The sequence below is a fragment of the Protomyctophum bolini genome (assembly GCF_963924005.1).
Source record: "Protomyctophum bolini genome assembly, chromosome: 23".
Taxonomy (NCBI): Eukaryota; Metazoa; Chordata; class Actinopteri; order Myctophiformes; family Myctophidae; genus Protomyctophum; species Protomyctophum bolini.
This window is the reverse complement of record NC_137884.1, coordinates 15,826,851-15,971,029: the sequence shown is the minus strand read 5'-3', so window position 1 is coordinate 15,971,029 and position 144,179 is coordinate 15,826,851. Positions and strand designations below refer to the sequence as shown.

At 43.6% G+C, this 144,179-nt stretch overlaps 8 protein-coding genes across 16 annotated transcripts in view; 2 read left to right on the top strand and 6 right to left on the bottom strand.

The window, feature by feature from the left end:
* Positions 1-1,441: 1,441 nt before the first annotated feature.
* On the bottom strand, positions 1,442-31,902 carry il17rel (interleukin 17 receptor E-like). Of its 2 annotated transcripts, XR_013963584.1 has the most exons (19): positions 31,542-31,902; positions 29,337-29,364; positions 26,966-27,118; positions 23,916-24,022; positions 23,048-23,162; positions 17,968-18,012; positions 17,297-17,436; positions 15,575-15,646; positions 12,363-12,417; positions 11,386-11,555; positions 10,226-10,270; positions 9,460-9,517; positions 9,041-9,189; positions 7,596-7,661; positions 6,372-6,429; positions 4,679-4,834; positions 3,600-3,659; positions 2,305-2,758; positions 1,442-1,645 (listed from the first exon to the last, which is right to left on the bottom strand). XR_013963584.1 is itself a non-coding variant. In XM_080757610.1 (18 exons), the coding sequence occupies exons 1-18, from the start codon at positions 31,671-31,673 to the stop codon at positions 2,550-2,552; spliced, it is 1,818 nt and encodes a 605-aa protein (XP_080613736.1). In that variant the 5' UTR covers positions 31,674-31,902; the 3' UTR covers positions 1,719-2,549. The 2 variants fall into 2 exon arrangements, 1 of the variants encoding a protein (XP_080613736.1); XM_080757610.1 differs by lacking the exon at positions 1,442-1,645 and having other exon boundaries at positions 1,719-2,758.
* An 8,818-nt stretch (positions 31,903-40,720) lies between these two features.
* LOC308310713 (protein phosphatase 1H-like) lies at positions 40,721-58,966 on the top strand. 2 transcript variants are annotated; one of them, XR_013963527.1, is made up of 11 exons: positions 40,721-41,416; positions 46,807-47,002; positions 49,358-49,780; positions 50,965-51,077; positions 51,305-51,389; positions 51,645-51,763; positions 52,076-52,139; positions 52,312-52,419; positions 53,221-53,372; positions 53,908-56,829; positions 56,860-58,966. XR_013963527.1 is itself a non-coding variant. In XM_080757098.1 (10 exons), exons 1-10 carry the CDS (start codon positions 41,166-41,168, stop codon positions 54,059-54,061), a joined length of 1,665 nt encoding a protein of 554 aa, XP_080613224.1. In that variant the 5' UTR covers positions 40,721-41,165; the 3' UTR covers positions 54,062-58,966. The 2 variants fall into 2 exon arrangements, 1 of the variants encoding a protein (XP_080613224.1); XM_080757098.1 differs by having other exon boundaries at positions 53,908-58,966.
* Positions 58,967-62,591: 3,625 nt separating this feature from the next.
* usp15 (ubiquitin specific peptidase 15) lies at positions 62,592-118,110 on the bottom strand. Of its 7 annotated transcripts, none has more exons than XM_080757212.1 (22): positions 117,989-118,110; positions 116,054-116,181; positions 115,048-115,178; positions 107,697-107,823; positions 104,461-104,606; positions 99,982-100,043; positions 97,477-97,578; positions 86,029-86,179; positions 83,908-84,081; positions 81,852-82,010; positions 80,770-80,994; positions 80,563-80,646; positions 77,715-77,809; positions 75,713-75,901; positions 74,530-74,651; positions 73,422-73,784; positions 72,788-72,876; positions 72,179-72,294; positions 71,732-71,881; positions 70,987-71,090; positions 65,685-65,773; positions 62,592-64,629 (listed from the first exon to the last, which is right to left on the bottom strand). In XM_080757212.1, exons 1-22 carry the CDS (start codon positions 118,075-118,077, stop codon positions 64,201-64,203), a joined length of 3,324 nt encoding a protein of 1,107 aa, XP_080613338.1. In that variant the 5' UTR covers positions 118,078-118,110; the 3' UTR covers positions 62,592-64,200. The 7 variants fall into 7 exon arrangements, with proteins under 7 accessions (XP_080613338.1, XP_080613339.1, XP_080613340.1 ...); XM_080757213.1 differs by having other exon boundaries at positions 72,788-72,858; XM_080757214.1 differs by lacking the exon at positions 97,477-97,578.
* Positions 118,111-120,043: 1,933 nt separating this feature from the next.
* LOC308310763 (gamma-glutamyl hydrolase-like) lies at positions 120,044-128,336 on the bottom strand. The gene is made up of 10 exons (XM_080757174.1): positions 128,238-128,336; positions 126,261-126,386; positions 125,450-125,564; positions 124,192-124,242; positions 123,559-123,643; positions 122,851-122,989; positions 122,030-122,136; positions 121,325-121,415; positions 120,652-120,789; positions 120,044-120,223 (listed from the first exon to the last, which is right to left on the bottom strand). Exons 1-10 carry the CDS (start codon positions 128,245-128,247, stop codon positions 120,102-120,104), a joined length of 984 nt encoding a protein of 327 aa, XP_080613300.1. The 5' UTR covers positions 128,248-128,336; the 3' UTR covers positions 120,044-120,101.
* A 1,118-nt stretch (positions 128,337-129,454) lies between these two features.
* Positions 129,455-130,510, bottom strand: LOC308310671 (oxidative stress-responsive serine-rich protein 1-like; the record flags this gene model as incomplete). Its single annotated transcript, XM_080757051.1, has 1 exon — positions 129,455-130,510. One exon carries the CDS (start codon positions 130,508-130,510, stop codon positions 129,455-129,457), a length of 1,056 nt encoding a protein of 351 aa, XP_080613177.1.
* A 1,724-nt stretch (positions 130,511-132,234) lies between these two features.
* Positions 132,235-132,807, bottom strand: LOC308310670 (small COPII coat GTPase SAR1B-like; the record flags this gene model as incomplete). Its single annotated transcript, XM_080757050.1, has 1 exon — positions 132,235-132,807. One exon carries the CDS (start codon positions 132,805-132,807, stop codon positions 132,235-132,237), a length of 573 nt encoding a protein of 190 aa, XP_080613176.1.
* Positions 132,808-133,995: 1,188 nt separating this feature from the next.
* LOC308310903 (pre-mRNA-splicing factor SLU7-like) lies at positions 133,996-135,955 on the bottom strand. The gene has a single exon (XM_080757364.1). It carries the CDS (start codon positions 135,897-135,899, stop codon positions 134,193-134,195), a length of 1,707 nt encoding a protein of 568 aa, XP_080613490.1. The 5' UTR covers positions 135,900-135,955; the 3' UTR covers positions 133,996-134,192.
* A 3,132-nt stretch (positions 135,956-139,087) lies between these two features.
* Positions 139,088-144,179, top strand: part of LOC308311182 (ras-related protein Rab-19) — an 8,916-nt gene continuing 3,824 nt past the window's right edge. The window contains exons 1-2 of the mRNA XM_080757775.1: positions 139,088-139,404; positions 139,981-140,274. Coding sequence (XP_080613901.1) covers positions 140,080-140,274 — 195 coding nt within the window. The 5' untranslated portion in view covers positions 139,088-139,404; positions 139,981-140,079. The remainder of the gene's footprint in view (positions 139,405-139,980; positions 140,275-144,179) is intronic.

Genomic DNA, 144,179 nt, shown 5'->3' with positions numbered 1-144,179 from the left:
ACACACAGGGCACCACAGCACGGTACACAGTACGCTACAGTACAGTACAGCACAGTACAGTATGGAACAGTACAGTAGCATACAGTACAGTATTGTACAGTACCGTATAGTACAGTATGGCACAGTTCAGTATGATACAGTACGGTCCAATATGCTACAATACGGTACATTATGCTACCGAACCATACAGTACAGAAGAGAGCAGAACAGAGGAGTACAGTACAGTGGAGTACAGTACAGTAAAGTGGAGTACAGTACAGTGGAGCACAGTACAGTACAGTAGAGTGGAGTACAGTGGAGTACAGTACAGACTACAGAACAGTACAGTATAGTACAGTACAGCACAGTGGAGTACAGTACAGTGGAGTACAGTACAGCACAGCGCAGGACAGTGGACTACAATACAGTACAGTACAGTACAGAGGACTACAGTATACTATTCCCGCTAGGTTGCCACATTTACGACATCCAAGCAACTTGGTATATAGAAACATTGCCACTTGCCATGCTTGCTTTTAGACGGAAATAAAAAACAAGCAAAATAAACAATAGGGCCACACAGCCAGGTTCGCACTTTCCAAGCAACTGGATATATGAAAACATCTTGGGTTGCCATGTTTGCTTTTCCAAGTAAAAAAAACAAACAAAAAACAGTATAGAGTATCGCCCTCCCGCTATTGCCTTCTTCCCATTTGCGACGCGTGGTGCTAGGATGAGAGGGCCGAAGGCCCATGAAATTCTAGTTTGTAGAATTGGCCTCAGGTCATAATGGGTTAAGTGGTTGCACTCATGAGTAGGCATTATACAACCCACACGAGGAAATGAGGGTTGTTGTTTTTTTCCCTGCAAATGTCCTGATCGTACAGTCTTCACAGTTCCTGGTGCATCGTGCACACGTATACTTGTGTGCAGCGAGTCAGCGACACCAGGTCTGCTTATTGGCCTAATGGTGAGGATATTTTCTACTACTACGGTCCCTCTCTGGCACAAAATGTTTACATATGGGGTGGTGGTGGGGGTCCGTGGCTAAATACATAAATACAAAAAAAAAACATGGGACAACAGTTTGACCAGGGTACCAGGGTTTCGTTCGCAAACTCCGGCAACTGATGGTCTTCAGATTTGTGTCACACTTGTTGTGCATGTCTTCAGACTGTGTGTGTGTGTGTGTGTGTGTGTGTGTGTGTGAGAGTAAGTGAGTGAGTGAGTGTGTACACGCACGCTCTTTTCCTGGTAATAGGCTCAGACCAGTTCATTTGCATATACAAAGAAAATGTGAAATTCTCAGCACGGAAATTCTCAACACACTTCCTGTTCAGGAACAGATAAACATACAGCCAAGTCGGCGTCTGTGAATGAATACAGCATGCATTGTGAACAAAATCCTGTCCAACGACAACAAAATATTCTAGGTTTTGGGTCCGAAAGGTTAAATCTCATGAAATGGTGGTCTGTGGCTCAAATGCCGAATAAATAATGGACCTTCATGTGAAAAAGGTTGAAAACCACTGCTTTACTGCACTGTGCGGCCAAGATAAAGTGGATGTTCTGCGTGCACTTTGAAGCAAAGGTTTACCTTGGTTTATTGTTGACGTCTGTGCACTTCACGGAGGCAAGGTCAGAGGTCATCGTGCAAGGCCTAGACCTGGGGGTCAGATGATTAGCTAATGTGCAACATTGTTTTCTCACTCAACAGTAAACAAACCAACATAGGGTATATCTGCACATTTCCACAGCGACAATTTAAGGACTTTTAAGATCGTTTTAATACAACATTTTTGCACATTGTAATAATTCTGGAATATATTACAATTTATTTTTGATAACTCATAATCTCAATTATTTTTCATCTTCAATATTAAACAATATACCGGTACTATGGATATAATCTGACAGACAGCTACACAGGTTGATTAGGTTCTTGGTGTACCTCTGATCTGTCTGCTAAATGTCTACATTGTAAATTGTACATGTTGTTCATGCCACATCTTAGTTCACGTCTATGACATCACAACATAATATGGCAGTCAAAGCAGGAATGCAAATGTCCTTCTGAGAACTGGCTTTGTGCAACGCAGGTGTACAGGAAAGGCCGGCAGCATTCATTCTCCAAACGAGGCCAAACTTGTTTTCTCCCTTGGCTTCAGCGGGGATTCATGAACTAAACAACATTTTTAGAGGACAAAACTATTTTGTAATAAGTTCTGAGTTTTAAATGCTGGACACTTTGCTCGAGTGTCAAGGGCCTTGAGCGTATTGGCTGCCACATGATGTCACCAGGAGGGGTATGAATATAAAAAATACCATAGACTAGGCTGCCTGCCACAGGAAGTCACAGGGGGCACACACAAAGCTGTTGGAGGCCCGGGGCAGAAGTCTTGTTTAAAAACAATAAATAAAAGAAAATGCCTATGATGACTGGTAGGCGGTTTCTGAAGTGTCTACAGCTCTCCTATGAGACACAGACCGAGCAGATAATTATTATTATGATTATTTTACCACATCATAATGAGCAGTAGTGAGGACTGAGGACCAATTATATTAGAACATCACAGGTATACTGTGTAACCTCTTTGTCCATTAACGTCTTGATCTATTGGGATCTGGGTAACGTTTGTTAGTTTGCTAGTTTCAGAGAGTAAGTTGGTCTTCTCAAAGTTGCCATGGCAAAATGTGTCAGACACGTGTGTGTGAGGAGGAGGAGCGGTGTGGGTTTGGACTTCAGGGATCATACAGTCTGTGGGCTTCACATGGACTTCTGTGAAAACAAACAAAACAAACAAATCAAACACTTTCAACCAGCACGCATCCCCACAGTGTTATTGGGCATTTCATTATACAGTAGAAGAACGTTCAAAACGGTTTAATTCACTAATGATGCGAAGCCCGCAGAGCTATATACCAGTAGTTCAGGCAGACAACTGTAGGGGGTGCCAGTACAGTCAAATTCTGGGGGTCTGCAACTCTGCATAACCTGTATGATCTATTTGGCAATAGAGGCTATGTGCGTGACATCATAATCATACCTGGAAGTTATGCGGGAACATCCAATTCCAAACAGAAAAGTCCCATATGATTGCATTAAACGATGTTAAACGACATTAAACTCACTTTGCCACTAGATTTGCCACACACTTTATGCATGCGCATACTCTTTATTATGGCAAATAATGTATTTTATTACACGGCTTGGTTGAATGCTTGATTGGGATTGGTCAATCACTGAATTCAGCTGTGTGTTATTTCTTGATAATGACCGATCAGCTCTATAACAGACCACTATCTAATCAAAGACTCAAGAGCACCTGCTGTCATGCCGTAGCCTGTCCAACATGACAGCCATGTAAACAAACACACTACAGTATATCATTTACAACTAAACATTGCTCTCAAGAATGTTTTTGAAAATATTTGAAGGTAGAAATAGACAATGCAGTATGCAGTAGCAAGTATCTGACAATTTATAAAGTTACCATACAAACTTTGATGAGGCAGTATTGTGTGTTTTTTAAACATGTTTTTCTTAATTTCCTGAAAAGTTCCTATTTTGGACATGGTTGGTTTATGCCCGACAACAGAGATATATTAGTGTGTATTACCTTTGTGTTTTTCAGATGTGTGCTTGCCACCCATCTCTTTAGGGTTCTCCCTCTGATAAACTGAGAAGAGGAAGAGGAAATACTGTAGGTGGTGACATTCCATCTCCAAGTACTGTACCTTGTAAAGTTTCAAGGTACAGTTAAAATAGTAGATCACAAGGACAAGCATGAGCTTATGTAGATCTGCTGTTTAAGGCGCGTGAATTTCCATCAAACACTGGGCTTTGCATGTAAGGTCGCCTTCACACCAGGATGTTATAGTTTGTTATACTGCGATTAAAACAAATCCTTTGTCGGAAAGTGCGCTTTGTTTGGCATGTGTGAAGGCTCATTTGAATTCTGGTGAGCATCAAACAATCGCTTTCTAGTTTGCCAAAAAACAGGGGTTTCGCTTTGCTTCCAAGCTCACCTGACTTCAATTCACTGCAGGTATGAATGCAATCTGCATCAAATGAAGGAAATGAAGCAAACAATGCGGCGGATGAATGAGGAGTAAACACAGTTGGAGCTCAAAGATGTCCCGTCCCGTTACTGTGTATAGACGTGTTCGAATGAGGAGTCCGAAATATGGTCAGACGAGCACATTAATCAATTGCTTAAGGAAACACATAAAACACTGCAGTGTGCAGAATATTCTCTCTCTCTCTCTCTCTCTCTCTGTGCGTAAAGATGGAGCGCTGTCACTGTGTGTGTGGTGATCCGAGTGGGGACTTTCTTAATCTTGTTAAAATATAAATAGTTCAAAATGAAACACATGTTTAGCTCAGCATGATCTATAAACTGTATAGCCTCAGCATGTGCCCAAATCTCACACACACAATCTCACACACACACACACACACACACACACACACACACACACACACACACACACTGAATCTAACACTGCTATACTTCAAAAATAAATATTGCACTTTTGACTCCACTACGTAGGAAGGGACTCTGGGGACCAAAACGTAAAAATATATATTAATGAAAGAACCACTCAAGCCCAATTTCAAATATAGCAGAAATAGCACATCTACAAGCTTATAGCTTTCACACATTGAGAGCGAGAGAAGATTTCTGAACATGCTCACCTGTTAACATGAGGTAGAGCCCCAGAGCCACTATGGTGAGGACGGCCAGAGAGAGCCCAGCCAGAACTATGACCCAGGACAGCTGAGCTGGTGGGGACCCCCACCTGCCCCACTCACTGCCCACTGGGACACTCTCTACACTGCCGTTGTGGTCAGCTGGGGGAGGGGGGGGAGAAAAAGGAGATATTTACGTGCGACTCATAAAATGTGTTCCGCGACCCAAAGATGGGTCCCAACCGCGAACACACTGTTTTATTTGGGAAACAGTGGCTTTGTAAAGGCAGGTTCAGTGACTTGTTCTAGACTAAGTCACCTCAATATACATCACATTACATGATACTCTCCCAGTGGTGGAAAGATTAGAGTATTCTTTTTTTTTGTTTTTTACTTTCTTCAGTATTTACAATTTTCAGTACTTTTACTTCTACTCCACAACATCTCAGAGGCAACATTTACTCCACTACAATTATGTGAAATGTTTTGTCAATAGTTATAGATTTTGATTATCATTACAAAACACACTAACCACTTCAGCCGTATATATTTTGGCCATTTGGAAATAGCAGATCTACAAGCTCACAATGCCTCACAATGTGATGCATTGTGAGCTTGTAGATCGGCTATTTCCAAAAGATATTTTAAACATTTTGAACGTGTGCTTTTACTTTTGGTACTTTAACCCAATTTAGAGCTGAGGCCGATTAAAAAAAACGGCTTCTAAATCCTAAAATGTTTTTACGTCAGTCAAAACAATTTCCTATCAAGGACCCTGAAAATGATATGTAATTGGCCACTGACCCCCATCTGAAAATATGTTGTTCCAGGGACCCCCCCAGAAGCAAAGATTTTAGTTAAAAGCGTTGACTCTACCCGGACGGTTAGCTCAACCGTCTGGGCACCAAGGCTGGCATGCCAGCCAGCCGGCATGCCACGGGTTCGACTCCCAAGTCTGACGGCATTTGCCGCGTGTCACTCCCCCTTTCCTGTCTGACTACTGTTCACTATCAATAAAAAGGCATAAAAAGCCCCAAAACAAACACATTTTCAAGATTTTTTTAAAATAGCAGATCTACAAGCTTGTAGATCTGCTATTTTTAAAAAATCTTGAAAATGTGTTTTTTCAATAGCTAAAAAAATAACATAATGCTTAAAACACCAAAAGGGGTTCCCGTCCTGAATCGGTTAAGAATATTTTGTATACCAATACTTTCGTAGTTTTATATTTTTGTAAAACATGCGAATACTTCTCCCATGACTGCACTCTCCACCCAGGCTTTAAAAGCTTTTTGATGAACTCGTCATGGGAACTGGGAACTGTTGACTCGAAGACACAAGGGAGTTTTCCTTGGTTACGGAAAGTGCTTTCAAGTCCAGGAAGTAAATACAATGTTGCTGTAACTGCCAGCATGAAAGCTATCGGTACCTCTATTCACACACGGTTAACGTTGGCAACAACATCACTACTTCACAAAGGTACAACCACATCAGTTAAGGCCAATTATCCTCCTATTTCGCTGAACACAAGCCCACAAGCGACTTACAGGAAACTTGGAGGAACCTGTCCAGGCATGGGGAGGAGAGGAGAGGAGAGGAGAGGATAGGAGAGGAGAGGAGAGGAGAGGAGAGGAGAGGAGAGGGGAATGGAGTAGACAGGAGGAGAGGATAGGGGAATGGAGTAGAGGAGAGGACTCACCACATTGCAGGTCACAGTGAAGGAGGGTAACGGCATACTTGACATCAAGCCTTTTCACCTGTCCACATAAAATGTCAACCATGTCAGTATCAAGTCTAATTTATGCTAGAGAATAGCAGACCTATACGAGCTCTCAATGTGTTGTGCACGTGACGCGTTGTTGAGAGCTTGTCGGGCTGCTATTCTCACCGCACGACACAGTCACAGTCACAGTCACACAGAGATTGATTTATTCATTGTTATGTTAACAGCACGTGGTACAGTCAGGCATTTAGGTTTTAGGCTATAAGGACATAGGCAGATCTAGAAATGATGGGCCCCTGGGCCACCGTCATACTGTCTGCACACGTGTACACATAACAATTATTACATATAGGCCTGCGATATTCAGGATTTACAGCAAGGGATTTCTTAAAAATAATAAACAGCCAAAAACTAAGCCAAATAAATGCAAACTGAGGGTTTAAACAGTTGCAGGATAAGTCCTTCCATTGTGGTCCTATGTATTCAATGAATCAACACAGCATAAAACGATTAACACAAAAATGCAAGTAATCAACAAATACAAACACTATAATACTGTAACATACAGTAATACATAATACTATACAAAGGAGAAAAAGGGTCCGCAGTGAATGACACCTCCTTACAATGGGAATTTATATTAGCAAAGTATGAATCAGACTTATATTGCTGTCCGTCTGTCTCCTCTACAAACATGTAGAAGCACGGCTATAATTTAGCGGCTAAGTGGATGTGGGACATGGAGACAAGTCAACATGTTGCTAGTCAGGAAGCATAGAGGTCAGGCTATGAGACAGACAGCAGGTTATAATCCGTCAGTTCACTCAAACAAAAACAGCATGTGGAGACAAGTAGATGTACGTGCATTTGATACACTTCTTAACCCATTCTGGCGGGAACCCCTTTTGGTGTTTTAAGCATTATGTTATACTTTAGCTGTTGAAAAACATGAATATGAATATGAATATATATTCTTTCAGATCGAACTTTTTTAACTAAAATCTTTGCTTCTGGGGTGTCCCTGGAACAACATATTTTCAGATGGGGGTCGGCGGCCAATTACATATATTTTTGGGGGTCCCGACATGAACATATTTGAGAACGACTGTCATAGAAACATGAGTTTTTCAGAAAACTGTCATAATTTAGAAGACATTTGTAGAATCGTCCTCAGGTCTAAATGAAAGGGGATTCACCAACCTGGACACATGCGTTTGGTTTGCAGAAGTCTTCTGAAAGCAAAACACTTAAAGGCTCACGTTGTTCCTGAAAAACGAACGGGTTAAAATAACAGGTTAAAATCATTGTAGTTGACAGCTTCGTTTTAATTTTTTTGTTCATCGATCGGCAACAATTTCAAGAATCAAGAATCAATCTTTATTGCCACACCACATTACAAGTAAGATGGGTGAAATTCTCTGTTGTGCAGGCTCATCATTGCAGTTAAAAGATAGAGAGAAAAATGTTGTTCCAGCTCCAATTGCGTCTGCTCATTTTTTTGTGGCATCACTTCCAATTTCACTTGTTTATCCTTATCCTATGAGAGTTCTCTCTCATCTGAATTTGAATACAATTGGTTTGCTGACCTAAAAATAACATTTGTTTACTTTTAGAGCTGGAGGGACATAAAGACTCTCCAGCTCTCCAGAATGCTTCCGTCATACAGTCTGGATCAACGGAAGCTCTGAAAATGATCAGAGGATAAACCGGATGCTTCCGTCATACAGTCTGGATCAACGGAAGCTCTGAAAATGATCAGAGGATAAACCGGATGCTTCCGTCATACAGTCTGGATCAACGGAAGCTCTGAAAATGATCAGAGGATAAACCGGATGCTTCCGTCATACAGTCTGGATCAACGGAAGCTCTGAAAATGATCAGAGGATAAACCGGATGCTTCCGTCATACAGTCTGGATCAACGGAAGCTCTGAAAATGATCAGAGGATAAACCGGATGCTTCCGTCATACAGTCTGGATCAACGGAAGCTCTGAAAATGATCAGAGGATAAACCGGATGCTTCCGTCATACAGTCTGGATCAACGGAAGCTCTGAAAATGATCAGAGGTAAACCGGATGCAACGCCGCTTCCTCCTCCCTGCTTCCGCTTCTTCTTTACAGTTGGGCAAATTTGTCCAAATATAAATAATCAACGCATATAGCTTGTTGCTTATGATAAATGGAAATTCTATTTTTAAATATATTTTCGTGAACGGAAATGACGAACAGATGACTGCTTCCGTTCTGGGATTTCGGGAGGTGTAGTTCCAGTAGAATCCTTGGATTGTGGAATAGTTGTCTGGCTACGCAAGGCTACTGAACACTCTAAATCTATTTCAATGAGTACTATCAGAATATAGAGCTATTTAACACAAGTTTTGACACAAACGTATAATTGTGAGCTTACCTGTAGATTGTCTATTACAAAAAATACTAAACTATTTTTAGAAGGAGATCCACGGCCCAATTGATATTCATTTTTTGTAGAAAACTAAAAAAAACATTAAAAAAAGATAACATAAAAAAATTACTTAAATCAAAGGAAACTTTTTTTTTAAAGTACGTAATTTATTCCAATTGTTATTGAAATGTACGAGCTGCGTTCGCTTGCGCGTCTTACTTGTGGTCATTTGGTTTAGGACTCACCACATGTACGGTGCGAACGTCATCAGGCTGGCACACGGAGGGGGACGCTCGGAGTCTGGTGCACACCCCCACCGAGAAGTTAGCGGTGACCTGTGACAGGAGGCTCAGGTGGTCGTGACCTTCTCGCTCCCTCACGCCCGCCTCCCATGCTGGAGAGATCATTGTACAAACGTTAGAAGATGACACACTTCATTATTTACGCAATATTTCTGCAGTGTTGTAGATTGTGACACAGAATCTTAATAATAACCCAAAGTCACTGTTGACACTGTTACCTTGCACATCGTCATGGTGATATGCGTTTGATTGTGACACAGAATCTTAATAATAACCCAAAGTCACTGTTGACACTGTCACCATGCGCATCGTCATGGTGATATGCGTTTGTTGACACTGTGATTGACGGTAGTGGTACCAACCTTGGAATCTCCCCTCAGCAAAAGGACATCTGGTCCAGTTTTGTGAACCTACTGTGAACTGAAGAACAATGAACAGAGCCTCCATTAGTATCATTGGTAACACCTGTAAAGGAAGTAAGGAAGAGGCCTAAATTCTATTCAATATGGCTGCTTTGGTAAATGGTGTGGTTGGGAAGGGGGACCGCATGTAAATCCGACGGAGCATTAGTCCGACATGCGGACGCATCTCAGACTAGCGCCTGCTCCCGTGCTTGCGGTTATTGTTAGGTTAGGGTTTGAGGTGGGTTGTCGTTTTTCGGACCAATGACTAGTCGAACTAAAGTACTGCACCCGTTGGGAAGTGCCAGAAGACTCAGGGGTGTCCTCACCAGATGTAGAATGACTCAGACCATGTCCCGTTGATCAGTTTAGAAATATAAGTATTTATTACAAGCAAAGTGCATACACGCAAAGCAGGGTCAAGCAGCACTCTGACAGAGTATCCACCCGATCTCGTAGGAGAGCCCCGCATATCCCAAAATCTAGCCTATTTATATCCTTTTTCTAAGTGTCATCTTGACATTTTGGCAAATTATTTTTTAGCTGTTCTGCTGATTATATAGTTGCGCAAAGATGTTCTCTCCAATGTTCTTTCCTTTCGCTCCAAAATGAACATCTGGCCTGACATGGAAAATTCAAATATACATTCAATATATACAGATACATGGATTCTGTTATACTTGTGAAGTGCAAGTGACTGCCTGTGCGACAAGTCCAATGAACATACCTTCATACACAGCTGAGGATGTGGGTCCACTGTGGTGAATGTTATCTGCAAAACAAACATTGACGCCACACCATACCTCATTAAACATTTCCTCATTAAAAGGACCACTTCAACACTTTTCAACCTACCTTCATATAATTGGTCCTCACTAATGTTCATGATAAAATGATTTCACCCGCGTGCATCTGTTTAAAACAAAATCTGCCTAACGATTATGTCACTGGTGGACGGGTTTCTGAACTGCTCACAGCCTCATGAGACACAAAGTTTGTTGGTATTTTATCATAAACATTAGTGAGGACCAATTATATGAAGATAAGTGGTAAAGTGGTACTTTGATCAGAAGTTTATCTTAATACTCAATGCAAGTGGCAGTATAAACTTCCTGAGCAGTAAGCTCCTACAGTACACTGATCTCTAAGCTAGCATATGGACCACCAGTACATGTGTGGTTCTCAAACCTTTTCATGTGGAGGACCCCAAAATAGATATTAGCCTGCAGACCCCCGTTTGCAAAGATACGTCAGAGAGACCCCCACAAGAGAAGATGTTTACAGCTTTACATTAGCAGTGATTTTCAAACATTTCAATTTCAAGGACCCCCGTTTGATTACCATTTTGATCTCTGGGACCCAGACACCAATCTTAGGACCCTTAAATCAATGCACTTGTTCGTCATGCACACGCTCGACCCATTCATCCATGCACATCTACTCTACACGCACCATAGGATTGCATACAGGCAACGGCTCATTGACAAACATCAGTCTCAGCGTTGAATTCGGACATGCAATGCATTCGTTCTGATTGATTCGGTGAGCATGTTTACATGAACAGAACATGATAAACTTCTATATGCAACCACTGAAAACAACTTATTATTATTGTTGTAATTAGATAATAATAAGATATTTGTCTGAACTATTAGTTTTTCTTGTATTTGATCTATCTATCTATAAAACAGGAAAATCCATAAGTCACCCTATACCCAATCTGCACTGAAGTATCATCAGTGTTAACTCTGAGAGTGTACAAATGGTCCACTCTCAGCCTTACAGACCCAAGGGTCCATTCCTAATTATCAATCATTTGGCTGGGGACCCCCTTGAACCTCCTCAAGGACCCCCCAGAGAACCCGATGGGAGGGGCTTAACATGTACCTTTTTCCTGCCAGTGGTCTTGGTGGGGTGGGGGTGTGGCAGATCCTCACATGACTCCTCCCCTCCGCTCTGACACAACCGTACCGACGCAGACACCGGGCACGCCGGTTCCCATGACAACGTCTCCTCCACAGGGTCAAAGGTGATGCCGTACCACAGCTCCTCCAGACCTGTATAAGAATTTTTAATTTTAAATAAAAAGGAGAAACTTCAAAAACCGTGACAGGAGTCAGGAGTCATAACAAAGGTCCATGCATACTTTGGGGGTTGTTGGCGTGCAATTAATTTCCCCCAAGAAATATAAACTTTGTACGTTTTTTTATTTTAAATTTTATTTTTTGTAGATCCACAAATATACGCTGGGATAAATCTTGAATTTTCACTGTGTATAATAAAGGCATCAACTCAAATGAGGCATCATTTGAATAGTTTGATTCAAAATACTGATTAATAAAAATAATAAACTTGTGTTGCTCCTTAACTTTTTATAAATTAATTAAATAAATGTAATTGTGTCCAATCTGTATGATAGAGAATATATGTAGTTGTATTTCTATTTCGTCTCCCTGCACTTCTTTACTGTAGATGGTGTCAAAGGTCATGTCTCACCTCACCAATAGACACAGGATGTGACACGGTTTTTTGACCTGATGGTCAAGCTTCAATTTATCACCCTAACCATCAGAATTAAACCATTACATTCAAACTGGAAATGCATTTGTGTCATTTTAGATTTTAACCACTTTTATTTTTGATACATTGGTGATTAAAAAATAGCAGCTATTAGCTTTGAAAAATGAAAAATCAGTCATTTTCAAGTCCTTGCTTCTGGCGGTCCCGGGAAACAAAATATTTTGAGATGGGGGTCCACGCGGCCAAATACATTACATTTTTGGTGTCCTTGACATGAAGGAGTTTCATGTCTTAATGGGTTAAAACATTACTAGAAGTCGTCAAGTCTGGTCACAATAACTCACGGTCTTTGAAGGGACACATCTGAACCCTGGGCGCATCCATCACTGCTGACCAGCCCTGCAAAGCAGCCACATTTAGATGGAGAGAGTAGTGTGGTCAAAGCAGTCACATTTTAAACAGAGACATAGTGATAGTGGTCAAATCAGTCACATTTTAGACAGAGACATAGTGATAGTGGTCAAATCAGTCACATTTTAGACAGAGACATAGTGATAGTGGTCAAAGCAGTCACATTTTAAACAGAGACATAGTGATAGTGGTCAAAGCAGTCACATTTTAGACAGAGACATAGTGATAGTGGTCAAAGCAGTCACATTTTAAACAGAGACATAGTGATAGTGGTCAAAGCAGTCACATTTTAAACAGAGACATAGTGATAGTGGTCAAAGCAGTCACATTTTAAACAGAGACATAGTGATAGTGCCTCCTACAAAGTGAAGCTTGAAAACAAACTGCAAGCAAATGACATCAAAGGTGTATGGCAGGGTTTGCAGGACATCACTGACTATAAAACCAAGCACCATGTTCCAGATCTGGACCCCTCCCTTCCTGGGAGGCTTAATGATTTTTATTGTCGGTTCGTGAATGGTGAAGACCATCAGTCCCCCTCTTTTCCAAGAGAGCAGGGTGACTCTCCACCCAACATACATGAACATGATGTCAGACTGTTGCTCCGTCAGCAAAACCCCAGAAAGGCGGCAGGGCCTGATGGCGTGTCATCTGCCACACTAAAGCACTGTGCCGACCAACTTGCACCTGTCCTCACTTCCATTTTCAACTGGTCACTTGAACTCTGTACTGTGCCTGCTTGCTTTAAATCTGCGGTTATCATTCCTGTCCCAAAGAAAAATAATATCACCTGTCTTAATGACTATAGGCCTGTTGCCCTAACATCTGTCATTATGAAAGTCTTTGAGCGACTGGTATGTAAACACCTGTCCAGCATAGCACTAGATCCCCACCAATTTGCCTACAGAGCAAATAGGAGTGTAGATGATGCAGTGTCCCTCTGTCTGCACAATATTACTCAACATCTAGAATCCAGATCCACCTATGCTCGTGTACTTTTTGTTGATTTTAGCTCCGCATTTAACACAATAGTGCCTGGGAAGCTGATTTCAACCCTACAGGAGCTAGGCGTCAGTACACCTCTATGTAAATGGATCTTTAATTTTCTATGTGACAGGAAACAGGTGGTCAAAATAGGTGATCTCGTCTCGCTGTCGAGGCTCCTAAACACTGGGGCCCCCCAGGGGTGCGTCCTTTCTCCACTTCTGTACTCTTTATACACACATTTCTGTCAATCTCACTTTAGTACAGTTATGATGTATAAGTTTGCTGATGACACATCCTTAGTAGGTCTTATTACCAACGAGGTGGAAACTGACTACCGCAGAGCAGTAGAGGAGCTGGTGAGATGGTGTGAGAGTTACAACTTAATCCTAAACATCTCTAAAACCAAAGAGATGTTCATAGATTTCAGGAAAAAGAAATCGTGTCCCCTCCCCCCCCTCTTCATCAATGGGGAAGAGGTAGATAGAGTTTCCTCCTTCCGGTTCCTAGGGACCACCATCCATGAATCCTTATCATGGGATCTTAACACCAGTCTCATAATAAGCAAATCACACCAGTGTCTCTATTTCCTGCGGCAGCTTAAGAAGTTCAAAGTCAGCCAAGCAGCCATGACTCACTTCTATAGGGCCACTATTGAAAGTGTTCTCACCTTCTCCATGCTTGTCTGGTTTGGTCACACAACCTCTCAAGACAAATCAAAGCTGGAAAGAGTAGTACGTCGCGCATCAAAAAACATAGGATGCAGCCTCCCTACACTTTCCTCACTCTATTCCACCAGAATAATTAGGAAGGCAAATAAAATCATTGCAGACAACTCCCATCCTGCACATCACCTCTTCAATCTCCTCCCATCAGGCAGGAGATATAGAAGTATCCAGAGCTCCACATGTCGCTTCAGGGATAGCACTTACCCAGTAGCCATTAGACATCTGAACTCCTAGTACAGTATATGCATATAGCACTTTAAAAAAACTGAATGTAATTTCATATGCTGCTGGTTTTTGTATTGTACTGTCCTTCTTGTTTGTGTATATGTTGAGTATGAACCAAGACAAATTCCTATCAACTTGTTGACATGGCAAATAAATTATTGAATCTTGAATCTTGAATCTAGTGGTCAAAGCAGTCACATTTTAAACAGAGACATAGTGATAGTGGTCAAAGCAGTCCCATTTTAGACAGAGACATAGTGATAGTGGTCAAAGCAGTCACATTTTAAACAGAGACATAGTGATAGTGGTCAAAGCAGTCCCATTTTAGACAGAGACATAGTGATAGTGGTCAAATCAGTCACATTTTAAACACACAGTAAAGTGGTATGTACAACTAGAGGTTCGGGTCGCTATGCAGACCTCACATCTCTACGTTGTTTTCTCTTCTGTTGTCGTGGTCTGCCAGCCGGTACAGTGCCATACCTTTTGGTCACAAATATCAACCCAAACTTCATATTATGGTAGTTGTTGGTCATTGTTCTAGAGCTCCTCAGCTCCAAATATGGAGCTGACTGATTTGTTTGTGCCGATGCTGTGACGACACATTGAGGTTAGACAACACACTTCATATTTGGGCGTAGCTGCATTGGAAACTCCTTATATGTTTATGGTTGAGTTATGGTGGAGTGTCATGAGTGTGATGACGTGGTCTGCCGCATGCCAATTTTAATATAGGATTAAATAAAATAAGATAAGATAAAAATTTAAAAAGTGAATGGTAAAAATAGCAGATCTACAAGCTTTGACAATTTACGCTATTTGTTGTACAAAAAATATATAGAACTTAAGTGGTTAACCATTCAGCCCCATCATGCATGTGAGTGTTAACTACTGAACTAAATAATGTAAATGCATCGATTTGTTTCTTTTATATTTTTAATTTTTTTTGTGGTGCAGCAGCAAATCGAATAATTACTGCAGAGTTCTACTTGGTCACCCCAACCCCCCTGATTCCCCTAGTTTAAAATGTGTTTAGTTTTGTATAATCTTTTTGTTTCTTTTGGTGTAATAATAATCTTATCTTATCTTAATTATCTGTTGGCATGTCCATCTTTTATTGTAACGGCTTCTAACATGGCTCAGTTTTAGAACAAATACCTAGTTTTCCTCCATAGTGGAGACGTGAGGCAGGATACACAGGTGATTACCTCAATGCACAGGCATGGCACCGGTCTGGAGTACATCAGAGTGACGCGCTTCACAACTTCCTCTTTCCGTATCTGCAAGATAAACATTACCGTTGGTGTCCGTTTATGTATGTATGACTATATCGAGTCTCTATGCATCTCTGTACACATGTGTGCCTACAGAGTGTGTGTGTGTGTGTGTGTGTGTGTGTGTGTGTGTGTGTGTGTGTGTGTGTGCGTGCGTGTGTCGATGACTGATGATTGAGTGATGAGCCACGACTGACTAGACCTGGATTCTGTTGAGCTTTTTTTACGCTTGTGTTGTCGCGCCCTTCATGAGCAGACCTGGAACAGACGTTGATCCAGACGACAACGTCTGCGTTAATCGATGCCCGTCCTCAATGCTGCGTTCACACGGGCATGTACAAATCTACAGTCTACCATTTTCATGTATTCATTTTCAATGGAAGCCAGCGACATACAGCCGACAAAGCAAAAAATGTGCTAGTTTCAAGTTCAGCGACAAAGCTACAAAAATGCTGTGTAGCTTTATCTGCCAGAGTGAACGCACTAACGCAGCATAGGAAACATAATTTAACTAGAACTGCACTCTGCCGAGTGCATACTTGCTTGTTGCACACTAGTAGGCCATAAATGGCCAACTAGTGCGCAAGCAGAGCATGCAAGTACTTTCTACCGCTGTAAACTGTCACATCTCAGTATCTCTGTGAAGGAACGTTTATGTGAACGTTTACACTGATTATACACTTATGTGTATAGTATACGTATGACTAGCTCTAAATTATGTCGTAAGACATACGTATACATATACATATACTATATAGAGTATGTAGTTGTAATTTGATTAGCGGTATACTGTGGTTACTTTGTGCCAAAACGTGACAGCCGTCAACCATTTGATGCGTATGCAAGAAAAACAGCAAATCTGTGCCTGGTTTGCTGGGACCAGATTACACAAATGACCATTTTTCTTACGTCATCATTGAGAGCTAGTCATATATATATACACACCACGTACTCTGGTCCCAGCAGATCAGGCACAATTTGCTATTTTATTTTGACTGATTATGTGTATAGTATACGTATGACTAGCTCTAAATGATGACGTAAGACATATGGTCATTTGTGTAGTCTGGTCCCAGCAAACCAGGCACAGATTTGCTGTTTTTTTTTGCATACACATCAAATGGTTGACGGCTGTCACGTTGAAGAGACCGGGCGAAATTATTACTTGCACGCTCCGTTTGCGCAAGTAATGACTGGCAGTCTGTGGTAGGAGACTCCATTGACCTGCATTGGAGTCTCCACAGGTCATCAAATGAAGCCTTGAAATCATGGAGACTTTTGTTGATTTTGTCGCATTCCTCAGACAATATTTGATGGCGGTAGGAGACTCTTTGAGCCGCCATCTGATTCTACTGGAAAAAACACCATGAATTCAAGGCTCCATGGGGTGTATAATTGATAGAAAATATATAATTAAAAATAAGAAACCTTTTGGTGTTAGCATTACGTTATGCTTTAGCTATTGAAAAATAGCAGATCTACAAGCTCATAGCAGAGCTTGTGGTCTGCCATTTTCTTTTAATCGAAGAACGACTGAACGCTTTTTCAGAAAACTGTCAGGATGTAGAAGACATTTTTAGAATCTGATCTCAGGTCAGAATGTGTTAATAACAGTACAGTCCAGAGTAGACCAGTATGACAGAATGTAGTACCTACCAGTGCGTAGGCTCCGGTGTCTGCGCAGACGTAGTCTTGATGACAGAGACGCACGTTGTAGTCCTCGTGTTCCAACATGTCTGACACGCTGACGCTCATCTGCTTCCCGTCTGGATGCAGCTGGTACTGCAGCCTCCCAGCTGAGAGACAATTAGAAACAATACGCCACTTCAACCACAGAACCAATTAACCACAAAAACTAAATCATTGGTCTTTTTTTTTAATCTTTTTGTCTGAAATGTCTGAAAACAAACAAACAAAAAAAGCATTAAGTCTATGAAGCCATCTATGATATCTATGAAAAGGTTTAATCTGCAACACAATTTTATACAATAAATAGACCGGAGCACCGGTCTACACAGGAACAATACAAGTTGGGAACAATGCATATTTTCGGAATTGGCGGTAACATTAGTGATTTCTCACCGTCGTCAGTTGATGCTTCATATCAATACGAGTCAAACAACCATGCTCATTTGTTTAATTTTGGAACACAGTTCAAATAATACGTGATATTAAACAAGTCTATGGGAATTCAGAATGGGGGAGGTGGGGGGGGGGGGGCTATATTACGTCAGACTTCAGTGCTCTATTGGTGTGATAAAAACACTTGGTAATAGCATGTTAAAGGAACATGCCTATACACAGCAGTTTAAGTGAACAAAACTTACTGATGCATTCTGGGACATGGCTTCGAAGATCTCCACTGTTGCAGTCTGGTGAAATAGAGATGATAATAAACAATATTATATAATCAATTATTAATAGGCGAAGACCCAATATTGTTTCCCTAGCTACATTTTGCAGTTTTGGCAGTTCTGTGTTGTCGTTTTCCGCGAAATTGGGCAATATGTTAGAGAGTCGTGGGAATCGCTCAAGAACTGAAGCCCACAGTCATTGGTCAAAGGACCTCTTTAGGTCTACCACCGAGTCAATTATATGATTTGCTCTTGATGATGTTAAAAAAGCGTAGCCTGGATAGTTCAGTTCAGTTCAAGCTTTATTTGTCTCTCGAGGAAGACATTTGTCTTAGACAAAGGACCGCGTGCAAGCATGGCCCTTATGTCGCCGCAGAGCAGCACCAAATGCATCTTTCTTGCAACATCGACCGCCTCCGGTGAGAGCAAGAGAAGAGAAGAGAATATATTGGTTAACCACTCCCATTAAAATCACATTTTGTGTGGAGTCTGGACCCTGTTAATGCATGTTTGGTTGCAGGAGTACAGCGTTGACAGACAACCCCTTCAGCCAATCAGCGTAACAAAATAACTGACGTCATCTCCAGGTAACATTCAGTGAACGACACAGTCGACACTAGCCCGGAATACGGAACCTGATTGGGCCCAAATCTAGACCATGGGGGTAACAATAAAAATGACATCATCTCCAGTCTCCAATGAATTGTTAATTTGGAAGAGTATGACATCACTCCTCTCTATATAACATTACTTGTACTGTATAGTCCTAATGCAGTCATTGTAGTTCAGGGGTAACCAACCAGGGGTTCGCGAGCTACCAGTCGATCGCGGGAACGTTTCCAGTCGATCGCGAAGTGTCAGACGGTCAGACCCATTGGAATAATGTCAGTGCCGCTCGTCACATGCAAATTCATTTTGAGCAGAGCGCTGTGGCTCTGAGTTTGAGAATAGACCCCATCGTCCAAGGGTGTGTGTGCGTGTGTGGTGGGGGGGTGGTATCTTAGCAACACTGAATGATCTGTCCCATTGGTCGTGTGCTCGTATCATGAGCCAATGGCTGCAGCTCTGAGCTTCCCAGACCCAGACTACACAAGCCGTAAAGAGAACTGACAGGTCAGCCACAGGGCTGCTACCATATTAGCAGCTGTGAGCGCTCTTCTCTTCTCGTGAAGAAAGCAGGACAGAGTTGTCAAATAAATCCCGCCGTCATTCATACTGTATTTATTCTCCGACCAGACATTAAAATACGGAACAACGTGCGTTCATTACGGGGCTCGTGAGTTGGGACTACTAGCCGATATAGCGCCGCTGCTCCTTCAGTTTTCGTTGTTCGTTGTTATAATATTTTTTATTATTGGGATTTGATCATTGATGCAAATTCTAAACATATGGATGCAGCTGCAGAAGTTGTGTTGCTTAAAGGAATGCATAGTTGCGTTCTCCTCAACTGCTGCGCAGCAACAACAAAAATATAAAAATGAGAAAAATATACTGAATATACCAGTCTGCAATGCAAACTAATAGGCGAGTGCACTCCAGGGCATATGCAAAGGGAAAGAATGACTTCTGTCCGTGACAATAATCAATGCTACAGTTTGAATTCTGTACACATGCACACATAGAGCAAAAAATATGATAAATATGAAATATGAAATATGAAAACTTGTTGAAGTACAACGCATGAGTCAAGTAGCTGCTTTTGTATCAAACCCTTTCCTCTTTACTGAGCCTACTGTCATTGAACTGCTGTCCGATAAAATGCAGGATGTGTTTGCATTAACTTCAGATATTTAAATGGAGATTATTGGATTAGTAAGTGACTGTCACCTGGCTGCAGGTCAGAGCTAAAGAGAAGGAATGTTGGTCTCTTGTGAGCAGAGAAGTAGCCTATCCCCTGATTGTGTCGTGTGCACTGAAGCTGCATGCCTACTTTGGTTCCACGTACTTATGTGAAATGGCCTTTTCACAAATTAAAATAATAAAATCCAAGTTTAGAACTCGTATGACTGACTCACATCTTAATGACACCCTCAGACTGGCAATCACTAAATATGAACCAGATTTCAAAACGCTTGCAGATAAAGTGCAGTCAGTCACAGCAGTCTCATTAAAGGTGGGCTGACCCTGAGAGTATGTCACCATATCTGTGCAAATATATATGGTCATGTTATGCCTATGTCATTTGAACATCTGCCAATGTGAATATTCATTGAAATGAGAAACAAAATATTTCTAATACTAATTATTTCTAATTTGTCTTAATATTATTTGACATTGATAATATAACTTACTATAAGTATTTATTCTAATTTAAGCTTTAGTCTTTGTGTGGATGTGTGCACATGCATTGAGCCTGTCAGAAATAGCAAAAAAACAAGTGTTTTTTGCTATTTACTATACTAGAATTTCGCCCGGCTTCGCCGGGCTCATCCCAGTGTCGTTGCAGCGCAATATGGGAAGAAAGAAATTGCGGGAGTTGTTATTATAATACTGTACTGCACTCCTTAGTATGGCACTGTACTGTAATGTTGTCCTCTGTACTGTACTTTACTGTACGTCTTTACTGTACTGTACTGTTGTTAGTGTTATTGTTGTTTTTCTTATAATGATTATTATTATTATTATTATTACATGCATTATTGTTCTGATGTGAGCTTGTTTGTAAATGAGTGAGTTTACAAAGATGCTTCTTGTTATGATTATGATTATTATTATTAGTATTGTTATTGTGATTATTACATGGATTATTGTTGTGATGTGAGCTTGTTTGTAAATGAGTGAGTTTACAGGTGATCACATCTTTTTGCTCACATGTTTTCACTTGTATAAATGTTGAGAAAGGGATAAAGAACTACACACATCAAATGCTGCAACTTATCAATCAATGGCACTGCCAAAATTGGCAAATCTAAAAAATATATATTTAATTATTGACATTTTTAGAAACAAATAAATAGGCTAGTTACAGTAGCTAAGCTGCCCACTTAAGCACCCTGACCACACCCAGCACAATGACATTAGCACCCCTGGCTAGTTACAGTATCTGCCCACTTAAGCACCCTGACCACTGCAACAATTACAGTAGCACCCCTCCCCACCCCAAGGATGGCCTATAGGTGAGGAATGTTGTTTTTCCAGTTCTAGATGGGAGATCATTAAGATGCTGCTGGATCCTGTATTAAGATGCATCCTTACTTCCTTCCTTTCAAGCAAGGGAATTTAATTGAATGGCTGGAAATGTACCATTGTTTTGTCAAATTGTATTGTATTGTGTAGTGTATTCTAAAAGTAGTTTAGGGTTGTATAACATTGTACAACTCAATCAATCAAACGTTTGTTTAATCAATGTATTGGCCCATTGAAAAAAAAGAAATGCCCAAACTGGTACACCCGATACTATTTAATATTTCCCTTATGTTTGATACATTTTCTTATCACATCCATGGTATGAAAACAATGCTAAGGAGTTGCTTCAATGAAATATAATTGCTTTAAGCTGAAAACGATATGTTTAATGGTGTTTTTTAGCGTTGTTACATTTATCATGCATGCCGTTACAATTATTCCGATATGCGCAGCAAATGTAACACTGAAACAGCGTCCACGTTCGGTTTAATAACTCCCGACCTGTTGTGTGTAAGTAGCGTGGTTAAAAGGCTGTGTGTTTGTGTTGTAAGCAACTCATGTTAGGTCTGCGCACACTGTATGTTGCTATGGCAATCTGTCCTGAAATGCTGCTGACGTTAGCATGTGTGCTATCAGGCAAAAGCTGAGATAGATATGCAACTACTACTGGGGAAAATGTCATAGAAAACACAACACCTAATTTCGGAATGTGATTGTGACCTATTGAGCACAAACAGACCATCATGATTTGCTTGCTGGACCTATAAATAATTTATTTGCATTAAATGTCCACTCTCCCATCGAAATGGAAAGCAAGATGGCTGCGACAGATTCTGAGCTCGACGGAGCTGGTGACGTATGAGGCAGGGCAGGCAGGTTGCCAGGTTTGCGAATTGTAAGCGAGTTGCAGTGTATGCAAGTAGCGTGGTTAAATTCCTTGTTTCTCGCGTGTTGTGGCAAGGGCGCAGCATTAGAAGGGCGCAGCAAATACGACATTGAGGGGTAGAAACCATCCCGGGCGCGTGGTTCATGTAACATGTGTGTCACTGTGAAAGACTGGCCCCATTAAGTGAACGTAGTTGGCGTAGTAGACGCCAACATGACGATTGTGGTAGACGCCAACATGACGATTGTGACGTAGGCTGTTGACGTTGAGCAATAACAGCGTGTTTCATAAAAGTAATATTTGCAGAGTAACTAAGACACTTGAAGGGCTAAAAAATAGGCTATGTCAGTTCGGGGAGCGTGGCGAATTTATTTTGCATAGAGATGTGTGGTGAAAGTGTGGTTCGGTCGGAGATAGAGCATGAAGAATGAGTATGGGTACCACTTCTCACTTGTATATATAGATACAAGATCTTGGCTTACAATTGGGAATAAAATGGGCTCTTGGGCTTGAAAAGGTTGGTTACCACTGTTGTAGTTCATTGTATCGAGTATGTATCAAGCAGAGAATGTGAGCGGGTCCTCCAGTGTGTGAAGAGCGCATTTACCAAAAGTATGAAAGTGCTGAAAACTTGGAACATTCATCAACGGAGTGTTGGGCAGGAGGAGTAAGACCGTAGGACGAAGGGTCTACGTCCCAGTAGTAAGCCTACTGTACTTAATACAAAGCCCAAAAATACGTTAAATGAGTCTTTGGCGCAATGGAATTTCATGAAAAACACTGGGTGTTAAATGAAGAAAATAAATATGTTTGCTTTCCCCGCAGGAGACCCGGGTTTGATTTTACATATGCATGCATACTATGTGTGTGTGTGTGTGTGTGTGTGTGTGTGTGTGTGTGTGTGTGTGTGTGTGTGTGTGTGTGTGTGTGAGAGCGAGAGAGAGAGAGTGTGCTGAGTCTGACCTGGCACAGTGTAGGACAGGTGCTGGTCCAGCTGTGTGTGTGTGTGTGTGTGTGTGTGTGTGTGTGTGCGTGTCTGACCTGGCACAGTGTAGGTGCTGGTCCAGCTGACTGTACAGTAGTTTGGTACGGTCTTCAGGGTGACCCATACCTGTTGACCTGGCCTGACCTCAAAGCAGTCGGCCTCCAGTTCAACCTTTTGGACCAATGAAAACATGTCACATGACTGCCCCATACTGTACACCCTTTGAGCATGTTCTGTTGTAATAAGGCAGCCTCTACATCGCTCCAATGAGTCAATAAGCTTAACACTGTCTTTGGCAGTGTCTGCTCATTCTCCTGGCTGCTATCCTCTCGCTCACCCATGGTCTTCCATCACACAGATTCTTGTTTTTAACACGTGTTAAGCACTGCATGGTGTTGCACCAGCCTAGAGACTTCTGCAGGATTGCTTCACTTCTGTGCCAAGGTACAAGTCACGGGCATTTGCGTTTGTTAAGATGTGTTTATCTTATCTTAACAAAGCAATTTACTGTTCCTCATTGCTTTATTAAATTCATCAGAACTTGTGTAACAGTTCCTGTGAACTTGGAAAATGCTATTCATGGCTCACCCAACACAGCTGCAGCACTGAGTGGAAGAAGTAGTGTGTTTTTGTACACCGTTTGTAAGGCTCCGTTACAGACACACAGTACATATTTTCACTTGAGAAAAGGTACACTCGTATTGGTATCAAAATACACTTATACTGTAGTACCAAGTAAAAGTCCTAACAATATTACAAATGTAGCTTAAAGCACATTGCATTGTGAAGTGTTGTGAGCTTGTAGATCAGCTACACTGTATGTATATATACACACACTCGTAAATGACCCAGAGGCTAAAGTACAGGTACAGTAAGTACATAATTATAGTTTGTGTGTCAATTGTTGCTCAGCATACAACATACCTGCTGTCCAGCTCGTCTCTGTCTGGACGCTCTGGAGAAGCCCAGGGCTTGACAACGTCCCAGAGTTCCAGCACTCTCCACGCAGATGGACACTCCATGGACAGGCTCTGGAAACAGGAAAGAGCAAAGCCATTCAGGGGTCTTCAACGTTTTCTAGGTCACGGACCCCTTAGCTGAGAGACAGATGAAGCAGGGACCCTAATCTCAATTATTATTCTTTTTTTTGGTAAATTAACTAACCCCCTACTTGATCATATACTAACCACAGCGTCACACGGAAGCATTAAAAGTAGCAGATGCACAATCTCAAGATTGTGAAGCGCCAAGTTTTGTGCTTGTAGAACTGCTACTTTTTATGTTTTTGAATTTGAATCCTGAAAGGTTTTGGACATAATGAGGTTTCCACAGAGACGATTCAACTGTACCCTGTGTGTACATGACTTGAATTTGACTTTTCTGATGATACCACTCTCATACACTCTCGAATCTGTCGAACAGCACCTGATAACCGCATCGCATGTAGTCTCACCATGGCTGGAAAAGTTATTGCACCAATCCATTCATCGCGATAGATGTTGGGTACTCAAAATTACACTATTCATTCTCCGAAAAAAGAGATTCGACTTTTTCATAGATAGCTTAGACTTGTGCGACAGGCTGACAGTATTGTTTTTTTGTTTGTTGACATTTAACTACTTAACCCTCAATAGTTCCCATCATCACACAAAGATCACACCCCCCTGTCACCCCCCAGACCCCCTGTTGAAGACCCACGGTATTAAACCTTGACAGACTTTGGTACATCTTGTGTCGACTGTCACTGTATGTGTGCATACCTACGTGCTTTGCAATGTTTGCATAAACTCTCTTTCAAGGAAGTGTGCATCACAATGATTTGTAAAGGAAGTAGACATGTATGGATGAGTGATACAAGCACAATAAAACCACAGGGGTTCCCCCTTCACTCCCCCACTTTTCAGAGGAAGTCAGGGAGACGTGTGAGCATGCACATATCCATGCACGTATCCATGCGTGTGTGTGTGTGTCTGTCTGTCTGTCTGTCTGTGTGTGTGTGTGTGTGTGCATGTGCGTGCATGTGCGCACGCGCGTGTGTGTGTGTGTGCAGAACTATATATGCAGCTCTGGGTTTGCTGCAGCAACAGTGTGAGGTTTCATGAACAAACATGGCTGATCTGTTCAAACCACATGCATTTGTGCTGTATTGATGCCAATGTCTGCATGTGGCAACTAATGTGCATGTTAAAGGCCAGTCCACACACCAATGCAACTCCTTGCAATATGCAACTGCTTGCAGCCAAAAACTTGTGTGGAGTCTGTGGACTGGCCCTTAAAATTACAAAACCACCAAAATAGCCGATCAACGATCTCACAATGCACTAATGCAGCGCATCACAAAGCGTTGTGAGCTTGTAGATCTGCTACTGTCAGAGTGCAACACCAAACTCTGGGCCCTGGGTCCTAGTAACTCAGTCCCTCCCCATCCTTGCAACGTGCCTGACTGGATCTCTTCTCCACTAGTCCCTCCTAACATTTTTGTCAAAACATTTTTTGTTGACTTTTGTTGAATTTAGTCTCAGTTTTTGTCATCATAGCACAGGCTTTATTTGGTTTTATTTTGTTTTCATCAGTGAAAAAAGATAGTCGATGGACATTTTTCCTCATAGTTTGTCGACAAAATAAATTACACTGCTAGATACTACAGTGCCGGTGAGATGCAGCGAGCACGTGTGTCTGTCCTCATACCATACGTACAGTACCAAGTAACAAGAGATGTTAGGTTATGCGTAGTTTACTTTACATCATGCGTACCAGTGAGGTGTAACGGAATGGTTATGTGTTTACATCATGCGTACCAGTGAGGTGTAACAGAATGGTTGTGTTTACATCATGCGTACCAGTGAGGTGTAACAGAATGGTTGTGTTTACATTATGCGTACCAGTGAGGTGTAACAGAATGGTTGTTTACATTATGCGTACCAGTGAGGTGTAACAGAATAGTTGTGTTTACATCATGCGTACCAATGAGGTGTAACAGAATGGTTGTGTTTACATCATGCGTACCAGTGAGGTGTAACAGAATGGTTGTGTTTACATCATGCGTACCAGTGAGGTGTAACAGAATGGTTGTGTTTACATTATGCGTACCAGTGAGGTGTAACAGAATGGTTGTGTTTACATCATGCGTACCAGTGAGGTGTAACAGAATGGTTGTGTTTACATCATGCGTACCAGTGAGGTGTAACAGAATGGTTGTGTTTACATTATGCGTACCAGTGAGGTGTAACAGAATGGTTATGTGTTTACATTATGCGTACCAGTGAGGTGTAACAGAATGGTTGTGTTTACATTATGCGTACCAGTGAGGTGTAACAGAATGGTTGTGTTCACATTATGCGTACCAGTGAGGTGTAACAGAATGGTTGTGTTTACATTATGCGTACCAGTGAGGTGTAACAGAATGGTTGTGTTCACATTATGCGTACCAGTGAGGTGTAACAGAATGGTTGTGTTTACATTATGCGTACCAGTGAGGTGTAACAGAATGGTTGTGTTTACATTATGCGTACCAGTGAGGTGTAACAGAATGGTTGTGTTTACATTATGCGTACCAGTGAGGTGTAACAGAATGGTTGTGTTCACATTATGCGTACCAGTGAGGTGTAACAGAATGGTTGTGTTCACATTATGCGTACCAGTGAGGTGTAACAGAATGGTTGTGTTTACATTATGCGTACCAGTGAGGTGTAACAGAATGGTTGTGTTCACATTATGCGTACCAGTGAGGTGTAACAGAATGGTTGTGTTTACATTATGCGTACCAGTGAGGTGTAACAGAATGGTTGTGTTCACATTATGCGTACCAGTGAGGTGTAACAGAATGGTTGTGTTTACATTATGCGTACCAGTGAGGTGTAACAGAATGGTTGTGTTCACATTATGCGTACCAGTGAGGTGTAACAGAATGGTTGTGTTTACATTATGCGTACCAGTGAGGTGTAACAGAATGGTTGTGTTCACATTATGCGTACCAGTGAGGTGCAGCAGAACGTTGACTCGGAGGTGTAGCGAACACGCGTGTCTGTCCTTACACAACATGACGGTGGACAGATGGACGCTGTGGAACACAGCGGAGGAGTTCAAGGCTTCAGGGGAGGAGCTCTGGCACGGAGGAGGGGACAGGACTAAATACACAAACATACAGGTTAAGTTTCTACTGTCATTAAAATATTTGTCTCGCGTTGCCAGACTGTTGCCTCTCGCCATACATTTTCAAATGCTTCCAGAGATTGTGGAATAGTTGTCTGGCTACACGAGACTCAAATATATTTACAGCATAATCGGAGAAAATAATGACACTTGGGCACTTCAGGAGAGACTACCCAAATAAAATATACTGGAAAACCTAACCAGTGTTCATTGTGTTGACTAAGGGCCGTTTGCACCAAGAAGGATTAAGCCTTAATCTGGTTTAAATCAAGGTTTATCTATTAATCCAGTTGCACCAAACTTTAAACCTAGTTTTCACTAATCCGGTTTAGTTTTGGTTTTTTTCTCACAGTAAACCTGGATTAATGTTCATCCTGTTGCACCACTACTTTAAACTTTGAATAAAATATCAATAACGGATTAATTCTAAACCAGCAGGAGAGGTGGTTTAAATGTAAACATGACAGCATATAGGTTCAAGGTTCAAGGTCTATATTAATGTCTCAGAAGGGCAATTAGGTTTACAGCAAGAGTAGTGGTTTAAAACATACAATAATAAGTTAATGTAATAAGTTAATTTTTTTAATATATATTTTAGTCATGACACCATTCATAACCAAAAACATGTCATCAAAATGTGGTCTCACTTCCTTCCTGGACTACAAAGTCACACATCCATGGAGCTGAGGGAAGCATTATGGGCAGTGTAAGAATTCAGCAATCCAGTCAAACCCTAGTCAAACACAAAGACTTCCTTATTTTTCAAATTGTACTACTGTTATCTACTACAAATACTATTAACATTGAGTGACTGCAGTTTCTTCCAGCAGTGAAATTACCCTTTAGCTGTTTAAACCGAAGATTAGCCTCATAAAAGTAATATGAGCTCCAAACATACTGTAAGTATCCTCGATTTAGATCAATGAAAACATAGAAACCAATAGTAAAAAGAAAAAAGGAACCATGCAAGAGGAATATGACATGGAAGGTCATGGAAGGTAAACATCATAAAAATGTGCTGTCGGGTAAATTTTGCCATGTTACTTTTCTTCCGTACTGTAGCCTATTAATGATTAAAAGGACAATATGATCGCTACAACAGACCTCAGTGTCTTTGTTCTCATTACATCACCATTCTCCCCATCTCGCAATATGTCCGTGGTTCTCAATCTGTGGGTCAGGAGGGTCCACACAGATGACAGTAAAGTGACAATTTAAGGACTTTTAAACACCAAAAGGGGTTCCCGTCCAGAATGGGTTAAGACAGTTTTAAATTTAATACAAAGGTCATAAAAAGAAAAAGACCATTACTGCATAAAAAGTAATCAACTATAAAACTGGTCAAACAATGGTCAAAATAATTGTCAAATAATAAAAGAAAGAGGCAAGCATTGTGAAAATAGTCGCTCTACATGAGCACAACGGCTCACGACTTGAGGCGATGTGAGCTTGTAGATCGGCTTATTTATCTGTGGAGTAAAACTAAATTGAATGCCTGAACTTCAAGTGCTTGTCGGGGTGGGCATGTTATTTTGGGGGGGGGTCTGCAGTTCAAATACGGCACCCATCTCTTTTCTCCAACCCTTGATGCTGAGTGCCAAGCAGAGATGACAGTCTACTGTCTTTGGTATGACCCGGCCGGGGATCGAACCCCGACCGATTATGTTGGGGGGTACGGCCACCACTAACTTACATTTTTTTACATCCTCTAAAACAGGGGTTCTCAATTTTTGGCTGGGGACCCCCGGAAATGCTTTGGCCATGTCTCGCGACTCCTGCCCCCCCTCCCCACCCCCAATACAAACTGACTGCAAAAATAACCTTAATATTATAGATCATAAATGAATACTGAAACCAGGTATAATCATTAAGGAAAGTTTATGCATGTACTATGTGTACTACTACTGTATGTAAAGTCCATTTTCCAGCCATTCAGTTCATTCATTCAAAAGTCCAGAGTACAATACAGAGTGCAGTACAGTACACATACAGTACAGTACAGTACAGTACAGTACAGTACAGTACAGTACAGTACAGTACAGTACAGTACAGTACAGTACAGAGTACAGTACACAGCTACACTACAGTACAGTACGAGTAGTACAGGAGTTCAGTACAGTAACAATATCAATAACAGTATAGTTGCATCGCTCAGTTACCACAGGTGTGATTTTTCATCTATTATATACTCACAGTGTCGCTTGGTCTTGCATTGTAGACCCTGCAAGGAGGAGAGGGGGACAAAAACAAGCGTTCATCGCATGCGTGTATGAATTTACATGCACTGCATACAATGCCAGTTGCTTTGTGGTTTAGAGCAGGGTTCCCAAAGTTTTTTTGCTGAGGACCCCCGTAAATGCTTTGACCATGCTATTCTTGAAAAAGAAAAAAAAAAATGAATGTGAAAGTCTGTTGGGGGGGGGGGGGGATTATAAATATTGAACAAATATTGAATTGAAAAGTATTAAGAAGCTTGTGACTAAATCATAACTACAATGGATCCATTGGTTCCACAGGGTCTTGTTTTACAGATGAGGTTTCCACCCAACAGTTACACATTCAGGGATGTGCTGTGGATTTTTAACTAGTGGGGCTATGCCACGCGCACTAATTGAAATAACCACTTTAATCTATTTATTAACCTACAATATGCATAATGGGGAAACTTTAGTGTTGTCATAATTATGCATTTACCTTGCATCGCCTCTGAAATTGAATTAGTTCATGAATCCATTAGCCACTGTTATCCAACTTTTTAGACTACTCAAGTTCACGCACTTAGCAGGTCGAGACAATGGACCATCATCATCCAGCTGTGACACCAGCGAGCGTGCGAAAACTGAATAGCCGTGCGGGCTTGCGTGCAAACCGTGCATGCATCTTAAAAACTACCCTGCCCTACCGACAGCTCACCCCTGGGGCTAAACAATGAGACCTGGTACCTCCTGCCTCATCTAAGGATGACGTCTACTTCCTTGACTTATGTATCATGTTCATTGTGTCAAAGAGAGAACCCCTTGTACACGTTCACACACATATTTCATCCTCTGGGATGGAGGACCTGCCTACACTGGTATGGGTGAGGCTAAATAACCTCCGGACGTTTCCACTCATCCATCTAGCTCCATCAACCTAACTTAAAATAACATTATATTCACTAAAAACAATACTCTCCCCTTGTCCACCTCCAGGGGGGGATGTTTCTCCAAATTCCAATCAATGAGTGTAAAATTATATTGAAATAATTTAGGCCTATAACTGATACATTGCTCATGGTAACGATCCGATCGGGTAAAATGGAGAACTTTTTAATGCATTTCTCCCACTAGACTTGTTCCCTACTTGGGAACGATGCAACTTGGGAGCCTAATGATATGATTGTCATCGCACCTGATTGTCAGCCGGTGTCCCACATGGAGATTTGTGTATGTGCATGTGTGCCTGTGTGTGAAGACTGCAAACTGAAAAGTGTACTTGGCAATCAATTGGGCCCACTGGCAGAGCCTGATTGGTTGAGCCTCAATTGGCTTTGGCAAAGGCTGGAAATTGCACAGGTGAAAGGAGTTGGTCTCATTAGGCCCACTGGCAGAGCCTGGCCCAGGTGAAAGGAGTTGGTCTCATTAGGCCCACTGGCAGAGCCTGGCCCAGGTGAAAGGAGTTGGTCTCATTAGGCCCACTGGCAGAGCCTGGCCCAGGTGAAAGGAGTTGGCCTCATTAGTAGTAGGATTTCTCTTTATTTTATCCGCTCTATTTTAAATGCCTCGTGTGACTTTGAACTGTCTTTGTTGTTGAAACGAGCTACATATTTAAACACACACCGAACAGTAGGAGCTAGTTGTGGTGCATAAACATTTTAAGTCTTAAAAATTATGTTAGTCTTATGAAGTTAGTTACTAAGTTAGGTTTATTGTTATTTCAATCTTTAAAGTTAAGGATCCCCCATCTGAAAATGCCCAGAAGAGAACATTTGTGGGAGATAACAAAAATTAACCACTTAATCCATGAAAACGGTTAACACTTCAGCCCTAAATACTTTAAACAGGTATCAAACAGATCTAGAAACTCACAATGCATGATTAAAAACCCAGTTTTTAATCAAAATAGCTAAAATTCTGATATTATGAAACATTATACATTTCCCAATAGGAAATTAATTTAATTCAGTTAAAACATATTAACCTGGCATGGCCAGATTATTAACAGAGATATTTTGATTATTTGTTCTTCCTTGGTAGAAGTAGTAGTAGTGTTAACAGAAGCAGTAGGCTAGTAGAGGTGTGTAAAGTCTCAGTACAGTACCTATAATAAGTTACAAAGATTTTAGACTTCTCTTCTCTTAAGTCGAGACGGAAGGTGCGCGTGTGCGTGTGTGTGTGTGTGCGTGCATGTTACATTTACCTGAGAGCAGCGTGTGTCACACTGGTCCATCCTCTCCAGTATTCCGGTGCTGGGTCCACCACGGGTCACCACCGCCGTAACCAGAATGACCCACACCAGAGGCAGGCCTACCGCAGCAGAACATCTGGCCATCTTCTACTGACCACAAATACACACTCTGCCTCTCTCTTCCACCTACTGTCAGATGAGAAGATTTTCTTTTTGAGTGTGTGTGTGTGTGTGTGTGTGTGTGTGTGTGTGTGTGTGTGTGTGTGTGTGTGTGTGTGTGTGGCTGGCTGTCTTTTTCTGGTCCAGTTCTGGTAGCTGTGGTCTGGTCCAATAGCCAGTGGAATTGTCTGTCTGTCTGAGCCGTGCACACAGGAGCCAACATGATGACTGAATTTAAATGGAGAGAGCAGAGCCCTCTAGGGCTTGGCCAATGGGAGGGGCGGGGTTTCATAGTAGCCTACTGTACAGTACTGTACTTGCATGTGTGTGTGTGTGTGTGTGTGTGTGTGTGTGTGTGTGTGTGTGTGTGTGTGTGTGTGTGTGTGTGTGTGTGTTCTCATGAATATAATGTATGTCAAGTCAACATACCATTATGTTTTCCCTAAAAGGTCCTGAATTCCACAACTGTTGTGTAATGTGTGGTTTTTTAAAAGCCAGCATTTACCAGCATTCTGCCTGCATCATCCATCATGACACATGTTCTTTCTTACCGATTTACCGTATACTTAGCCAGAGAGCTGGAAATGCGTTAAAAAAAAAGGAAAAGCCCAGTTGAACATTTCGTGTTTCGTGTTGCTCACTGAAAATAGCTGATCGACAAACTGCCTTGATTTTTCAGTGCCTGCGCAACTAAGTTTAACTAACTACGTAAATCAGGTGTAGCACGCCATCATTCCAAAGTGATACAGAAAGTCGTCCACTGTGGGCGCTCGGGTGGTGAAGTGGTAAAGTGCCCGCCCACCTCCCCCGAGGTTGTGGGTTGTGCACGTAATCCTACGGGTTGTAGGACGAAGGCTTTATCGAGTGAACAGACTCGCCAGTCTACTGTGTAGGAGCCGAGGTGCTAGGAATCTTGGGAGGCTGGCCCCTCCAAAACAAACAAACCATAACATCCATATCACATGTATATCTGTAGGTCTATGGGAAGATTTCATATTACCGGTAACTCGCTAATTGAGCCTTACATCAACCATGCCAACACGGATGGGGTGTGACTCTGCGTACAACCGGCATCTGGCATATCCCCTTTTCTACCCTGTGGCATCTATGGTCACAAGATGCAGCACAAGATGAGTCACCTCATTGTACTTGCTTTCAACAAATGTGTCATTAATTAAAGTACAATAAATACCATTTCAAAGCGCTCGTCTTTCAGGAAGGAGGTTGTGTCCTTGAAGCAGTTATTGAAGAATCTGGAAAGACATCAAAGGATGAAACATTTTAATTCAAGATGTATGTGTGTAGTACTAGTAATCCATGTTGATTTCTCTACACTCCTGAGAACAACAACAAGCTATTCTATTAATAATGAACACATTCAAACACAAGTCCATTCTACTCACTGTACAGTTTGGAGGTATTGATAGAGAGCAGCTGGACTAATCTGTCTGTTGGAGCATCAGTGAGATTATTGTGACTCAGACTACAAGAAGGAGAAAAAGGACAAAAGGTAGAGGTTAGTATCTCATGGTCACTTTTTCAAACGTGCACACTTCTATAAAACTACTCACTCCAGGACTTGTGCTTTGTGCAGATAGGGGATCAGAGTCTCTAGTAGCTGGTCGGTGAGTTGACAGTGACTGAGGTCCAGTTCTGTCAGTCCCTCAGAGTGTTCCAAAACCAGACCTCTACAGGCCTTCCCCAGAAATGTATCCAGGGCTCCAGCCAGGGAACTTGCTTGCATATCTGTCTCGAGACATACATGGAAAGACAGACCGCACACACGCACGCACACACAATCTGTCAGAAAATAAATCACACCTGTGTGAAGTGAGTGGTGCAACTATACATTTATTGTTATAGTTACTGTACTGTACTGTGATTATTTTTGGAAAAGGTCTTGAAAGCCTTTGAAACATCCAGACCCTCATGAACGCGGCCAGGGTGCCGGCGAGCCTCCCCCAACTCCTCGTGTCCAAAACGGTGGAGAAATGACAGAGTTACCGTATGGGGGTCCTTGGCGGGGGGTCCCCAGGTGGTCCCCGGAACGAATGTGCCCAGGGCTCGTACAGTAGTGTAGTCTGTGCCAGTTTACGCTGTGCTGTACTCTACTGTACTCTACCGGCCACTTTAGGGTGTGGGGGTGTCCGTGCTGGGACACGTACGTACACGCAACTTTTGCCCTTAACTGGCTTATGGCCAGTGACGTGCCTGACGTAATGAAATCAATAATTGCTTCATTATGCTAAGCCCTCTATAGTCACATGGTCAAACTGAGTAAAATGAGCCTATATTATCGTCACTGTTGTACGCAAACCTGAAACCTTGTATCTATATATTTAAACTGTATTTTCATCAGACAGTATTTCAGGGCTGTTACTTGCCCTTAGCCCAGCCTTTTCTTACATTTTCGGCACGGGTTAACCCACCCCCCCATTGTACGTCACCAGGCCTGTGGGAGTCCAGTGTTTATTTCTTCGGTATGCCAGGGAGAGTTAAAGAGCACACATCATGCACACAGTGTACTTACTAGCAAAACAGGGAAGGGAGAAATAGAGTCATGTTTGAAGGGCATAGACTAAAAAACAAAGTCTCTCCAAGACAGGGCATCTCTCCAAAAAAGCAGAGATGCCATCAAAACGTAATGACTGCCACGTGTTGTTGTACACCGTGGAACAAAAAACAGACTTGCAGCATGAGGTAAACAAAGTGGAACCCAGTGAGGTAATCCTGGGTCATCCTACGTCAGTCTCAGTGCCAGGAATAAGGATTGGAATAAGATCCCAGAACGATAGGAACAAAAGGAAAACAGCCAAGTCATTCAGGTCAGCACAGGTAGGGCTATACAGTAGGCCTGCAGTTCACAACTCTGTTGTTTTGCCATGTGCCGACAGGACGCATGCACAGCTTAACCCATTGAGACCTGAGGCAGATTCTACAAATCAGTAGTTCTCTTTTATCGTGCCAAGGACCCCCAAAATGATATTTGGGCATGGACCCTACAAATGTTTTGTGCTAGGGACTTCCCCGAAGAGAAGACAAGATTTGTGAACCACTGTTAAACCACTGTTCTAAAGAGTTTTCTGAATTATGTATGTTGCTATAGCTAAAAGCTAAAATCTAAAATGACAGCTTGGCACGTGAATTATGAATATCACCAACGTTCTAGGATAGACCCGCCTTACCATGTGTCTGGCTCCCGGAGGCATAGTTTTACCGAGGTTAGGTTTAGGTATAGTTCTGAGGTTAGGTTTAGGTATAGTTTTACTGAGGTTAGGTTTAGGTATAGTTCTGAGGTTAGGTTTAGGTATAGTTTTACTGAGGTTAGGTTTAGGTATAGTTTTACTGTGGTTAGATTTAGGGATGTAGATTTTAGCTGAGGTTAGGTTTAGGGTGGCAGTTCTGAGAATAAACTGAGCAAAATACTGCTCTGTGGAAATGTAAACTGATGCAATTCATCTGATTTATTGAGTTTCAAAATGCCATATATTATTTTTAGTCAAGAAAGGGAACACATAGTTTTTCATTATTGTCCCATTACAACAAAGAGATTCCTTAGGCCAATAAACCAGGTAAATATTTTAAGAGGAAACCCAGTGCCGACACGCTGATTTATGGATTTTCAAAATGCCATTCATTATTTTTTATCTCTCCCATACTGGTGAGTCAAGAAAGGGAACACATGCAGTATTTCATTATTGTCCCATTACAACAAAGGTTTTCCTTAGGCCAATAAACCAGGTGAATATTTGAAAAACCCAGTGCCGACACGCTAATATTTAACCCATTAAAACCGGGAAATAAAGCTGTCATTTTAAATTTTAGCAGATCTACAAGGTGCATGTACAAGCTTGTACATATGCTATTTTTGAACATTTGACAAATCTTTTGTGTTTATATTTATTTCATTTTCCAAGAGAAATGCACACATTTACACCCTCACATTAGTTTGCATTTAAAATGGGTTTGTGTATGAAGGGGGTGTGTCTGATAAATACAATTAATATCAAATAAATATCTAAATACTGAATCAAGCAACTTAAAAACTGTCCCAGGCGCTCACAAAAGCCAGAGACTGAGTAGATGTTAAAATGAACCCAAACATGTTTGAAAGTGAAACCTCTGTCTAATGGCCTGTAAAACTAAACAGATGAATCATTCAGGTCGGCACGTCAGCACAGACCAGGGCACCAGCAGGCCTACTAAAATCAGTAGTTCTCACACTTTTCCGTGCCAATGACCCCCACAATGACATGGTATTTGGCCACACAGACCCCCATCTGAAAATGTTTTGTGCCAGGAGACACAAATAAGAGATGGTTTGTGTTAAAAAAAAGAAATTCAACATTTGAAATTCAACATTAGAAATGTGTTGACCATCTAAATCCTAATTCAAAATAATCCTTCTAAGAGTTTTCTTAGAAACATATATACAAATACATAATACTGCTTTGTGGAAATGTAAACTGATGTCATTCTGATTCATCTGATTTATGGAGGTTCAAAATTATTTGTATGTCTCTTCCATGCTGGTGAGTCAAGAATAAAGGTTTATTAATTATTATTGTCCCACTACAAAGGGATACCTCTGGATTACGCCAATTTATTTTTGGTGGTTTATTGGCCACCAATAAACCAGGGGAAACTATTTGAAGAGGAAATTGACATGCTGATATTTAATACTATACTGATTTACTGTACAATAAATAGTCTTACGTAGCCAGACACCTATATTCCACAATCTTCGAATGCTATATAGAGTCTGGAGACTGGAACCAAACCTCCCAAAATCTGAGCAAGGAAGCTGCTCATGATCAGAGCTACAGCCCCAGACTGTATGACAGCAGGAGGCAACAGTGTACACCTTAAACATTTGTTTTGTTTTTGTTCTTTGCCACATACAGCACATTTGTTCATGTGTATTTTGTTATTGTCCTACAGCATTTTCATCTAAAGGTTATTTTTTCACTTTCAAACATTTTGACATCTACTCTGGCTTTTGTGAGCACCCCAGAGTTTTGAAGTTGCTTGGATCAGTATTTAGATATTTGATGTTCATTTTATCAGACACGCCACCTTCCTATACAAACTCATTTGTAACTGGGACATTGTGCACACTGAATACTATTACTTTTGCTACATTAAGTATTATGTTGATACCAATACTACTTTTACTCAAGTACATCATTAATTTGGGACTTGTCACTACTTGTAAAAGTTGTAACAGAGTACATCATCTACATTGCAGTATTGGTACTTTTACTGGGAATACCACTCATTTTCAACAATCAAAAAGTCAAGCAACACAGAATGGGGCGGGCGGGGTTCTTTTATTATTTCCACAAAACTCTAAGGTATATTAATGACATAGTAAAATGTTGAAAATTAATGGTATTCCCTTTAAGTATAACATTCAAGTATACAGTACATAATTATTCCATCACTGTAGGCCTACACAAAATGTTTGTTTTTTTGCCATTATATAAAGGCTCCATCTACTGGAATGTATGTGAAAGACAGCTCATATGTTTTACCTCTCAGGTGCAGCTGCAGAGTCAGGGTGCATGTTGGCTCACTGGGAAGTTAAACACTACACCAGTGTGGGTCTCAAAGTGTGTGTGGTCCATGGACCCTCGTGGTCCCTGGCTTAGGGTTCCAGAATCCAAATGGCCCCTTTCGGGTCTGCATCTCTGACTCTGATCGTAGCCTACAAGTCACAAGTGGAACCACATGGAAAAGAGTTGTGATGGTCCTTGTCCTTGATAACCATGCACTGTGCTACACTCAATGGAACAGATCAGAAAGAGGCCCAATTACCGGTTATTTCCAATATGACTGCTGTGCATAGAGCACAGCCATCGCTAACGTTGTATATTCCGGTATTACGCTTAACTAACTGCACAAATTCCTCCCAAGTAACAAGGGTAGATTCAAGGACATGGTTATTTGTTTGTTTTTCCATCCATGGTGAATGGACCATTTCCAGTCACCGTGGTTTTGGTTTCGGACAAAGCAAACTAAATGGAACACATTAAGAACGGAACATAGGCTACGAACGCTTTATTGCAAACTAATTCAAACACATAGCGAACAAAACAATTGAGAATATGCTGCAGAAACAAAACTTACATTGGTCATGAACACATGGCATTGGCTGCCTGGGCTGGAGCCTAGTGAATGTTGTGGATACTGGATAGGGTCCGGGGGTACTATAGGACATACCCGTCCGGACTGTCATTGGTCAATGAGTTTATTTTTTTAAATAGAACTGTATGCCTAGATTTGTATGTCTTTAAATGTTCTTAATTCATTAAAAATAGAGGACCCTGGTGTAAACAAGTATTTTTCTGGTTTTATCCTCATAGCAGTTTTTTTATTGACGTACTTTCGTTGAAATTTACCCAGTCTACATACTACATTTTCAATCAATGGTCCAATAGCATATTATGACCAAGAGAGGGAGACATTGCCTAAGAGAAATGGGATGCATAACGCTCCACTGCAGGTTCTCAAACATGTATGTCAAGGAAACCCAAATGAGGCCATTAAACTATATTGTACCAGGGACAGCCATAAAACGTTTGTGTTGCTAAAATGTTTAAAGATTGTTACCCTTTTTAAATAGACAATATATTTTCTAATAGCTGATTTATAGGCCTAGAGTTGAAATGTTTTTGATGCACATAAACTCCTTTGGCTGGTGGGGACCTTGGTGATGGGTTCCAGGGGGTCCCCATCTAAAATATTCAATGTAGCATCACAATAATTTTAACCACTTTAACAGGTTCTAATCACAAAGTGGCAGTAAGAATGGGACAACAAGGATTTCCCCCCAAGATTATTCAATCAATAAAAGCACTTTATTGTACAAAACTATTTAAGTCATAAAAAAAGAAGTGAAGCTAAAATTGTAATCAAATACTCAACCTACAGTGAGCAAGAGGGAAGCATACAAGGAGGAAGGAGTGACCACTGGTCACTGCACCAATCCTGCAGCAGAAGAGAGAAGGAGATTACAGTTGGTTCATAGCACTTCAGTTTAAATATTAGAACCTTCTTGGGGGAAATACAATTACAAAATGTAGAAAACTAATACAAGAATGGCCACCAAATGAAGTTAATCAAAATATAAAACATCATAAAGCAGTAGCAGTCAATGTCTACAAAAGAAACCAATCAGAATTAATGCATGCACCATACAAACATTTCCATGATATAGAAAACATACTAATGACATTTACCTCTGTCTGACTATTGTACAACCCATGTGGGAGGCTCAGCATGAGGCAGGGTCACTAATGGAGCAGGGCCCAAAGTGTGACAAACAAAAGGTCTCAAACAGGGCAATTATACAACACAGCACTTTCAAGTTTCATCCATCAGCTATCTATATTCACCTACCCGGGGCGTTGCACAGCCAGCAACCTGTCACAACCTTATACTCTAAGTCTAAGGTCACAACCAGACTGAAGTAAGTAGTCCTATAAAACCCATGCTAGTTGGCTTTTAGACTGCATGGGCACACTTTAGCGGACAGCCGCGGACAGAAGAAGCTGTGTTTTACTCATTTCCGAGTTTTAAGACACCTGGTGGATGGAAAAGAAGCTCCACCTCCGCGGCTGACTGCCGCGACGGACAGATTCCCGGAAACGCTCTCCTCCGCGACAGTCAGCCGTGGGGGTGCAGCTTAATTTCCATCCACCAGCTGTCTAAAAACTCGGAAATGACGTAAAACACAGCTTCTTCTGTCTGCGGCTGTCGGCTCAAATGTGCCCATGGGGATAGTGGGCCAAACAATTTAGGGAGCAGGAAGTGGGAGGGGCTCTTGCCTGTAGCCCAGGAGGCAGGGGAGGCCATTGGAATCTGGAGGCCCGTTTCAAGACCAAATATGAGGCCCCCATATACCTATGACATAATTATTTTGTTGATACAAATAGTTGACTGTTCAATATCACACGCAGCCATTACTAGTCTCGACAATTAGCTACAACACCTCTCCTCATCCTGTCGTCCCTTCACAATTAAAGTGTCTCCCCTTTACCTCCCAATGCTGCACATTTTTCTTACCCTAACATAAAATAGGTGTAACTTAACATTGTGGGAGAGAGCAAGGCAGTGAGTGAGCGAGATAAAGAGGGCCAAGAGTGGCGGGGGTTGACTGACACCTTGGAGGCCCCCCTGAGGGTGGAGGCCTGTTTCAATTGAAACTGGTGAAACATAGCTAAGGCCTCCTATGCGGGACATTTCCAAACTGGCTACACATATATCCTATACTTTAGATTACTTAAGACCATTTTCCAAATATTTTATTTACATTTTGAACCAAACAGCCAATTTTAGATTGACACCTAGAACATCTAATTCACATCTAATGCAGCCTACTACAGTATAGAAGACGGAGCTCAAATTATCTGATGCACTGTATAACAATTAGCAAAGACTAATGTCTGTGCAGTGAGTGAGATGAGTGCTGTCTGTTATTGGGCTTAGAAGCGCACACACACACACACACTCTCTCTCTCTCTCTCTCACACACACACACACACACACACACACACACACACACACACACACACACACACACACACACCACCCGCTGGCAAAATAATAAGCCAATAATAATAAGTTGCGGGGCGGGTGGGCACCTTAAAATATATAGGCTACTCTAAGGTGGGCACCCACTGTCGTTATAGGAACCTTCTGCCCCTGACACACACACACACACACACACACACACACACACACACACTCACTGAGAGATGGAGAGGGGGGAGGTAGAGAGACTACACTACTGTACAGGTATTATTTGCTTTAGATAGCAGCGCGGTCAGTCAGTCCAGAGTCAGTCATAAGCAGCTCAGTGACGAGTGGCCCCGCCCACAAACCCAAGCCTTCATAATGAGTCACGTGACCACGCTAATCGCCACTGCCCACTAGCGACTTTCCTTCCTTCCACGTTCACGTGAGACGGAGACTGTGTTATCATCATCTTCATCGCCACCACGTCCATCCATGATCCATAGGTTTAGGTCTCGAATTTTGGGAGTTTAATACTAACTCGTGGAGAAATGACAATCAAGGAGTCCTCCAGGAGATGTGGTTGAAATCAAGGAGACAGCTGCTGCAGAATCCAGGGGGGTTGGCAGCTCTGAGTTTAGGTGGATGATCTGTCGGATCGGATGAAACGACAGTGACCAACCGGGGGGGATTGGATCCACATCCACCCGCCATACATACTCTACTTTATTTTTCCTACCTTCCTTCCTTCCCTTCTCCTCTCTCTCCTCGTCTCCGCTTCCAGTTGCATCTAAACGCGCCGCCACCAGGGCCGACGAGCTGGGGGGGAATTCGGGGAAAGGGAGCCGCGGTGGAGGAGGAGGAGGAGGAGGAGGCGGCGGCTCTGCGGCCGCAGCAGCAAACCACCCGAACCATCACCGGTCCTCCTCCTCCACGGACGCTCCTCCGCGCGGTGCCAACATGCTGACGCGGGTCAAGTCCGCCGTGGCCAGCTTCATGGGCGGGATCGCGGGCGGCAGCGGCGGACCCTCCTCCTCCTCCGGGAAAGGTGGCGTGGGCTCGGAGGGCCCGCCGCTCCGGTTCCCCTACAGCAGACCCGTGTTCCTCGGGCTGTCGCCGGACGAGGTGGAGTGCTCCGCGGACCACGCGGCGCGGCCCATCCTCATCCTCAAGGAGAGCAGGAGATTACCCTGGGCCACCGGCTACGCAGAGTAAGTATCTGTCTGCTAGTCTGCTGCCCGCGAAGCCTCCATCCTCACCGGGGTCTAGAGTCTAGACTACATGGGTTGCTTGTCTCAGCCTGTCTTGGTACCAAATTCAAAAAAATGTGTGATGCACAGGCACACAAAAGGGAAAAGGCCCACATGCCATCTTGTTGTTATACTGTGTGTGTGTGTGTGTGTGTGTGTGTGTGTGTGTGTGTGTGTGTGTGTGTGTGTGTGCGCGCGCGCGTGCGTGTGTGCAATGCATATGCTAATTTTATTCTATTTATGGTTTCCTGTTTCTCCATGCATGCCAGTATACAGTCTTACTGTATATGCTAGGGCCTTAGGGGCCTACATTGTATGTGATTCACCACCACCCTGTTATAAATTACAGTGTGTGTCAGTACAGTGACTGAATTCCTGTTCTTTTGTGTGCTCGGCTCGGTTGCCTATATAAACTAGGCTATAGACAGTGTACAGTCTGTACTAGAATATCATATAGCTCAAAATTGGACTGTAGCGTAGGCATTCTATTCTGCAGATGTTGACAAGAATAGCCTTATAATCCATCTGTCTGTTATAACTCCTCTATCTATAATTCAAAAGCCTCCTGTGTGTCTGTCTGCCTTATGGCTTTGTTCTTGTGCGGTTGTTGACGCTCCGCTCATCATGTGCATGCAGTGCAGAGCTGGCTAGCATCATCTGCCACCCAGCCAGCACTGGTGATGAGGTCATTGTTTTACGCAGCTATTGTATTTCCCCCCAAAAGCATCTCTTCCATCATATAGAGAATGATGATTTGAGAGCACTGTTCGTTGATTACTTTTGATGCAGTAATGGTCTTTTCTTTTTCCTTTTTTTGAGGGGCGTTTAGAAATAAAGTCTTAAAAGTCCTTAAATTGTCACTTCAATCACCGTCATCTGGGGACCTCCACAAAATGACCCTAACCCACAGGTTGAGAACCTCTGTCTACACTCTACATGAGACGACTGGTCCTGCACTTACAGTATGTCTATATAGTAGTTCAAACCTTCGGTTTAATCAATCTCAAATGCCAGGAGACATACAGTAGATAGGCTTATTAGGCTATTTACCTTTTGTCTATGGTGGCTAGTGGCTACGCTTCTAGTATAGGGATGAATGAATGAATGTGTTCCGCCCTGATTCGGTTCCCACCCATGGTCAATATGTTACAACCGCTCCAGTCAACTTACTACTGTAGATATCTATTGATCTCTCACGCACGCACGCACGCACACACGCACGCGCGCACGCACACACACACTTTTGATTGATTGATTGAAATCTTTATTAACAGTTTGCAGAATTACAGTACATTTCAAGCACAAACTCAATACAAAGACTGTTAACTGTGAGTGGACGACCCAATTAAGCCTTACACTTGTTTACAACAGGGTCCACATTGTTCAATTCATCAAAACATTTAGAGACAAACAAATAGACACTTCTATGTAGTTAAAGAACAGAACAGGAATTCATCATATAGGAAGCGAAAAGGGAAAAAAAGTATATATACAGTGAGGGGAACAGGGGGATAAAAGAAAAGAAAACGAAAGACAGAGTGTAGGGCGCCTGCACACAACACCATGCGTTGATGCCATGTGTGCATATGTGCAGGCACCCAACACCACGTCCATACAAAAACATAGTACAATCCATAGTACAAAGACAGAGTGTAGGGCGCCTGCACACAACACCATGCGTTGATGCCATGTGTGCATATGTGCAGGCACCCAACACCACGTCCATACAAAAACATAGTACAATCCAGATACAAATTCAGCTTTTACAGAGGCCAGTTTCGAATTGCAGCCATCCGTAGGTGCCCTTTGAGAGCAGTTTTGAAGGAGCCAAGGGATTCACATGTCTTAATGACTGTTGGTAGGGCGTTCCACATTTTGGTCGCATAGGAGCGAAAAGAATTTAGTCCCTTGTTTGTGCCGAATCTGGGTTGTACATGGTTTGTTGCACTCCCTCTGGTGTTGTGGGTGTGGACTTCGTTTACATTAAGGAAGTATTTAGACAGGTACATGGGTATCTTGGTGGTGTATCTAATCTTGTGGACCAGACCCATTGCAAGATGCTGTACTCTGTCGTCGACCCTAAGCCATCCCAGCCTGTCAAAGTGGGCAGGGGTGAGGTGGGTTCGGGGGGTGAGGCCAAGTAGGAGCCTGACCAGTTTGTTTTGGGAGGTCTGGAGCCTTGTTTTAAGGGCCTTTGAGGTGCTGTGGTACCAGGAGGTGGATGCATAGTCAAAGAAACCTTGTACAAGGGCTCCTGTTAAGGTCTTCAAGGTGTTTTTGTCGACCAGTGAGGAGATCCTGTAGAGGAATCTTGTTCTTTGATTGACTTTTTTGATTACGTTGGTGGCCATCTTATCACCGGAAAGATTGGCCTCCAGGATGGAACCTAGGTAGGTAATTTGATCCTTCCGTGTGATAATATCATCACCAACTCTAACCAAGAAGCCATCTGCCTTTTTGAGATTACTATTTGATCCGAAGAGAATGGATTCAGTTTTTCCCAGGTGTAAGGATAGTTTGTTATCAGCGAGCCAGGTGCAGATTCTACCGAGTTCAGAGCTGAGGGTCTTTTCAACCTGCAGTTTGTTCCTGTCCGAGACCAGCAGTGCTGAGTCGTCTGCGAACAGGAACAAGTTGCAGTCACAAGCTGAAGTCATGTCGTTTACATATATTAGGAACAGTAAAGGCCCTAGTATGCTTCCTTGTGGGACGCCACAGCTCACTGGGAGGGGGGGGGACAGTGTTCCGTTCACTTCCACCATCTGTTCTCTCCCCTCCAGGTAGGATTGCATCCAGCTCACTGATGTGCTATCAAAACCAATAGCTTTAAGCTTGTTAACCAGTATGGAGTGGTTCACGGTGTCAAAAGCCTTTTGGAGGTCCAGCATGACCATGCCGCAGTATTTTCCAGCATCCACCTCGTGTTTGATGTGGTCGCTCAAATAGAGAAGGCATGTGTCAGTGGAGTGGGATGTTCTGAAACCAGATTGGAACTCGTACAACAATTTATTAGTGGCAAGATACTTTTCAACCTGTTCATAGACTATTTTTTCCATCACTTTCGAGATGGAGCTTAGAATAGAAATAGGGCGGTAGTTGCCGGGTTCTAATTTGCTCCCTTTTTTGTACAGGGGGGTTACTTTGGCCAGTTTAAAATCTCTGGGGACCTGTCCTTGTTTGATGGAGAGGTTAACTATGTGGGTGATGACTGGAGCTATGGAAATGGCTGAGTCTCTGAGAAATTTGGAGGGAATATTGTCATGGCCAGTGGCCTTGTGGGGTTGGAGGGCACTCAGTTTCTTAAGTACCTCCTCAGTTGTTACCATTGTCATTTTAAAATCATCTTTACAAACACCTAGGTTTTTGTAGAAGCCTTTGATGTGCTCTACACCAAAACGCCCAGACACACACACACACACACACACACACACACACACACACACACACGCACACACACACTCTCACTCTCTCACTCTCTCTCTCTCTGAGCATGCAGCCAGCCACATGGCATCATGGGGAAAGTTTCTCACATATTTGGTAGCCTACACCTTTTCACACAGGTTTCTCACTCATGTCCACTTAGCTTCTGGTGTGTGTGTAAACACAAACTTTGTCCTAACACAAACATTAAATGCCATTGACAATGAATGAATGGACACTTTTGAGTCTTTGTGTAAACACAAACATTGAAGACGAAGGTGAGGACGCAAATTCTGATTGGCGCTAGCCCCTTCTATAAACAGCTTTTGTCCCCGCCCGTGTCAAGTTTTGCCATTGACCGTGAACGGAGAAATCATGTCAGAATTCAGCTGAATATGACGTAAATTAAACATTGACATTGAAGGGAAAATGTACGTCATATGTAAACGAGCAAATCAACTAACCAATCACAGGCAACAGGCATTCTGATTGGCCAATGGCCAGTATGAGATGATGCATGATGATGTATGATGATAAGAGCTGATAATTCCGCTAAATATGACAAAGCGTCTGGAGACAGTAGCCAATAACCTCACAGAAAAAAACATTTTTACCTGAAATTCAGCTTTTGTCCAAATTTGGTGACATCAGTGTTCTCCACTGTGTTCTCCCAGGGAGGGGAGGGGAGGAGGGGGGCGGGTGCTCAGATTGTTGAACCAATAGAATCCACCGCCTGTTTTCGACCGGCACCCGCCCCTCTAGACCAGGAACCACACAGGCTGGGCCAGGCTAGATGTTGTTAGGATATTTGTCCCTGGAAGGTGGTAAATAGAGTGAAAAGTGGAAATGGCTAATCTACAAGAAAGTCTGTGGGCTTGAAAGTGCTTTCTAAGTTCTCAGAGTTGGTTGCATCTCCTGAGCAGGGCCCACATTAGGGTTCTGAGAAGCTTCATGTGGAACCTGAATGGACACGCACGCATCCAGAAACTGAGAAATGCCATACGTGACATGACATGTTTCACTTCGTTCTGATCGTGTAAACAAGACGATAGTTAAGGAGTTACATTTAATTTCATGAGTCTGTAATTAAAGTCGCCATTAGACCAGTTAATTAGCCCTGTTCTCTGCTACGGGCTGGAGCAGCACATGGGACTCAACAAACATATTAATCTCTCAAGACAGATTCAGGAAAACAAAACAAAAAAAAACGTTTTTTTGTTTGGCAATGGGTTCCCAGATCGTAAACGTATGAACACGTTGATTGAGACCGGGATAGCATCTGTGTCATTTTAGATTCTACCTACAACATACAGTACAACATACGTACGAAACCTCTTATCTCCATATTCTAACTTTTGTTGTTGTTGTAAATTAACGCCCTACTTGATCATACCACAGTGTCACACAAAAGTGTCAAATGTAGCAGATCTACAAGTCAGATCTTCACGATTATACTCCCTCCCCCAAAATAGCTGCTGTGCAAGCTTTTCAAATTTCTAAAGTTAGTGAAAAAGTCCCACATATGTTTAAAAGCGGCGACAAACGGTAGACGAAATCAACAATAAGAGATATACCTGCACACTGCCACTTGCACATTCATGAATGTATCATCTTCTTCCTTCAACGTGTTCCAACTGTCTGTCTGCGTCCGTCCATCTGTCTGTCACACAGCCGCACGCACGCACACAAACACACACACACACACGCACACACGCACACACACACACACACACACACACACACACACACACACACACGCACACACACACACACACACACACACACACAGACAGAGATATGTGGACATAATAGACAGTGTCACACACACGTGTAGAAAAAATTAAATGTATGAAAAATGTCAAACTTTGAATAACCTCTGCTGCTCCCTCCCTCCCTCCCTCCATTTCTCTCTCTCTCCGCTCCCCGTGCAGGGTGATCAACGCGGGGAAGAGCCTGGTGAACGAGGACCAGGCGTGCTGCGAGGTGGTGGTGGCCCGTCGGAGACCCATGAGCTACTGCCCCCCGCCCTGCTCCACCCCCAGCGGGACCCCCACCGCCAAGAGACGCAACTCGCTGCCCAACGGAGACGGCGGGGGGCTCCGCATGGAGAGCAGCATGACAGGAGAGGTACCGTACAATAATGTTAGTTATGATGACCAGTGTTGGGCAGTATCACTCAAGAGAGTAATATGTGACTTATTACATATTACTCCTTAAAAGAAAAGTAATATTATATTACTTATTACTTGGATTCATTACATATTATAATATGACATATTACTTTTGCCCCTCTACCCGCAAAAAGGGATCCTACAACAACAGAATCTGTTTAGTCAGCTTATTTTTACACTGGAAGCATAGGCAGCCTTCTCCCGGGGGAGAAACTAGGCACAGCTGCTGGACATGAGACTAATTAATTAGAGTGACAGAGAGAGAGGAGTGTGAGTGTGTGTGTGTGTGTGTGTGTGTGTGTGTGTGTGTGCATGTGTCAATTTAACAAAGGTGCAGACGATCGGAAATCAGCAGAGAGTGAGCGACGTTTGCGCTACTGTATGCCGAATTGGAGTGGACTCGGCCCCAGACTTTTTCTTCTCCCTGGAAATAAAAACGTCTGGATTTCCGACATAGAGTATAAAGAAGGATAGAGACCGAACTGTAGCGTTAGCCCCCCGCTATTCATTTCAGTGGAAGTTGCTCAGTGGCGCTTTGAAGCACCTGGAAGACTTCCGGAAGTATAATTATAACTCAATGGCTCGAGCGAATGGAAGTTTAGCCTAGCCTAGCCCCGGACCTCAACACTACTCGTTACTGGGTAAAGTAATAATATTACAGTAATATATTACTAGTGACTTGTTACTGCCCAACACTGGTTATGACCACATTTCCATGCATGGATTTGTTATCATGCTGCCTATATACAGGGTGCACTGGGTACCGTCTATACAGTGTATATCGTTACATTTTGCGACATGGTTAAAACAATCTATATTTGGATATTGACTTTAAAGCCCTGGTGCATGCAGCACACTCCTGTGAGAGTGCACTGGACGTGTGTGATGAGGTGGTGTCACATACATGATTGATGGTAAACACAAACAAAACATCCTTCCTACCATATAGTAGGCCTAACGCCTAAGTTCCAGAAATTCCACAATTTGTAGAGTGTTGTTACAATTTGACATTGTGTAATTTCTGGAATTTCTTTATTCTTTAATTCTTTAATTTATGAAAAAGTAGGGTGATATTCACTCGCGATCCACAAAAATCGGCCCGCGACCCACAATTGGGTCCCGGCACGTTTGTGACCAAAAGGTTCCCGGTTCGACTTCGACCCCTTGGACCAGCAGAAAAAAATATCAGGGTGAGGGAAGTAAATGGCCCTTGAGCAAGGATTGAACTTCCAACTGCTCCAGTGAGGCTGCTCAACAGTGGTTGTTCTGGTCAGCTCCCAGGTTAGAATCTGTGTGTGAGTGTGAAGCATGGGCGTTGCTGAAAAAGAGCATTGGAGTTGTGCTCAGCTCGGCATACCTACCCTGGGTAAATAAAGACAAAAAGGGAGACTGTGCCCGACGATCCGATTAAGATCTGATTGTTTAATTTATAGGTGGTGAGCCGGCACCCATTTCTGTGCTGAATCTGTAGCCAATGAAGTCATCTGAATAGAGGTGCAATGTGCTTGACTTGTCCCTGTGAGCACTAGCTGCAGAGAGAGAGAGAGGGAGAGAGAGGGGGGGGGGGGGGGGGGGAGAGAGAGAGATCAGAGGTGAGCACATAATATCACTGCATGGGGATTGGGTTTGACCTCTGTGGTTTGACCTCTGTGGTCGGTTACATGCTACTGGACAGAGATGAGTCATGGTGTTGTGTCTCCTCAACAGTATTACAGTATAAATGCTCATGAGTCATGAGATGTGTTTTTCTATCAGTCACTACAACACAACTGGTTCTGTTTAACCCATTAAGACCCGAGACCGATTATACAAAGGCCTTCTAAATCAGTAGTTCTCAAACTTCTCAAACTTTTTCGTGTCAAGTGACCCCCTATATATTTGGCCGCGGACCGCCATCTTAAAATGTTTTGTGCCAAGGACACCCAGAAGAGTTTTATCAGCTTAATGGGTACATCTCAGTAATGGCTGCATCCAGGGCACCCCTCTGTGGATTAGTCCATTACTGCTGTGCTGTCTCCGGCGCTACATACTAATTACTACACAGGTTGTGCTTATAACCACGCCCCCGGGCAAGTTACGTTTACTGAGGTTAGGGTAAGGTTTAGGTATAGTTTTACTGAGGTTAAGGTTAGGGTTAGGTTTAGGTATAGTTTTACTGAGGTTAAGGTTAGGGTTAGGTTTAGGTATAGTTTTACTGAGGTTAAGGTTAGGGTTAGGTTTAGGCTGTCAATCACAGTGACTGGCCAATCACAGCGCCGGACGCCTGAATGTCCCCTGTGAGATCAATAAAGGTCTCTCTCTCTTTCTCCAGCTGCACTCGGAGGGTCTGACGTTCCACTACTGGGGGTTATTCGACGGACACGCGGGCTCGGGGGCGGCGGTGGTCGCCTCCCGCCTCCTGCAGCACCACATCGCCTGCCAGCTGCAGGCCGTCATCGACCTGCTCCACAACCAATCCGCGCCGCCCCCCACCATCCTGGGCGAGGAGGGGTCCCCCCAGCTCCCGGACGGGCCCGCGCCGCCCCCTTACCCGTCGTCGTCTGGCCCTCGGCTGACGCGCGCCGCCTCACTGAGAGGGGCCGCCGGGGCCCCGGGGCCCCCCGGCTCCACCCCGCCGGGCTCGACCCCTCCTCCCCAGCAGCAGCAGGCTCCTCCCCTGCGCCTCTTCATGGAGAAGAAGGTGCAGCACCAGAGTCTGGTGGTGGGAGCCATAGAGAACGCCTTCAAAGACATGGTGAGATGTCGTGAATGTTATTCATTAATAATATATGTAATGAATTAACAGTCTGGTGGTGGGAGCCATATAGAATGCATTCAAAGACATGGTGAGAGACGGTGTTGAATTTTGACATTAGATTGATATAGATTTAGTCATACTCTTCTTGAAGAGAATTCCATCAGGTTGTAGTTATATTTTAGGAGGTGGGTGAGAAAGGGAGGAAACATGAAGCCCAGTGTGTTTCATTAAAGGATCAGGACACCCCACCTGTGCAGCAGACAGAGTAAAAAAGGAACATTCCAGACACTGCTGACAATCACTTTGGATACAAGTGACGTCGTTCCCAAACTGGGGGTCAGGACCCTCCAGGGTGGGGTCCCCAAATTATTTTGAGGCTGACTGCATAGCTGAAAGAGAGATGCAGCTGGACCCCCTGTTGGAAGATTTAACAAGATAAAGAGACAAAGTCAGCGTGTAAACTGACTCCTTCCATGCCTCTGCGTCCAATGAGGATCTCTCCTGGACAGCATCCACCGACTGCATTATTCATGACCCACAAGCACCTGTTTAGCCCCCATGTGGTGGGAGGTGGCGGTGCAACCACCTTGTCCTTGGTTTCAGGAGGGACTGAGCCTCTTGTATGTCCAATTGATCTGCATTCTGTTGTATTGTATATATCATTGCTGTCGGCAGTGATGTAAATATTAAATTAAATTAATACTTCATCATACTACAGTGTCAACATCAAATGTACGTAGCAGCTACATTCCAATTTGAATCATGAAAAGTAACAGTTTTGTGTCCGTCCACCAGACGACAATGCTCTGTCGATAGATCAATCGGCAATCCGCGATTCACCTTCACGCAATGGCTTTCACAAGATTAGATAAGGGTAGATCGATAACTCGGATCGATCCCTCCTTGGCTAATCGTATCTGCTGCGTGAAAGTCATTGAGTCGAGGCGGATTGCCGCAAGTGAGTTTTGTTCTCTCACTTGTGCTGCTCACATAGCAGAGCTAGCTGGAAATTCTGACATTATTCCATGAATGTATTCCTAGAGATGTCCCCCGATACCGATTCCGATTACTTGCTGCGTATCGTATTGATACCGAGGATCAATCCGATTAACAATCCGACACTGGTGTTGGTATCGGAAGAACTCTATTTATGTGCCCTTCCGCCTCCCCTCTGCTCCCAGGACGCCCAGATAGAGAGAGAGAAGCGGATGTACAACATCACAGGAGGCTGTACCGCTCTGACTGTGGTCTACCTGCTGGGAAAACTCTATGTGGGGAACGCAGGAGACAGCAGGTGTGTGTGTGTCTGTCTGATTTAGATGTGTATTGTACGTGTGCATACTGCATACTCATATACTGTTATGTTTTAACTTACATCATTCTTAACCTTTTTTCCAAATGATGAAAAGTGTTTCCTGATGCATTGAGTGAAATATGTATAAAGCAACATTGCGTGTGTGTGTGTGTGTGTGTGTGTGTGTGTGTGTGTGTGTGTGTTTGTCTCCGTACCCTGACCTCCAGGGCTATCATCATTAGGAACAACGACATCATTCCTGTGTCTGCAGAGTTCACGCCCGAATCGGAACGACAGCGACTCCAGTTCCTGGTGAGAACCACAGATCGTTAAAACACACACACACACACACACAGAGAGTTTTCAGAGCATGTATATTTTAATGATCAATCAATCGATGTTTGTTCTGGCTTGGGTCTATGGAGCTAGTGCACTTTCAATCCCTATTTATTGGTATCACAACAAAATGACGTTTTTTGAAAAGGTTTTAAAGGTAGGGTAAGTTATCCTTTTTTGATTAAAACAAAAAGTGTTTTGTGTACGTGTGCGTGTGTGTGTGTCCTACAGGGCTACATGCAGCCCCACCTGTTGGGAAATGAGTTTACACACCTGGAGTTCCCCCGGAGGGTTCAGAGGAAGGAGGTGGGCAAGAGAATGCTGTACCGAGACTTCACCATGGACGGCTGGTCAGTCTGCATTTAACATGATTAAAACCTTTTAGAGACTGCTCAGTCTGCATTTAACATGATTAAAACCTTTTAGAGACTGCTCAGTCTGCATTTAACATGATTAAAACCTTTTAGAGACTGCTCAGTCTGCATTTAACATGATTAAAACCTTTTTTAGACTGGTCAGTCTGCATTTAACATGAATACATTTGTAGTTTTTCCTTACCTTTCAAGTAGTAACAGAATCTCCACTACTACTATTATTATTATGATTGTGTGTGTGTGTGTGTGTGTGTGTGTGTGTGTGTGTGTGTGTGTGTTCCCTCCCAGGGCTTATAAGACCATTGAAGATGACGATCTAAAGTTTCCTCTGATATACGGTGAAGGGAAGAAGGTGAGTCACTGTTTGTGTGTGTGTGTGTGTGTGTGTGTGCGCGCGCGTGCATGCAGCAGGAATAGGTGTGCGTCTGTTTTTATTTATTTTTTGCCACACACTTGGACAAACACGTCAAAGCTACACTAACACACTTTCTCCCTCACGCCTCCTTCATTCCAATTGTTTTCAGGCGCGGGTGTTGGCGACCATCGGGGTGACGCGGGGCCTCGGAGACCACGACCTCAAAGTCCACGACTCCAACATCTACATCAAGCCCTTCCTGTCCTGCTGCCCCGAGGTCAATACCAATTATTATTATTATTATATTTTATTTATACAGTACAGGTGAGACCAGCGCTGGAAGAAGTAAACGTAGCAACACAATTGTAAAAGTACTTCATAGTGTCGCCGTCATCAGAAACCTCTTATCTCTTATCTCTGTTTTTTTCGTAATTCACCGCCCTACTTGGAATACTTTTTAATGGCAGGAATCCTGTAATGTGACGAATTGCTAAACAATTCAATACCGATTATCTGCGTTGCACAACGATACGATACAAAATCAAACGATACGATATGTTGCTCTTTTACATATCAATATGCTTGGATTGGTGGAATTCAAATGGATGCAGTTACTGTACGGTTCCCCCCCCCTGGTCGCCGTGTGTCCCCCAGGTGAGGGTGTACAACCTGACAGACTATAGTTACTGTACGGTTCCCCCCCTGGTCGCCGTGTGTCCCCCAGGTGAGGGTGTACAACCTGACAGACTATAGTTACTGTACGGTTCCCCCCCTGGTCGCCGTGTGTCCCCCAGGTGAGGGTGTACAACCTGACAGACTATGAGCTATGATCATGGTCTGTACGGTTCCCCCCCTGGTCGCCGTGTGTCCCCCAGGTGAGGGTGTACAACCTGACAGACTATGAGCTATGATCAGTTACTGTACGGTTCCCCCCCTGGTCGCCGTGTGTCCCCCAGGTGAGGGTGTACAACCTGACAGACTATAGTTACTGTACGGTTCCCCCCCTGGTCGCCGTGTGTCCCCCAGGTGAGGGTATATTAACTGTACGGTTCCCCCCTGGTCGCCGTGTGTCCCCCAGGTGAGGGTATACAACCTGACAGACCATGAGCACGGAGCGGACGATGTCCTGGTGATGGGGACGGACGGCCTGTGGGACGTCCTGTCCAACCAGGAAGTGGCCGAATGTGTCACCAGCTTCCTGGCAAACTGCGACCCCGACGACCTCCACAGGTACTGTACTGCACTTACGGTACACTAGATGCTTCGTTTCACCATCGGAAAGCTATTTAAAGGGATATGTAAATTACAAACATGTTTGGGGTCATTTTAAAGAATACTCTAGCTTTTAGCTTACACCCCAGACACTTTTTATATGGGCATGCAATACACTTATGACATCAGGGACCTCATTAAAGGGACATGGACTGACAGATACAGACATCTCCATATACCGGTATGGGCACAAAAGGGACAGACAGAATCAGGTGAGTATCGTAATTCGGTACTCACTCTGGATTAAGAGCGTCTGCTAAATGCCTAAATTGCACAACGGGGACTCTGGCAAAGCCTGACACTATGACTCAGACACAATTGGTCGGATCGGCAGTGCGGCGCAGGTGTGAACTCTAGTAATAATAAAACACCTCAAACAGAGGCAGCAATAAACAGAAGCGTGTTTAGTTAGCAATGTAAAAGAACGAAGAGTGGCAGCTGACCTGGGCACTTTCTGAAAACCTTTCTCTGCGTCTCTCTCTCGTCCCTCCAGGTACACCATGGCGGCCCAGGACCTGGTGATGAGGGCGCGCGGCGTGCTGCGGGACCGAGGCTGGAGGATCACCAACGACCGGCTGGGCTCCGGAGACGACATCACTGTCTTCGTCATACCGCTGATGTACGGGGGCAACAGCCGGCAGCCCTGAGCGGGGCCAAGCAGCAGCCCCGAGGGACGGGGGGACCGCCACCGGGGCCTTTGGACCGTGAACCGCTTCACCCCCAGCACCCCATATCGTGGGGGGAGGGGGTCTTGCAGTAAAATAGCAGAACGGCAATCTTGTCAATCGGCTGTTTTCCTACGAAAGCTTTCCCCTCACAATAAGACCGAAAAGACACTAGCACAAAACCCTGAGGGACAACCGTATGGGGTTTAGGTGGTGTTGGGGGGCCTTGGGATACACGTACTGTACAGTAGGACGCTGAAACCAGTGCCACTGGAAGCCAAGCACTTATTTTTTTTTATTACTACATTTTGGAAAGATCGCCCCATTCTCCCTCTCTCTCTCATTCGGTCTGTCCTTTTAGTCCTTTGTTGGACTCATAAGGCAGTGGTTCTCAAAGTGGGGTCAAATATTTTAACTACTTTAACCCCTACTGTATACTTTGGCTATTTGAACGATCTACACGCTCGTCTTGCTTTAAAAAAAGAACACAAAAAATATATATAAATGTGACAAATTTCCAATAGTTTTGAAACATTTTTAACAACCCAAATCATGTTCCCTGCCACAACACATTTTCAGATGGGGGGGGGGGGGAAGTCTGCAGCCAAATATTATTTTGGGAGTCCTTGATATGAAAAAGTTTGAGAACCTCTCTCACTCTTTCTTTCTCTCTCTCTCTATCTCTCGCTCTCTGTCTGCCCTCTTTCTCCTTTCCAACAGTCAGCAGTCTTTGTTTTTATCTGTGTTTATGTCAATCGTCGTCGCGTCACCAGAGCGAGCTGACCAGAGTGTTGCGTCCAAATCGCCAGGCGGATCGATTGATAAATGGATCGATGAATTGATCTGAGCAGTTTAAAGCACAATGGCCATTCCCATGCCAGTGGTTGAGTTGTCGCCTTATGGATTCAGAGGGCGACCTGACGTGAGCCTGACGCCCCACACACAGACACACACGCGCACGCGCACACGCACGTGCTTCTTGTGACCTCCTGTTGGACAAGAGATATCTGAGCCAAAGCAAAGCCAGGAGGTTGTAAATAAATACCGGAGCACAAAAGGGACCAAGACTTTAGTACTGATGATGGAGAGTCACCAGCGGTTTGGCTGTTTGCTCCTTTTGGGACTGAATACGGTGTTTTATGGTCGTTTCGTTTGGTTGTCGTACAATAGTGTTTCAAGGCTTGCAGTAGGAACAATAGTTATGATTAAAAGGTAGGCGGGTCTAATGGATTTCACACACGCACACACACACACACACACACACACACACACACACACATTCAATCCAGGGTGTTAAAATCTAATTAACTTTATCTAAATTGATTTTTTTAAATGTTTATGCACCGATATTGTGTTCCTGGATGAGTTTATAATACCCCTATAGCGTGGGGGGAAAGCAGACCAAGTACAGGAGTCAAGTTCACAAAGTATTGAATCCAACATAGGGATAGAAAAGATTAGTCAACTAACAATCAAGTCTGTGAAGCTATGAAATCTCTTGTCTCAGCAAAGGGGTCCTCGGTCTGGAAAATATTGAAGACCCCTGCTGTAGAACATAATGAGGGAGTTCGGGAGTTATGAGGGACTTCTGGTACGACTTTATATTAAGGTGGCATCTATAATGCATTATAAACACAATGATAATGCATTAATAAGCATAACACTCAATATAAATGGTTATAAGTATGCATATCAACTTTTATAAGTTTATAAGTGCTATAAGTTCAGTGGAACAGCACAGTATACATAGCTACTGTACCATAACTTAAATCAGTTATGAAGTGTGTTATAAGTTGTTACCGGTATGCATAATTATACACATTTATAACAAGTGTTATGAAGCCTTTTTTTGCATGGGCTCAGCGAGTTTAGAAACCCATGACAGTTTAGAAACCCATTGGCAATGTTCTGAACGAACCCTGGAGGAAGAAAGTTTTCAGTTCACTGTTGTTACATCAATCAATCAATGTGTGCCATTCTGTTGCATAGTTGGTTTATCATGGCTGGAAATCGTAAATTATCTGAATGTCTTTAACCACTTTCCGGGCAGGCATCCCTACTTTTGGCATGTCAAACGAAAAGTAAAAATGCTCAAAGATTTTCCGTAGAATGAAAATTGCACATTGAACCAGGCCTCAAAATCACTCTTATATCATAAACGGACACAGACCAATACATCAATGAATCACAAAACTCAACACTGCATTACGAAAATCATAATTTGATATTACTAGTTGAATTAGGAAGAAGTGGATCTGGATTCAAATAGTAAATAGTAAAAAAAAGACAGATTTTGAGAGCTGTAAACTGTGCAACATAAGTCAATCAGGTAGCTGGCCAATATAATGTTGGGAGTTACAACGGTAACTACACAACCCAAACCTCTACCCAAGTACTGTGCTTTATGTGGTTAAAGGAGTAGTTCACCCAAGTAATGACTATTTCTAATTGTTATTACCTACCCGGTGATGTCAATAACTCATGGAGTGTTAGTTTGTAAAACATTCCATTATTCAAACAGCCAAACACTTCCAAAATATTTTGTCTCTGTGACACCTCTAGGGGCCGCAGTCTGCATTCAAAGATTTTCCTAGCAGGTTTGTCATTCGTCCAAACATTTTCTGCTAGCAAATGACTAACCAATCAGGAAGTGGACAGTCAAATTCATGCATTGTTCCTCATCTTTCAATGCACAGAGACAGAAATGTTGGGAGCGTTTAACCCAATGCTGGCTGTCTGAATACTTAGAGGTTTAATTTCATTTTACATTTTTCTTTTAGGTTTTATGACCTGCAATGCCATTGTTGGCAAATCCCATTGTCATATATGGGATTTTCTGGCTCTTACATCACACTCCACAGGAAAATCTGAGCACTTGTATGAGCCAGAAAACGCTACTGAAATATCATTAAAGAATAAAAACACTTCCGGGCTGAACCGGCTCACACGCGAGCGAAGAATGCACCGGGACCACTCTGTCGCCTGATAGAAAGTCATTTATTCTGTGAACTATTCCTTTAAAGTGTCTGTAATATGCATTGTGGTGGAGTTTCATATATGGTGCAAACCAGCCTAATCCCCACATAATTCATTGCATATTTATTTATTTTTATGTCTGCATTTTGTTTGCCGTCACGTATTCATTGTTCTCATTTCCAGTCCTTTTCCTTGGAATACGGCTATGTTACAGTACCCTACATGGTCTCTGTCAGGTGGATGTCCGAAGCTGTTACTTTTCAGGATTCAAATTCAAGAATAGCAAGAGTAGCAGATCTACAAGCTCGAAACGTTTCGAGCTTGTATATCTGCTACGTTTGATACTTTTGTGTGACGCTGTATAGGATCAAGTAAGGCGTTAATTTACGGAAAAAAAGGTTTGCTTCCCTGACAGCAACGATATACACTAGACTTTGTTTTTCACACAACATTTCCAAATAATGGTTGATGTCGGGCAGAAACCTACATCACCATATTATTTTTTCATTCCGTAAATGAGTGTCACACAAGTAGTGAAAATATCTCCCATCACGATACGTTGTGTGTTTTCGTAAATTAACTCCCTACTTGATCATACTACTTAGTCACACAAAAGCATCAAAAGCAGCAGATCTACATGCTCGAAAATTCGAGCTTGTAGATCTGCTACTTTTGAATTTGAATCGTGAAAAGTAAAAGTTTTGGACTCATGAGGTTTCCACCCGACAGACGATAAAGGACGCCATGCTGTAAGAAAACGGGTGAATTGGGGGCCTTAATTAATAATGTGTAGCTTCTTTTGAATGTTCATCCTTTGGAACTTCCAATGGTACGACTGACAGTCGACGTCTAAGCCTTTTTAGTTTCTTCATTGATGAATGAATGTGAAAGAATGAAGATATTATTTATTTTTTATTATGCCACCCATGTGCATGTATGTGGTCATCCAACTCAGGTGAAAGTGCGAGTGTGTTTGCGTGTGAAGCTAAAAAAAATGAAAAAAGTGCAGCGAGATGCAGTATGTATAGGCCCTATGCAGTGAACGAAATTATCTAGAAAATGTATAAAATTGTCAATGGAAGTGAGATGGCTACTTAAAGGGAAACTTTACGTTCTGCTCCTATAGGCATCATCATACTGTAGTTTCTTTTCAGGCATGGCGTTGCTGGGGTTAATGTCTGACCCCATTTACACTGTTCGGTAGACCAGTGGTTCCCAAACAGTCCCTTTATTTTAACATGATTTCCATTTTTGAGGGGCGCTAGCCCCTCCTATGTCCAGCTTTGAGGGGTTTGTAAAAACACAAACATTGTTTTGCTATCATTTTCTAGGACTCATTTTGAGACAGCACAAACATTGCGTAAACACAAACAATGATGACAAAAGTGAGGACGCAAATTGAGATTGGCCAGATGATGTATGATAAGAGCGACCCTGACTTCACACGGGTGTGATTTTTCTTTTAGGAACTTGCAGCTGCAACCCATAAAACAATAGTTCTGGAACCCTTGGTCTATCCGTCCCAGTTTCCACTGTTCTACAGGGATATGGGCTTGTGGGAAATGCAGGGGAATTAACCAATTAAACCCCAGCATCTGTATTGTGGGGAAAGCTGAAAATAGCTTGTCGGTCGGCTATTTTCACCTAAAGCTTTCCCCCCACAACATAAAATACACTAGTATAGAGCCCTGTGGGACGCCAGTCGACCATATAGGGTATACGTGGTAGACCCACCCCTTGAGCCAGAGGCGTGTGAAAAGATGTAAATACTTGATTGAATCGATGCCATTTCATTCTAGGTGTTCAAGACTTCTAATATCTTCTTTCGTTGTGAATGTGAAAATGACTTTGTAAATCAAAAACGTAACGTAAAAGATATTTTTCATGTTTTTTTGTCGTGCAGCAAAGAAATGTTTACCTTCAGTGTTTCTTTTTTTTTCTTTCTCCAGAAATGAAGAGAAATACTTGGAATGGATAAATAAAAACAATCAATGTAAATCAACAATGTTTCGGTAACTGCAATGACAATCTTTTTTCCTGCTTGTAGCTAAGAGTGCCCTTTTGAGGACTTTGAGATTGGTATGCTTAACGTCATATAGGTTCAAATCCACATGAGTTAATAATTAAAATGAGTTAATAGCACAGGCATTCTTCACATACTAGAGCATGTCTGAAATAAATTTCAAAGCTGAAATCGACATGTAAATATTAAATAAATGCTTAAACATCTAGCCAGGTGTAATGTTAAAAACCGCAGAAGTGAACCTTTCAAGCCTGTTTTCTGTATATCTCCAAAAATGGTGGGTCAAACTGAACAACCAATGTCAATTTGAAGCGTAGTTTCCCCGCTTTCATGAGACATGAAAAAATGTCATATGTATATATAGTATACAGTAAAAATAAAATCGAGAAAACGGGGGGCACCGCTTTTCCGGCAGAGGAGGCTGTGGCCGGGTTCCTTTGAGGACAGCACTTGCCCCGGCCGGCCCTTCCCGTTGGGAACGCCAACGTCCCATTAAGCATCATGACAGGACAACTCGGGGAGGCTTAAACACAACTTTATTGAAGATTGTGTATAAATACACATGCACATTGTCAAATGTAAACCCAAGTGAATTCAAGTGCAGCCAAACCTGGAAACCCCACTGTATGCCCCCCACCCCCGCCCCGCCCCCATCCATGTCATCATGCAAGGATGTCGAAAAAAATGAAAAGACCCCACCTCCAGAAAAAAAAACCCAAAACAAACAATGCATCCTTTAAAAAAAAAGAAAATAAACACCACTTTCTCCTGGAAAAACCTCGACAGGCGTCAGTCAGCATTGCAAGACTTCCAACCATAGTGTTGTTGTGTTTGTCGCCCCGCCCCCAGGGTCTTCAGCCTTTTGCGTCGAGGTCTTTAAATACGATTGATATATAGTTGTTTGTTTTTTTCAGAATTATTAAACGCTTACATATAAATAAATAAACTTTTATCAAATTGTGCACTCACAGAGTGAACTTTGTTATGTACAGTATATCGTATATAAGCCTATAATAAGTGGAGCGCCGCGTCTCGCTGGCGGAGAAGCGACGTTCCATTCCACGGGCCCTCGCACCCGCCCACTCGTACCCACCCGAGAAGCGTTTTGCAGCTGCTGTGCTGCAAGTCCCCCCCCCCCCCACCCTGTGGAAAAACATACTGACGCATTGAGTAGAGTTTCAGTTCCAGGCAAGAGGGATGGACTAATGACAGCAAACAGTTGCCTTCCAACCACGATATCAAACCTCCCAAAAACCACTTAATCCCTATATACGGTTGACCCGAGTCCCTCAGGGCTCTATACTAGGGTACTTTTTCAGGTTTCTGAAATTGCAGGGATAGCTTTCGCGGGGCCATGTATTTCCTATTACAGCTTAACGTTAAAGGCAACAGACCCTGTCGGACCCCCCCCCCCCCCCCACCCCCGAGACATTCAACCGAAGCAAAGAAACGTGAGCAAATAAAGGCAAAAAAACCCAAAACAAATCCCTTGATTTCAAGCTAAAGTGGCTACAATGTCAAGCAGGTTTACCCCCCCGCCCAAAAAATATAAAATAATGTACTGTGTGTGTATGTGTGCGCGCGCTCTTAAGTGACAGTTCTGTGCAAATGAATTTAAAAAAGGCAACCGTGCGGCAGATTAAGAGTTTAAGGCAGAGGTGATCCAACCCGAACGAAAACCACCCATGTTTCCTAATCTATAACAACAGCGCCCTCTACTGGGAACATGGCAAAGGAAAAAGATGGTGGGGTTGTTTAGGGGAGGCTCTCTTCATCTATGAAGGGTTAACCCAGAACGTACCATCAATTACCTGAAACCTTCTACAAGTTCTTTTATAGATTTGATCGTTTCTATAATAAACAGAACCAGGTACATCATTTCAAAACAAAGCTAAAAATAGCCAGCCAACATGGTTGAGCTTGTAGATCTGCTATTTTAGAGTATGAATGATTATGAATGATTATATCTGCTATTTTAGAGTATGAATGATTCGACATTAGAGACAGAAATGGAAGAAAAAAGATTTTTAAATGGACAGGAGAGGGAACAAGGTGAAGAGAGCAGCGGAGAGGGGGGGGAGAGTGTAGCGACAAAGAGGGCGAGAGACAGTGTGGTGAATGCAAAGAAGAGAGTGAGAAGGGCCATGGTAAAGCTAGCATGTTGAAAATAGCAGATATACACGCTAACAACGAGCCACACATGTGACGTTTGTGAGCTTTTCTATCTGCAATTTACTGCATGCAACACCAGCATGCAACTAAGTATAAATGAGGCTTAAAGCTGCTATAAGCAATATGTCAACATTTTAATTACTTTAAAAAATATATATTCAGACAGCCAGCAATGGGTAGAACGCTCCCAAACAAAATGTAGTCTCTGTGACACATCTAGGGGCCGCGATCTGCATTCAAAGATGTTCCTAGAAGCTTTGTCATTGGTCGAAAAAACCAATGACAAAGCTTTTAAGAAAATCGTTGAATGCAGATTGCGGCCCCTAGATGTATCACAGAGACTACGGTGTTTTTGGAGCGTTCTACCTCTACCCATTGCTGGCTGTCTGAATACCAAAAAAAGAAAAGAAAAAAAAGGTCATAAAAATGTTGACATATTATTGCTTATAACAGCTTTAAGAGGGTGGGTATAAGGACCAACCAGTTAGCAGGATCTGTCAGCTAGCAGGCCGCCATACAAACACTTTGCTTTTTGCACACTACATGCCACCGGTATGAAACACGCTTTTTCTGCATGCATTTGGATGCTTCCAATTCCAATTCGTCCACTTTGATGACGTATGCATACATACGAAGCCCTACACACTAGCCGGTTAACTTGTCCATCAGACCAGAGAATAAAAAGCCTCGTCTCACGAGTCATAAAACAAACCTCTCCCAGTGTCGGACGACAAAAACTGACAAAAGGTTTTTTAGCTGAAAATGCATAATTATTTTGTCAGCCCAAACACTGTCGCTGTTGGAAAGAACAAGCGAGACTTGATCTAATTCACCACATAGATGACATATCTAAAAGCAGCAATAGCAGCATTACAACAGCTACATTAATTTAGCCATTTTGACATTTTTCTTTCAATTCCCCCACAACTACTCAAAACAAACAGACTCCACAGCCTTCCTTAGCCTGGTTTATACTTAAGGTCCGTACACACGCAGGGAGCATTCATTTAGTACGAATAATTTACATTAATTAACTTTGTGTGATTAGTATATCCACACTGAACGCCAATATTGCACCAGCGATAAAGCGTCAATTTTGGATTAAGATATTTTTCACCGCAAATATAAAGCTTTTTTGTTCTTTCATTTTTCACGTTATAAACTGAGATAAATAATAGCCTCAGAGGGAAGATTTTTTTCTTTTTTTTGTAAAACAACTTGTGGAACAACTGGCACTAATATGAAACAAAAATAAAATAACACAAGGGGAGGGTGGCGGGTTTTGGTGATTGTGCAACAGGAACAATTTTCTTTCAGCGCAAAAAAGGAAGAAAACTCCAACATCATTCAGTGTTTTTAAAATATCTACAAGGCCTAAAATATTAATAATGGCAATAAACAACAGTAAAATTATATGCAGATTTTTTTTTGTTTTTGTTTTTGTTTAAAAATATTGTGTACATAAAAAAAAACTGAAAAGGAGGGGGGGAAATTGTGAAATCAAAATCTAAAGTTGAAGTCAACTTTAGAAACGGCACGCAGTGATGCAGACTAAGTAGTCCGCTTAAACCCCGTTAAGGTAGAGCGCAGTCGCTCAGGGCTCTATACTCGTCTGTTTTCCGTTATCGCGGGGAAAGATTTTCCTGCAAATGCCTTCCTCCACAAATAAGGATGCTGGGGGTTCAAGTGGTTAAGCTCGGTTAAAAGGAGTAGTTCAACCATTTATTTTTCTCCATCAGTTACACACCCAATCAAGCCTTGAATTCACATTCACATTCCTAAAACAATAATTTGATGACCGGCAGACTCTATTAGAGTCTCCTACCGAAGACATTAGCTCATTTTGGGCGGGAACCCCAATTTGGTGTTAGCATTATGTTATGCTTTAGCTATTGAAAAATAGCAGATCTACGAGCTTGTAGGTCTGCTATTTTTTGAAAAATCGAAGAACGACTGACATAGAAACATAGCTTTTTCAGAAAACTGTCAGGATGTATCAGACATTTTTAGAATCTGATCTCAGGTCAAAAAGGGTTATCATGACCCCCAGGTCATCAAATTATTGGCTCAGGAATGTGACACGAACAAAAAAAACGATCTCCATTTCACACCATCGGGGATTCGGGTGTGAAATTGATAGAAAATAAGTCATTTTATTATTGGGGAACTACTCCTTTAAGCCTCGATATGCAACACTCTCGCACAGAATGTCCGCGCACACACGCACACGCGCGCACACACACACACACACACACACACACACACACACACACACACACACACACACACACACACACACACAGTGATCAACCAACAGAGTAGATTGCTTGTCATTTTAGTACCCCCTGGCAAGGCATGTCCCTTGGCCCCCCCCTAACAGTCACCTTGAGGCCCCTCACTCACTGTGGGGCCACTAACCTGGGGGGTGGTTGCCTCGCCTTGTGTTCCATATGGCTTTTTTTTTTGGATGGAAAGATCCAAGTCTCTCTTTCTCTCTCTCCATTTTAGGCCATTTTAGGCTCTTTTCGACTACCAAAAGGGTTCCATCGTAACCTGAAACCTTTCAGAACCCATGATAAGTTCTGTGAGGATTTGGTTTGGTTTCCATTATGATCAGAACCACCCCTGAAGGTACGCCATAAAAAGGCAAGCTTCTATTTCCGCCTATTTTAGAAAACATGTTTTAAATGATAAATTCTGAGAGTTCTGGGGGTTCCCAGAGAACTCTAAAGTACCAACAACCTCGTGAACACGGACCCCAAACATTCAAGGTTCTGATAATCTCGATCTGAAACCTCGGCCGCAGCGTCAAAACGGAAACAAATCACAGAACCAGTGAAATATGTTCACGGAGGTTAACCACACTTCTCTTTAGTTCCCGTAGTCGAAAAGAGCCGATTTATGTTTCGCTTCGTTTTGTTCTGAAAACCGTACGTTCGTCCGTCGCTCCTCAGTTGCTTTTCATAGCAACGTCTCGACTGGGTTCTTCTTCACCTTGCTCCTCCTCCTCCTCCTCCTCCTCCTCCCCTTGGTTGGCGTTTCTCCTCCTGTTCTCATTCAGGTCCTCCTCCTTGTCACTCTGGGCGCTGGCGGAGGAGGCGGAGGCGCTCGGCGCTGCCGCACCGCAAGAGGAGGCGACGGTCGCCTCTGCCGCGCCGGCCGCAGCCGAAGAGGAGGAGGAGGAAGAGGAGGCTCCGCCCTTCTTCTTCTTCTTCTTCTCCTCCCGTCTCTCCTCTCCTCCCTCCCGCTCCTCCCCCTCCGCCTCTTCTTCCTCCTCGTCCACCTCGTCATCCTCCTCTTCTTCTCGGTCCAGATCAAAGTATCCCGTTCCCTTCACCGTGTCCTGGCGCTGGTAGAACAGCACGTAGCCTGCTTTGGACTGCACGCACGACCCCCCCACACACACACACAGTACATAAGTCATAGTTATGAATCCTTGATGTCAGGCTTTTTATGTTAAGTGTATGTTAACGCCCTACTTGATCATACTACACTGCTCTACAAAGCCAAAGTGCAGTAACTACGCGAATATTTTAACTGACAAAAGGGTTTAATAGTGTTTCAGTTGGTCAGCCAAATCTTACAGTATGCGGTACGTACTAGTAAGTGATTTTACACTAATCGGTTCCTGAGGTAATTGTTTATCCATTGTTTTTGACCATTGGGATACACCTAAGTCTCAGTCAATGTGTCCCAAAACTTAGTTACTGCATTTTGGCTTTGTCACACAAAAGTATCAAAAGTAGATGATCTACAATAAACCTATTACAGGCAGATAGGGGAAGTAAACCAGAGATAGCATGTCTTTATTATAATTTTGTGTCTTGGATAGAGCCTATACCCGAGACTTGAATTATAAATGTGAGTGTGTGTTAACAGCTCCAGCACCCCCTGTCAGGCTTCTTAACACATCCTGTACATAATACGTCTGGAAACGTCATAAGGATTGGAACCGAGAGGTGCCTTCGACGTCTATGGACGTCCTAGCGACGTCCAATCGACACGGGGCGAGATAAGAATATTCAGAATTATTCCTATTTTTTTTTTCCGCTTTTCGCTTGCCGTATGCTAACGCTCTGTGCAACTATTAGCTTGTCATTGACTCCCATGTTAGCGCGGCGGAAAGAATGACTCGTATCTCCTCATCCAGGGCGCTCTCCGTGGTGTTGAAAGGATCGACATGCTGGCGCTTCATTTCTGCTCCTCATCCGTCTCTCCCGCAAAATATGAACGCTTTTTGGAGCGTATATAAATATATTAAGATGATCGGGGATTGTGAGGTCACTTTGTCAGTCAACTTTTTTAAGAAAGTGTTTCCGGTTCATGGCTTTCAGAGTAAAAGCGATCACTACTCTGGCGACTACTCTGGCACCCCGGAGCTTCTATTTTGATGCACTTCCTGTACTAAATGTGTTAAGGAACAACACCACTCACCACGATCTGATCGTCGCTGGCCGGCGACACACTGCTGTCATCAAAGTTGTACCACTTGCCATCCTCCTTGTTCTTCGCGTATGCCGTGTCTGTGGGGCACATGGTAATATCATCAGTGCTATGGACAGATAAGTTGCTAACAGGGGGGGTGATAACTCAAAAACGACAACCTTCTTCTTTGTAATATGAAACTTTATATCCGTTGAACATAGCGTAAAACAACAACCTGGCCACTGCCATTGATTCATATAATAGACTGTCTGCTAAAGCCCGCGCATAGTGCAAAGCCCGCTGGGTAGTGGGATGTACCATAGTGACAGAACCGTAAGTACCATAATAGTAGAATGCACAAACAGAATATTTACAATCTCCCACTTTTCTTTTCTTTTTCCCTTTTTTTTTATAACAAAGAAACAAAGTCTATTATTAATGTCCATAGGCATGAAAGAACATAATGACCAAAAACAAAAATTACTGTTAAAAGAAAAAGAGTCTCTATTCCAGTTTCCATACTCCAACACTGAGTGCCTTTAGGAGCTGAAGTGCGGATGCACCTCGTTTTGTCAAGCAATCAGCTAGCTGCTCTCCTGTAGGTGCCCACAGTATCCGTTGGATTCTTTTGCTCTGAAGAAGTTCCTTGATACCACTTATTTCAATGCGGAGCCTTTTCTCTGTCACTGACTTAGTAGACTTGATGGCATCAGCAAGAGAGTGGTTATCAGTGACACACACTATTGGTAAGACATGCTGGGTAAGATGTCCAGTGGTTAGTTCTGCATGAAGGTCAGAAAGAGAAATGGCACTGTCAACAGCATCTGCGAGAGCGAGTGTTTCACCAGCAAGTGTGCTTCGGACGACTCTCCTGATCTTCTTTGACTGCCAATAAACAGGTGAGAATCTTCCTTCCTCACCCATCAGCACAATGAGATGTCCCCCTTGAGTGCCACCATCTGGAAGGTTTCCCAGTGAGGCATCACAGAACACTACTAGCTTTAGAGAGTTGTCTTTTCCTAGGTTCTGAAATTTCAGTGTCACTTTTTCTGATTTTAGCTTTCTCACCACCTTGTTTGTGTCATGTAAACTCTGTACAGTAGCATGTTTTATGTTAGCAGCAAGGACACAAGTATCAAACATAATATCAGGTCGACTTTGTCTGGCAACCCACAGAAGTTGACCTATCTTTGATCTAAGGTCATCGATTTCACTCTCAGTCAGGGGAGCATCACGGCTCATCGCTCTGGAGGTGTCCATGTGAATTGGCTGAAGATTCTGTATATAATGGTCTTGATGCATATAAGTTACTCCACTTTCAGTGACATACTCCATGCCTACATAGCGAAAACTGTCATGTTCTTCTCTGCCCACTTGGAAGGCAGTTTGCAGGTGAGGGATCACTGTTGTTGCGAAACTGTGTGAACCACCCCAGATAAAATCATCAACATGACAAGCAAGCACTCCAGACACATTACAATCATTATCCAACCAATAAAAAATGGCAGGGTCAACTTGTGACATCTTTCCTCCAGTTTGCAACATTGTTTCTTTAACTCTATTGTACCAGTACAGTGATGCATCATTTAGTCCATAAACACATTTATTCAGCTTCCACAGAGTTCCTTCACTCTTTGCTTCAGGTGGTGGACGGAGATAAATGTCTCGGGATAGCTCATTTCCTTGAAGGAATGCTGACTTAATGTCCATAGAGTGGGGTGTCCATTGGTTTTGACATATCACTGACATGAGTAGTCTAAGAGACTCTGAGGCACATGTTGGAGAGTCCTTTGGGAGGTCCTTTGTGTTTAGCTCTTCAAAACCTCTCGCCACTAGTCTTGCTTTTGGAACTATGCCGTCTGCTGTGTCTTTGAGTGTGCACACCCATCTTGTGGAAATACACTTTTGTCCCATATTTTTTACTTCATTGAACACTCCATGTTTTTCCCAGTTACTGATTTCAGTAAGTTTAGCTGATTCAAATGACACATCCTTTGTAACCAGTACATCATCGTGGTGTCTGTCAGGTGGCTGTTCCACCCTGTCCAATAGTTCAATCTGCAGTGTGTCAACCTGTGAAAGGTCAGCTGACCTGGTTGTGCCAGTGAGGCTAACTGGCTCAGTGTACTCCAGATTGTACCAGTTCTTGTTTTTTCCTGTTGCTTTTCCTGCTCGGCTGAGCACTTTTGCTGTGTGTGAAATTCCAGTGTCTCTTTCCACATACTTAATGAATTGACCTGCCTTTAGATTCTCACTGCAGTCTGTTCTTCTGATAGTAGGTTGTCGGTTGGATGGATCATTGGTCTGCTCAATGTTGTCTGTGTCATTATTAGAGTCCCCTGCAGCATTCTCTGTGTCAGGTACATCACTAGATTCAGTATCAGGTACATTTACAACATTGTTCATGTCACATTCTGCTGCATTATATTCTGTCTGACTTTCTTGGCTGTCACCTGACTTGTCAGTGTAGTGATCTTTGGCCTTGCGTAGTCTACAGTGATGCACCCGGACATAGGTGCCCCCATGTCTAACAAATATGACCACGCCGTCCCGTCCAATTACCACTCCAGGGCCTTTCCATTCATTGCAGTCCATTCTTTTGTAGTACACTTTGTCTCCAGTTTCGTAGTGTTCATCTGTGGGGCGAAGCTGTGTGCGTAGAGCTCTCCTGATTCTCTCAGAGCACTCTGCCTCAGTAAACGCTGTCCTTGCTTCATGCAATGCTGAAATGTGCTGTCCTACCCATTTACTTATTGTAGTGCCCTCCAGGGCAGGCGGTTTATCAACTAGCACAGAAGGTAGGTTTGGATTTTGCCCAAATACTAGCTGATATGGACTAAATCCATGTACATTGTGCATTGTATTCTTTGCCATGAGAGCCCAATCTAGGGCTGTTTTCCAATCACATCCACTGCTTTTCTTCACCTTTAACATTATCTCTGTAAGGGTCTGGTTATGCCTTTCACACAATCCATTACTCCATGGACTGTAGGCAGCAGTGGTTTTGGTTTCAATGTTAAAGTTCTCTGCCATGTCTCTCATTTCCTCATTGTTGAATTCTCCTCCGTTTTGCCGGGGCTCCATGAACACTCACCCAGGAATGAATAAAGTGCCTCACAATTTCACTGGATTTTTTTGTGGTCACAATACTACCAGCACTGAACCTGGTGAAATGATCAATCATGTGAAGGTACCACACATTAGGTTCTAGCTCATGCAGATCTAATGCCACAGTTTCATTGTAGGTTGAAGCCATTGGTAGACCAACTGATGGCTTTGGCTTGGGTTTGTTGTACCTGAGACATGTTTCGCAGCTGCTTACAATGTCATTCAAAATAGTAATGCTCTCATCATCATTACTTCCAGCACTAGTCAGTAATTTTTTAAGTTTATCAACTGAAGCATGTCCAAACTGCTTGTGAAGTTTCACCAAGGCTTTGTGTTTTTCATCTTTACTCATGTCATCTGTTATGGCCAGAACCTCATTAGCTTGGGGTTCATTCTCACAAGTGGCTGTGCAATCTCTGTCCACTATACTGACACAGTAGTGTCCAGAGGAGGTGATTTCAAGGGGCACAGGTTCATGAAACATTGTGGCTTTATCATTCTCAATGTCAAGCACAGCTTTTGCCCTCTTAAGTGATGCTTTGCTTAGTAGTAAAGGAATGTCCACTGGGACCACCTCAGTCTCTATATGGCACTTAGTTTGGCCTATCTTAGCTGGGACTTTCACCTTTTTTGTAGAATGAACAACTTGACCATCACCAAACTTGAAAGCTCTTCTACTCTGTGTACTTTCCATTTTATTCCTCTCACTCTTCTTCAGTGTATGAATGTAACTGTCCAACCATTTTTCACCACAGACTGTTCTGGTGCATGCAGTGTCAATTACAGCTGAACCCAAGGCCTCCACCATGAATATTTCAGCATCAGATATTGACTCTTTAGAAAACAAAGTAATGTTGCACTTTTCAATTTGATCTGCCTCTGAATTTTCTTCCGTCATTTTCACATGCTCAGCTTTGTGTGGGCAGTCCTTAGCCCAGTGGAACGTACTCTGACAAATAGCACATTTTGTTCTTTTTCCATACCTGTCCAGTGGGTTTGAGCCAGTCAATGGCGCCCTCGCATGGTTGGTTTGGGGATGGAATTTGCTCCCGTATTTACCGTCTTTCCTCTGATCAACATACAAAGCATGCTCGTCTTGTCGCACTTGAATTCCTCCACTGCTGCTCGTGGATAACACAGTCTTGTCTCCAAAAATCCTTTTTAGAGCTGACTTCATGCTTGCAAATGTAAGTGTTGAACACGCTGTAAGAGCAAGCTGCTTATCTTTAACATCCAGATCGGCTGTATCCAACAACTTAAATGCTAAAACAGTATCAGGAAGAGTCATGTCAAATTTTCGCATTTTGTTGTACCTCTGCTCGAAATGGACGATGTAATCCGCCATGGAAACGTCACGTTCTCTCCGAGTCTTGTCAAAGTCCGTGTATGCGTCGTAAGCCCGGTCTTTTTCTTCTTTTAGGAATACATTATCCAATGCCTCTACAAGTGTCTTCATCCCATCATCTTTGTTCAAATCGTCCGCAGGTATTTCCAACGCTGTATCTCTAGCTCTTCCCGTCAGTGAAAGAGCAACAGCTAAAGCCTGTTTCTTCGGATCCAGTTCAGTGACACGTTTCCACATTTCAACTTCATTTTTCCAGCTCTCATAAGACTTCTTTTCTTCAAACGCCGGTGGGACTCTGTAGTTAATGTTGTTAGCCATCCTCTGCTACCATTGATAACTCAAAAACGACAACCTTCTTCTTTGTAATATGAAACTTTATATCCGTTGAACATAGCGTAAAACAACAACCTGGCCACTGCCATTGATTCATATAATAGACTGTCTGCTAAAGCCCGCGCATAGTGCAAAGCCCGCTGGGTAGTGGGAGGTACCATAGTGACAGAACCGTAAGTACCATAATAGTAGAATGCACAAACAGAATATTTACAGGGGGTTCCATTTGTACACTCTCAGAGTTAACACACCCGTAAGGGTCCATTTGGAACGCCCTCAACGAACCCCAAGAGTCCCTGGACCCCACTTTCAGAACCACTGTCCTAGATTTATTTGAAATTACACACTGGTATCGTATCGGTACTCTGTATAGGCCGATACGCAAGTTATGGGTATCGGAACGGTATATGGCAACGGTACATCTCTAGTGTCCTGTAACCAAACATAGATCTACAAGCTCACAACGTGTCACGCTGCTGCGCTATTTTTAGCTTTAGTTTTAGGGTTAAAAATGGTGTGTCTTACAGTGGCCTCCTCCCATTCCTCCGTAGTGGTTGGACACAGCAATGAGGTCGTAGTGACAGGGCCCAGCGTTGGGGTTGATCAGGAACTCAGACATGTCCAGATCTCTGTAGAGAGAGGCGCACGCACGCGCACACACACACACACACACACACACACACACACACACACACACACACACGCACACACATACGCACGGATTAATGGTTGGAAACGAGCTGCTATTCTCTCCACTGCTTCCATAAACAATAACCACGGGCACCCAACGCAGATGTCATGTGACGCGGTTTGGTCTGTTCGGCCGATGAGAACGTCAAGATTTCATGAAACCGTATTAAACTGTAACATATTTCAAAGAACATGTAAGCAAACAAATCAGGAATCAGTCAAGTAGAGGAAAAAAATGCTCATATGAAACTCTATTCTGTGTGTGTGTGTGTGTGTGTGTGTGTGTGTGTGGAACACAACCACCCTAAAGACTAAGCATTGTGTATATTCCGGCACTATACTGGCATCGAGTAATCTTGGTACATAGAAATTGATCTATTGAAGATTCTGACTTTCAAATGTATCATTTTTGTTTTGATTGTATTGCTGTATTGTTCTTTCTGCTTTGGCAATGTAAACGTATGTTTTCTCATGCCAATAAAGCCCTTTGAATTGAAAATTGAATTGTGTGTGTGTGTGTGTGTGTGTGTGTGTGTGTGTGTGTGTGTGTGTGTGTGTGTGTGTGTGTGTGTGTGTGTACCTGAGGGGGAAGTCTACCAGGGAGTCCAGCTTGTCTCTCATGTAGCGGCTGTAGGAGAAGCGTTTCAGATGGACCACCAGCACCGGGGGCAGAGACCACAGGTCCAGTTTCTTGGAAGCCTGCTGGTGCTGCTTACAGTTTGGACAGTACCTGGAACACACACACACACACATCGACTGGGTAACACAGTCTGTTCCAGCTGCAGTGGGAGCGTGGGTCACTGAGATTTACCCAGAATAAAGACGTCTTAGTTCCTTTCTTGATCTGAATTATGACTTTACTACAGGTTTTTATTGATGAGCCGAGTGAATTCCCCACTCTGGGATTACTAGGCTCGGGCGATGATAATTACGCTTTATGTTGCGATGAAGCATGGGTGTGACGTCATGGTATTGCTGCAGTAACGGAGGAAGCCATATTGGACATTGTGGGGTGAGTGAGTCTCACCATGGGTCCTCCACACCCAGCTTCTCCTTGGTGGTGAACAGTTCGATGCAGTCCTTGAGCTTAAAGAAGGCCTTCTTCTGGGGCTTGTACTCCATGCTCTCGTGTTTCTCAAAGTCCTGTGTAGTTGGCGGTGACAGGGAGAGAAGACACTGAGTCCGAGAAATGTTTGAGGGGAGCAATTCATTGGCATAACAACGTTAAGGGATGAAAGCAAAACATTAAAAAGAATAATCCTAACACCAAATGCTAATATAACGCTAATATATAAGCCTGGTCATTTTTGCAAGGGGTAAAGGAAAATATACACAATTTAGGAAATTGATCTACCATTGAACCCAATCAATTACTTGATGGTGTGATGCCTGATGACATAATGTAATCACATTCCCATCTATTTAAAAGCTGTTTGGCACCCTGTTTATGTTCACATTAGCTTCTTTCATGCCACAGGTTGTTGGCAACATGGAAGAGACAATGTATGACGTAACCTAAGATTTCCACGGATCCTCGGGGCAGCCACTGATGGTGGTCAACTTTTCACAGAGACACATTCGTTCTGCTAGAATACAATAATTTGTACTAAAGAAATTTCTAGGTTTGTGACGTTACCTCCACGATACTCTCGTCAAAGTATTTCTTCTTGAACTCGGGCTCCCAGTCCAGGGAGAGGTAGGAGCGGTCTGTGAATACAACACAATCTGTCAATACACAAAGAGGAGTCATGTCATTCATTATCCATTCATCTGCTTGCTTGATTGCATTTTGTGTTTAAATGCACAGTAATCATTTGATTAGACCTGGATTAAAAAAGGACAAAACCACCATCATTAAGCTATTGTATTTTCATATACGGTATCGTACAAACACATGGCGACCTTTTAAAATGTCTGGTTTGTTCATGTTTTTCTCCAATAGACCAGTTATTTGTACATACGGCGTCCAAAGCCGTTCCATTTTTATTGTTATTTTAAAAACATTTAAAAATGGTGAAAATAGCTTAGATGCGCTCTTCTATGATGAACTACGGCATTCATTTACAAAAAAAAACATTAAATGACTTCTATTCTATCAATTGTGACGTCTCCTAAATTGTGATCTTGTATATCTGCTATTTTCAAATAGCCAGGCTTAAAGTGCTCATGTGACCTGGTCGCTTCTTTTGGGCTTGTTTTCATAGACCTCGTCGCTTAAGTTATTTCTCCCGCTAAATATGGCAACAGTGGTCTGTTGGCGCTGTGCTCACCGCTGAGTCGGAGGTGTGCCTCGTCGAATCGGATCTGCCGGGTGTCCTCCTGGATGAGGGTGAAGTCCGTCTTGCCCATGTTGTTGAACTGGAATGTGAAGAGGCGTGTCTTGCCGTGGTTGGTGCCGCTGGCCGACTGGTCTTGGCGGTGGGAGGGGGTGGAGGGGGTGCCCCCCGACGTGGTGGTGGTGGTGGTGGAGGGGGTGGGGGTGGAGTTCTGGGGGTCCCCGCCCACCACTACCACGCCGTTCTCCAGCTCGTTGTCCCCGCCCACAGAGTCCTCCGATTGGCTGTTGTCGTTCTCCGAGGGCAGCTCCTGGTCCTGGCTCGACTCGTCGTCCTGCTCGTCTGTCTCCATCTCGCCTGGAAGACAAGAGACACGTCCTTAGATTCCGCTGTCTTTATGGACACAGGGAGAACAGTGTAGGAGGGACAGACAGTAGGACAGCTGAGAGGGAGAACAGTGTAGGAGGGACAGACAGTAGGACAGCTGAGAGGGAGAACAGGGTAGGAGGGACAGACAGTAGGACAGCTGAGAGGGAGACAGTGTAGGAGGGACAGACAGTAGGACAGCTGATAGGGAGAACAGTGTAGGAGGGACAGACAGTAGGACAGCTGAGAGGGAGACAGTGTAGGAGAGACAACATTCGATGTTATTTTCCTGTGGGACGTCATCGAAAATGTTCACCCCAATTTTAGCCGACGAGACAGACAATTTAAAAACGTGAATAACTCTTGAACTAAATAATTCCGTCCAATTCTAAGAAAAGATGTGTTAGACGGCCCATCGCGGTCTCGTCGCTAGTCGCGTTAGAATTAATCATACTTCCCGTTGTTGTCGATCGCATCGAGAGTTTTGGATACATCAAGCTACTTCAGCCACATCCGGGATAGCATCCGGTCCGTCGCTAAATGTGCACCACTGCTTTAAAATCGCTGGGCGCTCGGATTTAATGGATTAAATAGCCCCGGGCGTTCGGGGTGTTAAACTGGGTTTTGGTCGTGAAATGTGCCTGGTAATTAAATACCAATATATTTAGTAAATAGGCATGGGCCATTCAAGTGTATGTGTGTGTGTGTGTGTGCGCGAGCATACGTGTGTACTCACTAGGTGAGCCCTCCTCCAGCACACCATTGGTAGTGTTACCGTTGACAGCGTGTTGTTTGGAGGTGGGCGTCTCCTCACACTCCTCAGACTCCACCTCCTCCACAGAGGAGCGCACGAACCGGCTGCAAAACATCAAACATCTCACGTCAATGTACAATGTAAGCATTTAGCACCTTTAGACCTTCATCTAGACTCTAGAGTGACTTTACAATAAGCAAGGTTAACACATACTGTACATCAAATGCAGATACAGTGTTAGCGGCAGATTTGGTCTGGCACCGCTCAGTACCCTCCGAAGTAGTGAAGGACCAATAAGAGCACAGTATGCAAATATGGGGCAGTTTTATCAGCAGAGGCATGGAAAGTCAGGTCCAGACAGAGATTCCTAATATCTATGCAGTGACAGTATTCTGGCCATGCCAGGCTAAGACAGTGTAGCGCCTCAGTAATCTAGGAGTTACTACTATCTTTGCCAAATCTTTCTGTGATAGGAACTTTTTGATAGTTTGTTTTTGCGTTAACCACTTGAACCCTAGACTCCTTATTCTGTAGGGAGCATTAGCCAGAAATAGTGGTAGTTTTCTGAAAAACCTCACAAAAATATATAACAATAATATGTTACTATATAATGTCTGTCGGGTGGAAACCTCATATGTCCAAATCTGTAACTTTTTAGGAGTCAAATTTAAAAAAATCAGTCCCGTCTGAAGTGAGTGGTGCTGTGCTGTACTGTACTTGTGCTGTACTTGTACTGTACTTCCTCCCTGGCCTGTGTGTGTCTGTGTGTTAGGCTGTGCAACAGTGACACTTGGTGGTGAACAAATGCTATAACGCTATTTTCAAGCTCGGGCAGGGGCACAAGGACAGACGGACCCAGGGACACAGCCTCCAAAAGCAAAGGTAGCAGATCTACAAGCTCGAAACGTGCCGATTCACGTCACATTCCAAGCTTGTAGATCTGCTACTTTTGATGGTTTTGTGTGACACTGTGGTATGACCAAGTAGGGACGTCAATTCACGGAAAACCCCAAAAAGTTAGAATATGGTTTCTGCCCAACAACAGCGATGCATAGCAACAACTCAAATGACACGGAGACATTCCCAGCTTGAAAGGTATAACAACGTAGTAGTAACAGGTCTTAATAAACCATAACCAATAAAAGGGCGCGGGGGGTCTTCTCACCAGAGGCGCAGGAGCAGCATGTTGTACAGCTTGTCCTCGCTGAGGGTTCGGGGCACGGTGACCAGGAAGGGCTGTCCGAACAGAGGCGTGCTGGTGTGGTTGTAGCCAGACTGCTTGTACTTCTCCCTCATGTGCACCGGGATCACCACGTGTTCCGAGTCCTCCTGCCGGTTCACAGACACCTCAAACCTGGGGACGGATGGTGAAGAAGAGAGACCCACTGGTTAGACCAGCCAGCGCTGCTCAAAACCTTTGCGTCAAGGACACACAAATTAATGTATTTGGCCCGCGCACCCCCGTCTGAACAGATTAAGCGCCAGGGACCCCCTTACAAAACTTTCTTTCTTTGGAGCGGAACGGAAGCATGAGTAAACTATAAAGTGGAAGTGGAGCCTCCACCCCACTTCTGTTTTGTCTTTACAGTCACACAAATGTATCCTAATACAAATCAAAATATTCAACGCATATACAGCTCCATCTCAGTGAATTAGAATATTGTGTAAAAGTAAATTTTCTTCCGTAATGTAATTAAAAAAATCTCAATTCATTGTGCATAAAGTGAAGTATTTAAAAACCTATTTTCGTTTTAATCTTGATGATTATGGCGTGCAGGCAGCTCATGAAAATCAAAAAATCCCCACCACTAAAAAACAATGTTTTTTTTATTGAAAAATGTCGACCATCTGAAAAGCATATTAATGTATGTAGTTGCATGGAGGTGATCAGCCTGTGGCACTGTTGAGGTGTTATGTAAGCCCAGGTTTGCTTTGATAACAGCCGTAAATTAATTTGTATTGTTCAGTCATGTGTCTCACACCTTCCTGACAATACAACCTAGATTCTCTGTTGGGTTCAGGTCAGGCCAGTTGGCTGGTCAGTTAAGCACAGTAATACCATGGTCAGTACGTACACCAGTTCTCTCTCTCTCTCTCTCTCTCTCTCTGAGATGGAGGTTCTGGCTCTTTGCATACAATAAACTCATGTGGACCAACATCTGTAAACGCCCTGGACAAACTTGATCTCAAAGCACTGCTACCGCGAGCTCGCATACTACCAAGCTACGCCCTGGAAACCCCCAAGTCAAACACCAAATGTCTTGATAGGAGCTTTCTCCACTCTGCTATAACAACATGGAACAACCTTCCTCCTGTGGTTGTTGGAGACATTACATCAAGTAGCGTTCATTCCTTTAAGAAGAGTCTGAACAAACTCCTCCGCAGTATGTGACTGTAATCTCACAAATCTCATGGACATTTAATCATCCAACATTTAGTTTATCTATAAACTGACTGAGTAGGTTCTTTTACCAGCTGCTATGCAAAAGGCAGGGCTGAGTCTATAATCGATGTGCAAGCTAGTGCGCTAGTGCAGCTGTTTTTTTCATTGGCAGCCTCGTCTCTAGGCAACCACACACATTTTGCTCTCAGCCAATGGGATATAGCATTGCAGCCAATGGGATGGCAACAACCTAACCTGCTGTCCTGTTCCTGCTGTGCACGCCAACTATTATTGCACTCCAACACCGTTTGTGTGCAGCAGCAGACACGTGTCTGTGTGTGTGTGTGTGTGTGTGTGTGTGTGTGTCCACGTGCTGTGTGTGTGTGTGTGTGTGTGTCTGTGTGTGTGTCTGCATATTTCCACGTGCTGTGCGTGTGTGTGTGTGTGTGTGTGTGTGCTTGCGTGTGAGTCAATCATCGATGTGCGAGCTAGTCTTCTAGTTGAGAAACCGATGTGCTGTTTCTTTGTGTGTGTGTGTGTGTGAACGAAATACATTTATGATGTATTTATATCAGCGAGGTCACGAGGTGCCATCGCTGATTACCCTAAACAAACAAACAATCCGTAGACTTGGCCCGGGCGGTTAGCTCAATCCATAGACTTTGCTGGCCTATGAGGGAATTTCGGAAAGTCATGGATTGGAGGGGCTAGCAGCTAGCGCACCTCAAAAACACAATAATAAAATAAAATGGACAGCTGACAGAAGTGTGACAGGCCCACTCACACATAGATGTCGTCGCGCTCCATGATGCTGCTCAGGTTCTCGTTGGTCTGAAAGATGCGGTGGAAGCGATGGTTGTAGATGTCCGTCACGATCATCTGGACAGCAGAGGGAGAAGACCATCACATACAGTACAGGTATAGTACAGGTACAGTACAGGCTCATACATACTGGACAGCAGAGGGAGAAGACCATCACATACAGTACAGGTATAGTACAGGTACAGTACAGGCTCATACATACTGGACAGCAGAGGGAGAAGACCATCACATACAGTACAGGCTCATACATACTCCACTTATCACCTTCACCTATAGAGCACCGAAGTCTGACATCAATATCGGTAGAGGGCGCTAAGTCCAAGTCCACGGGTTCATGTACTTTTTATTGTCTCCACCAGGCCGAAGGCATGGGGAGAGATTATGTTTTGCAGTCCATCCGCGCGCGCGCGCGCACGCACGCACGCGTGCGTGTGTGTGTGTGTGTGTGTGTGTGTGTGTGTGTCCGTCTGTGTACAGCTAATCTCCGGCACCGTTAATAAAATCCCGGTCGATGCCAAATTTTGCACACACACTACCTGGATGCCAACGATGAACCTTGCCCCAAATTTCCCAGAACGGCATGTTATAACGCCACCAGAAGGCCGACTTTTGAAAAACAGTTTTTTTTATATTACTCCCCCAGAAGTACACAATGCAGCCACCAGATGGTGTTGCTGGCGGCGAATGAGTTAATCTTCTACACAATCGTATATATGTAGTGTCAGCTTGGGCTGGAAAAGCTTTTGAAGAGCCATGCATTAGACGCGAGCATGTAAATGTACTGTCTGCAACAGCAGAACTAAGGATTATCCACTGATTAAAGTATCAGTGGACCATGGGGGATTCAGGATGTGCACACTGTCCAGGACAATGTGCTCTGGGAGACAATGCTTTGGCTGTAGTTCAGCCCTGGGGAGGATCTTGGTGATGTCATTGGGAGAGACATACGGACGATAACCCAGGCTCCATGCATCTATCTAAGAACGTCTCGGTAGAACCCCAGTGGTATAGTTCCATGTTCAACCAACATTTATCTTATTTATTGCTAAGATTAGTTACATGTGAAGCACTTCATCAGTTACATCATGCAGACATGCACTGTATGCGTCTCCTTCTCTATTCCCTTGTCTTTATGCTCTTCCTTAAGGACAATGGATGAGCCTTTTGGACAATTAAAAATATCACCCACCACGTGTAATGTGATGTGACTTTCAAGATTGAATCTGATTCTAGTTTGATAGTATTTGATGTAAACTGTGTTAGTTTTTAACAATTTGTGTCATTTGTCATTTGTGTTTGTCAATGTCTGTCGATTTGAGTAGTGGAAATAATGGCTTTTAAAAAACGGAAGAAAATTGAATTACTTTAATCATGTCTACAACATTTGAAAAAACAACATGTTTCGACTAGAACTGGTCTTCATCAAGGCTGATACATGTTGGCTTTTAAGATTTTTTGGACATGATGATAAAATCCTCCTATTGTTTAAGTTTTGGTTTCTGTTCATCCTAAAAGTAACAATCTTAAAAACGTTTTTAACTCAACTTTTATCTCCAACACCTGGTTGATCTCTCTGTCTAAGTGTGCTGTTTTAATTTACTCAATTATCTTTTTGACCGATGTATGTTGGTTGCAAGCAATTAAATAAACAGAAGCCACCTCTATTTTAATGCAGAGAGAAAGACAGTACAACTCTCTTTAACCACTTAAGACCGATATTGCTGTTGAAACTTCTTATCTCCATATTTATACTATGCTTTGCTCTTTTTTTAATTTGAATCATAAGCAGTAACGGTTTTAGATATACTGTATGAGGTTTCTACCCGACCCCAGGGCTCTATAGCAGATCTGCTACTATATCCCTCTACACCAAACAACCTCGCCGAAAATAGTCGGCCTACAAGCTTGCAACACAATGTGTTTGTGAGCATTGTAGATCTGGTATTTTCTGCATAATGTTCGGCACCAAAAACAGGGCCGCTAGTGTGGTCCACACGTACCCCCGGCATCCCTATTTTGGGCAGGTTCTCAAAAAAGATGAACCTTGTACGAGCGAGGAAAGTGTTAAAACATCCACACGGAAAGCTGCTGACAGCTGGGAAAGGGAATAGGCTGTCTTGCTCAGCAGTACAACCATGTGACAGCTAATAGGAATGCAGCAGAGATATCGACTCAAAGTGTCTCATTTAATTGTCTTTCATTTTTTACCTTCTCAGCAGAGCAGAGTGAGGTACACAGGGTCTGTTCAGGTAGCTCTCCACCAAACGGACTACTACAGCTATTGCTAACGCAAACTGTCGGCCGACGGCACATTGTTGTGCGCATGCTTCCGAGGAACCAGTCCATACCGGAAGCTGAGGCAAAACAAAAACACAGAGCATGTTTGCGCTAGTCGTATTCAGACTAGAGTACTGCTTTGGAGTTGATTGGTATATAGGAATTGAGAATATGATATCTAGTTCAAATGTGCGACGGCCCGGGCAATGGCTCATCTAGGCTTGCTCCTGCCCTGCACCAGAAGCAGACAAGAGGTCTTTCTCTACGGAATACCTCAATCCCTCCTCTCCACCACCCCTGTAGTTGTCGGTAGCCGACCGAGCAGGTTTGGTCGGCTTCCACCGCGTCTCTACAACTTACGACCCGAACTGGTGCACGCCGTCCATTTGACAGACACAGATTTTCGGCCACAGATGCTTTCCAACGATTGTGGAGTGCTGCCTTTACCTTCTCAGCAGCCACCCCAGACGGAGAACAGAGTGAGGTACATACACACACACACACGCACACACACACACACACACGTCTCTTACCTTCTCAGCAGCCACCTCAGACAGAACAGAGAGCGAGGTACACAGGTCTGAGATGTAGCCCACCTTGGGCACTGTCAGCTTGTACTGAAACACAAGACACACACACACAGGCGCACACGTTAGCTTAAAGGGGAGTAAAGGAGGTATGATCGAAGAGGCTAGCCCAAGTTATTTTCAAGGACATAAAGGGGTCCAGGGACAACCTACCTGCGTGGGTTTAACGAGGGGGTCCAGGCGCACCAGGTAGACCTCCAGCGTGCGCTCCTTCTTCATGGGCAGCGGCAGGGTGAGGTAGCAGAACGGGTCAAAGGTCACGGACACCTTGGCGCAGACGGGACAGACCAGCGTGGACTTGAAGAGGCCGTGGAAGATGTCCACGATGATGGAGTTGTTGCGCTTCAGGTGGTTCTGCCACGCCTCCTCCGCCACCACCTGGGGAGGAGCAGAGCCATAGAGGCAGACAGAGTTACGACAACTCCGTTCACTTCATGGGGCCAGTATTCTACATATAGACTTCTATTGGCGTATAGTGACAAAGGCCTGAAACCAGAGGTTTACGGAATGCACTGGAGTCTATAGGCACGAGCGAGTTATATGAACCACGTGACCGGCTGTTCTGCCCCCTCCAACTCTGTCTTACTCTATGGCTCTGGGGAGGAGGAAGAGGAACAGCCACGCCCGTGTTAAAGTCGGTGGACTGGAAACGTTTTTTTACTTAAAGGACCACTTCACCACTTTTCAACCTATCTTCATATAATAGGTCCTCACTAATAATCATGAAGAAATGGTGCAAAAAGTCTGTGTCTCATAGGAGGGCTGTGGGCAGTTCAGAATCCGTCTTCCAGTGACATCATCGATGGGGAATACAAGCTAATAGAAACTGCAGGCTTTCTAGTCCTGAAAAGTTGCAATGCGAAAATGGAATGCGAAATCTAATCTGCCTAATGATGTCACTGGAAGACGGTTTCTAAACTGCCCACAGCCCTCTTATGAGACACAGACCGAGTAGAAAAAAATTGTGCCATTTTATCATGATTATTAGTGAGGACCTATTATATGAAGATAGGTTGTAAAGTGGTGAAGTGGTCCTTTAAGTAAAAGTATAAATACTGCGACGTCAAACTACTCAGTAAAAGTCCGGAATTCAACATGGAATTCAAATGGCCGAAACGTATATATAGGGCTAAAGTGGTTACTATGTAGGATGACGCATTTTTATTCAAAAAACATAAAGATTTGCTGTCAAAATTAACACTGCACCACAAAAAAAAAGAAGAACAACAGAACACCTTGTCAGGCCTGCCGTCTGCGTCAGTCAGCTGGATGTAGGGTTTCTGGCGGATCCGGTTCAGGTCTTCATGCAGACCGTCTAGGAGGAAGGCCAACAGCTCGTGAGAGTCCTGCTGCTGGTAGCCTGAGAACTGTGGGGCGAAGCGGCCCACCTGGGTCTGTATGGGGGGGAGAGCACACACACACACACACACACACACACACCTTTAAAACCGCCATAAAAGAGCACCCGTCTGTGGTTGTCTGCAATGGGCTCTATGCACACACGCCATTTTGGAATGAACTTGGGCCCCTACTTTTTCCTTCACAGGTGTTACCGCTGAAGGCTCTGTTCCATTCTGGTCAAACAGAGTCAGGGTGCTGCTATTGTGCCTGTTGGCTCACTGAAAACACTCCAGTGGGTCTAGTGTAGCAAAGTGTCCTTGAGTGGGTTCCCCTTACGTGTGTGTGCAACTCTGAGTGTACAAATGTACACTCAGAGTTGCACACACGTAAATTCAATGTTCCATTGAATTTAAAAACTTTGAGAACCACTGCACAATAAACGGAACAGAGCCTTAATTACAATCATCGGTATTCGGTAACACATATGAAGGACGTAGGGAAGCGGCCCGGAACTAGGAAGTTATTCTGTCTCTGCTAAGCTTGCCAAAATAAATGACCCCCCCCCCCCACAGTTTATCTGTAAATGTACTTTTACTTATTGGTGATCTCTTGTATAGTATTGTATATATTTTATTGTCTTGATGAATTGAATACACAGGACCACAATGGAAACAAGTCATACACCTGTGACTGTCTGGCGCACACACCTGCTACCGTAGCAATTGAAGCTCAAAACGAGATTGAATACCAACCGAAGAGTATTGGTAAAACATTTTGGGGGCGCTACCCAATACCCATACGGTTAGCTGTGTTGCTCATTCCATAACAACAATAAATCTTTTATTTATGAAATGACAGTCTAAGAAGTTCTCCATATTGTTTTGAGAGATCACACAAACTATACAAGACAGCCCACTTTAACAATGACAGACAATACACAGGTATATTTAGCTGATCTCGTACGGTTCCAGAAACAGAAGAGCGGCATGGTATTCTACAGTTACATTAAGAATTAGGCTCTGTCAGTATCCCTCTCCTTCCTGGCAGATTGTTTTCAAGGACACACACGGCTCACTAAAAGAGCAGGATTGAGACTGGGGACAAATACATTATATATACATTATGATGCTCATACATACATAGGTGAACGCATAGGTGAACTCGGTCAAAGCTGTTCCTTGGAGTGGTTGCGCCACTCAAAAATAAAACATTCTGTGATCACCAGCTAAAAGGTTAAAAGTAAAACACAAAGGGCGTCTTAAAAGTCCAGCTAGGCAAATGCCTTGCTAAAAAGGAAGGTCTTTAGTCCCTTTTTAAAAGCATCCACGGACTGTGGTGCTCTCTGGGAGGGCATTCCACAGCTGAGGAGAAGCAGAAGTCCCGGTCCCCCATGGGTGCAGAGTTTTGTCTTTGTGCTTTTGGGTGAGTTTGATGTACCAGAGCGGAGGGAGCGGGTGGGGGTGCAACTAGTCATTGGTTAGACCAGTCATTAGTCCTACTACCTATCACCAATCTTAATCCGGTCGTGTTAACGCACCCCTCACCAACCTTAATCCAGTCGGACCAATGCTCCTTTGAACCAATGACATGTCGAACCAAAGGATGCCTCCCACGGGGGGTAGCTGGGGGTTCAATGAGTTCCTTTAATTAGGGGGGGGGTCGCTACTTGCTACCTTGCGGTTACAATTTTAACGCTTCTGATGATGTTTAAAGTTACGAGCCAGATTAACTTTAGGACAATTTGCTTCCGGTTCATTTTGGGGCTGAATCCTGTCGGCACATACGTTGCAGCACCGGAGTCAATGGTGGCAGCAACAGCAGAGTTTCCCAAGGGAGTTGGGTTGGAACATATTGAGAGGTGATAGCTAATGGTAAGCATTTATTTTGTAGATCGGTCACAAATTTCACATGTTACCTTGAAGGGTCTGTGGATGACGTAGCTGTATTTACCTTGAAAGGTCTGGGGGTGACGTAGCTGTATTTCCCCGACCACACCTGCTTGGTGAGCTCAGCGTAGGCCCTGGCGATCTCTCCCTTCATGCCCAGAGGGTTGTCCTCGTTCATCTCCTCCACATATTTGTCTTTGAGGAAGAACTCAATCAGCGGAGGGATGTTACTGAGACACTGTGGGAAAAGACACAGAAATGAAACGTGAGGAGGGATGTTACTGAGACACTGTGTGATCGATATACTCTACATCGAGTATATCGTCTATAGTAGTCGTCCGTGAACCTTGAACGATCCATTTCCACACTCGCAAGTGTTCCAAATTAATTCTCGGTACATTTCCGGGCCTGCCACGCATCAGGACAACAATTCATGGTCTTGGCCAGCAACGCTATTAATAATGATAATCCTGTTAATGCACAAGGAGCAGAAATCCCTATCTTTACCCCCTAGCTCAACACTGTCAACTAATACTGTGGCTATAGGAAACTGCAAAGTCAATCCCTGCAGTGGTGTTAATGAATAATTAAAAAAATAATTGTGCATACCTAAGTTGGAGGCACTGCAGTTGAGAGTGTTATAACGTTTCTTTGAACTCTCTCCTTCAGATAGATGGTGTCTTTTTTTTGCATAATACTTAGTCACTCATACAAGAGGGTTGCATAAAAGTAGCCGATCTACAAGCTTAATTTTGAAACAAATTTAGAGTGTAAAATATTAAATATGGCTATAAGATGGGGGGGGGGGGGGGGGGGGGTTGAAGACAAAATCCTTTTTTGGTATTTTTTTTTTATCACCACTACGTTTTTCAGAAAACGGATGTAGAAGAAATGTTTTGAATCGGCCGAGTCAGGTTTTAACCATTGGCCGCCAGGATTAATTGATTTGCTGTAATTCACGCCAGGATTTCCCCCCATTTTACCCGAATTTTGAAGAGCCAAATCCGCGACCGGATGTAACTTTTTTACTTACACTGTGTGTGGTGTCGGACCATATCCTCATCTACCGCTTGGCGATGACAAAGGATTACCGCGACGATTACAGTGCTGGCTATCGGCCGTGGAATAAATGACCAGAAATGCCATCTGGGACAAGGAATTGGAGATAAAAGCGATGGAAAGAAACAGATAACTGTACAGTGGGTACAGTAGAGGGACCCCCACACGGTAACTCTGTCATTTCTCAACCGTTTCGGACGCGGGGCGGCTTGTCGGAATCGGGCCGGCACCCTGGGTGCGTTCCTGTTGGTCTGGTACTCCCTTCCCCCCCACCCCCACACGAAGTTGCACCACTCACTTCACACGTGTGATCTTTTTTATTGTATTTTATTGTCTTTTTGCCATAAAGCACTTTGCGCTGCATTTTATGACATGAAAGATGCTATATCGATAAAGTTTATTATTATATAATAAACTAGGGAGATAATTCAAACCCGACAGGGTGTTTAACCACCGAGGCGAAGCGGAGGTCAGGACAGGAAATGACATCGCCAGATTCGCTCTATTTGGTCAAAATCGGCATAATGGTGAAGTTACCGCCACCATCAGGACTGGGTATAATACTATAGGATTACTGTGTTAGAATGAGATATAGTGTGTTGTGTATGTCACGGATTTTCTATTGGCCTTCTTCAGCGTAAATCATCATGATCATGATTTACGCTGAAGAAGGCAGTTTGCTGCTGGGGGGAAACAAAATAAAGCTTTAATCCTCCCAGGATACTACGTGAGTGCTGGTATTCTTTTCTATAGACCATAAGAGGGTTAATGCATAAATTAATAAATTGACCCAAAACACAACAAAACGAGGTATTTCCTAACTTACGGCAATGCAAGCATTCCATAAGTGTCGTGCTGGCCGGCATCTGCCCAGTGGAAAACAAGGAAGTGAGTTGATCAAATATAATCCATTTTCGGGTACCGCTTCATCTATTTCTCACTCAAATGTTTTCCAAAAACATTTTTGAGAGATGTTTAGCTGTCAGAATCAAGCATTCAACCAGGCCGTGTAATATTTATTAATTGCCATACAACTACGGCAATGGCAATTATCCGTGTGACATTTACTCGTCAAGTGAACGGCCATGATGGCGGACAGCCCAGAAAGCAGTGTGGGATCCAGTACCTGTACAGCAGAGTTCATGAAGCAGGTGTTGCCCAGGTTGGACAGCCCACACAGGCCTGAGCGCTCGCTCTGTCGTCCCTGGTCCGTGTTGTAGTCGTAGTTGTTGGTGTACGGGTGGTATGACGGAAGACTGTAGCTGGAGTTCTTCACACTGTATTGAACAAACCGCACACACACACACACACACACACACACACACACACACACACACACACACACACACACACACACACACACACACACACACACACACACACACACACACACACACACACACACACACACACACACACACCATACTTGTGAGGACATGGAAACTTTAGGATGGCATTGAAAATAGCTCAACAGTATTTTGTTTTTGTTAATGAACAAACATTCAACACGTGCACAACAATTGATTCAGTTGAACATGATCTCATTTAATCATGCCGGATTTAGCTAGAAGCAAATGTCCACCCGTAGTCCCACAGATAAAAACATGAGAAAAACTTCAAATATATTAGAAAATTACAAGTAGATCAGCTATATTTCGGTGTGTTGCATCATCCACCACACAAATTAGTTTAACATAGGGAAAACTTAAGTATAAATTATGTTTAACTCTAATTCCAACCCCTAAACCTAACTAAATGACTCTAAATGACTCTAAATGACTAATCCTAATCTAGTATAACGATAAAACCACCATTTGTCTTGTGAGGCCCAGGAAATTCCTGGGCCTCACAAGACAAATATTTAATTTTCTCAAATCAGAGTATACTATCACAAGTATAAAAATACACACACACGCACACAGCTGTCATGGGTGACTTAGCGGTCGGCATTTTAAGCATTAAATAGATCAGAGATAAGCTGGTCAACACACTTGAGTCGACACATGCACACCAAACAAGACATACACCAAACATACAATTACAATACCATACTACCAACTACAGCCATATTAACCCATTTAAATATTTGTAATTTTAGATTTAGCTATATCATATATATCGTTGCTGTCTGAAAGAAACCTCTTATATCCATAGTCTATAAATTAAGGCCCTACTTGATCATACAACAGCGTCACACAAAATCATCAATAGTAGCAGATCTACAAGCTCGAAACATGGCACATGGTGACACGTTTTGAGCCTGTGGATCTGCTAATTTAGCAATTTTTTTATTTGAATCCTGAAAACAGTTTTGGACATAATGAAGTTTCCACCCGATCGACAGAGACGATATACAGTATATAGCAACATACGTTTTTCATAGAACCGTTAGGAGCTAGAAGGCATTTGTAGAATCAGCCTCAACAACCCAGAGGGTCCCTGGACCATACTTTGAGAACCACTACAATAATATGTATGAAATACTGTATGTATGAAGGCCAAAATAATATACATTCTTACGAATATACGAATGGTTTAAAGGGAACGGTTAAGAGGGAATCGTTAAGGAACCGGAACCGCTAAAATCCTAATCCTATCTATGACAAACAATTTCAATTTCAGCTCTGTGTAGCAGTGGCCGGCAAACTGTGTTCTTCTGGATCGGACTGGTGAAGAAACACAGGGAAGGTTGCCGTATATTAGATTAGTCGATGAGTGCGGTGGCTCTTCCAAGACAGATTTTGCGATCTCATTAGAAGGCGGGTGTACAGTAAGTGCCATAGTGGCAGCTTCAACGTCGGATAGCCTTACTGGGGGCTTGGTAACAACCAGGAGCAGTGAGCAGCCATTCTACAGCGCTCAGGGAGGGTTAAGAGTCTTTCTTGCAAAGGGCACACATCGACACATTGCTGGCCTGGAATCGAACGAGGGACAACCAGGGGCTTTGTCTCTCCAGGCAGGCTCACCAACCACTCAGCTACTCCACAAACTACACTGGATTCCTGTCAATCATAAAATCAACTCGAGAATAATAGTCACCTACAAAGTGCTGAACAACAAAGCTCCTCCCCTACGTTTCTGACTCTGACTTCCTCCCTCCCTCAGGTCTGGTGACGCCAGCACAGCCTGCCGGTGGTCCCCAAGACCAAGCACAGGGCTTTTTCCGTTGCTGCCCACTCCCCTCCCTGTGGAATGCACTGCCCAACACTATCAAAGAAGCCCCCCCCCCCCCCCCCAAATACCACTCTCAAAACCCACCTCTTCAATATTATTCAATATCCCCAGCTAACTGCACACACTCCTTGTTTTAGTGATACAATGTTATTGATTTGACTCTGTAGACATGATGCTTTGTGCTCTTTCCTAAAAGATATTTTTTCTCCTTCTCATGTAAAGTGACTTTTGAGTACCTAGAAAAGCGCTATATAAATTTGAGATTTGATATTATTCAATATTATTATTATTATTAGATCTGAAAGCCTGGAGTCCGACTCCCAACACTATAGAGTCTTGGACCAGTGTTGCCAGATCTTGCAAGAGAAACAAGCGGCTGGATCAACGAAAACAAGCCCCCACAAAGTGACTAGGCTAGGTTTTACCAATTTGCGTCGGGTATCTTGAAACAAATGTTTTAACAACACAAATCTTGTATAGGGGGTTCCAGGCACAAAATCATATACAGATTAGGGTCTGTGGCCACAAATTCATATTAATTTGGGGATCCTTGACCTGGACATGAAAATGTTTGAGAACCACTGGTTAAGGAAGCAAGCCTGAATAATCAACTACACTTCAGAAACAAGCAGAGAACAAAATGCAAAACCGCAAGTAAAGGCACTTTACACAAAAACAAGCCCAAAGTTGCTTATCGTCTCTGTCGGGTGGAAAGTTTGGAAATGTCCAATACCGAATTTTTATATATATATATATATATATATATTGTTTTTAAATAACAGTAGCAGATCTACAAGCTCCAAACGGCTTGCTTCGTGCCACGTTCCAAGCTTGTATAGATCCGTTACTTTTTGATAATACTGTGTCTGTCATACTGTAGCATGACCAAGCAGGCGGAAATGTTACGGTAAAAAAGTTAGAAAATGGAGATAAGAGGTTCCTGCCACGACAGTGACGATATGACTGGGCAACAGCACTGCCTCGGACGGCCAGACCTCTGGGTCGTCTGCAAGGTGCGGGCTGTGGCAGGAGTGGGCTCCCAGCGATCTAGGGAGGCTGCGACAGTGGTAGTGGCGGTAGTAGTAGTGGTAGTGGTGGTGGTGGTGGTGATGGAGTTCTCGCAGTCGAGCGCGCGGTGCTCCACCCTTCGGTCCAGGTGTTCCACCCTGCTGCGGTCCAACTCCGCCCCCTCGGTCCTCAGGCACCACCAGCAGCACAGCAGCATGGCTCCATCATCCTCTCCTCAGCCCCGGTGCCCCCGCGGCCGCCCAGGCCCCGGTCGGCGCCGGCCCGCATCTCCGCCACCACCGGCCCACTTGTCACCAACCACCACCCTCCCCCCAGCGACCTCCCCAAAAGAAAGACGCCTGTTCGGCTTCGCAAGGTCAGAGAAATCCACCCCACTTTTTGAGAGCGCAGAAAACACAGTTAATCAATCAATCCACTCGAGTACCCGAGCTTTGGTACGGTTCCGTTCGGTTCTGGTCTGGGAAAATCGACCCGGAGAGAACGAGCAATTCAGCCTTGTTTTACGGTGCCCAGAGCCCGTGATGAGCCCTCAGTCAACACAATATGGTTTGGTGCCCAGAGGCCGTGATGAGCCCTCAGTCAACAGAATATGCACGCACACACGTCAAAATGAGCCACGGCAAGCTTCCTTTGCACTCCTGTGGTTTCGGTTAAAGTATGCGGCTCCTCTCCTCCCCTCTTTCAGTCGGGACAGATGGCGGCATCATCCTTTCGCCCTCCCGTCTTTTCCCTCCTATTTGTTCTGACTCTACCCTGTCCTGTCTCTCCACTACTACTCCTCCTGTCCTCTGCTCCTCCCTGTGGCCTCTCCTCTCTCCTCGCCTGCTGCTCTCTGCTGATCTGCAGCCACCACAAGATTATTTATAGCAGCATCACCAGCAGAAGGATGAGAGAGACTAGAGCTACATGAGACTGGGGTGCAGAGAGAGAGAGAGAGAGAGAGAGAGAGAGAGAGAGAGAGAGGAATGGACAGGAGAAAAAGGGAGAAGTAAGAAATAGGAAGGGAGGGGGGAGCGAGCATGAGCGCCGGAGAATGAGGGATGAGAACACGGGGAGATGGGGCAAGGAGAAAAGGGGAGAATTAGGGGAGGGAGAGAGAGAGAGGGGGGGGGGTAGTAGCATGCAGGGAATGTGGAAGAAAAGGGAAAGAAACAAGGGAGAAATAAACCCGAAACAAGAGGGAGAGAGATATGGATAGGCTAGAGGAAGGAGTTGTGCATGTAAGTTGGGGGAGGGGGGTGAGAGAGAGGGGTGTGCAGGGCCCTGTCAGCAGAGAGAAAAGAGAGGTAAAGAAAGGGTGTAGCTGATCAGCTGTATCCAGCTGAGGCTGCAGTATAGCTCTCTCTCTCCTCTCCCCCTCCCTCCCTCTCTCTCATATCCACCTTTCTGTATCTCTCAGAATCTCTCTCCCTCACTCGTCACGACATCTGCGAGCTTGTAGATCGGCTGTTCTCGGCGCACGACAGAGTAGAAGACTAAGCATCAGGATGTGAAACATGCCACAACGCTCTAAGACCCCCCCCCCCCCCCCCCCCCCCAACACACACCAGTATCCTCCTCAATAACAGACCTTTGGACGTCGCACTATAATATTACATGTAAAATATATCCGTCACTCATCTGTCTTGTTACTCCCCCCCCCCCCCCTCTATCTCTTTAATATGCCATGGATGCCCTTACTCTTCGCCATAGTGGTGTAAATAAATGAGTAGGGTCCTGGAGAGGGAGACAGAGACAGAGAGCTTGTCTTGTGGCAGGCAGCCTGGAGGGCCACATGTGTTGTGAAGGTCACTGTACTGCACCGTAGGACATATGTAGAGAGGAAGGGGGGGGGGGGGGGGGGGAGAAGAGAGACCTAGAGAGACAGATGAACACTAGTACAGCTGCTGACAGACACCAAGAGATCAACACCCCCAACTCCCCAGGGTTTCATTTAAAATGGATATAAATTCATAAATTAACACAACAGTGAGGATTTTTTTTTGCCGTGTGTGGTGATTGGGGAAGCAAAAGAAAGAAAGAAAAAAAAACAGGAAGTGCTGAATAATTCATGGAGGATGACAGAACAGTACAGTACGGCTAGGCACACACACAGCTGCTATTTCAGGGGAAGAAGAAGGTATCTCCATCTCTTATCCTTAACTCACCCCCTTGATGCAAAAAAGCTGAATAAGACTCTCTCTCTCTCTCTATTGCATATTCAATACCACATAAATGCTCTATACTACTATATTCTATACCAGAGGCTGCCAACTACTGGCCCACGGACGGGTGCCGCTACACGGCAGCACATTTGCCACCGGTACGCGAGAAGGAACCGGCTATGAATCTATAACCTGGCGTCACCAGGATTTTCCAAACATAGCATGAAGAAAGATACCAAGGATTTATCAGTGATGTCACCGACGGTGGTTTGTAAACAGCTTCGAGTCCTTTCTACTTCCGTGTTGCATAGCATAACTGTCGAATAGTATCGAATACGATGGTATTTGTGAGTGGTGCAGCCACTCCAATGCCCAGCAATGTGTGTCCCTGGCTGACTGGGTCCGTCCACTTGAGCACGGAAACAGGGTTTTTTGTGTCACTGTTGCGCAGCCTAACACACACACGCGCGCGCGCGCGCACACACACACACACACACACACACACACACACACACACAGCTGTAGGCTATTTTGTCACACTCACGCTAATGAAACAGGATTAATATTTCATTCATCTTTCATGTCGACATTCAAGTTATGACATAGGCCTAACCTCTTTTTTATCATACTATCCATGTTGATATAACGCCATTTAGGTCAATGATAGAACATTATGTTGTTATATAATAATATAGCAGCGGGTATAGCCTACTTGAGAATGACTGGTTGCAGTCAACGGTCTGTATTTTGGTAAACTGATGGGAGACGCGAAGACGCCACAGTAATGGTGACATGTCATTTTCATATCGTCCCATCCTTATACACGCAGTTATACACTCCTCCGATGTGTGGTCGGACCGAATCTTTCACTGAACAATGCGAGATCAAAACAGCGATATCAGGACAGGGGTCTTATTGGCATAGTGCCGATTCGACTGTCAGAAAGGGGTAGGGCAATTGTGAAAATACACCACTTTGTTTCTCGCCGTTGCCCTTCCCATTTGCGTTAAACGCACAAGACTTATTTAAATAAAATAAAGACATACAAAGATATATGTCAAGTGTTTACGGGATAAAGCGTATAATATTCTGTCTTGGCCAAACGTGCAGTTATTGCCTTCAAGTGTTTTGAGGACCTGGTGGACACTTTTTTCATGATTGGCTGCCTCTAAGCCAATGGGAGATCAAATAAAACCCATAGTCTGAACGCTGCAACATGAAGCCGTATATCCTCTAAGCCAATGTGAAATAGAACGCATAGTCTGAATGCTGCAACATGAAGCCGTATAAGCCAATGGGTGATAAAACCCAAAGTCTCTTTGCTGCACCTGGCAGTTATGACATGAGTCATTCTGCGGTATATCCGGCAAGGCCGGCCGCTCCAACAAAGCCAGCTGGCAGGGGATGGAGTGTGTTCTGACTCCACAGGGGATGGAGTGTGTTCTGACTCTACAGGTTGGAAGGGACACCTGTCCTGTACAGCAAAGGAGTGGGAACAGGGAAGGGATAGCATGTTCCTCCAGACACTATACGTCCTCATGGCGAAACTCTTCACGGCCAGGTGAAAATACGTGGCTGTTACTTTATTTTTATTTTATCCCACGATTTTGCAACCCATTTTTCCTGGGCACTACACTTCCTCTGCCAACCTGGGGGGGGGGGGGGGGGGGGCAGCGGACTGAACTCATGCTCTCTTCTATGCATAAGGAGTCCAAGGCCGCAGTCACACCTTTGAGACAGCCGTCTTATGGTTGTCTGATCAAAAGCATCAGACAAGACAGCTCCCAATGCATTTCTAATGGGAGTCACGTGGTTTCATCAGACAAACGTGTTTCATGGGGGGGGGGGGGCAAGACACAAGACACAAAACATTCACGCAACATTCTGTAGTCCACAAGCTGAAGAACAAGGCGGCACCAGACACAAGACAAAAAGGGTTGGGTTTACCCGCCAACCAATAGGAGAGAAGGTCCGTTTGTTACGCTGCACTGGGCGGTCTTTTCACACTCTGAGTCTGTTGTTTTTTTTCTGCATAGTGCAGACACGGAAGAGGAAAGCCTATGCACTTTCGTATTAATTTAAGTAAAGTAGTTTGGTCTGTTCCAGTAAGCAATTCAACAGGAAAATATAATCCCTGCCCGTCGTGGCCGAACAGAAAATTAAAACAAACGTTATAATTCAAGGTGCATGCATTTTCACTCCTAATGCTTACCGGTATATGATTCTGCCCTGTGTTATGATCAAATGTACTAGATATTTATCGTGTACACACGCACACCCTGCATTGACAGAATGGACCGGAGCTACTTATAAACTGAAAAAGTCGCTTGTTTAACGTGCCACGGCTGTGACAGCTAGCAGCTGCAGCTGTCAAACTAGCAACAGGCTAGCTGTAAAACTAGCAACAGGCCAGGGCTGACAGTCCGAATGTCGGCAATCCAGTTAAAAAGCACATCAGTAAAACTGTGTATCCGAACCTTAAAATCCATATGCTGTCTGCAGTGGTTAAAAAACAGGGCTTAAAAAGAGCTTAAAAAGACGGAGCTTCGTCATTGAGCTGCTGCTGTGTTTCAGGGTTCAGCTGCTTAACGTTCGGTGTGCATCGTTCATCGCTGAAACTACGCGACTATATTAAAATGTCAAATACTGTCTCAGCAGAAATTTTGATTCATATGATTCATATGATTCAAAATCATATGATTTGGTTGTTAAAATAAAATAAAACTGTTAATATGAATGAACATGTTTTCAGTTCGCATGGGCAGTGCGCATTGGACTGGAGATTATGAAAGAGTCGTAGCCATGACTTATATTTCTGAAAATGCTACTGCTCGCAAACAATCATTTTGGGCATGAAATGTTATGATTCCCCCCCTTTTTTTTCTCTCATTTTTTTTAATAACATTAACATCGAGGTGTCCACTGGCATCTGTCGTCTCCTCTCCTGAAGTAACGCTGAACGGTCTGACTGCAGATAGGAGAGAGCCGTGCGCCCAGGTGCCCCATGGCTAACAGCCTGAAATGTAGCAATAAAGTCGTGTGTTGTGGTAAAATGGATGCGCTTTATTAAAAATAATGGAGTCGTTGCTAAGCTCTCTCTGGCGCGTCTCCCTTTCCCTCTTTCTCCTCGCCACCAACATCGCCAGGACAAGAGCCCTCTTTCTCCTCCAAAAAAACATTTTGTCACCACAAACACGTTGACACAACCAACAAGCTACTAGCTACTGTGTCCCGCGGCTAACAGCGTAAGGACAACAACAGGCAACACGAACACGTGGATCTGTTTCCGCATGTCCTCGTACCGCCCACGCACCGCCCAGATTACGCAAAGCATTGTGGTCAATTGATGCGACAAACGACAAGACAGATGAAACCATAAAACATTGATAAGACGGCTGTCTCAAAGGTGTGACTGCGGCCCAAGCTGCTTCTTTTCACCTGAAAGGAGGGAGTTTCCCCGGCTGGACGTAGCGTGTGGAAGAAACACGTTATTCCGACCAGTTCCTTTCCCTTCCATCAGGCGCCCCGGCTGGCCAGGGACTGTTACTAGAGACCAGCAGATGGCGGATTTAGCCGCGGTTAACCACAGTTTAGGGTCGGTTTAGGATCAATGGGATATATTATTAATTAATATCGGATAAACCGCGGGTGAAATAATGGCATCTATCTATAGGCTTTATAACGTTTAAAACGGAAATAAATTAATGACATCTATCTATATTCTATAGGCTTATATAATAGTTTATAAAAGGCACAAAATCTCGGCGTGCGTGCGTTAGTAGTATTTAATATTTTCCATCACGCACAAATTAGACTCCTATATTGGCTAAGGAAGGACCACAACAACGAGTGGTCTGCTAGCTGCTAGGCTAACAGGCAGCTGAGAGTAGGAAAGAAACTTACAACTAACTGAAACCGAAGGGAAGAATATAAGTTTGGCGTGGGACTCGGTGCCATGGGACTGCATGGGAGCGAGGGCTGGATATGTCACATGAAAAGACGTTGCGATGTGAGAACGTGAATGACTGAACGGACGGCAGCCTTGTTGCCATGGAAATGGGAAGATACAAACGTAACTTTGGTGAACTGTCGGCAGTGGTGAGTGACAACTTGTAAATAGTCGATCTACAAGCGACGCGTTAACTTGTGAGCTTGTAGATTGGCTATCCCTGCAGCGGATTTCGGGTGGTTGCGGATATATAAATTTGATTCATTAATTAATGCGGTAGGATACCGGGCGGATTATAAATATGCACACTCGGATTCGGGTGACAAAAAAGCTCATCCGCTGATCTCTAGCTGTTACACATTAACACATTACCTCCCGTTACACTAGGCGGGATCGTGAGGCCAATGCCAGTCAAATGCGTGAAGTAGAAGAAGAGATCCTGGGCAACCAGGAAGTGCAGCCCCCACCACACCATGGTGTGGCTTCACTCTAGCCTGCGGGGGATACGCGATGGAGTTGTTTTGGTCCATGTTAGATACGCAATGGAGTTGTTTAGGTCTGCGCAATGTTAGACCAGTAAGACGCGCAAACGCGGGAAGCAAACGCAGCTCGTACATATTTGGGTTTTTTTAAGATTTATTTTTAAGTTATTATTTTTTTAAGTCAAGTTATTTTTAAGTTAAGTTTTTAACTTGGCCATAACCATATAAGGAGTCCCCAAAGCAGCTATACGTCCAAATATGGAGTGTGTTGCATCAATCACAAACAAATCACTTAGCTCCATATATGGGCACAAAGGGGGGACACACGGACACACGGACACACGGACAGACAGACAGACATGATCTGCTAGGTCTCATATTAAGTGCTCAGTGCGTTCGCAATCAGCCCCTCCTGGTTTGCCGTGGAAACTGCAGCGTCAGGAGACCACCTTAAGCTGTATTGATCTAAGATCAGCTATTTTCGGCGAGGATAATTGGTGTAGAGGTTTAAATAACTAGATCTTCCATCCTCGACAGATTTTTTTACATTTAAAGACCGCCCCATGTTTACCTAATTAAGTAAATTTGTTTGATTAACAGTTGTTGCAGCCCTACTTTAATGATGCATTAACAAACAATGACAAGGTACGACTTTAGAGATAAAGGATTAACAAAGTTCTCTCTGCCAAGCAGCTTTCACTTTCAGTGTTATAGACATCATTATTACATATTAGCCTAATTGCAATTATTTGAGGCAATTTCCATGGCATTTCCATGTTGAAAAATGTAAGAAAGAAAATCGTCCGATCGTGGACCCTTACAGGTCTGTAAATCTGAGAGTGTACAAATGGAACCAAATGGACCATATACAGTCTATGTACAGTCTATTTGGTTCTATTTGGTACACTCTCAAAGTTGGGGTGGTCCGTGGAATTAACCATTGTAAATTGTATAGCAGACGTGAAGTCCACATACCAGCTCTAACAGTGTGATAAAAACGGATTACGGAAACGGTTCCAAATGTGATGGAAGTGATTCCTGGTTCCTTAATTAAATGTTGGATAGGGTTTGCCCGGTTCCTCCTGATCCGGGCCCCAACCCTAATCTCTGGCTGTCCCCCCCCCAAATCTAGGACAATGGTTCTCAGAGTGGGGTCCAGGGACCATCTGGGTTCCTTGAGGTTGAGGGGGTTTCAAATGGACCCTTACAGGTCTGTAAGTCTGACAGTGCGTTTTAACAGCGGGCGACAGGCAAACAATTGTTCCGGAAGTGCAGTATTTGTCTATGGGACCCGGCGACTACTGGCGATAGCAGGCGATAGGCGGAGGAACGTCGCCCGAAAATATAAGAATAATTCATCTTTTCGGGCGACATCATCCGACGATAGCCAATGAAATTCATGATTGCTCTCTGTTGTTCTCCCGCTGTTAAAACACACTGTGAAGGTCTCCACACAACGGGCGCAAATTCGGATTTTTAAGCTGCGCTTCCTCCATCAGTTTTCCAAAAAACGCGGCCGGTGTGCAACCACTTTTAGAGTGTACAATTGGAACCAAATGGACTTTTATACTGTCAGTAGAAAACAGCCCCCCCCCCTCCCCCCCCCACACACACACACAGGATGTATGTGATAAATTACATGGTATCAGAATGACATAGACACTAGCAGTTTAGGCAGTATCGGCAGCTTTTTACCATACTGGTGTCGGTATGGGAGTGACTCCTCCCCCACCACCACCCACCCACCCATTTCAGTCTAGTGTTCAGAAGGACACCGCCCAACACTATGGTCTTACTTCCTGCCGTTGAAGCTGCTGCCGTTATGATTGTTTGTGAGGGATGAGGAGGAGGAAGGTGAGATCTTTGGCAAAGCACAGAGATTGGAAGCACCAGATGCCCTGAAGTTCAAAACAACAAGAGTAAAATAAAAAGAAGAAAAAAAAAGTATATACCTGATATATATACACACAGGTCATGAGTTAAGATGAGCAGGGGTTCCCAAAACCTTTTGGCTCCAGACCCCAAAAGATCTACAAGAACACACAACACGTCGTGGATGTGATGCATTGTGAGCTTGTAGATCTGCTATTTTCACTACTTCTTAAGGTTTTTTGCTTCGTTTTGAATTCATGGGAGTTCTTTGATATTATGAATTTCTTTAGATTTTAATTTTCTATTTAAATAAAAGAAAAGGAAATTAGAGAATAGAAATGTACTCGAGACCGATACAAATGGGCCAGATTTGGGAACCACTGGGTTAGAGAGAGAGTGTGTGATGCCTGAGTTATGCTTAAAGGACCACTTCACCACTTTTCAACCTACGTATCTTCATATAATAGGTCCTCACTGATAATCATGATAAAATGGCACGATTTTTTTCTACTCAGTCTGTGTCTCATAGGAGGGCTGTGGGCAGTTTAGAAACTGTCTTCTTCCAGTGACATCATCATTAGGAGGATTATTTTTTTAAACAATATTTATTTACAAAAATGTTTAGATTTTCATTATCGTGAGAACGATGGCTTCCATTTTCGCATTGCAACTTTTCAGGACTAGAAAGCCTGCAGTTTCTATTAGCTTGTATTCCCCATTGATGATGTCACTGGAAGACGGTTTCTGAACTGCCCACAGCCGTCCTATGAGACAGGCAGAGTAGAAAAAATTGTGCAGTTTTTTCATGATTATTAGTGAGGACCTATTATATGAAGATAGGTTGAAAAGTGGTGAAGTGGTCCTTTAAGGGCTTGGTGGCACCCAAAAAAGGAGAGCTACAAGCTCACAACCCATCGTGAGCTTGTAGATTGGCTATATCCGATGCAGACACACACAACACCAGCACAAGTGTGGTCCAAATTAGGATTTGGTTGTGCATGGATAGGTGATCTATAAACTTACGTTATGCACAAATGTATTGCACTGCATATAGTTGTGAGCTTGTAGATCTGCATTTTTTGGCACAAGACAACAGTGCACAACTAAGTATAAGTCAGGCTTTGAGAGAGAGAGAGAGAGAGAGAGAGAGAGAGAGAGAGAGAGAGAGAGAGAGAGAGAGAGAAACGTTCTTGAAGATTAAACGTGTCAATTAAAAAAAAACAATGAAAGTGATGAGTTGAGTTTCAGCAACAGAAGCCCAAGCAAACCCACAGATGGATTGATATACAGAGACACAGAGAGGAGCGGCTTGGAGATGAAGTTAAAGAAGCAGAGAGGTAGATCAAATGAAGCGCCCTCTATATTTCTGTGGCGTACCTTAACCCATTCTGGGCGGGAATCCATTTTGGTGTTATGCTTTAGCTATTGAAAAATAGCAGATCTACAAGCTCATACGAGCTTGTAGGTCTGCTATTTTTGAAAAATCGAAGAACGACCGACATAGAAACATAGCTTTTTCAGAAAACTGTCAATGTAGAAGACATTCTTTTAATCTGATCTCAGGTCAAAATGGGTTAAAATAAAATATTCCCTGCCTGCATTAATTCATTAATTCACCCGTTAATCGCCAGCATTTTTTCAGTGAACCGGATGTAGACTAACGGTGTGTTTTGCGACGGACACCAATATATACTTTCACTTCAAGACATAAATCACAGGTTACAATATTAACACTTCTGATGACGTTTCAAGTTATGACAGGCTGATTAGTAATGGCCGATTTGTACTTCCTGTTAATTTGGGTGAATTTCAGGGTTTTCTAAATTAAAAGGCGCCGTTAATCCGGCTGGCAGGGAAGAGACATCACCGGAGTTCAATGGTGTCAAGAAAATGTGCTACGCTTGATGCCTTTATGTGACGCTGTAGTATGATCATTTCTGCCCGACAGCAACAATATGTTGTGCATGTTGACCTTCCCAACACATTGACACACAGAGACAGACACAGGGATGTTTTAGAGAGTTTTTCCTTCCCGATGCTGATTCCGATATCGGTCGATAAAGAGCACCGATCCGATACCAGTGTGTAATTTAAACAAATCTAGGACAGTGGTTCTCAACGGGGGGTCCACGGACCATCTGGGTTCCTTGAGGAGGTTCCAAATGGACCCTTACAGGTCTGTAACTCTGAGAGTCTACAGGAACCAAATGGACACGAATTTGTACTCTCTCATGAATTAAAGGGGTCCTAGAAATTAAAATGATTGAGAACCACTGATCTAGAAATAAATTCCAAAAAATGTTTAAGTGCCACAAATTAGTAAAAATAATGTAAATAGTACCGTAAGAGTATAAACCAGTCGTGCAAAACCAACTGAAGTATAAAAATAAAAAAAGACAGACAGACAGACAGACAGACGTTTGACTCACTTAGGTGCGGTGGAACCTCTTGGCCACGAACCATCCATGTTCTTCTGCTCTATGACCAGAACCTGCAGCAGAGAAGATTCACATGAATTATCATGTTCTGGTGCAACCAGATGTTGTCATTAAAAGTGCATAGACCACGATGTGAGAGTAATAATGGAAATAAGACGTTTGTCCGTTTCATCCAGCGGTTTTAATACAGATGAAATAAACGATTCTAGCGGTTATGCAAAATAATTGCCATTAACTCAGATATTTGCAGGAATTGCACTACTTGTGACGAGCCCATAAATCTCAAGACACAGAAAAGACACCCTCCTCTATCATTCTCAATGACACATCAGTGATATCTCAAACAGTACGGCATGGGTCTTCAACAGGGGGTCCAGGGCCTATAGGGGGACGGGGGTCCTCAAGAGTTGCATTAACCAGTCATTCGGGGCGGAACATTCACGAAAAATAGCCGAACTACAAGCACACAACGCATCATACCGTGACACGGTTGTGACCTTGTAGATCAGCTATTTTCGCCAAACGGATTTAAGTGGTTTAAGTGGTTAAATGCCTGAAAATGCACTGAAGACATGACATTACAAGACACTGATGACAGTGCTGTCAAACAAGTCTATGAGGCCATCTATGAAATCTATGAAAAGGTTTAATCTGCAATATAATTGTACACAACATGTAATGGGAGGTCCCTACTTCATATATCTCTTGGCTAAGGAGGTCCTTGACCTGAAAAACATTGAAGACCCCTGTCTGCACTACCGGACTGAAACACTCGACAGCATGGTTTCCTCTCCACGCGGTAGCCGTGTGTGACAGGGTAAGACAGGGAGCTGGATGGATGGATGGATGGATGGCTGGGGCCACTTAGTAGGGCTTTGTCTGAGGCCTGGTGAAAAGAACCCGACAATCCTCTGGAACTGAACAGCTGGCCTGGAATGTTACCTAGCAGCCTGTGGCATGCCGGCCCATTGTGTCAGCCGGTCATCTAGATTCGTCTGGACGTAAACAGAGACCTGTGTAGGTCAAAATAGTTTATGTCTAGAAATTAGCGTAGTCTACCACCAGAACCTTATTCTGTGGCCAAATATCCTCAGAGTATGGTGTGTGGGGCATTGCATGTTATCCACGACACCACGTATACCTGTTCTGTGGTCGGAAAACCACATAGCATGATGTTTAGAATTACTTTATTTTGTGATTTTCCTTTGCTTCTATGCTCTGTCAATCTTTTGTTCAGATACTTTTGAATTACTTCATATTGTTTGCATTCATTGAGTCAAAGTTAGTTATTTTGTTTGTTTTCTCGTAAAACAAATGCTTGACAATGTGTCACTAAGTTTTGTTTAAATGAGAAACATCTAAAGAGGTAGGCAATAAAAGCTTGGGCTTCAGCCTATACCTTTTAAACATCTAAAGAGGTAGGCAATAAAAGCTTGGGCTTCAGCCTATACCTTTTAAACATCTAAAGAGGTAGGCAATAAAAGCTTGGGCTTCAGCCTATACCTTTTCGGTGCCACTAAGCTAGTGGTCCTATTATGTGTATGCATACATATTTGTATGTATATGTTGTCTTTTAACTGTACTGAAATAAAGTTTACTACTACTAAAAACTCCCAATCCCAGGTGAATGTGCTTCACATGTCGGGAGCCGTGGCGGGAAAATCACTCTCAGTAAGGCAGTAGTAGTTCTCAAACGTTTTCATGTTTTGTGCCACGGACCCACAGAAGAGAAGATTTGTCCAAACATTTGAGACTTTTCCATTATGTTATTTTTTTTTAAATGGCAAAACATGCAAGCTTTCAGTGCGTCATGAAGTGAATGGAATGTGGTTAAAATGATTGTGAAATTTGTGATGCTAACCCCCTGGAACCCCCAAAAGGGCTCCTGGACACAACTTTGAGAACCAATGCACTTCATTGTAGGTTACGCACAGGATATGGGCATTTGGAACTACATCTACAACCAGTATGATATACAGGGATTGATAGTACAACTCTGACATAGGCTATACGCAGAAACACATACTTGTGCTGTCTGCTCTGCAGCATACCGTGCCGAATTATAAAAGAATAATAAGTGCCTTAAAGCGGGGATGTCACGCCCCTCGGGAAGCTATTAAGGCTATTAGCGCTAGCATCTAGATTGTGACGTAAAGTCGGGCCAGCTCAATTTGACCAATGAAATTGATCTTGTATCTGGTCTAAATGTCAGAGCGGCTCTGGGCTCTGCGAGTTAGCGTTCCTGGTGGCTATCAACTCATGCTAGTGGTTTTGAGGCCACCTTCAGCCTCATAGCTGGGTAAAAGTTTGGTGGAAAAATTACTTTTTTGCTACAAAAAACTCGCCAGAATGACACCGAGTTGACGTCCAAGTTTTAGGGAAAACTGTTGCATAATCGCAATTCCGCGCGACGGGCTCCATCGTACCTATCTTGTCTATCTGTCTCCCCCCGCTGACACGCCCTCAGCCGGCTAAATGCTGAACAGGGCTCACGGAGCCCTGGAGCTTCACGTAACGTTACCAGTACACTGCCTGTGACTACTCTAGCGGCCGGCCTAACCTGTGTCCGCCCCTCTCTCTCTCTCTCTCTCTCTCTCTCTCACACACACACACACACACACACTCTCTCTCTCTCTCTCTCTCTCTCTCTCTCTCTCTCACACACACACACCGATATGGGGGGGCGGTCTCTCTCTCTCTCTCTCTCTCTCTCTCTCTCTCTCTCCGTGCACAACTTGGAGCTCTCCAAATAGCCACCAGAAGTATGATGAAACTTGACATAGCGTTATTTAGGCTATAATGATCAACTTGTATGGGTGATCATTTTATGTATATCAAATATTATACCCCTCCACACACACACACACACACACACACACACACACACACACTCTCTATCTCTCTCTCACACACACCGATATGGGGGGGGCGAGACCCCCCCCCCCTCTCTCTCTCTCTCTCTCTCTCTCTCACACACACACACACACACACACACACACACCGACAGTCAGAGAACTGACTCACTAAACAACACTAAACAACGTTGGATTCGTACAGTGCAGAATGCAGATAAGTGTAGGCCTATAATGTTCTTATTATAATTGTGAGTTTGTTTTTTAACATGCACCGCGAGTCCACGGGAGCCGATCTACAAGCTCACAACGCGTTGCACTGCGAGTAGCCTAGAGAAGGCTGTCAAGTGAGCAGCGCAATCGCGCATGCTATAGAAATATCCTAATAAATAAATAAAAAGGTGTCGCTTGCAGGGGCAGTTTCCTTATGGGACTTGCCTCTAGAATGCATGCATAGGCATGCAAGTGCACTCGGCATTTATATATCATATATATAGACTAGTACGAAGTACAATTAAATGATCACAGGCATTCTAGGTCTAGGTCGGGACACATGAAATCCACGTAAATGCCTTTCCGCTAGCTTCACGTAAACGCGAGAAAACATCAACTTCTTTTTTTTCACCGCTGGGGGGGGGGGAGGCGGGGCTGCGGATAGCCCCCATGAGGATCATCAGAACTATTCGGGTCTGACCCATACAATGTTTTTCACTCATGAATTCATTATGCATAAACAAACATTTCACATGAAGAAACAATGTTGTGTGTGTGTGTGTGTATGTACACACATGCCCAGTTCAATGCGGGGCAGAGAGGCACTGCGCAGCCTGCATGAACAGAATAGGCTCTGTGCCCCGGCGGTGAGAGGGGCTGCATCCCAGCTCTCTGTGCCCCGGCGGTGAGAGGGGACAAACGGTCGTGAGCGGGGCTGCATCCCAGCTCTCTGGAAGTCCGAGTGCGAAATTGCGATTATGCAACAGTTTACGCTAAAACTTCCACGTCAACTCAATGTCATTGTAAGGAATAAATAAAAGCAATAAAATAATTTTTTAATGATATTTTCACCTAGTATGACGCAAAAGGTTACCTCAAAACCACTAGCCTTTACTGCGCTAGCCACTCAGCTCGGCTAGATGCTAGGTCACGTCAGAGCCTGAGATATAGTCACGTGTCGTTTGAAACTGTTTTCATTCAGACCACGTGATGTACCTTATCAGCAATGTTAATCTCGGGCTTTGACACTCCCCCTTTAAACCAAATGACATGTCCGTGAGTGCTGCTATTCTTTCCTTAGAGAATTTCTTGTAAAGAATACTATACAGGGTACATTTATATTTTATAGTTACAATTTATAGTTGTTTAATTTACTCGATCGGGACTACGAGTTTGTGCGACCTCTCCTTTCCTTTTTAAAATATACTGTATCTCCCGTGGTCAGCACCTCCCTACTCTTGGTGTAGGGAGGTTTTTAAACTTTTAAGACGTTTTTAATATCAAATTGTCAAATATTACGAAAGAAAGAGGCAAACATTGTGAAAACACACAATCTACAAGCTCACAATGCAGATGGGCTATTTGCAACCGAGTCAAATCAAATATGACTGCCCCTACTTCCTACCTGTCCCTGGTAGAGACCTGCGTCCTGGATGGTGCTGTCGGGTTTGTTGAGCGGCTCAAAGGTGTTGCTCATGTAGCGGTTCCACAGCCGTGTCTCATTGTCGTCTGGAATACTGAACAGCTTCCTCATCTCCTTCTCGATCATGTCTGGAAACCAAGGGTCAGCGGGGGAGGGGGGGGTCATTTAGGGCACGGGTTCTCAAACTCTCTCTCGCTTTTATCGTTTGTTAGAACTCGCGTTAACTATGCTATTCCCTATCTCTGCTATCTACATGTTTTTATTGTATTGCTGTGCACAGTGTGCAGGACTTTGTAACTCACGTGTGCTATACAAATTAACAAGTTATTAATTATCATAATTATGTAGCAACCCGGGCCGGTACCGTCATAAATGGAAACAAAATGGAGTCAGCACATAAGCCAATTGGTGCATCAGGAATGAGGCCACAGGATAGTGGATACTCGCCTTATGCTTTAATGTTTGGATGAGAAGCAAGGTATACACTCTGGTGATACTGTTCAGTATTCAACATCCTCTCCTTCAATATTCTCTCTCACCTCCACCCAATTGAGAAATCCCCAATCAGAACGCATCACTTGATCATACACCAAAAAACTCCATTACCTGGTTAACTGTCTTTACCCATTAACCCTGGCACACACCTGTATGTCATTATTGGGGTTTTTAACCCTTTATCCCAGATGAGTTGCATGCATCCTTTTAACAATTATCCTTTACTATTTATTTCGAGATCCATTTATAACAGACAACTTTTTATTAAAGGCATACATTAGTCAACTGTTTTAGAATGACTTGTACTAAATGTATTAACATATTTGAATAGGGCTAAGGCCATGAACTTGGCTACAATTATATAAACACAATCACAGTAAATTATTTATTGTTATCTTTTATTTATTTTCGGTATATACCTATGTTACCTTTTTTCATCTCTGTCGGGTAGACGTACTAAAAACATACTTTTCAGGATTCAAATTCAAGCTTTTAGATCAGCTACTTTTGATATATATTTTGTGTGACGCTGTAGTATGATCAAGTAGAAAAGTTTGGTAAAAAAAATTACCAAAAATAAATAAATACACAAAAAGATAGAATATGGAGATAAGACGTTTCTGCCCAACAGCAACGATATGAAATGTGAGTTTACAGTACTTACCGGCATAATCATTATTATCATCCATTTCTTCTGTCACATGCAAGAGCTTTAGAGGAAAAACTACACTGACTCAAAGTCACTTTGACTTTACAGGGGAATCTGTGTCCAGCTGACACTAGTTAACGTTACTGATTAAGGCAGTTATTTCTGCATCCAACAGGTCTACATCTAAATTATGGAATTTTACAAGTGACCGTTTCTATTATCATTGATTTTTAGAGGTTAATGGAATTTATATTTATGCAGTATTTATATTATTATATGTTATTAGTGTCTCTGTCCTCTGAAACTATGTAGTGTAAAGTATAATAATAACATAATATGGTATCAATATCACTATGTGACAGTCACACATTAGGAGCTTGTAGTTGATCTGCTATTTTCAAATATCTCTTTTCCGCAGCCCATACATATTACTTTGGGGCTCCTTGGCATGAAAACATTTTGAGAACCCTCATTTTAGTTAATTTCATTTGGGAGACCCTGAACAGTGTTTGTGGTAAGTTTGGTGCAGATTAGATGGGGGCCCCCTGACGTGGCCCGTGGGGGCCTCACGTGTCCCCTGTAAGGGTCAATTCATACTCCTATTTTACCGCTGTTTCGGCGCTGTAGTGCCGACATGATTTCGGCTCGTCAGAAATTTTCAGTAGCACCGAAGAGCCGACTTTAGCACGGTACCTGCCCCCCCGAACCTCAAATGACGTCACATTGTAGGCTCTACAGAGCCGAACAGACTTTTATTCGGCTCTAAAATAGGAGTATGAATCGGCCCTTAGACCTATTCTGATGGCAGACCACTGAACAGTCGTTCTGAGGCATTGTGAGCTTGTATATTTTGACAATATTTATCTGTGGAACCCAGTCAAACTAAATGTAATGTCTACAATTTCAAGTGCTTGTCAGGGTGGGGGGTCGCCAGTTCAAATAGGGGGGGGTCCATGAAGGGATTCCAGGTGGTCCCCAGCCAAATGGAGAGTTGGTAACCAAATGGACCCGTATAGATCTCTTTGAGAGTGTAAAATAAAACCAAATTGAACCGTATGGGTCCATTTGGTTTCATTTCACGCTCAAGAGTTAAATTATTGTTAAACATCTGCATTATTTAATTTACAAGAAGTCTACACAAATAGAGAATGTAAAATAATTGTTATTTTGATCAACGCCTGATATCTCTCCTAATTGTACCAACATCAATACAGCATGGAAATGTGGACCAAATCTTATCCAACGATGAATCTCATCAAATGGTGGTCCGTGGCTCAAATGCGAGAAAGAAAAACAATGGGCCTTGATATGAAAAAGATTGAAAACCCCCGCTCTAGTCCATTTCAATATAGTAGAACAATAACATCACTGACTGTCTTCCATCTTGTTGTGTTTGAGGACTTGTGGAGAAACTCAACCTTTCAGTTGCTCGTCACTCCAGCGATGTGGGACAGGGCAGTCGTCATTAACATAAAGGGGGATTTATTTTATTTTGTCCCCGATCATTATTTCTAGGCGAGGATCAAAGGAGCTGGCACACATCTGAACACTCCCAAAGGGATCTGTGTGCAACCTTTTCCTTTTCTTTGATATTTATTTATAGGCTTCAGATATTTATTTCCATCTACAGATAATGTTAATTTGAATATTGTCGTTGCTGGTGGAAACCTTTGTATGTCCAGAACTGTTCATTTTCAGGAGATGTAAAAAAGATAACTTCCAATTGATCCATTGTAGTTATTTAGTCACAACCTTTGTGTTAATACTTTTAATTGGTTCAAAATTTCAAATATTAATAAAAACTGACAGACGCACTTATAATATCATAATTTGATGCATTGTGACCTTGTAGATCGGGTATTTTTGCAACTTTTGTGCAACACTGTAGTATGATTAGGTATGGAATTAATTTACAAAAAATATATAAATATATACATAAAAGTTGAAATCTGGAAACACAAGGGTTCTGCCCGACAGCAACGATATAAGCACACGATACACTGAAAAGACTTCCTAGCCTACCACGGCAGGATGGTCATGAAGGTCAAGGTCATCGTAGTTCATTTGTACCCACCTATCGTGTCGGCTTTGCTGAAGCGGCGGGTGACCACGTTGTCCATGTTGCTGTCCTCACACAGCTTCAGCTCCGTCAGGTACACCTCCACCTTGCAGTGCTTCACAAACATACCCTGTTCCACCACCTGAAGACACAACAGCGCTACGTCAGGTGAGGTACATTCACACAAACAACACCACCACCTGAACAACACAAGACAGCCGGGGAGTCTTCAATTCACCGCATTAGGACGTCAGGCCAAGTCCCAATCTGTGATTTGTGAAACAGCGTGAAAGGAATTCCTTACACACTCAGTCACTCACACTCCCACACAGTTCTATAAACAATTAGTCACAATATGCAGAATTATATTTAGGTTTCATCATTCTAAATCTAAGCAGTATTCTATTGCATTATTCAAATTTTGACAGTTTACTTTTAGACTGAAGCTAGGTTCTCGGTTTACCCGTGATCCTAGTTTACTGAGGCACTACACTGTCTCTCTGCAATGTTACTTTTCAGGATTCAAATTCAGTTACAAGCTCGATATTCTCGTGGCAGACCCCTGAACAGTGTTTGTGCAGATTGGAACGGTGTGCCTGAGGCCCCCAAGCGGCCCCTGGTGTGGCCTCTAGTGTGACTATCGTCATGGCAGACCAGTGTTTGGGCCAAGTCTGGTGCGAATCGGAGTAACAAGCAATTTTATTATGAATTTAGGATAACAGATGCCCAGCTAGGAGGAGGGCGAGTACTAAATCAGAGCATTTAAAAACATATACAGTAGCAAGAATGCAAGAAAAGACCTGGACATTTTCCAGAACGTCAAACACCTGACTTTGCTAAAGCCGGCAACTCCCTAAACCATGAAACAAGTCCTGACAGAATAATGGAAGAAAAGGGCCATCCCTCCCTCCCTCGCATTCACCCTTTACATACCATCAGTGCATGTAAAGGGTGCTAATATATGACTAAAACTATGACAAAATACACCGACAATTTTGTCAACAAATAAAAACTAGAAGAAAATGTTAACCCAATCTGCCCCACCTGTTAAACAGAAATGCAGTGCAGTTGCCAGAGATATAGGGACAATTGAAAGAATAAATAACCGTGGGTGCATCCATGTGCATATATATTTTAAAAAAAAATCATTTTACATCTTGGCACAGGTAGGGTATGATGCTTAAAACGTAACCTGATGTTCCTAGCACAGATTGTGTTAAAGAGGGACTAGTGGAGAAGACATCGTGTAGAACTAAGACTTGTGTGCAAGTGTCACTGTCTGAAAATAGCTGATCTATAAGCTCACAAGCTTGTAGATCTTGTATATCGGCTATTTTCGGCATGCAGCTAAACTATAAATCAGTCATTGCAACACTATCATGGTGCGACAAAAAATACTAAATCAACTGTAGATTTAGTCAACACAAAATCTTATATTTAGTCAACTAAAACTACCGACTAGACTAAAAGTAAAATATTTCAGATGACTAAAATAATTAAATGTTATAAAGACTGAATGAATGAATGAATGAAGGGAAATGTGTACATTAACACTGCTTATTACATGGCTTGGTTGAATGCTTGATTATTATTGGTCAATCGCTGAATTCAGTGGTCTGTTATTTCTGGATAATGACCACTCCGCTCTTTAACAGACCGATCCCTAATCAAACCCTCGGAGAACCTGCTCGGTTTCCAACATGACAGCCATGTAAAAACACACACACACACACACACACACACACACACACACACAGTCATTTACAGCTAAACATTGCTATCAAAAATGTATTTGAAAACATTTGAGCGAGAAATAGACAAAGCAGTACCCGAAAATGGAATCCATTTGATCAACTCACTTCCTTTTTTTCCGACATCACGTCGGTGGTTAAACCAGGTGAATTAATGATGTAGCCTAGCCGCTGGTGAGAGTCACGCTGATATACGTACGACTACTTTTCGGTGTAAACTAGTTAGTAAAACACAGCTCTCGCACTCACAGCCAGGCTGCACAGAGTGTCTACTAGTCTGCATGAGCAGCAGACACCTAAAGTTAGGAGAGAGAGAAGCCATTTGTTCTCTCAGAAAACGAAGACAGGTGGACATTGCACCGAGGAGATCAGTCAGAATCAAAGACAGAAGCAACTGTGGTGGGACAACAACACTGTCCAGGAGCAGTGACAGATGCCATGGCTGATAAATCCAGGTCCCAGGATCACTGGAAGATATAACGCTAAAGTCTCCATATGATGAGAACCAAAACAACCACTATGTATGTAGCCTATAAAAGGTAAAGAATTGCCAGCACTCCAACGTCTGTCAGGTTCTTAGTCATGATTAAAGGCTCTGGCAAATAAACACGTGTTTACGTACGTGTGTGTGTGTGTGTGTGTGTGTGTGTGTGTTTGCCCGAGACTTCTCATGAAGTTCTTCTTTGGAGTGCTGGCAATTATTTTGTCTTATACAAGTGTTGTTGAGCCGTGCACCCACCCGGGAAGTGTTGTTTTAAAAAGGACCATTAAGTCGTTAATCTATTAACTAAAAACGACTTCTAAATCCTGATCTACAAGCTCAAAACACGTTTTGTTCTTGTGAATCTCCTACTTTGGATGCTTTTGTGTGCATATGGCGTTCATTTACAAATATTAATAATAATTATATATGTATGTATAAATATGTGTATGCATAAATATGTGTGCGCGTGCGCTCATTGTGCCCGACAACGACTATATAGCAAGCAACAATTAAACACAGAGGTGTTAAAAAGGTATACATACGGTAGTTGCTTAAAGCTTAAAACAACAAACAACGTATAGGCTTTCCAGGTCGAAATTGAAATGCTTGTTGTTAGTGTTGAAATACCGGTTACGTAGTGCTATCACTTTCTCTGCAATCTGAAGCACTGTTTACCACACTCGGAGTGATGACTGATTTGTACATGTTTGCGTGCTGTGTGTCCTGCACTGAAAGTAGCAGATCTACAAACTCACACCCTGCTGTGCTGTCAAGACACATTGTGAGCATATAGATCTGCTATTTTTGGTACAAGTCTGACACTGTTATGCTGGCGTAAGAAATCAACATGATACACGCAATGTTTCGTAATAACTGTCATCTACTTTTTCAAAGTACCATGGACGGGCGAGCCACTTTGGACATCCAATTCTTTACTACAATCCACAACTGGTAAAACAGCCAAAACTAGAGATGTACCATTTTTTTCCCTTCCCGATACCAATTTAGACACCCATTACTTGCATATCGATTGATACCGAGTACCGATCCGACACAAGTGTGTAATTTAAAAACAATTTAGGACAGTGGTTCTCAAAGTGGGGTTCTAGGGACTCGCTGGGTTCCTTTGAGGGGGCTTCCAAATGGACCCATACAGATCTGTAACTCAGAGTTATGGGGGTCCTTGAAATTAAAAAGGTTTGAGAAGTCCAGCTACAACTTAGTCAAATCATAATGTAAATAGTGCAGTAACAGTATAAAACAGGTAGTGCAACATCAACCGAAGCATTCAAAATAATTGTCTGACTGTAATGTGATAAATGACATGGTATCGTAATGGCATAGACAGAAATACTCAACGATACTGTTCACAGGCAGTATATTTGAAGCTTTTCCCAATACTGGTATTGGTATGCGTATGGGAACAACGTTAATCGAAACGCATCTATCTGCCCGGTGCAAACAAACCAAAGCTTCTGCCCAGTGGCGACGTGCCCAGGCCAGCTGCTGTGTCCGGCGGACAAATGAGTTTCCTGTCCTGCCCAGACCCCCTCCTCATCATCATAGGACAAAGCACGTCACCATCAGGGCCAGGGTGAGGGGTGCCTAATTTAGCAGTGTGACGCGTGGAAACAGCTGAGGGGTCCCAGCCTATTTATTTCAGAGACCCCCCCCCCCCTGCTAACGGCCCCACACCTACACATACACACACACAGACTCTGCCTGAGCTCACCACCAGTGTTGCCAGATTGTGTGAGAGAAATAGGCAACCGGGTCTATGAAAACAAGCCCAAAAAAGTGACCACAGTATTATAGGCCACATGAGCACTTTAATCCTATACACATCGACTATTACAAGCTTGCAGGTCAGCTATATTCAGAGAAATCTGTCCCTGGCACAAAATATTTTCAGATTGGATAATTCCATATAAATCTGGGGGTCCTTGACATGAAAATATTTTAGAACCACTGGTTTAAACATTAGGAAACAAGCCCAAATAAGCAACTACACTTACACTAGAAACAAGCCCCCCAAAAAATGCAACCCGCAACTATCAATATTTACAAGCAACTTTACAGAAAAACAAACTCAAAGCCGCTTATAATAAGCAGGCATGGCAACACTTCTCACCAAGTCACCACTGTCCCGGTTGAGTCAAAGAACACACAGCTCATATTCGACACCCCCCCACCCCTCCTCCCCTCCTACAACTTGCCCCCACCCCTTGCACCTTGCAAAACACCCATGTGTTTCTTGGGGGGTGGGGGGGTGGGGGTGGAAAAGACAAACTTCTTCTCACCCAAAACGTGTAACAGAAACACCTCGGAACAGAAAGGAGCATCAATGCCAACCCCTCCTCCCAGGCTCCCACCTGCTTATCTCCTCTCCCCATTCTCTCTCTCTCCACTTAAAATGCTTTAACGCTCCTTCTCTTCTGGTCTGGCCGTCCAAAGCGGTAGGAGGGTGGGTGGGGTGGGGGGGGGGGGGGAGCGGACATGCTGAGCGAAGACCTCATGGTGTCCGACCCCAGTGGCCGTACGGTCCTCCGTTAAAATCCCTTCAAAACGCTCCGCCGCTCCTCCTAACCCCACCAAACCCCGGCCAGCCAGCCAGCCAGCCAGCCGCAGTCTGTAGCTCCAAAAAGAAACTCCAACAAATTTAGAGAAAGTAAAAGAAGGGGGGTTGGGGGGGGGGTAGAGGGAGGGGGAGAAAGAAAGAAAGAAAAATAATGAACCTCCTGCATGTTGTGTCTCGTAGATCGCTCCATGGAAGCTGTTCTGTCATCCAGAAACCCCTGGCTGAAAATAGAACCTCCACCAGCCACATGATACCACACCACCCCCCCACGACATACATGGCAAAGATGGGAGGGTCCCATGGACAGGGGTCGAGCAAGCAAGAGAGCGTGTGTGTGTGTGTGTGTGTGTGTGTGTGTGTGTGTGTGTGTGTGTGTCATTCAGTGGGAGAGAGAGAGAGGGTGATTTATACTTGCGTGGCCGGGTGTCGCACAACACTGACGGATCTACAAGCTCACAAGGAGTCACGTTCCAGGTTCACTGTAAGCTTGTAGATCAGGCTGCGTACTTTGTGTGATGCGTGACACCGGGCAGTGGGCACGCCACGAAGCATAACGTTGGCTTTAAGAACAACACAACAGAGCGGAGCGGCCATGATGACTGGTCAGATTTTGAAAAATTGTCTGGCTTCAGCGGAAGTAAGTGTAACAGCACAACCTGTCGCCGTTTAGAAATAGCCATGGGTGAAGATGTGGATGTGGGTGAAGGTTTATGTGCCAAGAGGACCCCCAGAAAAGAAGAATCATCCAAAATCAGCCAAACACTCGATATTTTCTCAAAACATCTTTAAAAGAATAGCAGATATACAGGGTCGGCGTGTCAAATGGGAAGGGACGAGGTTGGGGTTGCCCCAGTTGAAAGAAAATAAATAAATAAAACGAGGAGAAGGGGAGGCCGACTGGTCAACCGGGACCAACCGATGGCCAGCATAATTGTGACGGTATTATGTTAACTACTTTTTCTGGGGACCCCCCTGGAACATCCCCAACAGGACCCCTGGGGGTCTCCGGATCCCACTCTGAGAACCACTTCCCCAGAGGAATATAACATAGCTCATAAACATGAATGAATTCAAGAGGGAAAGAAATGAATTAAACTCGCTAATAAGACACAGGCTTAGTTACTTCTATCTTTTTTTCTTTCTTTTTTATATCTTTCAGTGTGCAAGCCTTACTGTTGTTTATGGACTCGTGAGTTATCTGAGTTATTGGAGATTCCTTGAAATTAAAAAAATAAAAAGGTTTTAGAACCACTTGCTTTACGCAATATAGCTTTGGTAGCCATCAAATCGATTCAAGGCTCCAGCCTCCCTTTGCAGTACAGTATTTTAAACCCAGCCCAGATGTAGACATTTTGCTTTCCCGATGCCCTAGAGGGTTTGCTATTATGCTATCATCAGTGTTGAAATGAGAGATGATGCTGAGCAAATCCAAGCTGTGTGCAAAGAGGGGAAAGGCTGGCCCACACGCCTGAGATTGGATCCCCATCAGGCTTACTTGAGAATCATCTGGAGGAGGGTTCCAGCTTATATTCCAGTCGGTTGGAAACCTCATATGTCAAAAAAAAAATCAAAAGTAGCAGATCTACAACTCAAAACACACAGAATCGCGCTGCATTTCAAGCTTGCGGATTTCCAACTTTTGAATGATCAAGTAGGGTGCATTTACGGGGGAAAGATTATAAATTATGGATTTTTCTCTCTGACAGCGACAAGTCCTCAAGTGTCCTCTGCTTCTGTCAGTGTGCTCAACAATATTGATCCACGGGTCACGTGATTTATAAATGTGCTGCTCTCGTAATAAACAAACCTCACAAGGCCTAGCATTGGTGCACCTGGTTCTTGGAACCTCTTGCAACAAGATCTTAAACTACCTTAGCATCTATTGGCTATTTTAGGAACTTACTTATGTAATAACTGTGCATTACCTATATGCAACTGTTTTAACCGATTGCTGTCAACACTCAACATGCAACTGTTTTAACTGATTGTCGTCAACATTATTGATTTACTTTGTTGCTCTTATGTTATTTGTGTGTGTGTGTGTGTGTGTGTGTGTGTGTGTGTGTGTGTGTGTGTGTGTGTGTGTGTGTGTGTGTGTGTTAGTAATCTCATTGAGGGTCTCCCTCAATGATCTCTCAGAGAATTTGAAATAAAGCTTAATTAATTCATGAAACATCACAACTACACCTGTCTGTCTATGTATGCTGATGGCTAGAGCCCTGACCCATGTCAGGTTTTGTGATGCTGATCCCAATTTCGGAGGTTTGGTAGACCACTTATTACAGATGTGTAGACTGATATTTCGTAATGAAATATATAGATTTTATGTGAAAACTTTCAAAATTGTCCCCATATAATGACATTCCCAAAAATGTGATGACGGTTGAAAGTGGTTTCAAATTGGCACACATCATCGGCTGCATTATTGCAGATACAGAATTACAGATGTCAATTTTTCTTTTTTTTTAAGGGAACAAAAGTCAAATAATGGTGATACATCACAGTCAAACTGATATCTCGGCGGGGCTCTAATGATGACAAGAAGAGCCTCACCTTGCGTGAGATGGGCTCCTGGGAATCCATCAGTCCGTACCAACTGAGCAACTTATTCCAGCCCTCCGTCGGGACCAGAATGTAGTCCAGCTCGTCGATGAGGTGCTCTTTGATGGCCAGCACATCACCATCTAGACAGAGAGAGAAACGGGGAAAAACAAGTGGATTCAGCAGATTCAGAGGACACCGTAGGAATTCTTAATATCAGTATAACGTTGCCGCTGGGGCAGAAACCTCTTATCTCAATATTTTAACTACAATGTCATCACAAAAGCATCAAAAGGAGCAGATCTACAGGCTTGACACGTGGTACAAAGTGATCTGCTACTTTTGCTATTTGTTCATTTTGAATCCTGAAAAGTAACAGTTTTGACATAAGAGGTTTCCACCCGACAGACGATATATACTGTAAGCTCAAAGCAAGAGAATCATGAAAAACAGGCCATTTCCAGTCTGCCCTTAATGGCCATCTTTCATACAAAAGGCACAAAAAGGGGGGGAAAAGTATTGTTTTGTGGGAGAACTTTCCACACGACGACGTCAACAATGTGCCTTTGTTCTCTCATTCCCTCTGAATTCTCTCCATCAATGACTTCAACAACTATTATTACTGACTGAACTTGGCAGTTTTCGCGAGGTGACAATATTTTTCAAAAACCCAAACCGTCTACCCTTCAACGCTTGATCATCACTTCATCACTTGTGACTTAAATCAGATTTTTCTTTTAAATAGCGAAAATATCTACCAGCTCAAGATTGTGAGCTTGCAGACCAGCCATTTATGCTACTTTTGACAAAGTTTTAGACTTACAGCTATCTCTTGCGCCATCCCTTACCCCTTATCCCTTATCACTTGTTTGCCATTTTTGGACCCGTATTTGTACACATTTAGAACGATACTAGTATTGGTATCAGAACAACTCTGGGACAAAATGGTCCTTGAAATTAAAAACTTTTGAGAAACACTCAAATACACCACAGTCAGTCAGGCTTCTGTCTGTCTTACCTCTGAGAAGACCCGAGTTGTCCACAGGTCCTGGGTAGACATTCTGGTCCCCCATCTGGTATTTGTCCCAGCTGTCAAATCCCACATATTTCTTCCACTGTTTGAACCAGTGACTGTCCACCAGGTACCTGTGGAGAGAGAGGGAAGGGACAAGGCAGGCGGCAGTGCTTTAGTGACAGGCTACATTCATGGAATATAAGAACCTTATTCCTAAACGTAACCTCAGTCAAACTATTCCTGAACCTAAACATAATCCTTAACATAACCTCAGTAAAAAAATATGCTAAATCTAACCTTATACCTAAATGTAACCTCTGTAAAACTATGCCTAAATCTAACCTTATTCCATCCTTATTCCTTACCTAGGAGAATTCCATTCTAGAAGGCTTTCTTACCTTTATTTGTGGTTGTTACGTCCCCACCAAAGAGGTCCAGGTGTTATTTTGTGCAAAAGCGCATTATTGGCTATTTCCCCTAATATAAGCACTCAATTAATTGAATTGCATTGCATTGAATGGGGCATTGTGCTAATTCGCTTATTTCCATTGCATTAAAAACAATTGTACGGTATATATCCTCTCTTCATAATGTAAATAGTATCCCAAGCGGCACACTTTACTACTTATTTCAATAGAAATAAGCAAATGAACACAAAAACCTAACCCCCATTGAGGGCTTATATTAGGGGAAATAGCCAATAATGCACTTTTGCACAAAATAACACCTGGACCTCTTTGGTGGGGATGTAACTACAAATAAAGGTAAGTAGGCCTTCTAGCATGGAATTCTCCATCAGGCTACCATTGAATTAAGACAGTAGTTATTATTCTCCATCAGGCTACATTCAGGGGGGCAACCACATTAAGATAGTAGTCATTATTCTCCATCAGGTTGTGAGTGTTGTGAGCTTCAGGAAGAAAGCGGGAATGCTCAGAACCTGTGGAGCTGGTTGTTGTAGGAATGTAGGGTGACAGTGACACAGTACAGACTGATGGATGACAGACTGGCACAATGTTTGCATATAGTACTGTATATTTGTATGTCATTTAAATGTTCTGATGAATTGAAAGTGGAGGACCCCAATGTAAACAAGTCTTTAGTGCTATTCTCTTACTTGTATTGAACTGTGCTTTCCTTGAACTTATTCTACAAACTGCTAATGCAATGTCCAATCAATCAATCAACAAAACAGACTGCAAAGACAGACAGACAGACAGCGCATAGTGAGGGCTGACAGACTGACGCTGATGTTTTTTTCTGCCTGTGTTAGTTCAGGTTGCTGCCTGCCTGTCCACAACCCAGCCAGCTGGCTCTTGCTCTACTCTGGGTGGGTTCTTTCTGACAGGTGCGACGCTGCCCTGCCTTCAGAACCCGACGGGATGAGCTCAGCCACGGCTTGCCATGCAGGGCTGAACGAACACACACACACACACACACACACACACACACACACAGGTACTACAACGTACATAATACCCCCATATAAGAGAACTTGCTGTCACACTGGCTTTCCCACGGTAGCCATCGTTAGCCGCTAGGCTAACACAACACACACACACGCACACACACAGTCACTCACACACGCACACACTCACTCACTCACTCACTCTCACTCTCACACACACACACACACACACACACACACACACACAAACACACACACAGAGACACAGACACACAGACACACACACACACACACACACACACACACACACACAGACACAAACACACGAAAAAGATGACAGGCAGCTAGGCTAAAGCTTGCTAGCCTAAACTGTCAACATAACCGTGGGACGGCCCCGTCACTGCTGTGTATCTACCCGCCTCTCCTAACACCTTTCCCCGGGGTGCCCTGACAGCCCGGGCTCCTGCGGCCTCCGTCCGGAGCCCGGCCCGCCCGGTGACCGCCGGGTCCCCGGCCCCTGCTCCCCTTACCAGGTGTCTCCCTTCCGGAGCTGTGTCTTCAGCAGCGCCGCCACCTCTCCTCTCTGGGTGTCCAGATCAGCCGCTCCTCCTTCCGCCATCTTTGCTCCTCGGACATCGCCGCCTCCCGTTGCATGCTGGGAAGGGAGAGAGGGGCTTGGGGGGGCGGGGCCGGACCCGACGGGGCGGGACGTTACGTCATTGGGTTGGGGAGGCACATCACGTGACAAGGACTAGGAGGCACGCGCGGAAGTTAGGAACAGAAATAAAACAAAACAGTGGGGGGTTTTTTGTTGCAAGATCTCAGCAGCACAATTGTATTTGTATTATTATTATTTGTATTTTATGTTGCAGTTCTGGCTTAACGTAGCCTTGGCGCAGCCAGACTTCATCCGCCCCTATTGCATATGCATATGCCCCGACTCCCCCGAGTGGTAGGCCTATATTAGTATCGCAGATTCGCAACGCGAGGCTAGGCTTCACGTCTTCACCGTTTGGCATAGCCCACAACCATTGGCCAAAGGATGGCGCTATAGGACTCATTTGAAAATGCAAACTTTGACCAGGAATAGCTCATGAACAGTTACATGCCGAACAAGTTACAACTCATGTTCTGAGTTTTGACCTCTGAGCTTTAAATAATTTTGAATTATGAATAATTTCATTTTTTAACGAAATGCAGCAATTTAGACTAGAGGGCTATGTCACCCTGCTTAGACACGAGGCCAACAATCATGGGCCAAAGGGTGACACTACAGCGATCAATTAAAAATGCAAACTTTAAACAGGCATAGCCAGCAATAAAACTTCAATTCACATATGCATCTCCTCAAGAGGAACAAATGTGATATGGGGTGGGGACCAGGGGGACCTATAAACTGTGACCTTTAGATCACCCACTATTTTGAATTATGTGAAAAACATTTAAAATCTATCTACTCCCGGGATGTTTGATCAAAATGCACAAAACGTTCTACACATGAACTTTGGACCAATATCTAATATAAATATACTGGGCGTTTGACTATGAGACTATGAGTGGTGCAACCACTCCTATGTCCCTGGGTCTGTCCCTGGCTTGCTGGCTGGGTCTGTCTGAACCATAGGTCTGAACACGAAAATAGCTTTTGGTTGGTTTTCACAACCAAGTGTCACTGTTGCGTGTTGCGCAGCCTAACACACACACACACACACACATTAACTGTATATATGATGATTTGGGGTGTGACAGTACAGTACAGTAGAGGGACCCCCTGGGGACAAACTGTCATTTCTGAACCATTTCGGATGTGGGCGGCTCGCCGGCTCACTTCACACAGGTGTGATTTTTTAAGTTTAAAAATTAAGCTTTTAGCTTTTATGAGCCAATACATATTGCAGTTTTATGAAAATTATTCTTTTGGCCATTGCCCCCAACATATAAATGCAGTCACATTTGTATGAAACTTTACAGTATGTTAGAGGGTAAGTAAGTTTGAGTAAGTACGTTTTATTTAATATAGCACCCTTCACAGAGAGCTCTCAATTTACATACAGTGAAAAAACTAAACAAACAAACAAAACCGGGTATAAGGCAGATACAAATGCTGTAGGCCTACAATTCAACACAACAAGACAAGCAATACAATACAAGCATCGAAAATGGGTCGTGCCAAATAGCGCTGTAACCGATTATACTCCAATTGGCCAAAGGGGGGCATGCTATAGCAATCGTTTGAAAATGAAAACTTTGAACAGGTATTACATAACTCATGCGTTTGGCAAAATCCATGGACCTTTTACACATGATTGTGCCTTAACTCATGCGGAACACATCTGTCACCACTGACCAGTGGTAAAATTTTCTGACAGGATTTTTGAGCAATTTGCGTGAAACGCTCTACTTACAATTTATGGACCAATATCTGAAATCCCAGTTGAAGAGAAGTTTATGAAAATGTGGGGGTGCGCACGCTTATCCGACACACCAATGGACCGACCGCATGACTGATCGCATGTCCGACAACGGTCAGACATGAGGTTGAAAATGCGCTTCTCCCATTTTTGCAGTTATGGAATAACCATATGGAACATGTACATTTAATAAAATTACATTTCTCAAAATTAAACAAATCTCGCTGTGAGTTCAGTAAAAGTAGTATTTCTGCATGAAGATGTTTCCTTGTCCTCTGAAGACAGGAGAGAAGTTATAGATGAGAGCCTCGTCTTCCTCCAAAGGACTGGAGAACTGGTGATCACTTTTCATGGCTGGAGAGAGAGAGAGAGAGAGATGGCGTTTGGTAGAAGTTAGCAGAAATGGGAGAGAGAGGATTTTTTTTACATAAATCTCCTGAATCTCTCGGTCACTGTGAATGAAAACGCCTGGGTTTCTGACTCGAGGCTAGGTTTCCGAGGATACTCGGTCACTGGCACAAAACCTTCTAACATGTACTGAAAAGTAAAACAGCTTGAAAAGTATTGACTCTTGCAGCCACACAAACATTTCACTCGCACTGCACCAGCTAGGCAAGTGCCTTGCAGAGTCGAACGTAATAGACGCAACAGAGGGTGAGAGAAATTTCTCCCCTTGCGTCACGTAAGTTACGTGATCTGTCTCGTTCCGTCGGGTAGGGATCTGATCTCTCTCACACACACACACACACACACACACACACACCTAGCCATGCCTGTCTCACCTTCTGACACAAAGAAGCTGGCAGTGTAGAAGGAGATAGTCATAGCAGTGACAGAGTGAACCATGCCAGGCTTGTCAATCCACTCAAAGGGTGCTTTCTCTGGATGCCACTGGACTCCATAGAATGGATACCTGTAGGCTGAAAGACGAGACAAAATACATTACAAATATAATTATCTTAGAAGATAAAAAAGATAGAAGATGACTATATCTAATAATAATAACTTTAATAATAAACAACCCTCTGGGTTGGCAGAGGGAGAGTAGCGCCCAGTAGAGCCCAACCTAAGACACCATCTCCACCCACACAACACGCTTCTCTAACAGTTATTTCCCCCTGCTACTGTGCGGACTAGAAGCCCAGGACATTAGGGATGGTAGTCAATATGATACATGAACTGAATCATGATAGATAGATGAACTGAATTATGCACTGTTTTTAGGTAGATTGTTTATTCTAGGATTGTATGTTTTTTCTTACCTGTCCCTTTTTGAATGCTGACCCTGGGAGCTGCGCTCCAAGATTTCCTATGAAGTCCTAGAATTCTATTCTATTCTAGGATTACAGTTTAGGCAATTGACAGTTGTGAGCCACTCGATCTGCTACACTCACCCCCCTTTTGACCTCCCTCCATCGGGCACTACACCAAAGGCTGAGGTGATGCTATACATACCTTCCATGGTAGAGATGAATTCTGTGTTGCCGTCACTGTTGGTGGACAAAACCTTATAGAACGTCTTGAGCTTAACGTTATTGTTGTATTCCTGTTGGATCACAGTCATTTCTATGTTTACCAGTGATAGAAATAGTTACTCAAGTATAAGTAATGCAATAATAATGCAATATAGATATACTCCGTACTAAGTAGAAGTCCCATATTCAAAATGTACTTGAGTAAAAAAGTACAAAAGTATCAGTATTAATATACGGTATACTTTTAAGTACCAAAGTGCACATTGTTAATCTATAGGTGAATAATGAGGGTTTTTTTCTACAAACCCGCTCTGTTCTGCGACATTCTTAAGTGAACACACATGCTCTTTGATCCAAGGTGTTAATGTATGTTTTGTGATAAATATCAAAACCTACAAAGTAATTTTCACCCAGTGTGAATTATCTAATATGATCTTCATGCTTCCTTCAATGCATGAGGAGTCTTTTCACATGACAGGAGGGAGATTCTCCGGTTGGACGTAGCTTGTGGAAGGAACACGTTATTCCAACCAGTTCCTTTCCCCTCCATCAGGCGCCTGGCTGGCCAGGGGGAGGCAGATTTAAATGTCTTGATTGACTTGAATACACAGGACCTCATTGGACATACGCCTTGGTCTTTTCTGGGTTATCAATCAATCAATAAATCAATCAATTAATCAAGTACCTGCATTGAGAAACCCAATTTGTGAAAGTTGGAGGTGATGTTGTCCTCAGCCAGAGACTGCATCAGGTGTCTGGGAAACCCTCTGAACAAACGGCTGGACTTGACCTCTGGATGGATGGATAGATGGCAGGCAGGAACGCACACACACACGTCACACGCACACACTTACTTTAGTTTCAGAGAAGATATAATATCTGGACACTTCAGGAGACTATACCCAAATAAAATAAACTGGAGCACTGGACTGGTCTGCATGTTTTGTATTGTTTTGCAACCCTGCAAATCAATAAAAAACATGTTATACTGTATCTTCGTGTTATATCTTCCACATGCGGCCCCCACCATCACTTAATGAGCCACAGGTTAATATTATTACTGATAAATTATTGATTTCAGCTGTTACAATTCAACATGCAAACATGACCCGCTTTATGACTAGTATCAAATGTTTTATGTCCAACGTATTTGTATTTAGTTCATAAAGTTAAACAACTATAACTAAATGCATTCAGGATTCCAATTAAAACATGACAAATTTATTCAGGATTTCAATTCAAATATAGCAAATAAGGAACACGGCTGCAGCTAATCCAATTAATAACGGATGTGTTGAGGGAGGCTCACATCCCATACCCCAGTTTTAGGTGATAAGGTGACCACCGAAAACGTGGACATCAGGACGTCACGGCGCGGTGATAAGTGACTCACCGCTCACCCCAACATATCTCTCTGTTTTTACTAACTACCGACATCACCTAAAACTGGTATAACAGTATGTGTGGGCCTTTACGCTGGCTCACTGTTTGATGATTATGTATAACCTTCTGTGAATGTGAGAGGCAGAGCAGCAGCCATGGTATCCGTCTGGACGCTGGCGTCCTGGTCACTTACGAGGACTATGAGCACCTGGTGACCCAGACAGGCCCCCCAGATGGGGAAGTAATCCCCTGCATCGTTGGCCTGAGGACCACATAGAGGACATCAACGTTATGGCTTCATTCTTGACCAGATACTTCTTAATATTACTAGCTGCACCTGCTAATACAAGTAAAAAGCATCAAGTAAAGTGCATTTTATTCAGGGCCCTATCTTGCGCCACCCCTGGCTTAGCCCTTATCCCTAAATTTATTTGCCATTTTTTACTATTTTGAAAAACATTTTTAAATAGCTCAACTAGCCAATCTCCATCGACAAGTTGTGAGCTTGTAGATCGGCTATTTGAACTATTTTAAAAGGTTTTTCAAAATAGTAAAAAATGGCAAACGAGTTTAGGGATGAGGGGTAAGGTGTGGTGAAAGATAATAGTGCCAAATCACAACGACTCTTTTCACATTACATGACCCTTTCCATGTAGAGTGGGTGGAGACCATACTTTGAGAACCAACCATTCACCCAGTGACCCAAGAACAAGTGCTTGTTCACAGCAGCAATGAGGGAAAACAGAGTAGTAACATCAGTTACACACACCCTGAAGCCTTGTATTCAGGTAGATTTACACATGTACAGCAACAGCATGGAACCATCGTTACCTTCAGAGCCAGCTCATAGAAGATCTTTGCTGTTCGGGCGTACTCTGACGTCTGAAGGTCAACACATCCTCCCGGCAGCATCAAACTGATGAAGAAGAGGGGAGGTGAAATCACACTAAATTATTTGTGTATTAAGAACAAAGACTCATAACAGACAGTGTGCTATATTGCTTGATTACAAAGCTTGGTTGAATGCGTGATTCTGATTGGTCAATCACTGAATTCAGTGGTGTGTCATTTCTGTATAATGACGCACTATAACAGACCTCTGTCTAATCAAAGCCTCAGAGCACCTGCTGCGCTCCTTCACTTTATTCTTTATCCATCATGACAGCCATGTTACATGTAAACAAACACAATGTAATTTACAACTAAACGTTGCTCTCAAGAATGTTTTTGAAATAATTTAAAGTGAGAAAAAGACGATGCCGTAACCGACAATGTATTCTATTTGATCAACACTTGTTTTCCGAAGCTCACAGTGTTTACTTTACCGTTTGACATTTTCATGGTTATGTTGCTGCTCTTTCCTTTTACATTGTATTATAAACTTAAGCACGCTGTAACTCTTTGGAAAACCGTGCTAAAGTTCATTGTGCTTTAATAATAATAATAAATTAAACTTGAGCTCACCCATTTATGGAATGAAATAACTTTGCATACTCTTCTTCTGTACAGTTGATTCTGCTTAAACAAAGAGAGAAAGCTAAGCCTGTTAGATGTCATCGCTGGAGAACCGGTTGCCCGGGTGCCACGTCTGAGGAAGACCTACAGAGAGAGTCTTGACTATAAATAAAATGTGATTTTTTTTTTTTTTATAATTTTTATCCCACGATTTTGTAACCCAGTTTTCTTTTCACCCAGTGCCAATTATCTAATGTAATCCTGGGCGCTACACTTCCTCTGCCAACCTGGGGGGGCAGCGGACTGACCTCATGCCTCCTTCTATGCATGAGGAGTCCAAGCTGCTTCTTTTCACCTGACAGGGGGGAATTTCCCCGGCCGGACGTAGCGCGTGGAAGGGACACGTTATTCCGACCAGTTCCTTTCCCCTCCATCAGGCGCCCCGGCTGGCCAGGGGGAGGTAGTTTTAGAGACCAGGATTACTGCATGTTTTTGTGAGGGTATCTACCCTAGGGGACACGGGGAGAACATGCAAACTCCACACAGAAAGGCCCTTTCGCCAACCCCCGCCTCGGGTATGGGCACTGATGACACGGAGGAGGGAACACGCCGCCAGTGCCCACAGCGTCCCTAGCGGGAATCGAACCCAGGACCTTCTAGCTGTGAGGCGACAGCACTACCAACTGTGCCACCGTGCCCCATAATAAAATGTGATTAATGTAAAACACACACAGTCTTTCTTGTTAGAAAGGCGGTATTCTGGCGGGCACCTGGAGAACCGGGTGCCACGTCTGAGGACGACCACAGAGAGTCTTGACTGTCACAATACATGTAAAATGTGATTAATGTAAAACACACGATGCCTTTCATCCACTGAAGTAACTGAAAGGCAGAATAGGCAGTATTCTCACGGGCATGTATTGTAGCTAGAGCAGACCATCTCACAGCTAGGATACATATGTAAACTTTATCTTCGGCAGCCTATAGGCCATATAGATAAAGTTTACATATATAGGGCATGTGCAGTTGTGCAGAAGTTGGTTGTGAGGGGCTTACAAATTGCCGGCCTATCCAAAAGGAGTCAGTTTAGCAAGGTACTGCTCAGTATCAGCCATGGAGTAGGAGGCATTGTTTTCCTTTAAGTATGTCAACTATACTGTAGGTAACAATGTTCTGCCCTCTATGCATTTGTAGCTATAGCTGTTGTCCTATTGTCTGACTGCACTTGCAGTCTTTGTCCTTTGTAAAAGGCATCCTTGTGGTGTACCTGACGGGCACCACTCTGGCACCAGCAGACTCCAGGAACTTGACGGAGGAACCAGCGATCCAGCATGAACCCCGGGCGAAAGGGTCAATCGAGTTGTTCTCCTGAGCCAGAATACCTGGGTACAATTTAGGCATTTAGCAGACGCTCTTAATCCAGAGCGATTTACATTAAGCAAGAACAAAAAAGCATGGGAATACATCACATAAAACATTTATCATGAAACATGCGTAAGCTAAGAAAGTAACAGTGGAATATCTATATAATGAAACTATACATGTAAACTATACATCTATGCTATACATCTGTACTATGACTACATACAATGCAATTATAGTGCTGTCTACATAACATGCAAGTCTGTATCAAATGCTATCTAAGGGGTAAGTGCTATGGGCCATGATGGAGTCTGAAAAGGTGGGTTTTCAGACTACGGCGGAAGATTGGGAGTGATGCTGCAGTTCTGACTGCAATGGGAAGTGCATTCCACAGTTTTGGAGCCAGAAGGGAGAAGAGTTTGGGACGTGTGGGTAAAGAACACACAGAGGAGAGGAGGGATTAGAGTCACAGACAGACAGACAGACAGACAGACAGACAGACAGACAGACAGACAGACAGACAGACAGACAGACAGACAGACAGACAGACAGACAGACAGACAGACAGACAGACAGACAGCAATTTACAATTTAGGCATTTAGCAGTCATTCTTAATCCAGAGTGATTTACAGTAAGCAAGAACATCACAAGGTAATACATCAAATATAACAACAATGACAACGAAGAACATAACAATATCAGGTGGGAAACGTACCGATGATGGGCCGGCAGTGTCCTCTAATGTCCCCGGGCGCTGTAGTAGTCCTTGGGGGCTGCTGGGGGCTCAGCCCCTCAGTTACTAGGCCAGGAGGATCCAAGGAGGCCAGAGACGCCAACATAACTGCCACAGGTATGAAAACCCTACTAAATGAGCACGTTCACAGCGGAACAGTACTGCAGTCTTGTCATGTCTGCATGCTACTGCACTGCCTAAGCTATACTTTTATAGGTGCAGACGTGCAGTACAGCTCAGTTGTTACCAGATTTTGAAAGAGAAACAAGCGGCCAGGTCAGTGACCTAGACAGGTTATTCAAGGACGTTAACATAAATATACAGTTCAGGACAGGTTATGGGATTCATGGAATTCCTGAGGAGGAAATAAGGTTTGCTTATTTGAAAAGAGCAGATCAACAAGCTCACAAAACGTCACATCTCAACTATCTTCAAAAATACATCGATGTTTTGAATATTACAACACAAATCTTGTTTCGGGGACACACACACAATGACTACCAGAGTAAAATGTCTTTCCGGCACCCCAGAGCTATTTTGAAGGAATCCCGGCGCAGATTGTGTTAAGTGTAATAACTGAGATTCCTTTATCACACTTTTTTTTTGGCCACTTATTATTATTACTGTTGTTGTATTACTGCATTATTATTGCACAGAATAATTAAATCTAATATACTCAATAATGATCTACAGGTCCGTTATCCATAGGTCAGACTCCCAGCTGTTTTATGTATAAATGGGCTGCTAGCCTGCTCCAATGCAGTGCATGCTTCTCAACCCTTTCAGGCCATGACCTGACAAGAACTTCAGGTTTAAGGAGTTAAGTTGAGGCATTCATTTTGTTTGACTCGGTTCCACAGATAAATATTGTGAAAATAGCCTAGGATATTTTCAATTGTTTTTCCTGGCTGGTAAGAGCGGTTTGCTCCCCAGTAGCACACGGGTGAAATCACCATATCTGCCAGACATAACAGCCCAACCCCTGGCATCCAGCAGCCCAAACCAGTAGCCACTTTGAGTGGCACCGCACGCGGAAGCCACAGGTGTCTTTCTGACAGAATTACCAGTCAGGTAACTGCCCTTCTGACATAATTAACTGGATTAATGCATTTACAATAGAAATACGGTGTGATAAATAGTGATGTATGTCAGACATCACTTATACCCCTAAACCCTCACAGGGAAGCCACAGGTGAGTCTTAACCGCCCACCTATGTGGGCCAACTTGTTTGCGGGTGGCATAAAAATATTGGCGGAAGCATGCAGGATTCCAATCCAGGTGGTGTGGATTGAGAGTCTAATCTTTTTCAGGCTGTTTTAGAACACGACGCCCAACTCATAAAAGCTCATAAAAAAGAAAGTACCCTCCTCCCCCCATTGTGCCTCAATGTGCTCTCAATGTGCTTCCCTGGGTACATAAAGAAGAAGAAAGAACATCACGTCATTCCATGTATACTGTATTACTCTATAGAGGTCTACTTGGGGCCACATAGAGACACATGCAGTCCGACTTCCAGTGGTGGAAAGTAACCAAGTAGTATTATACTACAATTTTTAGGTATTTGTACTTTACTTGAGTATTTCCAATTTCCAGTACTTTTACTTCTACTCCAATCTCGGAGACAAATATTGTACTTTTACTCCACTACAATTATATGAAAACGTTAGTTACTAGTTACTTAGAAAACACGCATTAACAACTTCAGCCCATAGCCTACATTTTGGTCATTTGAAAATAGCCAATCTACATTGTGTCGCGAAGCAACGCATTGTGAGCTTGTAGATCTGCTATTTTCAAAACGTTTTTATATATTTGAAAACTTCAAATGGGACATACTGCATAATTGGTACTTTTTGTACTTATTTTGATGCCAATACTTTTGTACTTTCACTTAAGTACATTTGGACTTTTACTGTAATTCAATACATACTGGGTTAGGGTTAGATTGATACTCTTACTTTCCACCATGGCCGACTTCCCACCGTGTACATCAGTCCCTCAAGCCGGCATGTTTGAAGTAGATTGGACAGAGGGGCTTCTCGAGATGCGTGGGACACACACACACACACACAGACAAACAACATATAATAAAATGTTTGAAAAGAAAAAAAAACATGGAGGTATAGCCACTTCCTTGGCGGTCCTACAGTCAGAAACAAAACAAAACATATGGCACTGATCATTGCAGTAGCAAACACATTAGAGACATTAGTAGACGTCTGTCTTGCCTTGCTCACACAGAATCACAGTGTAGGCCAGTACTCCTTCATACGAAATGTTGCACACTACAATGTAGAAATATGCTGAAATTTTACTAAATGTTTTGAAAATAGCAGATCTACAAACGTCCCAATTCATCGTTACTTATGTGTAGTGTTTATTTATAATATTACGTTATATTATCATTCAAATCGTAATGTTTTGTCAATTAGATGAGGGCCCACTGGCAATATCCTCACGGGAAAATTATACATTTATTTTCTGCAATGACTGAGGCCATTAACAAAATATTAGGGGAAGAAAAAAAAGAATTAAAGACAATAATGGTTTAAGTATAAAAGCACCAAAGTAAAGTAACACTTACCACCGACCCTGCATGGTGAATCAGGCCATGTGGTTAATTTGTATTTTTACCATATATTTATCTGTATATCTACTATATTTATACTGTATATTCATGTTATATATTTGTTATTAGATGATAATCTTTTGTTACAGCATGGGCCTGCAGGTAGCTAGCCATTTACGACAGGATCTGTCTGGAGTTAATCTCACAAACGGTTGTATGCTACTTTTAGAAGGGAAGTCTTCAGGCTGTTGTTTCATTAAAACAACAACAAAAGTGGAGTCGTATAGGTAATTGACGTCGTCATGCATGACCTGCGTCATAGATGACACGCGTGTTTCCTATGTTTTGAGCGGTGCTAACCACTCCAACATGTGGCTTTGTGTGTACATGTCTATATGGGTAGGTGCATGTGACAGATCAACTCATCAAAGGCACTGCTCACTTCACACGAGTGTGATTTATTTTTTCTCTTTTTTTGAGGGGCCTATATGCCCAGCTTTGTGTGTTTGTACCACGGAATGTGATGATTTGATTGGCTGAGCACAGAATGTGCTGACGTATGATGATAATAAGAGCGCCCCTCACTTCACACGAGTGTGATTGTTTTTAACAATACATAGACAGGATCTCTGTGTCCGATGTCTTGGGGAAGTAGAGGTAGTGCTTCATGTAGCATGAGAGGTTCTCTATCGTCATGTCATCCACGTGGGCCTGCGCCTTCTCTGAGCAAGAGCGGGGTGAGCCTGGCGAAGAAGGCGATGGCGTAGCTGTGGTGGCAGTGTTGCTGTTGGCGGTCAGAGTTCTGGGGTCTGTTCCGGGACGGTGGCGATGGTGCTGGCGCTGGCGGGGACAGAGGCCCACTTGCTCGGGGTCCGCAGGGGCCGACAGTCTCCTCTCGCGGCCTGAAACAATGTCGCGAAGCCCTGAGAAGGGGTATAGGTCAACACGCTGCCAGCGGACCGGGGTACGGAGGAGTCTGGACCGGCACAGGCACAACGCTCCGTTTTCCACACCTCCCCAGCTCTGCTGGGCATCCAGGTTCTCCCGTTGGCTGCAGGAGCAACAAGGAGGAGGGAGGCGGGAAGGACCTACAGACACACCGCTGCTGCTGCTGTGGAGCTTGGACAAGGCCCGGAAGTCACGGGGCTCTGTGGCCACGTGTCTCTGATGAGTCAATGCTACCGCCCTGGACTCGTCATCACAGGCACCCTGCTCCGGGCCACAGACCTCCTCCGGAGAGCGGCCCGTCATCCCGGTGCTTCCACTGTCCCGCTGGGAAGTGGCTGTAGTGACGGTAGAAGAGACAACAATACGTGCTTGAAGCTCTTTGTGGGCAGTGGCAGCCAAGCGATCAAGCTCTGCGAACCCGGGCACAGTCGGGTGCTGGAGTTTCAGGAGGCCACTAGATCTCTTTCTGGTACAGCCATCGTGCCCGTTGCCCTTTGGGCACCTCTTTGTGGGCGCTGCTCCGTCAGCACGAGGGCAGGCCCATGGTGGTGGTGGTACACCCACTGGGTGGGATACATCCACAGCAACGGGAAAGCTCTCAGCGTCGACCCTCAGCCGCTTAAAGGCTGTCTGGAGAGTCTCCTCTTCTTCTGCACTGTCTTGACCTCCTGCCTCCCGGGTGAGGCAGGAGGCCGCAGTAAAGATCCTCTTCATAATGAAGACACAATGAAGAGGTACACAACCCTTTTAGTTATGCCTTTTAGTGTCCAACTAGAGTGCCGTCTAGTGTCTCAACTAAGTGAGTCACTTCCTTATAAACGATACAATATGGGATGGCGTCACACGGCGAGTCTTTAAAATCTTTGGGTGGAAAGGAAACAATTCTCTCTCTCATATTTATATGCAGATATATTTGTATTGCATTGGTGCACAATGTTTATGGACTGAGAGGCATGCCTGTATAGAGGAGATGACTGTGATGAATGCGCGTGACATCATCATGCATCACCATACCCGGAAGTTATGCAGGAAGTGGAACGCCTACTGAGTATGGCAAAAGACTCCTTTCTGGCCTTGACAGCCCATATATCCAAACAGAAAAATATGATTGCATTAAACAACGTTAAACTCACATGGCGTCATGGCCACTCACTTTGCCATGGCAATTGCATTTAGTTATTGACTGTATGGGAGAAAAATAAAAGTGAATGATTGAACCTTGGACAACTGCAGGACATTATCCATATTTGTCTGAGTTTTAGCCCCATCTTCTGCACATTATGTGCAAGTGCAGGTTGCTCTGGGAGTTTACTACTACTCTGTATGTTATTCATTAAAATCTCCCTTGAATTTGGTTGCCATTCACTGTGTTGCACAGAGAGTAAACCATGCAAATCTCATTGTTTTTAAAGGCTTGGCTACGAAAGGCTATAGCCATCTATGAGAGGGTTTGCTATCTGACTATTATTGTACCTTAGTTCCTTGAAACATCAAACATGTAAATGATTGTACAAAATGATTGTACTAGAAGTACAAATGATTGTACAAAAATGATTGTACTAGTTCGGGACCGCTATATATGCAGTCTTCACATCTACGCCACATCTGTCTGTCATTTTATGCCCATATTCCATATGGGCATAAATATATATCATCAGGGAACAGGTATGCTGATATATGGGCCTGCTGATATATGGAAATTAATGAATGATTTACCGTATTTCAAACATTACAAAAACTAAATAAAACACAAAATAATGCACAATATTAATAATCATAATCAAAATGGGAGAGACATGCAGCAAAGATCGTCATTAACGTGACTCGAACACGTGACGCGCTGTCAGGCCAAAACTGTTACTTTTCAGGATTCAAATTATTTTTTTTGTAATTTATTATTCCGTATATATTACTGTAAATACTGTACATAAAATATATATGAATTTATTCTCTCATTAGACTACTGTATTGCACTTCTGGCTAGACGCCACACATCATTTCATTGTCAAAGTATTTGTATACTCTGTGCAGTGACAATAAATTGAAACTAATCTAATGTTTGTGTTAAGACAGAATCTACACTGTAGCTGTTTATAGGAGGGGCTAGCAGATCCACAAGCTTGAAACGCGCCACGAAGCGATACGTTAGGACGGGGTGATGGCTATTTGGAGCATTTTATTTTGTATTTCACTCTCAAATGGAAATATGTGTGTTTTTGAAGCAATCAGAACGTCGCATCCCTCCAGGCTATGGGACGTTGCTGTGCTACATGCGCGATGCGTGCACGCACATTAGAACGAGTAATACACTGTCTGGATCAGCAACGATACACTCATCTCACGATACGATACGTATCACGATATGAGGTTCACGATACGATTTTTCACGATATTTTCAACACAATTATTTTCCAGACAAATACATTTTTTTTAATGATTTATCTTCCCCCCAAGCTTTCGATATTTTCGATGAGCCAGCGGAAGCCATCTCCGTAGCCTTGTCTCTTCTTCACGCTACACATAAAGACCCCCACGGGCCTCAGATCGGAATTTCTAGCTATGTTGGAGTAGAAGCCGAGCATCTCTCTGAGACTATGCTCATCGATAGCCTCCGGATGGTCGATCTTATTGCCCAGGATGAGAATTGGCACGTTGGTTTCTATCGTTAGTAGGCCATCGAGCTCGGATTTCGACTCCGCGAACCGCTTGTGGTCAGAACAGTCTACCAGGTAGACGATGGCGTCGATGGCCGGGAGGTAGTTTCTCCAAATCCTCCGCGCTTGTACGTGACCGCCGAGATCAAACGTTTGGAAATCCATTCCAGCGATGGTCAGCTCCTCGGATGTGGGCTGGCCCGTGGGCTCGTGTTGTCCGAGCTTGTCCTCTTTGAGTATTTGCAGTAGTGTTGTTTTCCCGGCATTGTCGAGTCCGAGGAACACCAGCTGGTAGATGTTGTACCAGCCTAATTTCTGCAGGACAGTCCTGTAGACGCAACGGATCTTTGCATACATGTTTCAGTATTAGAACTGCAGCGTTGCGTTGTCAGTATGAGCGTTTTAGATATAAGAAGTGACTGCAGCTTGTCCTTTTATGCTGTGGGATGTCTGTCATCCGGCATGATGTCACACTGACTCAGCCATAACCATATATGGAGTTCCCACTCCAGCTACACCCAAATATGGTGTGTCGTCTAAGCCAACTGTGCCAGCATGATGTCAGAGTTCAGACTCAAATTAATCAGCCGCTAGCCCCATATATGGAGCTCTCAGTCAACCATAGCCATATAAGGAGTTCCCAATGTAGATACGTCCAAATATGGAGTGTGTTGTCTAACCTCAGTGTGTCGTCATGGCATCAGCAAACAGTCAGCTCCATTATAAGCACAAAAGGGCGCATGCCCATATATGAGCATATACAGATGACATCGGGGATCTCCATATATGGGCATAAAAGGGTCAAGGATATACTGACACAGAGATCTCCATGTATGGGCATATCCAGAGGCAAAGAGTGTCTGTCTATGGGTGTTGTGGTGTGAGTGTATTTAAACACAAACTTTGTCCTGACACAAAAATTAAATGCCATTGACAATGAATGGACAATTTTGAGTGTTCGTGTAAACACAAACATTGCGTAACACAAACTGTAAGGGCCAAAATGACCACTAATGTCGAACACATTTATGCAACCTGGGGGTGGCGCTGTTGTTACTTAAGCGTCAAGTTCACAGTCATGGTGAGGGAAAGGATTGACCCGGAAGGGCAAACGGCTTTGACCGCAGGTATGTCAGTACTGTGAAATGTTTGTCTGTTTCTGTCTGAACCATCCATTGTCTGTAAATCTGTCTAATTATGGTTTATCTTTAACACCGCAGATCTGATGCTGTGCACAACACTGTACATGGTGAAATAAATACGTAAAAGCCAGGAGAGCTGCCTGTGTGTACGTTATTGGGGCTGACACACACAGGAGTAAACAACACAGCATTAGAATGGCGCGTCAGTCAGGTCCAGCTACGGGATCAATTCATTGAGAGATCCGAGGCTCTCACATTAGTCAAAGCCTTTTTTTTTTTAGTCTGCTTTTTAATGGAAATAAATGGTATTCAATATTTACAGTTAACATTTTCATACGTAGTATAGGTATAAACACAAAAACATGCAGCTCACTTTTCATACAAAAGTATATGTGATGTCAGCTACAAAAACAAGCCGTTATTTAAAAGTCGGGGGGGGGGGGGACGGGGACAAAACCACCGGTCAGAATCCTACTGACAGATGGAGTTCAACTGGGTGCGGCGGTGGGAAGGAAATCATCATCCGATAATCAACAGCTCTAAAAGCAGAGATGAAGGGAAAAGAATAGGGGAAGTGGATGCAGAAGGCCCAGAGGACGGTCACTGCCTCAGGAAGGCGGCCATGGGGTCATCCTCCCGGCAGCGTTTCATTCGGAACGCCTCCAGCTCCTCCTCGGTGGGCTCCTTCACCTCCTGGAGGCTGCTGTAGGGCCTCTTCCTCTCGTCCAGCTGCATGAGGGCCTCCACCTCCTTTATCCTCTTGTCCTCGGCGCTGAGGGCCTTCTTCAGCTTTTCCTTCTTCTTCTCTTCATCCTCAGAGTCACTGCTGTCCGAGTTGCGTTTCTTCTTGTTCTTCTTGCTCTTCTTCTTCTTCTTCTTGTCTTTCATCTTCTCTAGATGCATCTCCAGCAGAGTCCTTGGCTGTTCTTCCTCCTGTGGTTCCTCCATTCCCTCCTCAAATGGAACACAAGCGGAGGTGCTCGCCGTTCTGATCCCCGCCTCTCCTGTGCAGTAACTCAGTTTGACCATCGAGTGGCAGCACTTGTATCCCCAAAAGCCATCCCTCCAGAACGAACCCCAAATGAACATGTGGTTGTTGACGACGACGTCCTCCTCGTACTTGGAGCGAGCGACGGCCTTCTCCTGCCCCTTCAGCACGGCGCCGTGTCGGGAGTACTCCACGTAGTCCTCCGTCTGGGCCAACAGCAGCTCCCGAGGAGGAGCGTCCAGGTGCTCCTCGCCTCCGTACCTTTCCAAGATGGTCTCCTTCTGTTTCTCTTTGAAGTCCTCCTTTTTGACTTTAAAGGACTGGTGCAGCAGCTCCAGCTTGGTGGGGTCGGCCTGCAGGTGCACCTCGGAGCCTTTCTCATACGCCTCCCAGGCAAACAATTGTGTCTGAGCCATGGTAATCGTGTCCCCAGAGTAGCGCACAAAGTTGTCTCCAGCAAACCCCACCTCATCATCTGCCATGCCAGTATTGGAATAAGGGTTCTCCCTCATAGCTCTCGTCTTGGGATCATAATAGGCTGAATTGGGATCCAGGTTCCTCAGGTACTTAGCAATGTCTTCTCTGATACGCAGATTTCTGACTGTGATTCGTCTCTTGGAGTCAAAGTTCTGACCGGGCATGTTGATGTCATCGGCATATTTATCATCGTCCTCATCCTCACTGTTGTGTTCCTCAGCTTGGTCCAGTTTCCCTGAAGCCAACTCATCCTGCAACTTCTGGGCCTTCAATGTCCGTTTGCACAGATCTACTTTGGCATACTCTTCCACAATGCGCTCGTGGTCTTCAGGGTCGTATCCGTTCCAACGATCCCTCTTCCCATCGTAGTCCAAGTCCAATATGAGCTGAGAGTGCTCGTCTGGAGCCATTCCGAAACCCGTGTACTTTGCTCCGACTTTTCTGGGCCTCTCTAAGCAGTCTTTCTTCTTATGAGTCATTGCACCGCAGTTTTCACACAAACCCTTCCGGAACTTTGTGCTGGTTGGTTTCTCCTGCGTCCCTCTCTTGTACCACTCTCCAATGGTGGAGTACTGTTCATGGAGCTCTTCTTGTGGCCTTTGATGTTTCAGGGTGGGCCGCTTGGAAGGGTCGATGTACCACGGCACTGAACTGATATACTGTGGGATGTGAGGGTTAATATCCTTTCCCTCCTCGTCCACCTCAGCTGGAGCATTTCCGAGTTTTCTCTGTTCCTCGAGTTCCTTCTTCTTCCTCCAGTCCTCTCTGGTCATCTTTTTAGGTTCATCATTCACGGCCACGGTGCCATCGGAGGGGCCTGCAGCGACCGCTTCCTCCTCCATGACGACTGGAACCTTGATCCACAAATGGAAACGCTGGAACTTGTATCACTATCTTCTTAGTAAGTTAGTAGTTGCGAACACAGTGAGCACTTACTATGAGACCTAGCAGATCATGTCTGTCTGTCTGTCTGTGTGTGTGTCTGTCCGTCTGTGTGTCTGTCCCGCTATCCAAATATGGAGTGTGTTGCATCAGCAATCACTCAGCTCCATATATGGGCACAAAAGGGGCCAGGTCCACTCATCTCCATATATGGGCACAAAAGGGGCACCATATAAGGAGTCCCGAAAGCAGCTATAAGTACCAAAAATGTACGAGCTGCGTTCGCTTCCCGCGTTTGCGCGTCTTACTCGTACTAGTCTCCGTTTACTGTGTTTACAAGAAGAAGCTCACACAGCCAGTTCTTCAGCCAGTTTGAAGACAAAAGTGAGGACGCAACTTGTGATTGGCCGGAATGAGATGATGTACGATGATGTATGATGATAAGAGCGCCCCTCAATTCACGCAGGTGTAATTTTTCTTTTTTTTTATACGATATTTTTGGGGCTTTTCTGCCTCCACCTAACCCAGACATAGTACAGGAAACAAGAAGAGAGTGAAGGAATGATTACGCAGAAAATGTTGCCTGGACTGGGACCCAAACCCGCGACACGACACGAGATCTCCATATATGGGCATAAAGGTACAAGGACAGACATAGATAACTGCATATATGGGCATAAAAGGCAGACAGGCAGACAGACAGATACAGAGATCTCCATATACAGAATTACCAGGCTAATACAGTATGGCCACAAAAGGGACACAGACAGACGGTTAAAACGGGTGTTATGACAACGGTTATCCAACTCTTTAGACTTCTTCAGACAGAACACCTACAGTAGGCTGTTATCCAACTCTTTAGACTTCTTCAGACAGAACACCTACAGTAGGCTGTTATCCAACTCTTTAGACTTCTTCAGACAACACCTACAGTAGGCTGTTATCCAACTCTTTAGACTTCTTCAGACAACACCTACAGTAGGCTGTTATCCAACTCTTTAGACTTCTCCAGACAGAACACCTACAGTAGGCTGTTAGCCAACTCTTTAGACTTCTTCAGACAGAACACCTACAGTAGGCTACCTAGTAGGTTGACACAATGGATGGACCGTCACCATTGATATGCATCCAAGGTCGGTCATTCCTATAACGGGGGTCACAGGGAGGAGTCTCGCTCCGAACGAGTTTTTCTGGTTGCCTATCGGTAGGCTAGTAGGCTCTCACTGTGGCTGAATAAATAAGGAAGCACTACTACAGATATAAAATATTTACATAAACACTGTATGGCTTGGGTGTCGGATGACAAAATAACATAACCTCCAACAACATTCAATTTCACTTCACGTCCACACTAAGATAAGTGGTCAGTCACATAATCGAATTTCACCCTAACAGCCTTGTTTTGATTTAAGCAGCTGCAGTCAAAGTAATAATGGTCAGATTGAGTCTGACAAGCAAAGTTGACCATAAACAGGACCACCACGACGTTATGTCATACTCGTTTGAGCACAGAGTAGAGCCTACACTACAGTATGTGTTTGGGAATGTGCTTGAAGGCGTTTATTTAATTATGTATATATTTCCGACCGGCAGTCTAGCTCGGCTAGGTGGCGACACAATATTAGTCTCCCCTCGGATACAACGCAACAGTTACCCTAAAAACAATAATGGTAATAATGGTTATAGCCTGGTTCCAGAAGAATCTTGTTGGCTCATGAAGTCCCCCCACAATTGATCTGCCTGAGACAATATGCATTGCAAAGGCAGATGAAGGCTGGCCCTGTACGTGAGGCTACCACACATGTAGCCTGGCTAATAAGCCAGACTCAAATCACACTGTTGTGTGGTATTTGAGTCTGGAGATGCTGTGTATGGATCTTGTTTCCCGGGGGGCGGGTTCAAACATTTTCTCTTTGACGCAATTGGTCAGAGCTACTGTCAGTCAAAGGTCTCAAGCATTGAACGTCACTGTACCAAAGCCCGCCCATATTGCATACCGTGTCCCGATTGGCCACACCAGTTCTCTGGTGTAGGAAATGGGCGTACAATTGAGCCTCTCCAGACCGTAATCCGCCGGCAGGCAATTCTTTGCCAACGGCTGATTCGATCTGGCTTATTAGCCAGGCTACCACACATGTGCAATTTCCAGCCTCTGCCTGAGCCAATTGATTGCCATGGCAACCCCCACACCTGCCATTTGATTATAGTCAGTCCACTATTCTACAGTCACCCTTCAGACATTCTCCACTGACATTTACCACTGCACAAAGACTTTCCACAGATACAGCGATCTCCATATATGGCCAGACAAAACAGAAAAACAAAAGAACGGCCGGGTCAAGGTTATGTCTCTTGGGAGATTGTACGGTGCTGCCACAGGGGGTCACCAAGGCACAACATGCATTGGTGACTGCAGGTCTTATTACTGCAGCCAGGCTGATACTGAGAAACTGCCACTGGAAGAGCTCTGCTACACCAGAGATCACTGGACCCAACTTATGACTGAAACTGGAAGAGCTCTGCTACACCAGAGATCACTGGACCCAACTTATGACTGAAACTGCATCCTTTGAATACTCAATTGCCAGGAGGAACAATGTCAAAGGAAAGTTCCATGAAATATGGGACAACTTTTATTTATATATTAAAGGATGGTTGCAGTAACAATTTGTATTTATACATTACAGATGACAATCACTAGTGTCAACAACAGAATGTGGAGGGGTGTTGTCCAGGTGTTTTATTTTGGACTGCTAGTTGTGTTTTGTTTTCCGTTTGTTTTTTCTTGTGTTTTTCTTTTGTGTAAGTCATGTGAATTTTGTATGCTTTATTGAAAAATCATTAAAAACTTTGATGACAAAAAAAAGAAAAAAGAAGGAACGGCCGGGTGCTACCGTATGTTAGAATTTCATGTGGGGGGGAGGGGCCACTTGAGCTTCCCCAGAGCATGTGAGTGTGTGTGTGTGTGTTGGGGGGGGTGCTATTGTTTCCACAAGTGTTGTGGAACGGGTTGCACAGGTTAGAGAGAGAGAGAGAGAGAGAGAGAGAGAGAGAGAGAGAGAGAGAGAGACAGAGAGAGAGAGAGAGAGAGAGAGAGAGAGAGATAAGTAGACCATAGCAGGAAGCATAACAAACAAAGTGACTAGAGGTGTAACAAGTGGCAGGTGGATGTCAGACTACAGGAAGGGGAAAAGGGACCAAACAGATATTCAACCATTCAGGATCTTTAGATCACAAGGGGGAAAAAACACAACCACTTGTGTTTTCTATTTAATTTAAGAAGAGGACTTCTTTTCCTGGATGTTAATGCCAAGCTTTCTGTAGCTGCTGGCGCTGAAAAGGATCAGGTCAGATCAACACCTGAGACTGAGCTGAGAGGAGCTGAAAGAGAACTGAGACTGTTCTGTTCTTCTGTGGGGAGAGAGAGAGAGAGAGAGAGAGAGAGAGAGAGACCTCTGGAAACTGGTAGATGAAACTGTACTTGTTTTGTTTAGCTTTGAAGCACATTGTCTTTTATTATTATTATCATTGTTACTATCATAGCCTACTGTAGGGTCTTTGTTATATGTTTGGCAGCCTACAATAAGTACTAACATTGTTGTAGCCTAGAGTTTGTCAGTGTTCAAGTACTGTGTCCGTTTGTTGCAAGGGACTGCTTGTTTGAGCACATACATACAGTAGCATAATAATCAGAGAACATATTATATTATTATATTTCTGACTCTTAAAAAAAACGTTTTAATACTTTGCAAGTATATTTAACCCCAAACGTACCGGTTATCCCAGAAGCAAATAATGCCCACCTCTGCTGCTTAAGGAGCAATTGTTTCATTCAGACCAGTTGGAAAGTTTTACTTTGAAGACCCCTTGTTGTTGTGGGAAACCAACCATCTTGACATTTTTGCAAAGGACAACTGGGCAAACCCCACTTCAAAAGCAGCCAAGGAAACAGACTTTTCAACAAGTCAGTAGAGAGACTGACTCTCGGTTCCCCCCCCCCCCCCCCATTTTCTTTTTGTGTGTGCAACATTTTAAAAACAGGTGTAAAGTTAGCGCCACCCCTTGTTGAGGTCATATCCTTTGGACTCACAAGGTCACGGGTTTGGGAAGGACACAGGCTGTATACACCATCCCACCACCATGCAGACCCCAGGCCCAGAGCAGGACGATACCTTCGACTATCTCTTCAAGATCATCCTGATAGGCGACTCCAACGTGGGGAAGACCTGCGTGGTGCAGAGCTTCAAGTCGGGGGTCTACTCGGAGAAACAGCAGAACACCATCGGAGTCGACTTCACCGTGCGCACCGTGGACGTCGAGGGCAAGAAAGTGAAGGTTAGTTCCGTAAAACAGTGGTGGACGAAGAAGTACTCACTGTTAAGTAAAAGTATCATCATTGACATCAAAATGTACTTAAAGCATTCACGTGTTCAAGATGTATGGCCAAGAAATCTTTAGAAAATAGCAGATCTACAAGCTTTATGTAGATCTGCCATTTTCAAATAGCCAAACAATATAGGCATGAAGTGGTTAAAGTCATTGTGACCCAATGTTACCCCCTGAAACCACCACCACAAGGACCCCTGGGGGTCCCCACACCCCACTTTGAGAGACAATGCGTTTAATGCAGTGGTTCTCAAAGTGGGGTCCAGGGACCCCCAGCCAGGAGCCCTTGAGAAGGTTCCAGAGAGTCCGGACATAATGACATAGAAAACAGTTTAACCACTTTAATCATATATAGCCTATACATTAGGTATTTGAAAATAGCCAATCTACAAGCTCACACCACGCTGCGATGCACTGTGAGCTTTTTTTTTTAAACCTTTTTACCACACACATATTTTGTTTGGGGGTCCTTGGCATGCACTAAATTGTTTTCAGTTTGAGATCCAGGCTGTGCCAAAAAACAGCAATTGACAATTTGAGAAGTTTGAGAAGCGCTGGTTTTAAAGGACGTTTTCCAGACCTTGGATAACACAAACTATATCTGCATGCACCTTGTCATGTGGTGTGTGACTATGTGCTTAACCCATTTAGGCCTGAGATCAGATTCTAAAAATGTCTTCTACATCCTGACAGTTTTCTGAAAAAGCTACGTTTCATTTTTCAAAAATAGCAGACCTACAAGCTTGTAGCGCGCCACTCGGTGGTGCGCTATGAGCTTGTAGATCTGCTATTTTTCAATAGCTAAAGCATAGCATAATGCTAACACCAAAAGGGGTTCCCGCCCAAAATGGGTTTTAAATACATTCAAAAACTCAAGTCATTAGAATAAGATTCTGAACCTCAAACGCAAAACAAGCAAAAATGCCAACAGCAGGCCAGGGTACCGAATCTAGAAAGAGGAAAAAGGGCCACGATGCTGAAAATGTATTAAAGAGAAGCCAACATTTCGACCTGTATAAGGTCTTCTGCAGGGAACTGCACAGCCGGGAAAACAACAACCTCTCATTCATAGGGGATGAATCTAACTCATTCGACAAAGTATAGCTAGCTGAAACATCAGGCTAAATCGGCTTCAGACTTTTCCTGGGAGACTAGATGGTGTTGATTTCCACCATCTTTGGAACCAACCCCTCCTCCTCCTTGCCATAGTCTGAAGAATGAATGAATGCACCTTCTCTGATCCTATCAGTGGTGCTGAGGTGTCTTTTGAATTCACTGAGAGGTACAGTACCGTACAGGCCTAAGTGAGTGTACAGTGGCACCAGGCATCCTACTGTACTACAGTAGGATGCCTGGTGCTACTGTAGTCCAAAGGAAACCACATGGATGGTTATTTATATACTAACCATGTATAAAAGTTTGACTTTGTGAGCTGCATAACACACACACACACACACACACGGGGCCACATGTCATGCGTTCTATGATTCTTAATTTACATTTCACTCCGAACTCTGTCTTTGGAGAGGGGCCATCCAGTCAGAAAAACTTCCTATAAACATAATCCTTACCACTATCGGTAAGGATGTTAGTTGTGTCGTCACAGACTCTCCACAGAACCAGTCCTGCCAGTCAGTCAGTGGCTCACATGAGCAACCAGTCATTCAGGTTCCTATAGGCCCCGTGGCCGCATGCAACCTTGTGATAAATGTGGAGCACGCGCACACACACACACACACACACACACACACACACACACACACACACACACACACACACACACACACACACACACACACACACACACACACACACACACACACACACACACACACACACACACACACACACACACACACACACACACACACACACACACACACACACACACACACACACACATTATACTAGGGTTTAACTCCACATCATTTCAATCTTGGAACCACGTATTGTTTGGCCCCTTTCTTTTTTAGATATTTGAGATCTGAGATCTGATAATTAATCACCTAATTGTCCTAATGCGTGAGGAGACCGTGTTTTTTCCCCCCCAGTTACTTTTTTAATTATACATTTCTCATTTTCCCCCATTAATTAACATGACCCCAAACATGTGTGAAAGTGACATATCCGTGACAAAATCTTGATGATGTTGCTGTTAGGAGTAATTATACATGTAGGCATTAGAGGTTCAGCAGTCCCCTGGTGTAGAGTTACTACTTACTAGTACGTTGGTCATAGCCTCAGGAATGGTGGAATCTCCCTAACTGTTAATGCACATGTGTAGCCTGCCCGCACACGCGCACGCACACAGGCGCACACACACACACGCCTGTCTTCATATTGTTGTGTGTAGATCAGCTTGTAGACAACAACGTACGTCAGCAACAGAGCTTTGACGGCAGAGCACACTGTGATAACATAGTTGATGTATCGATGATGATGATAAGTCTATTTCACTTAATCTTTTCAAAACTTCTTTCCTACTAGAAAGCACACGTTCTACATTATCGTCATTGTCGGGTGGAAACCTCATACAGTACGGCGAAGTATGCTACTGTTCAGGATTCAAATTCTAAAGCATCAAAAGTAGCAGATCTACTACAAGCTCACGGTTGTGGAGATAAGAGGTTTCTGCCCAACAGAAACGATATGTATTGTACAAGTCATTCTCTCCATGTCATTGACAGTGTCTTGGCACTAATTGGCGAGTTAATGAGTGCAGTAACTATACTACAGTGGTGACAACTGTTACTATATGCTAACTAGCTCAGTTTCTTGGGCAGCAGTATCCATAAGAACCTCATTTACATGTCATGTGTCTGTGTGAGTGTACACAGCCATCACCACATACAGTAAGAACCTCATTTACATGTCATGTGTCTGTGTGAGTGTACACAGCCATCACCACATACAGTAAGCTTCTAGCATTGTCAGACTACCTTTCCTCAGTCCAAAGTCCAGAATTCACCTTTAGCAAAGCCCCGCCCTCTGCCAGTTAGACACTCCCACTTGGACACTTTCCAGCCAGGCTCAAAAATATGTGTAATATGTGTGTGACCTTTCTTTTTTAAAACAATATTTTATCATATAGGAAAACTATTGGTGGAGAGGTTTGTCTAAAAACCATGTTATGCTTAGCTGTGATTGGACCATAGCAGTTTGGGGAGGGGCTTAGCTATAGGTCAATTGACATTGTCTTAATACATCCACGCATGAGTGGTTCTGTTTATAACAGTGACATTGATGACGGCTGTGTAAACATATCGCTGTTGTCGGGCAGAAACCTCTATGTAAATTAACGCCCTACATGATCACAACGACAGCATTACGCAAAAGCATCAAAAGTAGTTGATCTGCAGGCTCGAAATGCAGTGGGAATCGATGCGTTTTTGAGCTTGTGGATCTGCTACTTTTGCATTTGAGTCAAGTAACAGTTTTGGACATATGAGGTGTCTAGTCTACCCGACAGACAATATGCAGTACAACATCGTTTCGAACTGCACAGAGATCTCAAGCACAACAACGCCTTATAACCAACACGGCCATCACAACGAGTTCATCTGTCTTTTAAATGGGCTACAATGCTGGTGAAATCTATGCAATTGAATGTACACCAGTGGTTCTCAAAGTGGGGTGCATGGACCCCCAGGGGTCCTTGGGGGGGGGGTTCCAAGGGGTCCCCAGCAAAAGTAGTTAACATAGCATCGTATTCATTTCGTCAGACCGGCTATTTTCACAAAATGTACCAACTCCTACATTCCATGTGCTTGGTCCCCAGTTCAAATGTGATTATTCTGGGGGTCATGGCCTGAAAATGATTCCACTACAGTATGTAGGGCCAACTGTGACAGTGT

Coding starts and splice junctions, on each gene's coding strand:
- LOC308310763 (XM_080757174.1), bottom strand. Junction 124,243..125,449: donor GCCAGAGTGGTGCCCGTCAG/GTACACCACAAG, acceptor TTGTTTAAGCAG/AATCAACTGTACAGAAGAAG. Junction 122,990..123,558: donor TCTATGAGCTGGCTCTGAAG/GTAACGATGGTT, acceptor TGTGGTCCTCAG/GCCAACGATGCAGGGGATTA.
- il17rel (XM_080757610.1), bottom strand. CDS start 31,673: ATGGCCAGATGTTCTGCTGCGGTAGGCCTGCCTCTGGTGTGGGTCATT. Junction 11,556..12,362: donor GATGTGTCCCTTCAAAGACC/GTGAGTTATTGT, acceptor ATTCTTATACAG/GTCTGGAGGAGCTGTGGTAC. Junction 4,835..6,371: donor TCACTGTGACCTGCAATGTG/GTGAGTCCTCTC, acceptor CCCCTCCCCCAG/CTGACCACAACGGCAGTGTA.
- LOC308310903 (XM_080757364.1), bottom strand. CDS start 135,899: ATGGAGGAGGAAGCGGTCGCTGCAGGCCCCTCCGATGGCACCGTGGCC.
- LOC308310713 (XM_080757098.1), top strand. CDS start 41,166: ATGCTGACGCGGGTCAAGTCCGCCGTGGCCAGCTTCATGGGCGGGATC. Junction 51,764..52,075: donor GACTTCACCATGGACGGCTG/GTCAGTCTGCAT, acceptor GTTCCCTCCCAG/GGCTTATAAGACCATTGAAG. Junction 53,373..53,907: donor GACCCCGACGACCTCCACAG/GTACTGTACTGC, acceptor TCGTCCCTCCAG/GTACACCATGGCGGCCCAGG.
- usp15 (XM_080757212.1), bottom strand. CDS start 118,077: ATGGCGGAAGGAGGAGCGGCTGATCTGGACACCCAGAGAGGAGAGGTG. Junction 77,810..80,562: donor CTGAGGTGGCTGCTGAGAAG/GTAAGAGACGTG, acceptor TCTGCTGTCCAG/ATGATCGTGACGGACATCTA. Junction 65,774..70,986: donor AGGAATGGGAGGAGGCCACT/GTAAGACACACC, acceptor TGTGCCCCACAG/ACACGGCATACGCGAAGAAC.